Source organism: Oncorhynchus nerka, linkage group LG28 (assembly GCF_034236695.1).
Source record: "Oncorhynchus nerka isolate Pitt River linkage group LG28, Oner_Uvic_2.0, whole genome shotgun sequence".
In the NCBI taxonomy this organism is placed as follows: Eukaryota; Metazoa; Chordata; class Actinopteri; order Salmoniformes; family Salmonidae; genus Oncorhynchus; species Oncorhynchus nerka.
In genome coordinates, this window is record NC_088423.1 from 15,867,697 (window position 1) to 15,989,288 (window position 121,592).

Genomic DNA, 121,592 nt, shown 5'->3' on the forward strand with positions numbered 1-121,592 from the left:
AGAATATAACTACAAATACCTAGGTGTCTGGCTGCAGCTGTACACAACCCATCTGTAAATAGCCCATCCAACCAACTACCTACCTCATCCCCATATTTGTTTTGTTTTTCTGCTCTTTTGCACACCGGTATTTCTACTTGCACATCCTCATCTGCATGTCTATCACTCCTGTGTTTAATTGCTAAATTGTAATTACTTCGCCACTATGGCCTATTCATTGCCTTACCTCCTTATTTCATTTGCACACACTGTATACAGATCTTTCTATTGTGTTATTGACTGTATGTTCGATTATCCCATGTGTAATTCTGTGTTGTTGTTTTTGTCGCACTGCTTTGCTTTATCTTGTCCAGGCTGCAGTTGTAAATGAGAACTTGTTCTCAACTGGCCTACCTGGTTAAATATAGGTGAAATAAAAAAATATATAAAAAACCCAAGGTGTCATCTCCATGATCAAGCTAGACATGTTCGGCTAAATGCTGAATGCTTGCTGGTTGACAACACCCCATGTGGATAAGACCGTTCCTGGAGCATTTTAGTTCATTATCATTGGCTCGTGTCTACTTATCTAGGACCGAGTTAAGGAAACTCAACTGTTGAACAGGAGGATGATGCTTTTAGTAACATTAGTTAACTGTTTAGCGTTGTGGGTCCTACTGATTATCCAAAACAACCTCAACTACCCCAAACAGCTATCACTGCAGTTACTGTCACTGTATCACTACCCAAAACAGCTATTACTGTAGTTCCTGTATCACTACCTAAAACAGCTAGCACTGTAGTTTTAGTTGTTTGTGATAGTAGTTTTGTGTAGTTTGTGGCAGTAGTTTTGTGTAGTTTGTGGTAGCTGTTTTGTGTAGTTTGTGGTAGCTGTTTTATGTAGTTTGTGGTAGTTGTTTTGTGTAGTTTGTTGTAGCTGTTTTGTGTAGTTTGTTGTAGCTATTTTTGGTAGTTTGAGGCTGTCTTCGGTAGTTTCAGGGTTGTTTTGGGTAGTTTGTGTTAGTGGTTTTGAGTACTTGTTTTCTGTAGTTTGTGCAACTTGTTTTGGGAGGTTTGTGCTACTTGTTTTAGGGTACTTTGTGCTACTTGTTTAGGGTAGTTTGTGCTAGCTGTTTTGGGTCGTTTGTGGTCGCTGTTTTTGGTAGTTTGGGGTAGCTTTGGGTTGGGACGCCTAGTAGTTATTAATAAGTATTAATTAATCTCCCCCACATAGCTTTTTGTGACGCTGTAATAGCAGCAGTGCTGGGATTTACGTCTGGAGTACCTGGAAACTACTTGCTATCCTCCATGGTGGCAGCAGGTTACCTGTTTGTGCCTCCACCAGGAGACATAAAAATAAAAGAATTAGGGGCCTATCATGAGCATTACATGTCAATGACTCTTCTTATAGGATTTCCTCTGATGTTGTTTCTGACCATGATAGTAGGAGGACAACTGGCCAAAACTGCCTCTTGGAGAGTTAGGAGGGTTGGGACGACTGAGCTGAATGCTACGGAGGTGACTGCAATTCTGATAGCGACCACTGTTGCATGTGGAGGTTTGGGACACCTCATGGAAACCATCATTGGAAAATTGTCTGAACTCCTAATTGTGTACAAATATGGGCTTGTAAAATGTGCATTTCTTATAGCAGCACTTACTGTGGCTTTACTCGCAGCCTTGGTAACGGCTCGGTTGGCATACCACCCAGCATCCCACTGCTAGCTTGCTTCTGAAGCTAAACATGGTTGGTCCTGGATGGGAGACCAGACGCTGCTGGAAGTGGTGTTGGGGGCGAGTAGGAGACACCCTTTCCTCTGGTCTAAAAAAATATCCCAATGTCCCAGGGCAGTAATTGGGGACATTGCCCTGTGTTGGATGCTGTCTTTCAGATGAGATGTTAAACAGGTGTCCTGACTCTCTGTGGTCACTAAAGATCCCATGGCACTTATTGTAAGAGTAGGGGTGTTGACCCTGGTGTCCTGGCAAAATTCCCAATCTGGCCCTTATACCATCACGGTCACCTAATTATCTCCAGTTTACAACTGGCTCATTCATTCCTGCTCCTCTCCCTCTAACTATTCCCCAGGTCATTGCTGTAAGTTAGAACGTGTTTTCAGTCAACTTACCTGGTAAAAAAAAGGGTTAAACATGTTTAATCATAATAATAAAAAAATGGGAGCAGTGAAACCAGGAGCAGCAGCTGAAGGAGGGGGATTATTACCAGTCAGTCCTGGGGAATTGGGTGACTGTGGGGGATCTGTTGGGTCCAGCACGGATGGCTCTGTATGCTGCACTAACATGGAGCAGTCGTACCTATGGGAAGGCAGGGAGAGTGGGGGCAATACTGGGGGCAGTGTCTGCATCTCGTTCTGATAGTGGTCTTCTGGCTCTCAGTAGTCTGTATATAATATCCCAAGAGATACAGAACAGAAATTGTTTGACTAAAGTTATTATTTTTCTTTCTCGTGCCTTTGTAGTCATTGTATGTAAGCATTGTATTTTAAATACATGTACGTATGGTACTTCAGGCCGTCATTATAAATGAGCATTTGTTCTTCTCATTTAAATATGTTGACTCTCCTTGATGAAATAATAGTTTAAAACTATGTATATACAGCGCCTTCAGAAAGTATTCAGACGACTTGACTTTACACACATTGTGTTACATTACAGCCTTTTTGGGGAACTGTGGGGGGTCTTAGATGTGCCCATGAGCAAGGACGGTGACCCTGGTTGCTTCTGTGTGTCTCTCTGGATGGGAGTCTGTTAGATGACTAATATGATGTAGTTGATGAGTGGCTTCACTGCAAGTATATTGTATGTTTTAAATATTCAAAAAAAAATGGTAATTTTTACAGCATGTGGGTATCATTCTGGGCCTCTCAAAATATTCTTAAGATCATTGTTAAAACATATCATCATCGCAAATTGCGTGTGTTGTGTGCGTGTACTGAAACAGAAGGCTGATGCAATTTATTAGCAACGTCTGCAGCATGCGTGTGTAGAGAGGGAGGGTCTAGAATGCACACTGAAACACCATAAACGCTGTAAAGGAGAGCGAGTAAAAAAGGTGAAATGACAAAACAAAATGACGCGCAACCAAACTAACTGTAGAGATTAGAGGGAGATGTATTTCATTTAGGAGGTAGGTAAGGTAAGGTAAGGATACCAGGGTACATCTAAAATGGCTCCCTATAGAGTGCACTACTTCTGACCGAAGCCTATTGGGATCTGGTAAAAAAAAGTAGTGCACTCTATCAGGAATAGGGTGCTATTTGGGACATATACACCATCATATCAGACTGATATAGGAGCCTCAAAACCCCACTCCCGTTCCTCTTGTCTACCCAGAACCCATGACGACATTTCTAATTAACCCTGCTATTTTAGGCTAGAATAAATGTGTCATGAACAGAAACAGTATGGCTTTGTGTAAGAGAAGGGGAGAGAGAGGGGGATGGAAACGAGTTAGAGTGAGTGAATTACTGACAGCAAAATAGAAAAATAGTGAGGGAGCGAATGAGTGTGAAAGAGAGTGTGCATAGTTTCAATAAATAAAAAAGACAGACAAGCGCAGTTGATTTGAGGGTGGTATTTTTCTATGATAATGTCGCCATCCAGTGGCCATATCCAGTACCACAGATACTGTACCAAGTTAGATTCAGATTCAGTGTTTAATATCAAATCAGTTTATTGTCACGTGCGCTGAATACAACAGGTGTAGACCTTACAGTGAAATGCTTACTTACAGGCTCTAACCAATAGTGCAAAAAAGGTATTAGGTGAACAATAGGAAAGTTAAGAAATAAAACAACAGTAAAAAGATGGGCTATATACAGTAGCGAGGCTATAAAAGTTGCCAGGCTACATACAGACACCGGTTAGTCAGGCTTATTGAGGTAGTATGTACATGTAGGTGTGGTTAAAGTGATTATGCATATATGATGAACAGAGAGTAGCATAAGTGTAAAAGAGGGGTTGCCGGGTGGTGGGACACAATGTAGATAGCCCGGTTAGCCAAAGTGCGAGAGCACTGGTTGGTCAGCCAAAATGAGGTAGTATGTATATGAATATATAGTTAAAGTGACTACGCATATATGATAAACAGAGATTAGCAGCAGCATAAGAAGAGTGGTTGGGGGGAGCACACAATGCAAATAGTCTGGGTAGCCATTTGATCACCTGTTCAGGAGTCTTATGGCTTGGGGGTAAAAACTGTTGAGAAGCCTTTTTGTCCTAGACTTGGCACTCCGGTACCGCTTGCCATGCGGTAGAAGAGAGAACAGTCTATGACTGGGGTGGCTGGGGTCTTTGACAATTTTTAGGGCCTTCCTCTGACACAGCCTGGTATAGAGGTCCTGGATGGCAGGCAGCTTAGCCCCAGTGATGTACTGGGTTGTACGCACTACCCTCTGTAGTGCCTTGCGGTCGGAGGCCGAGCAATTGCCGTATCAGCCAGTGATGCAAACAGTTAGGATGCTCTCGATGTTGCTGCTGTAGAACCGTTTGAGGATCTCAGGACCAATGCCAAATATTTTTAGTTTCCTGAGGGGGAATAGGCTTTGTCGTGCCCTCTTCACAGCTGTCTTGGCGTGTTTGGACCATTCTAGTTTGTTGTTGATGTGGACACCAAGGAACATGAAGCTCTCAACCTGCTCCATCACCCCGTCGATGAGAATGGGGGCGTGCTCGGTCCTCCTTGTCCTGTAGTCCACAATCATCTCCTTAGTCTTGGTTACGTTGAGGGATGGTTGTTATTCTGGCACCACCCGGCCAGGTCTCTGACCTCCTCCCTATAGGCGGTCTCGTCGTTGATCAGGCCTACCACTGTTGTCTGCAAACTTAATGGTGTTGGAGTCGTGCCTGGCCATGCAGTCGTGGGTGAACAGGGAGTACAGAAGGGGACTGAGCACGCACTCCCGGGGAGCTCCAGTGTTGATGATCAGCTTGGCACATGTGTTGCTACCTACCATCAACACCTAGGGGCAGGCCATCAGGAAGTCCACGATCCAGTTGCGGAGGGAGGTGTTTATTACCAGGATCCTTACCTTAGTGATGAGCTTTGAGGGTACTATGGTGTAGTCAATGAATAGCATTCTCACATAAGTGTTCCTTTTGTCCAGGTGGGAAAGGGCAGTGTGGAGTGCAATAGAGATTGCATCATCTGTGGATCTGTTTGGGCGGTATGCAAATTGGAGTGGGTCTAGGGTTTCTGGGATAATGGTGTTGTGAGCCATTACCAACCTTTCAAAGCACTTCATGGCTACGGACGTGAGTGCTATGGGTCTGTAGTCATTTAGGCAGGTTGCCTTTGTGTTCTTGGGCATAGGGACTATGGTGGTCTGCTTGAAACATGTTGGTATTACAGACTCAATCAGGGACATGTTGAAAATGTCAGTGAAGACACCTGCCAGTTGGTCAGCACATGCCCGGAGCACACGTCCTGGTAATCCACCTGGCCCCGCAGCCTTGTGTATGTTGACCTGTTTAAAAGGTCTTACTCACGTCGGCTAACGAGAGCGTGATCACACAGTCGTCTGGAACAGCTGATGCTCTCATGCATGCCTTAGTGTTGCTTGCCTCAAAGCGAGCATAGAATAATTTAGCTCGTCTGGTAGGCTCTTGTCACTGGGCAGCTCGCGGCTGTGCTTCCCTTTTGTAGTCTGTAAATAGTTTGCAAGTCCTGCCACATAAGACGAGCGTCGGAGCCGGTGTAGTATGATTCAATCTTAGCCCTGTATTGACGCTTTGCCTGTTTGATGGTTCGTCACAGGGCATAGCAGGATTTCTTGTAAGCTTCCGGGTTAGAGTCCCACAACATGAAAGCGGCAGCTCTACCCTTTAGCTCAGTGCGAATGTTGCCTGTAATCCATGGATTCTGGTTGGGGTTTGTACGTACAGTCACCGTGGGGACAACGTCCTCAATGCACTTATTGATAAAGCCAGTGGCTGATGTGGTGTATTGCTCAATGCCATCGGAAAAATCCCAGAACATGTTCCAGTCTTTGATAGCAAAGCAGTCCTGTAGTTTAGTATCTGCTTCATCTGACCACCTTTTTATAGACCGAGTCACTGGTGCTTCCTGCTTTAATTGTTGCTTGTAAGCAGGAATCAGGAGGATAGAGTTATGGCCAGACTTACAAAATGGAGGTGTGTACAAAGCTCTTCCTCGCGTCTCTGTGTGTGGAGTATAGGTGATCTAGATTTTTTCCCCCTCTGGTTGTTGATAGAAATTTGGTAGAACTGATAGTCACATGTACAGGGTTGCAGGTGTGATGGCAGGGTACAGTGAAAAACTTAGGCTTCGAGCTCCAACATGCAGGACTAAGTTTAATAAAATAATGAAAATAGTAATAAAAAAATCTACCAAAATAGGACTATATAAACATAACTGTGGCAGTGATAAATAACTAAATGTCCATTGGGGTGGAGGCATAGTAAGAACTGTTGAGGGGGTAGGGGGAGAATGACCACAGGAAGGGCAGCATGACCATTGAGGATGTCTGGGGACAAAGTGAAATTTAAACAATAAATTGTAATAATATACATAGTAACTGCAACAGTGATGACTGTCATTGAGATGGGGGCAGAGAAAGTCCATAGGGAGACAGGGGAGCTAACTGACTAGTGGTGGCTATTCAGCAGCCTGATGCTCTGAGGGTAGAAACTATTAGCCAGTCTCCGTTTTTGCCATGATGCTCCTGTGAAGCCCGTGTCTGAGTGATTCAAGTGTGGAGAACAGGGTGTGCCTGGGGTCCCTGATGATCCACTTGGACTTCCTGCGACACTTAGAGTTGTAGGTGTCCTGTTGGGCAGGCAGTGTGCACCCAATGGTGTGTTCAGCTGCAAGTATAGCAGCTGAAGAGTTATAAATTGTGTTCAAGCGCAGCTCCCTTGAAAAAGAGGCCTTAGTGTCTCAATGGGACTCCCTGCTAAAATAAAAATACAGTCACCAAATAATTTACAATGTAAAAAGTTTATAAAAAATAAAACAAAGACGCATTCAAGTTTACATTTTTTTATTTTATTTTTTTCATAAAAAAGTTGTTTGGAAGCTGAGACCCCTTTATACCCTACCTGCTATTCTAAGCAACCGGGAAGAAAAAGATGGATAATCGATAATACACACCTCATATACAGAAATGCATAGTCGTCTAGCAAACACCTCCAGTAACTGCCTACTCCAATGAGGTTAATTTCATCAACTGGGGTGCGTTCAATTTAACGTTTCCTCCGTTGCGTGACAGTTTGTACTGAATGACACGCTTCCCCAAAACGGTGTGTACCGTTCTTCAAAAGTCTTTGAGGTGTGTTTGCTCTCGTTTGGTGGGTGTGGCATGATCAATATGGGTGTGACCATTTGAAATCGTAAAACTCATGCAGCACACACCATTTACAATCTCCCTCTGGGCCACCATAATCACACTGTTCTTCAACTGGCCGTTTAGTGGAGTACAGTTTTCGTTGAAATAAATGATTTGATGGAGAAAACTTAACACCATTCTTTCGTACTGAACGCACCCCTGGTTTGCACCAATGAGGTTTGACTCATTAGTAGGTTTCCACCAATGAGATTTGTTCCATTACAACTTTCAACCAATCAACAGTCTCCGCATAAGTGCAAAGTTAGAAGCACCACTAACACATCGGGGCTGCATTTCACGTGTTACCCTTTGTCACCAGAAGGATGTGTCAGAGCGTGACCAAACTCCACAGTATTCCCTTCACACACTGCCTCTGATCTAAAGTCAGTTTTGCTCTCTAGCCTGTCCAAACATGACGAGAGGGCAGAGAACGCAGGACAAGACTCCCTGTCTCAGTGTACCTCCAGAGTGGTGGACCTGCTTTGTGAGTAAGACAGAGAAAGAGAGCCTGTACACAGTATGCGTACTCCTCATTCCGTAAGAGCTACAAACAGGAGTCCCAGTGCAGAGTGAGGTCCGAGCTGTCCAAGAAGTCCGCTGAGAACACACTGGGGGGCGTGTGGGGGCCCAGAGGGGCGAGACTCGTCCTCCCACCTCCACCACCCATAGAGATGTCCAGCCAGTCCATGCTGTCCAGGGCTGGGTCCCCAAAGTCAAGCCCTGCTGGTTGGGTGGAGAAGCCCAGGTCGCTAGTGTCCATGTCCACCGGGGAGGGGGGATGGTCCAGGATGCTGGGGGTGCTCAGCATTTGGCTGTGGAGGTCATCAATCAAAGTCAGACCGCCATCAGGCTCCACCCCCAGGAGAGGCGTGCCCGTGGTGCTCTCTAGGAAGTCCTCCAGACGACCACTTCCTGTACAGGGTGATGGCGAGGGCTGCTGGGAAGGCACATCGGGCAGGGAGGGCTCCGGGGGGGTGGTGGACGGCGAGATGTGGAGAGGGGACGAGGGAGGGGTGGGGGGGTCGGAGTGGTTTTGGGCCAGGGAATGGTCTGGGTTGGCTCGGAATCCAGAGATTTCTGGTTGGGGATGAAAAAATAAAAAGCATTAATATCGGGCACTTGATCAAAACAAATGGGTTTGCTTATGTACTGGCAGTGAGACATGAAGATATACAGTACCAGTCAAAAGTTTGAACACCTACTCATTCAAGGCTTTTTCTTTAGTTGTACTATTTTCTACATTGTAGAAAAATAGCGAAGACATCAAAACCATGAAATAAAGTAGTAAACAAGAATGTTTTAAACAAATTAATAGATTTTATATTCTTCAAATAGCCACCCTTTGCCTTGATGACAGCTTTGCACACTCTTGGCATTCTCTTAACCAGCTTCACCTGGAATGCTTTTCCAACAGCCTTGAAGGAGTTCCCACATATACTGAGCACTTGTTGGCTGCTGTTCCTTCTCTGCGGTCCAACTCATCCCCAACCATCTCAATTGGGTTGAGGTCGGTTGATTGTGGAGGCCAGGTCATCTGATGCAGCACTCCCTCACTCTCCTTCTTGGTCAAATAGCCTTTACACAGCCTGGAGGTGTGTTGGGTTATTGTCCTGTTGAAAAAAAAATGATAGTCCCACTAAGCCCAAACCAGATGGGATGGCGCATTGCTGCAGAATGCTGTTGTAGCCATGCTGGTTAAGTGTGCCTTGAATTCTAAATAATTCACAGACAGTGTCACCAGCAAAGCACCCCCACACCACCTCCTTCCTCCATGATTCACAGTGGGAACCACGCGTGTGGAGATCATCCGTTCACCTACTCTGCGTCTGACAAAGACATGGCGGTTGGAACAACAACAAAAAAATGGCTAATTTGGACCAAAGGACAGATTTCAACCGATCGAATGTCCATTGCTCGTGTTTCTTGGCCCAATCAAGTCTCTTCTTCTTATTGGTGTCCTTTAGTATTGGTTTCTTGGCAGCAATTAGACCATGAAGGCCTGATTCACAGTCTCCTCTGAACAGTTGATGTTGAGATGTGTCTGTTACCTTAACTCTCTGAAGCATTTGTTTGGGCTGCAGTTTCTAAGGCTGGTAACTCTAATGAACTTATCCTCTGCAGAAGAGGTAACTCTGGGTCTTCCTTTCCTGTGGTGGTCCTCATGATAGCCAGTATCATCAAAGTGCTTGATGGTTTTTGTGACTGCACTTGAAGAAACGTTCAAACTACGTGACATTTTTCTGATTGACTGACCTTCATGTCTTAAAGTAATGATAGACTGTAATTTCTCTTTTCTTATTTGAGTTGTTCTTGCCATAATATGGACTTGGTCTTCTACCAAATAGGGCTTCTGTATACCACCACAACCTTGTCACTACACAACTGCTTGGCTCAAACGCATTAAGAATGCACACCTGTTAAATTGAAATGCATTCCAGGTGACTACCTCATGAAGTTGGTTGAGAGCATGCCAAGAGTGTGCAAAGCTGTCATCAAGTCAAAGGGTCTCAAATATTTGAAAAATATATTTTGATTTGTTAAAAAATGTTTTGGTTACTACATGATTCCATGTGTCATTTCATAGTTTTGATGTCTTCACTATTATTCTACAATGTAGAAAATAGTGAAAAATTCAGAAAAACCCTTGAATGAGTAGGTGTGTCCAAGTAGGTGTGTTTTACTGGTGCTGTATATGTGAGTGTTATGTTGTGTGTACTGCTATGTTCTCTTACCGCCACTCTTCAAGAGGATGTCAAACAGATCGTCCATCTGTTGACTGCTCAGCCCGTTCTCCTAGGAGAAGAGGACATATATTTTGAACAGTTTACAGTACTCATGATTGTTTAAACAAAATCGTCAAACATGTACAGTACTATAAAATTACCAAAATACTTTGAGCAAATTTGAGACGAAACCGATGCATACAGATGGACAGAGAAAAGAGGATGTAAAAGAAGACATTAATAAACATGAGCAGAGGGAGTTGGGCAGAGGGAGATGGAAGGAGTGAAGGACATACTTTAGGTCGTTGAGTGAAGGAGAAAGAGGTCTGTTCAGGAGAGGGAGGGATGAACAAAGTGTGCCAGTCAAAAGTCGGACACACTTCTCTCTGAAACGGTGGAAGCAGAGAATAAAGAAAGGATGAGGGAAGGGGAAAGGAAATAGGCAACAGAGAAAGAATAAAAACATGGAGACGAATGAAAAATCAAATATGAGATGACGTTGACATGCCATGAATGATCATTGCAGAATATATCTTACCTTGAGAGAGGGGGGAGAGGTGCTTTGGCTTTCAGACAAGTTGGACACCTCGCCAAAGAAAGGATGGAGATTGGGCGGGGCGGAGACAGATTGAGTGGGCTCTGGCACCCCATTGGTTATGCCATTTGTTTCCAGATGTAGACCTGCCTTCTGTTCCAGAACGAGGGGTATGAGGAAGAGGAAATTAAATAAGGCCAGTCTTGATTTTTGTTATCATTTTAAGAAGCTGTTAACACGGCCCCTCATTCATATTGAGTATTTCCCTACGCACCCCTAGTCCCTTTAGTTAGAATGCCTGACAGCTCCTCAGTCACCCCTTTTCTATCCAATCAGAGACTTTCTCTTTAGCCTGCTAATTGTAAATCCCGCCTCGTCAGTGAGTTGCGTTGAAGACGGGCAGTTTGTGAGTTCGCCACAGAAGCAACAAGACAACAAGTTGCACCATGTTTAACGTTATTTGTGCTCGCATCTAATAGTGAGTAATATGTGATGTTTTATCACACTGTATTCTGCTCACAATGGTGATGCTTCTAGCTACTAGCTCGTTAGCCAGGCTAACTATTTTCTATGGTTCACACACTCATTGCAGTTATGTTTATGATTGAGATACAAGAATATGTCCCGTTATTATTGCATTTATTCTATGCAGTTTGTTGTATTGTACAGCCTGCTTGTAACTTAGAGTTATATTATGTGGCAAAATTAGAGTTGTATTAAGGTATTAGTATTGTATATTGTATGGTAATATACAGTATATCACAAAAGTGAGTACACCCCTCACATTTTAGTAAATATTTGAGTATATCTTTTCATGTGACAACACTGAAGAAATGACACTTTGCTACAATGTAAAGTAGTGAGTGTACAGCTTGTTTAACAGTGTAAATTTGCTGTCCCCTCAAAATAACTCAACACACAGCCATTAATGTCTAAACCGCTGGCAACAAAAGTGAGTACACCTTTAAGTGAACAGGTGTACTCACTTTTGTGATATACTGTATATCTTAGATTATATTGTATGCATATTTCAGGTTCATCTGTCTATAGCCATACATAACCTATTATAGTACACAATAATATGTAAAAGGGGTATCTTTGGGCTCCCGAGTGGCACAGCGGTCTAAGGCACTGCATCTCAGTGCTAGAGGCGTCACTATAGACCCTGGTTCGATTCCAGGCTGTATTACAACCGGCAGTGATTAGGAGTCCCATAGGGCGGCGCACAATTGGCCCAGCGTCGTCCGGGTTTGGCCGTCATGGTAAATAAGAATGTTCTTAACTGACTTGCCTAGTTAAATAAAAGGTTAAAAATATATATTTTTTTCTACCTTGTAGAACCACTACCTACAATTACCCATTAAAGAACCCTAAAGATCTCCAGTGTGTTGGTTGACAGTGATGTGTGACAAGTCAGTCAAGACAGCACCCATACAGCATCCAACCCAGCAAACTACTTTAGTCCTCAGAGGGACAGGTTTACCCCCTATCCTTTTTTACAGACGGTGTCTGCTAATAGTGTGTGTGTAAGACAACCTTGTTTCTGTCACAATGTTTTGTCATTTTAATACCTTTTTGATAGACTGGTTGACAGGGCCTGGTTGTAACTGTTGTTTTGATTGGGTATCGGGGCTCAGTATCTCAGCTGGCAATTGGCTGGGGAGCTTACTTGGAGTTGACTGCAATCGCTAGAGTAAAAAGGGCAACTTTACTGCACTGTGATACCATCTTACACAATCATTTCACCAATATAGAGACCTGTAACACTTAATAGCAGATTTACAGTGTAACTGAACCTGCAGTGTGATGCGTTGCGATCCACTGGTTTTGCCCAATGAGGTCACGCCGTTTTGGCCCTCTGCACTGTTATTGGTCAGTGCTATCAGGTAGTGGTTGCCATTGCCGTCGGTGACCAGGGTGGGCGTGGTGCCCGATTTGAGGAGGTCCAATGAGAAGGTCTGGGTGGGGACATGGGTGCCATTCTGTTGGCTGATGAAGACTGGAGTGACCTGAAGAGAATAGAGTAGGAAAGAGGCATATTCAAACACAGGGCCCAGACACGAGCCAATCATAATGACCCAACAGAGAAGGCGAAGAGACTTGTGTCAATTAGGTTTGAAACCTGTCTCCTGCTTGCCAAACTGTTTGCCTGTTGAGCTGAAGTCTTCAGGTTTCAGACAAGTTTATTCCGTTAAATATAAAATATGGACCTGATGTGTGGCGTCTGTCAGCGGCGTGTATTCCTATACTGTAGATCTACAGACTGTACGATCGAGAGCTGTAATGATTGAATGTACCTTTTGTGGGGTGACTGTCTGACTCGGTTGTTTGTTCTGCTGCTGTCTCTGGTACTGTCTCTGCTGCTTCCTCTGCAGTACTTGCAGCTGTTTGTCCTGCAGCTGTTTGGCCTGCAGCTGTTTGGCCTGCAGCTGTTTGGCCTGCAGCTGTTTGGCCTGCAGCTGGAGCTGTTTCTGCTGGATGATCAGCTGTTGCTGGAATAACAACTGGGCCGAAGTCATCTGCTGCTGCATCTGCGGTGTCTGTTGTTGCTGGAGCTGTTTGGAATGCTGTTGTGTCTGTTGTTGTTGTTGTGAGTGTGTCTGTAGTAGTTGTGTCTGTAGTAGTTGTATCTGTGGTTGTTGTGCCTGCTGTTGTTTCAGTTGTTGTGTCTGTAATATTTGTTGTGTCTGTTGTTCAACCTGTATCCGGGGGACCTGCTGCAGTTTGAGCAGGGTCTGCTGAGAGCACTGTGTCGGCTGAGCCTCGTCCACTCCCTCCATCCCTTCTTCTGTGTCTACCTCCTTCTTGACCCTCACCATGTCTGTGTTGGTGAGAGAGAGATGGAGGATGGTAGAGGCTTTGATGGGGGTGGTTTGGGCCTCCTGGGCATAACCGTTCACCACCACTCCCTGTACTCCCTCCATCTCTCTCACTGCTCCAGTCTGTTTCCCCTGCTCCAATTGGGAGCGCAGGTTCTCCACCAGCCTCTGTTTCTGCCTCAGCATGCGTGTCAGCTCCTCAATCTGCTTGTCCTTCTCCTGAAGCATCTGGTCCTTGTCCAAGGGGGAGGCCTCCATGGTTGCCCCGGCTAGGGGCTCCTGAGGTGGGGCGGCAGGCTGAAGCTCGGTGGGAGAATGACGGGACTGGGAGAGGCTGCAGGTGGATAAGTGACCCTGGTTCTCCTCTTTGATGGAGGCTGGGGAGTGGTGCTGTGGAGAAGGGTGCAGGCTGAGCTGGGTCAGGGGAGAGCTCACCATCTCCCCGAACACGTCTCCATTACAGCTGGTCTCGTCGGGGCTCATCACCGCCAGAGACCGTTCTGACGGGGTGGGGGAGACTGGAGGGGAGGAGCTCGTACTGCCAAACCTCAAAATACAGGCCGGAGCGGCACTCTGAGCCAATGAGAAAGCGGGTATCTTCCCTGTTGCCTCTCCTGAATGGTGGGTGTGTGGATTAGTTCCGGCCTGGGGGGGGGCAGGGCTGATGGAGCCAGCAGGTTGGATTGAGGCGTGCGGTGGGGTTGGTTGGCTGGGTTTAGGGGTTACAGTAGCAGTAACACCAGCTCGATCTAAACCGTTCTGCTCCTGGTAGTTCCTCAGCCTCTCGATCAGGTCCATCTTGGTGCCAGACACGGTCAGACACCGTAGTTTCAGCTCCTGTTTCAGCTCAGCAACCTGGAGGAGAGAAGAAGTACAGTTATGATTCTGATCCATTACATCTCCCTCCCTCCAAAAGTGCATATCAATAGTCTTTATCTACACTGATCTGAAATAAATACATTCCCAGTAGCTAGTGTCTACACACAAAAGTATAAATATTTTTCTATGTATCCACCTATCTACTCACTTTGAAGTCATCCAGGTTGGCTGGTAGCGTCAAAGGTTTGGTCCCTCCCACAGGGGTTTGGCTCTGACGACTGGACCCATTCGGATTGGAAGGGACAGGGGTCGTCGGGGGAACACTGCGCAAAAGGGAAGGGGCGGGGTTGGTTGAAGGTGGTTGCTCTGCAGGTGGTCTGAGGAGAGAGAAACAACAGATGAGTCAGTCCACACACACAGTCTTATGCAGCTAACCTTAAGGGGGCATACAATTCAGTTCAAAATCCTATTATTTTAACCCGTACCCTAACTTTAAGCCTAATCTTAACCATAGCTTAGGTTTAGAATTAGGTTTAGGAGCTCCTGGGGACCAACAAAATGTCCCCAGTTGGTCAACTTTTTGTTTGTTTACTATTCTTGTGGGGACTTCTAGAGACACTCACACCTCTTTCTCCCCCCACCCCCACACACTTCTTCCCCCTCACACTCACACCTCTCCCCCCACACCTCTTTCTCCCCCCACGCTCACACCTCTTTCTCCCCACCACGCTCACACCTCTTTCTCCCCACCACGCTCACACCTCTTTCTCCCCACCACGCTCACACCTCTTTCTCCCCACCACGCTCACACCTCTTTCTCTCCCCCACGCTCACACCTCTTTCTCTCCCCCACGCTCACACCTCTTTCTCTCCCCCACGCTCACACCTCTTTCTCTCCCCCACGCTCACACCTTTCTCCCCCACGCTCACACCTCTCCCCCACGCTCACACCTCCCCCTCCACACTCACACCTCCCCCTCCACACTCACACCTCCCCCTCCACACTCACACCTCCCCCTCCACACTCACACCTCTTTCCCCCTCCCCACACACTCACACCTCTTTCCCCCACACACTCACACCTCTTTCCCCCACACTCACACCTCTTTCCCCCACACTCACACCTCTTTCCCCCACACTCACACCTCTTTCCCCCACACACTCACACCTCTTTCCCCACACACTCACACCTCTTTCCCCACACACTCACACCTCTTTCCCCCACACACTCACACCTCTTTCCCCACACACTCACACCTCTTTCCCCACACACTCACACCTCTTTCCCCACACACTCACACCTCTTTCCCCCACACACTCACACCTCTTTCCCCCACACACTCTCACCTCTTTCCCCCACACACTCACACCTCTTTCCCCCACACACTCACACCTCTTTCCCCCACACACTCACACCTCTTTCCCCCACACACTCACACCTCTTTCCCCCACACACTCACACCTCTTTCCCCCACACACTCACACCTCTTTCCCCCACACACTCACACCTCTTTACCCCACCTACTTACACCTTTTTACCCCACACACTCACTTGGGTGGTGCTGGGAGGATGGTGTGGTAGTTATAGTGCTGCTGCTGCTGGTGGAGAATCTGCAGCTGGAGGAACAGCTGCTGCTGGTGGAGGATCTTGGTGTAGGTGGAGTCCAGCTGAGGGGGAGGCTCCCGGTCAGCCTTCTGGTCCGGAGGGATGTACTGGTGGTACTTGAGCTTCTTCACCTTGGGCTTGTTGTCTTTGGCCTTCTTAGGCCTCTGGGGGGGCCGCTCCAAACTGGGTTTCGACTGGGAGTGGTGGAAGAGTGGGAGATGGGGAGAGGGAGAGAAATAGTAAGTAAGATATGATTGCATGTATACACAAAGTATTAAATTCCATTTAATACTGGACACAGGGGATGTCTCTCACCTTGGTCTGACCAGTAGCAGGGCGGGAAGCTCCCGACATCACTGTCCCATTGGTCAGCTTCTGTGGTGGCAATGAGTCTTGGCCATTCACTAACAGCGGAGGTGGTGGTGGGACCTGGGTAAGGAACTGAGAAAACATCTGATTGGTCAGTTTAAGTGTCAATAATGGGACAACTCCTGTGATTACTTGTCTATGTAACTTGCAGGAATACCAGTGGCTATCTCCATTATGTGGCTATACGTACTGTTCAAAAATAAGACTTCAACCTACTAGCTGTGAGGGGGACATGTCCTTTTTCTGAGTGAGCATGTCAGAGGGGGACAGCTGAGAGAGTGGACCCAATGGAGAGTCGTGATTGGCTAGCGTATCCGGAGAAAATGCATCACTGCTGTCCTCGTCCAATGAGGATTCTCCTGCACCCTTTGGAGAATCTGAGAGAAACATTTATTAAACCTCTATTTTGCCATTCTTCTCGCCAAACAAATGATTGTCTCTAACAACAAGTTGATTAGTTGTGAGGTTGAGTCTCACTACAACAAACATCAACTGTATTTCAAACAGAGGGAATAGTAATTGGTAATACGAAAAAGAGGCGATGGCCAAACCAGAATGACTAATGATGGAAGTGGTCACAGTCTCTCCAGCACAAGGATTTAGCAATAACAATGTCCCCACACCAGTCCAGTATTGTGACATTGATGCATTGCAATGATAACATTTAAGGAATATTTGAATGTGAACCATGAAAAGTGATTAATTGAAGATAAGGGCGTTTGGGAGTGGTTGGGTACATTTGTCTGAGTGAAGGACTAATTCACCTGGCCAGTAAACGTGTTGCAGTGGACTGTGCACAGGAAGGACGCTCCTACCCAGTTGACTAAGGTGTTGTTGTGTACATACTGGAACTTATGTTGTGTATGTACCCAGTAAAGTGTTGCAATGAGAAGTAGTGTTGTATACTTGATCTGTAATGTATATTACACTGGACAATAAGAATGGGTACATACCTAGAACAGAAGTGAGTGTTTCAGTGGACAGTGTGTGTGTGTGTGTGTGTGTGTGTGTGTGTGTGTGTGTGTGTGTGTGTGTGTGTGTGTGTATTGCAGTGGACAGTGTGTGTATTGCAGTGGACAGTGTGTGTTCATACCCAGTAGTGAGTGCTGCAGAGGACAGTCCAGGTCGACAGGCAGGATGTTCTTGTGGATGAGCTCTATAGGACCAGGTCTGTGGGAGATCTTATCATTGAGGTCATCAGCCAGCCTGGCCCTCTTCAGCTGCAGCTGCTTGGCCTGCAGAGACGGCTCTGCTGACGTCTCTGCATGAAGAGAGAAGAGGAACAAAAACACACGTATTAGGCCGGTTAGATGTACTGCTAAATTCTCTAAAACGACATTGGAGGCAGCTTATGGTAGAGAAATTAACATTAAATTCTCTGGCAGCAGCTCTGGTGGACAATCCTGCAGTCAGCATGCCAATTGCACGCTCCCTCAAAACTTGAGACATCTGTGGCAGTGTTGTGTGACAAAACTGCACATTTTAGAATAGCATTTTATTGTCCACAGCACAAGGTGCACCTGTGTAATGATCATGCTGTTTAATCAGATTATTGATATGCCACACCTGTCAGGGGTATGGATTATCTTGGCAAAGGAGAAACGCTCACGAACAGGAATGTAAACAAATCTTCCATACGCACAGAATTTTTGAGAAATAAGGTTTGTGTGTGTATGGAACATTTCTGGGATCTTTTATTTCAGCTCATGAAACATGGAACCAACACTTTACAAGTTGCGTCTATATTTTTGTTCAGTGTAGATCAGCACAAACAGATGCGGTATATTTGTCTCACTGCCTCTAGAGAAGTAGTGTGTGGGGGTGTAGTTATGTGGTGATCAGCGAGGGGGCGCTGTGACTCACCCTCCAGTATGTGCATCCTGACCAGCTCTGAGCGCTCAGGACGACTCCTGATCTTCCTCTTCAGATAGTCCTCAGTCTGGAAGAGAGGAGAGATGGATGAGAGGAGAGAGGGGAGAGATACAAATGGAGAGAGGGAGGGAGAGGGGGAGAGAGAGGGGGGAAAAGAGGAAAGGGACAGGAGAGGGAGGGAGAAGGGAACAGTAGAGGGAGGGAGAAAGGGACAGGAGAGGGAGGGAGAAAGGGACAGGAGAGGGAGGGAGAAAGGGAGAAAGGGACAGGAGAGGGAGGGAGAAAGGGAGAAAGGGACAGGAGAGGGAGGGAGAAAGGGACAGGAGAGGGAGGGAAAAAGGGACAGGAGAGGGAGGGAGAAAGGGACAGGAGAGGGAGGGAGAAAGGGACAGGAGAGGGTAGGAGAAAGGGACAGGAGAGGGTAGGAGAAAGGGACAGGAGAGGGTGGGAGAAAGGGACAGGAGAGGGAGGGAGAAAGGGACAGGAGAGGGAGGGAGAAAGGGACAGGAGAGGGAGGGAGAAAGGGACAGGAGAGGGAGGGAGAAAGGGACAGGAGAGGGAGGGAGAAAGGGACAGGAGAGGGAGGGAGAAAGGGACAGGAGAGGGAGGGAGAAAGGGACAGGAGAGGGAGGGAGAAGCGAGAGAGAGAGGGAGAGGATGCACTTCAACAAAGACTGCACTTGTTGAACTAAAAAGAGAGAAAAAAGTGATGGAGAGACTACTAGACTTACCCTGGCTCTCTCCAGATTCCTCCGCTGCTCGTGGAAGGCCGCCGGACTCTTCAGTGCTGCGGTGAGGGAAAGAGAGAAAACAATAAAGGAGAGGGAATGACAGTGAATGAAAACTCCAACAAATGAGTACAGAGCAAAGCACTAGTGGAGACAGTGTGAGAGCTGATACTGAGGAACACATGCACAAAGCAGAACTCTCTATATGGAAAAAAAAAAAAAAAGTCACTGGCGTTCTATTCACCAAACAATAATAACAGAAAACAGAACAGTATGTTTTTGTCTTGACTAGTAAGTGACCTGTTTCAGCAGAACAGTGAAGGAGGAACAGCTTGCTATAGTATAAGAGAGGTGTACGCAGGGGAACCCATAGAACTATCAATAAAGATGTGAATTACAGCACAGCCAGGAGATTTAAGGAGGACATGTGAAAGCTGAGAGAAGAGTGATGGGTTGACTTTCTGAGAAAGACTTTCTACACTTATCACTCTCTTCAACTGTATGGGTCTTCAGCATGCCCCCGTGTATCACATCATTCAGAAGTTGGAAAACACAAAGACGTGCGCACCAACACACACACACTGGATGGTTGAAGAGGATGTTGGAGGGACACTGAAGATTTCATCATCACCTTTTGCCCAATGTGAAGCCTTAAATCAGCTCAACTGTCAAACAGTGACGTCTGGCCCTGCTGTGTGTGTGCGTGTTTATTGAGGGACGCAATGCTGGCTTACGGAAGGTCAAATAGGAGGGTCGCAGACTGGCATGCCTAAATATTGGCCTGGGATTCCTGTGATGTAACTAATCAAATCAAGTCGACTTTTGCCTACAAATACATGCAAATGGATCATGGAGGATCCAGCCAACTCTGTAATTTAGTCTGCTTTATAGCACCAACTGCAAATCCATGGCGTGAGCACATTATGGTCTATTAACTCTACAGAGCCTTGACGGTAAAGCAGTTCTGCTATAGCTTTGGGCCATCGTCATAAGAAGTCCCTTTTAAAAGGCTGGTCGGTAATGCCTCCTCCTCCACAAGAAGACAACCTGACCCTCAGTAATCTGGACTAATCTGGAATCAAGTCCTGTATGTCTGAGCCAGGCCACCATAGAGACACCTAGTTCTCCTGGCCCATTGTTTTTGTGTATAAGACTGGGAGCACAGGGGAGAGAGAGGCCCATTTTATGGCCAGGTTAGACACGTAAACAATAAGGTCTGGGGGGTGTGGTATGCAGGAGAGAGGCACTGATGGCAAATATACCACAGCTAAGGGCTGTTCTTAGGCATGACGCAACACAATCAGTGCCTCTCTCCTGTAAGAAGTAGCCCATGCACTTCCTCCTACCAACAGCTGAACACCGAGTCTCCTCAGTCTCTTCAGCTGCTGAAGAGAACACATAACAGGAAGTGGACACAGTAGGGGAAGCTGGCTGGCCACTTGATGATAACCACACCACCACAGAACATAACACAACACAAATTACAACAACACAATGCAAATTACAACAACAGAACAGGCCTGTCAGTCCAAGGGGACCAGGAACAGACACTGTACTGGTCAAGAATGCAGAGGGTGACATTGTATTATATTTGCTGGTCTAGACTCTAGAGATAAGAATAGAGAGTTTGGGCACTACTTACGTGGCATGATCCCTTGGCTGACCAGCTCCTCCCGGGTGCGTCTCTGCTGTAGTTTGAGCTGGAGGACTGCATGACAACAGAGAGAGAGGGAGAGAGGAGAGTCAGCAACTGCCAGCATGGAAACAACAACCACCTCTTCAAAACCAGAGTTTCAGTCCCAGACTGCCATCCTACACTGAACCGTCCATCCGCACGGCAGAGAGGGTATCCTTGTGTCAACAAACACTGGAGTAGACAGCTAGAGCAGGACTCAATGGACAGAACCCACTCCCTCTCTCTTTCATTCTCTTTCGTTTCCTCCCTCACTCTTAAAAAAAAGCTGTGGCAGAGGGCAAAGGGAGGGTGGAGTTTGGTGGCATTTATTACAAACTTCCTGTTTCTAAACTCTCGGTTGTTGATTGCGCAGTGCGCTTATAAAAACCCACACAGAATGTATGTGTGTGTGTGAGAGAGCGAAAGAGAGAGAGGGGAAGATAAAGGGAGAGAGAGATTACACAGATCCACAAAGAATTTGAAAACAAACCCAATTGTGATAAACTCCTTTATGTACTGGGTGAAATACCACAGTGTGCCATCACAGCAGCAAGATTTGTGATCTGTTCCCACAAGAAAAGGGCAACCAGTGAAGAACAAACACCATTGTAAATACAACCTATATTTATGTTTATTTATTTTCCCTTTTGTACTTTAACTATTTGCACATCGTTACAACACTGTATACAGCACTGTCTTTCTTCTTTTGGAATGTTTACTGTAATTTCTTCTGGTTTATTTCACTTTTTGTAAAGCCCCTTAAATTGAAAAATGGAATTGAGAGAGATAGAGGAAGGGGGGGCTAGAGAGGGGGAAAGAGAGCGAATGAGAGATAGGGGGAGATAAATAGAGAACGAAAGAAAGAGAGAGCAAGAGAGAGATGGGGGGAGATAAGAGAGCAAAAGAGAGTGAAAGTGTGAGATAGAGGATATATGAAGCGAAAGAGATAAATAGGGGGAGCTAGAGAGAGATAAAGAGATAGTGAAAGAGAGAGCCAAATAAATATTGGGGAGATAGTGTGAAAGAGAGCAAGATAGAGATAGATGGGGAGATAGAGAGCAAGATAAAGAGAGCGAGAGAGATACAGATATGGAGAAAGCAAAATAGATAGTGTGAAAGAGAGAGATAGAGGAGGAGAGAGAGTGCAAAAGAGGGAGTGTGAGAGCGAAAGAGAGATATTAGGGAAGATAGAGCAAAAGAGGGGGGGTGATAAAGAGAGAAGGGAGATAAGAAAGCGAGATAAAGAGAGCGAGAGAGAGCAAGTGAGAGTGTAAAAGAGACAAATAGAACAAAAAAGAGAGAGAGGTAAAGAGAAAGTGAAAGAGAGGGGGAGATAGAGAGCGAGAGATAAAGACAGCGAGAGAGAGAGAGAGAGAGATAAAGAGTGCGAAAGAGATAGAGAGCAGGGAGAGATGGGAAGATAAAGTGAGCGAAACAGAGAGATAGAGGGAGAGAGGTGAGAGAGCGAGCAAACAAAAAAGAGCGATGAAGAGAGCGAAAGATAGTGTGAAAGAGAGAAATAGAGGAGGAGATGAGAGAGAAAGAGAGAGACAAAGGGAGAGTGAGAGATGCAGGCGGTAATTCTCTCAGCAGACTGTTTTACCACTGCCATTCTTAGGTCGACCTATTACTATGCATTCCTCACAGCAGCCTGTATTATCAAGCCAAGCTATGGTATGCAATCCATCAATGTAAATAATGCAGGAAGAATTGTTGGTACTGCAAGTCTTGCAACAATTAAGGGAAGTAAGCAGGTCCTTGTCAGTCGTCCAGTCAGAACAACTGACCTGACCCCCAGTGGTGTAAAGTACTTTAAACTACTTTGAAGTACTACATAAGTAGTTTTTTGGGGTATCTGTACTTTACTATTTATATTGTTTACAACTTTTACTGTACTACATTCCAAAAGAAAACAATGTATTTTTTTACGTCATACATTTTCCCTGACAACCAAAAGTACTAAAGTACAGGACAGAAATTTTTTCCAATTCACACTCAACAAAAGAACATCCCTGGTCATGACTACTGCCTCTGATCTGGCAGACTCACTAAATACAAATGCTTCGTTTGTAAACTATGTCTGAGTGATGGAGTGTGCCTCTGGCTATCTATAAATAAATAAAAACAAGAAAATGGTGCCATCTGGTTTGCTTAATATAGGGAATTTGAAATGATTTATACTTTTGATAAATAAGTACATTTACTTTTGATACTTAAGTATATTTAAAACCAAATACTTTTATATTTTTACTCAAGTAGTATTTTACTAGGTAACTTTGAGTAATTTTATATTATATCTTTACTTTTACTCAAGTATGACAATTGGGTACTTTTTCCACTATTGCTGACCCCTAACCACCTAAACTACTTTGTGTTTGAGTGACACGAGATACACATCTCTTCAAAGGACTCAGGCTAAGTGAGTGTCCTGCTTCCCTGTCCCTTCAGTCCAGATCTAAATACTCTTCCACACCTCTCCTTTCCATCCATGTTGTCATTCCTTCTGGACCACTGACATCTGAAAGCATGGGGTACAGTTGTAAATTCCACCATGAACATCCCTCTGGATCTACTGTAGTCATGGATGAAGTAGGACGAGGAGAAGACTATTTATTAGAATACAGGCCCCAGGCATCCACAGTTAGAGAGGAGAGAAGAGAGTGAAGATGAGAGAGAAAGCGAGAGAGAGAAAGAAAGATAAGAGAGAATGCAGAGTATAACCCATATTTATTTTCCCTTTTGTACTTTAACTATTTGCACATATGATATTTGAAATTTCTATTATTTTACAACTTTTGTTGAGTGTAATGTTTAATGTTAATTTTTATTGTTTATTTTACTTTTGTTTATTATCTACTTCACTTGCTTTGGCAATGTTAACATATTTCCTATTCCAAAAAAGCCCTTAAATTGAATTGAGAAAGAGAATAAAGATAAGAGAATGCAGAGTGAGAGAGAAGAAAGATGAGAGAGAGAGGATAGAGAGAGAATGCAGAGAGAGAGCAAACTAGAATGCTATTTGGCCCTAAACAGAGAGTACAGTGGCAGAATACCTGACCACTGTGACTGACCCAAACTTAAGGAAAGCTCTGACTATGTAGACTCAGTGAGCATAGCCTTGCTACTGAGAATGGTCGCCGTAGGCAGACCTGGCTCTCAAAAGACAGGCTATGTGCACACTGCCAACAAAATGAGGTGGAAACTGAGCTGCACTTTCTAACCTCCTGCCAAATGTATGACCATATTAGAGACACATATTTCCCTCAGATTACACAGATCCACAAATAATTCAAAACAAACCCAAGTTTGATCAACTCCCATATCTACTGGGTGAAATACCACAGTGTGCCATCACAGTGGCAATATTTGTGACCTGTTGCCACAAGAAAAGGGCAACCAGTTAAGAACAAACACTATTGTAAATACAACCCATATTTATTTTCCCTTTTGTACTTTAACTATTTGCACATTGCTACAACACTCTATACAGACAAAATATGGAATTTGAAATGTCTATTATTTTGGAACTTCTGAGTGTAATGTTTACAGTAAATTTGTATTGTTCATTTCACGAATATCTATTTCACTTGCTTCGACAATGTTAACATATGTTTCCCACGCCAACAAAGCCCCTTAAATTGAATTGAGAGAAAGAAGAAAGATGAGAGAGAGAGAATGCAGAGAGTGTGAGAGAGAAAAAGAGACACAAAAGAACAGGGAGGAGGGCCAACAGTGTGCTCATGTGTCATTAGGTCTAATTAAATATGTCTGCCACTGTCCCCAAAGGGCCTCCAGACCTGGCACAGCATAGCCCACACCTACTGTGCGTGCGTGCGCGCGCGCGCACACACACACACGGTTAAGACCGTTGGGCCAGTAACCAAAATGTCGCTGGTTCAAATCCCCAAATCTGACATTCTGCCATTGAGCAAGGCAATTAAGCCCCAACAACAACTGTTCCCAGAACGTCGATGACGTTGAATAAGGCACCCCCCCACACCTCTCTGATTCAGAGGGGTTGGGTTCAATGCACAAGACACATTTCAGTCGAATGCATTCAGTTCTGCAACTGACTTGGTATACCTTCCCCTTTCCCACACACACAGCTAGAAGTCTCCCTTATGAACTCACATGCACACACACACTTGGCATGGCCGAACACTTAGCATGGCCATTGGAACAGTTCTATTTGGAAAGCACAGTAATCATCCAATGACCTCACCATTTGGACATTAGCTTGATCATTACACACCACAACCAGGGAGTTATATGAGGAATGACTGAAGCCAATGACTTATTATGGTTCACGACACGGATCAATAAGAAAGGAGCAAGAAGGGGATGGATGAAGCTTGACAGAAGTCTGGTCACCATACAGAACCAAACCCGAAGCTTGTGCTAGACAAATGTTTTTGAATTATAACATCTTGGGGTAGCATACATTCTTTTAGTCGTCTAAACCCTCCCACCCACCTTCTTTTAGTCGTCTAAACCCACCCACCCAGCTTCTTTAGTCTAACCCCTCCCACCAACCTTCTTTTAGTCGTCTAACCCCACCCACCCACCTTCTTTTAGTCGTCTAACCCCACCCACCCAACTTCTTTTAGTCGTCTAACCCCACCCACCCAACTTCTTTTAGTCGTCTAACCCCACCCACCCACCTTCTTTTAGTCGTCTAACCCCACCCACCCACCTTCTTTTAGTCTTCTAACCCCACCCACCTTCTTTTAGTCGTCTAACCCCACCCACCTTCTTTTAGTCGTCTAACCCCACCCACCCACCCACTTTCTTTTAGTCGTCTAACCCCACCCACCCACCTTCTTTTAGTCGTCTAACCCCACCCACCCACCTTCTTTTAGTCGTCTAACCCCACCCACCCACCCACCTTCTTTTAGTCTTCTAACCCCACCCATCTTCTTTTAGTCTTCTAACCCCACCCACCTTCTTTTAGTCTTCTAACCCCACCCACTTTCTTTTAGACTTCTAACCCCACCCACCCACCTTCTTTTAGTCTAACCCCCCACCCACCTTCTTTTAGTATAACCCCCCACCCACCTTCTTTTAGTATAACCCCCCACCCACCTTCTTTTAGTCGTCTAACCCCACCCACCCACCTTCTTTAGTCTAACCCCTCCAACCCACCTTCTTTTAGTCGTCTAACCACTCACTCCCTCCCACCCACCTTCTTTTAGTCGTCTAACCCCACCCACCCACCTTCTTTTAGTCGTCTAACCCCACCCACCCAACTTCTTTTAGTCGTCTAACCCCCTACCTACCTTCTTCTAGTCGTCTAACCCCACCCACCTTTGTCGGCGTCTAACCCCCCCCCCACCTTCTTTTAGTTTTCTAAACCCACCCACCTTCTTTAGTCTAACCCCTCCCACCCACATTCTTTTAGTCGTCTAACCCCACCCACCCAGCTCCTTTTAGTCTAACCCCCCACCCACCTTCTTTTAGTATAACCCCCCACCCACCTTCTTTTAGTCGTCTAACCCCACCCACCCACCTTCTTCTAGTCGTCTAACCCCACCCACCTTTGTCGGCGTCTAACCCCACCCACCCACCTTCTTTTAGTCGTCTAAACCCACCCACCTTCTTTAGTCTAACCCCACCCACCCAGCTTCTTTAGTCTAACCCTCCCACCCACCTTCTAGTCTTCTAACCCCACCCACCTTCTTTTAGTCTTCTAACCCCACCCACCCACCTTCTTTTAGTCTTCTAACCCCACCCACTTTCTTTTAGTCGTCTAACCCCACCCACCCACCTTCTTTTAGTCTAACCCCCACCCACCTTCTTTTAGTTGTCTAATCCCACCCACCCACCTTCTTTAGTCTAACCCCCCCACCCACCTTCTTTTAGTCGTCTAACCACTCACTCACTCCCACCCACCTTCTTTTAGTCGTCTAACCCCACCCACCCACCTTCTTTTAGTCTAACCCCACCCACCCACCTTCTTTTAGTCTAACCCCACCTACCCACCTTCTTCTAGTCGTCTAACCCCATCCACCCAGCTTCTTTAGTCTAACCCCCCACCCACCTTTTAGTCGTCTAACCACTCACTCACTCCCACCCACCTTCTTTTAAGTCGTCTAACCCCACCCACCCACCTTCTTTTAGTCTAACCCCACCCACCCACCTTCTTTTAGTCTAACCCCACCTACCCACCTTCTTCTAGTAGTCTAACCCCATCCACCCAGCTTCTTTAGTCTAACTCCTCCCACCCACCTTCTTTTAGTCTTCTAACCCCACCCACCTTCTTTTAGTCGTCTAACCCCTCCCACCCACCTTCTTTTAGTCGTCTAACCCCACCCATCAGCTTCTTTAGTCTAACCCCTCCACCCACCTTCTTTTAGTCTTCTAACACCCCACCCACCTTCTTTAGTCTAACCCCTCCCACCCACCTTCTTTTAGTCGTCTAACCACTCACTCACTCCACCCACCTTCTTTTAGTCGTCTAACCCCACCCACCCACCTTCTTTTAGTCTAACCCCACCCACCCACCTTCTTTTAGTCTAACCCCACCTACCCACCTTCTTCTAGTCGTCTAACCCCATCCACCCAGCTTCTTTAGTCTAACCCCTCCCACCCACCTTCTTTTAGTCTTCTAACCCCACCCACCTTCTTTTAGTCGTCTAACCCCTCCCACCCACCTTCTTTTAGTCGTCTAACCCCACCCATCAGCTTCTTTAGTCTAACCCCTCCCACCCACCTTCTTTTAGTCGTCTAACCCCACCCACCCAGCTTCTTTAGTCTAACCCTCCCACCCACTTTCTTTCAGTCTTTTAACCCCACCCACCCACCTTCTTTTAGTCTTCTAACCCCACCCACCCACCCACCTTCTTTTAGTCTTCTAACCCCACCCACCTTTTAGTCATCTAACCCCTCCCACCCACCTTCTTTTAGTCGTCTAGCCCCACCCACCAGCTTCTTTAGTCTTCTAACCCCACCCACTTTCTGTTAGTCGTCTAACCCCACCTACCCACCTTCTTCTAGTAGTCTAACCCCATCCACCCAGCTTCTTTAGTCTAACCCTCCCACCCACCTTCTTTTAGTCTTCTAACCCCACCCACCTTCTTTTAGTCGTCTAACCCCTCCCACCCACCTTCTTTTAGTCGTCTAACCCCACCCATCAGCTTCTTTAGTCTAACCCCTCCCACCCACCTTCTTTTAGTCTTCTAACACCCCACCCACCTTCTTTAGTCTAACCCCTCCCACCCACCTTCTTTTAGTCGTCTAACCACTCACTCCTCCCACCCACCTTCTTTTAGTCGTCTAACCCCACCCACCCACCTTCTTTTAGTCTAACCCCACCCACCCACCTTCTTTTAGTCTAACCCCACCTACCCACCTTCTTCTAGTCGTCTAACCCCATCCACCCAGCTTCTTTAGTCTAACCCCTCCCACCCACCTTCTTTTAGTCTTCTAACCCCACCCACCTTCTTTTAGTCGTCTAACCCCTCCCACCCACCTTCTTTTAGTCGTCTAACCCCACCCATCAGCTTCTTTAGTCTAACCCCTCCCACCCACCTTCTTTTAGTCGTCTAACCCCACCCACCCAGCTTCTTTAGTCTAACCCCTCCCACCCACTTTCTTTCAGTCTTCTAACCCCACCCACCCACCTTCTTTTAGTCTTCTAACCCCACCCACCCACCCACCTTCTTTTAGTCTTCTAACCCCACCCACCCACCTTCTTTTAGTCTTCTAACCCCTCCCACCCTCTTTTAGTCTTCTAACCCCTCCCACCCTCCTTCTTTTAGTCGTCTAACCCCACCCACCAGCTTCTTTAGTCTAAACCCTCTCACCCACCTTCTTTTAGTCGTCTATCCCCACCCACCCATCTTCTTTAGTCTTCTAACCCCACCCACCCACCTTCGTTAGTCTTCTAACCCCACCCACCCACCTTCGTTAGTCTTCTAACCCCGCCCACCCACCTTCGTAAGTCTTCTAACCCCACCCACCCACCTTCTTTAGTCATCTAACCCCACCCACCCACCTTCTTTTAGTCTTCTAACCCCACCCACCCACCTTCTTTTAGTCTTCTAACCCCACCCACCCACCTTCTTTAGTCTTCTAACCCCTCCCACCCACCTTCGTTTAGTCTTCTAACCCCACACACCCACCCACCTTCTTTTAGTCTTCTAACCCCACCCACCACCTTCTTTAGTCATCTAACCCCACCCACCCACCTTCTTTTAGTATTCTAACCCCACCCACCCACCTTCTTTTAGTCGTCTAACCCCACCTACCCACCTTCTTTTAGTTGTCCAACCCCACCTACCCACCTTCTTCTAGTCGTCTAACCCCTCCCACCCAACTTCTTTAGTCATCTAACCCCTCCCACCCACCTTCTTTTAGTCTTCTAACCCCTCCCACCCACCTCCGTTTAGTCTTCTAACCCCACCCACCTTCTTTAGTCTTCTAACCCCACCCACCCACCTTCTTTTAGTCGTCTAACCCCACCCACCCAGCTTCTTTAGTCTAACCCTCCCACCCACTTTCTTTCAGTCTTCTAACCCCACCCACCCACCTTCTTTTAGTCTTCTAACCCCACCCACCCACCTTCTAGTCGTCTAACCCCACCCACCAGCTTCTTTAGTCTTCTAACCCCATCCACCTTCTTTTAGTCATCTAACCCCTCCCACCCACCTTCTAGTCGTCTAACCCCACCCACCAGCTTCTTTAGTCTTCTAACCCCACCCACTTTCTGTTAGTCGTCTAACCCCACCCACCCACTTTCTTTTAGTCGTCTAACCCCACCCACCCACCTTCTTTTAGTCTTCTAACCCCACCCACCCACCTTCTTTTAGTCTTCTAACCCCATCCACCTTCTTTTAGTCATCTAACCCCTCCCACCCACCTTCTAGTCGTCTAACCCCACCCACCAGCTTCTTTAGTCTTCTAACCCCACCCACTTTCTGTTAGTCGTCTAACCCCACCCACCCACTTTATTTTAGTCGTCTAACCCCACCCACCCACCTTCTTTAGTCTAACCCCTCCCACCCACCTTCTTTTAGTCGTCTAAACCCTCCCACCCACCTTCTTTTAGTCGTCTAACCCCACCCACCCAGCTTCTTTAGTCTAACCCCTCCCACCCACTTTCTTTCAGTCTTCTAACCCCACCCACCCACCTTCTTTTAGTCTTCTAACCCCACCCACCCACCTTCTTTTAGTCTTCTAACCCCACCCACCTTCTTTTAGTCATCTAACCCCTCCCACCCACCTTCTTTTAGTCGTCTAACCCCACCCGCCAGCTTCTTTAGTCTAACCCCTCTCACCCACCTTCTTTTAGTCGTCTATCCCCACCCACCCATCTTCTTTTAGTCTTCTAACCCACCCACCCACCTTCGTTAGTCTTCTAACCCCACCCACCCACCTTCTTTAGTCATCTAACCCCACCCACCCACCTTCTTTTAGTCTTCTAACCCCACCCACCCACCTTCTTTTAGTCGTCTAACCCCACCCACCCAACTTCTTTTAGTCGTCTAACCCCACCCACCCACCTTCTTTTAGTCGTCTAACCCCACCCACCCACCCACCTTCTTTTAGTCGTCTAACCCCACCCACCCACCCACCTTCTTTTAGTCGTCTAACCCCACCCACCCACCTTCTTTTAGTCTTCTAACCCCACCCACCTTCTTTTAGTCGTCTAACCCCACCCACCCACCTTCTTTTAGTCGTCTAACCCCACCCACCCACCTTCTTTTAGTCTTCTAACCCCACCCACTTTCTTTTAGTCGTCTAACCCCACCCACCCACCTTCTTTTAGTCTAACCCCCCACCCACCTTCTTTTAGTATAACCCCCCACCCACCTTCTTTTAGTCGTCTAACCCCACCCACCCACTTTCTTTAGTCTAACCCCTCCCACCCACCTTCTTTTAGTCGTCTAACCACTCACTCCTCCCACCCACCTTCTTTTAGTCGTCTAACCCCACCCACCCACCTTCTTTTAGTCGTCTAACCCCACCCACCCAACTTCTTTTAGTCGTCTAACCCCACCTACCCACCTTCTTCTAGTCGTCTAACCCCACCCACCTTTGTCGGCGTCTAACCCACCCACCCACCTTCTTTTAGTCGTCCAAACCCCCCCACCTTCTTTTAGTTTTCTAAACCCACCCACCTTCTTTAGTCTAACCCCACCCACCCACTTTATTTTAGTCGTCTAACCCCACCCACCCACCTTCTTTAGTCTAACCCCTCCCACCCACCTTCTTTTAGTCGTCTAACCCCACCCACCCAGCTTCTTTAGTCTAACCCCTCCCACCCACTTTCTTTCATTCTTCTAACCCCACCCACCCACCTTCTTTTAGTCTTCTAACCCCACCCACCCACCCACCCACCTTCTTTTAGTCTTCTAACCCCTCCACCCTCTTTTAGTCTTCTAACCCCTCGCACCCTCCTTCTTTTAGTCGTCTAACCCCACCCACCAGCTTCTTTAGTCTAACCCCTCTCACCCACCTTCTTTTAGTCTTCTAACCCCACCCACCCACCTTCTTTTAGTCTTCTAACCCCACCCACCCACCTTCTTTTAGTTGTCCAACCCCACCTACCCACCTTCTTCTAGTCGTCTAACCCCTCCCACCCACCTTCTTTTAGTCGTCTAACCCCCACCCACCCACCTTCTTTAGTCTAACCCTCCCACCCACCTTCTTTTAGTTGTCTAAACCCTCCCACCCACCTTCTTTTAGTCGTCTAACCCCACCCACCCAGCTTCTTTAGTCTAACCCCTCCCACCCACTTTCTTTCAGTCTTCTAACCCCACCCACCCACCTTCTTTTAGTCTTCTAACCCCACCCACCCACCTTCTTTTAGTCTTCTAACCCCACCCACCTTCTTTTAGTCATCTAACCCCTCCCACCCACCTTCTTTTAGTCGTCTAACCCCACCCGCCAGCTTCTTTAGTCTAACCCCTCTCACCCACCTTCTTTTAGTCGTCTATCCCCACCCACCCATCTTCTTTTAGTCTTCTAACCCCACCCACCCACCTTCGTTAGTCTTCTAACCCCACCCACCCACCTTCTTTAGTCATCTAACCCCACCCACCCACCTTTTTAGTCTTCTAACCCCACCCACCCACCTTCTTTTAGTCGTCTAACCCCACCCACCCACCTTCTTTTAGTCGTCTAACCCCACCCACCTTCTTTTAGTCGTCTAACCCCACCCACCCACCCACCTTCTTTTAGTCGTCTAACCCCACCCACCCACCTTCTTTTAGTCTTCTAACCCCACCCACCTTCTTTTAGTCGTCTAACCCCACCCACCCACCTTCTTTTAGTTGTCTAACCCCACCCACCCACCTTCTTTTAGTCTTCTAACCCCACCCACTTTCTTTTAGTCGTCTAACCCCACCCACCCACCTTCTTTTAGTCTAACCCCCACCCACCTTCTTTTAGTATAACCCCCACCCACCTTCTTTTAGTCGTCTAACCCCACCCACCCACCTTCTTTAGTCTAACCCCTCCCACCCACCTTCTTTTAGTCGTCTAACCACTCACTCCCTCCCTCCCACCCACCTTCTTTTAGTCGCTTCTAACCCCACCCACCTTCACCCACCCACCCACCTTCTTTTAGTCGTCTAACCCCACCCACCTTCTTTTAGTCGTCTAACCCCACCCCCACTTTTTTTAGTCGTCTAAACTTCCCACCCACCCACCTTTTTAGTCTAACCCCACCCACCCACCTTTTTTAGTCTAACCCCCCCACCCTTTTAGTTTTCTAAACCCACCCACCTTCTTTAGTCTAACCCCACCCACCCACTTTATTTTAGTTAGTCTAACCCCACCCACCCACCTTCTTTAGTCTAACCCCACCCACCCACCTTCTTTAGTCTAACCCCACCCACCCACCCACTTTCTTTTCTTTCATTCTAACCCCACCCACCCACCTTCTTTTAGTCTTCTAACCCCACCCACCCACCCACCTTCTTTTAGTCTTCTAACCCCTCCCACCCTCTTTTAGTCTTCTAACCCTCGCACCCTCCTTCTTTTAGTCGTCTAACCCCACCCACCAGCTTCTTTAGTCTAACCCTCTCACCCACCTTCTTTTAGTCTTCTAACCCCACCCACCCACCTTCTTTTAGTCTTCTAACCCCACCCACCCACCTTCTTTTAGTCGTCTAACCCCACCTACCCACCTTCTTTAGTTGTCCAACCCCACCCACCCACCTTCTTCTAGTCGTCTAAACCCTCCCACCCACCTTCTTTTAGTCTTCTAACCCTCCCACCCACCTCCGTTTAGTCTTCTAACCCCACACACCTTCTTTAGTCTTCTAACCCCACCCACCCACCTTCGTTAGTCTTCTAACCCCACCCACTTTCTGTTAGTCGTCTAACCCCACCCACCCACTTTCTTTTAGTCGTCTAACCCCACCCACCCACCTTCTTTAGTCTAACCCCTCCCACCCACCTTCTTTTAGTCGTCTAACCCCACCCACCCAGCTTCTTTAGTCTAACCCTCCCACCCACTTTCTTTCAGTCTTCTAACCCCACCCACCCACCTTCTTTTAGTCTTCTAACCCCACCCACCCACCTTATTTTAGTCTTCTAACCCCACCCACCTTCTTTTAGTCATCTAACCCTCCCACCCACCTTCTTTTAGTCGTCTAACCCCACCCGCCAGCTTCTTTAGTCTAACCCCTCTCACCCACCTTCTTTTTTAGTCGTCTATCCCCACCCACCCATCTTCTTTTAGTCTTCTAACCCCACCCACCCACCTTCGTTAGTCTTCTAACCCCACCCACCCACCTTCTTTAGTCATCTAACCCCACCCACCCACCTTCTTTTAGTCTTCTAACCCCACCCACCCACTTCTTTTAGTCGTCTAACCCCACCCACCCACCTTCTTTTAGTCGTCTAACCCCACCCACCCACCTTCTTTTAGTCGTCTAACCCCACCCACCCACCCACCTTCTTTTTAGTCGTCTAACCCCACCCACCCACCTTCTTTTAGTCTTCTAACCCCACCCACCTTCTTTTAGTCGTCTAACCCCACCCACCTTCTTTTAGTCGTCTAACCCCACCCACCCACCTTCTTTTAGTCTTCTAACCCCACCCACTTTCTTTTAGTCGTCTAACCCCACCTACCCACCTTCTTCTAGTCGTCTAACCCCACCCACCTTCTTTGTCGTCTAACCCCACCCACCCACCTTCTTTTAGTCGTCTAAACCCCCCCCACCTTCTTTTAGTTTTCTAAACCCACCCACCTTCTTTAGTCTAACCCCACCACCCACTTTATTTTAGTCGTCTAACCCCACCCACCCACCTTCTTTAGTCTAACCCCTCCCACCCACCTTCTTTTAGTCGTCTAACCCCACCCACCCAGCTTCTTTAGTCTAACCCCTCCCACCCACTTTCTTTCAGTCTTCTAACCCCACCCACCCACCTTCTTTTAGTCTTCTAACCCCACCCACCCACCTTCTTTTAGTCGTCTAACCCCACCTACCCACCTTCTTTTAGTTGTCCAACCCCACCTACCCACCTTCTTCTAGTCGTCTAACCCCTCCCACCCAACTTCTTTAGTCATCTAACCCCTCCCACCCACCTTCTTTTAGTCTTCTAACCCCTCCCACCCACCTCCGTTTAGTCTTCTAACCCCCACCTTCTTTAGTCTTCTAACCCACCCACCCACCTTCGTTAGTCTTCTAACCCACCACCCACCTTCGTTAGTCTTCTAACCCCACCCACCCACCTTCGTTAGTCTTCTAACCCCACCCACCCACCTTCTTTAGTCATCTAACCCCACCCACCCACCTTCTTTTAGTCTTCTAACCCCACCCACCTCCTTCTTTTTAGTCTTCTAACCCCACCCACCCACCTTCTTTAGTCTTCTAACCCCTCCCACCCACCTTCGTTTAGTCTTCTAACCCCACACCCACCCACCTTCTTTTAGTCTTCTAACCCCACCCACCCACCTTCTTTAGTCATCTAACCCCACCCACCCACCTTCTTTTAGTCTTCTAACCCCACCACCCACCTTCTTTTAGTCGTCTAACCCCACCTACCCACCTTCTTTTAGTTGTCCAACCCCACCTACCCACCTTCTTCTAGTCGTCTAACCCCTCCCACCCAACTTCTTTAGTCATCTAACCCCTCCCACCCACCTTCTTTTAGTCTTCTAACCCCTCCCACCCACCTTCTTTTAGTCGTCTAACCCCACCCACCCAGCTTCTTTAGTCTAACCCTCCCACCCACTTTCTTTCAGTCTTCTAACCCCACCCACCCACCTTCTTTTAGTCTTCTAACCCCACCCACCCACCTTCTTTTAGTCTTCTAACCCCATCCACCTTCTTTTAGTCATCTAACCCCACCCACCCACCTTCTAGTCGTCTAACCCCACCCACCAGCTTCTTTAGTCTTCTAACCCCACCCACTTTCTGTTAGTCGTCTAACTCCACCCACCCACTTTCTTTTAGTCGTCTAACCCCACCCACCCACCTTCTTTAGTCTAACCCCTCCCACCCACCTTCTTTTAGTCGTCTAAACCCTCCCACCCACCTTCTTTTTTAGTCGTCTAACCCCACCCACCCAGCTTCTTTAGTCTAACCCCTCCCACCCACTTTCTTTCAGTCTTCTAACCCCACCCACCACCTTCTTTTAGTCTTCTAACCCCACCCACCTTATTTTAGTCTTCTAACCCCACCCACCTTCTTTTAGTCATCTAACCCCTCCCACCCACCTTCTTTTAGTCGTCTAACCCCACCCACCAGCTTCTTTAGTCTAACCCCTCTCACCCACCTTCTTTTAGTCGTCTATCCCCACCCACCCATCTTCTTTTAGTCTTCTAACCCCACCCACCCACCTTCTTTAGTCATCTAACCCCACCCACCCACCTTCTTTTAGTCTTCTAACCCACCCACCCACCTTTTAGTCGTCTAACCCCACCCACCCAACTTCTTTTAGTCGTCTAACCCCACCCACCCACCTTCTTTTAGTCTTCTAACCCCACGCACCTTCTTTTAGTCGTCTAACCCCACCCACCCACTTTCTTTTAGTCGTCTAACCCCACCCACCCACCTTCTTTTAGTCTAACCCCACCCACCCACCTTTTAGTCGTCTAACCCCACCCACCCACCTTCTTTTAGTCTTCTAACCCCACCCACCTTCTTTTAGTCTTCTAACCCACCCACTTTCTTTTAGTCGTCTAACCCCACCCACCCACCTTCTTTTAGTCTAACCCCCACCCACCCACCTTCTTTTAGTATAACCCCCCACCCACCTTCTTTTAGTCGTCTAACCCCACCCACCCACCTTCTTTAGTCTAACCCCTCCCACCCACCTTCTTTTAGTCGTCTAACCCCACCCCACCCCTTCTTTAGTCTAACCCCACCCACCCACCTTCTTTTAGTCTTTAACCCCACCCACCTTCTTTTAGCCCTAACCCCACCCACCTTCTTTTAGTCGTCTAACCCCACCCACCCACTTTCTTTTAGTCGTCTAACCCCACCCACCCACCTTCTTTTAGTCGTCTAACCCCACCCACCCACCTTCTTTTAGTCGTCTAACCCCACCCACCCACCTTCTTTTAGTCGTCTAACCCACCCACCCACCTTCTTTTAGTCGTCTAACCCCACCCACCCACCTTCTTTTAGTTTTCTAACCCCACCCACCCACCTTCTTTTAGTCGTCTAACCCCACCCACCCACCTTCTTTTAGTCGTCTAACCCCACCCACCCACCTTCTTTTAGTCGTCTAACCCCACCCACCCACCTTCTTTTAGTCTTCTAACCCCACCCACTTTCTTTTAGTCGTCTAACCCCACCCACCCACCTTCTTTTAGTCGTCTAACCCCACCCACCCAACTTCTTTTAGTCGTCTAACCCCACCCACCCAACTTCTTTTAGTCGTCTAACCCCACCCACCCAACTTCTTTTAGTCGTCTAACCCCACCCACCCACCTTCTGTTAGTCTTCTAACCCCACCCACCTTCTTTTAGTCTTCTAACCCCACGCACCTTCTTTTAGTCGTCTAACCCCACCCACCCACTTTCTTTTAGTCGTCTAACCCCACCCACCCACCTTCTTTTAGTCGTCTAACCCCACCCACCCACCTTCTTTTAGTCGTCTAACCCCACCCACCCACCTTTTAGTCGTCTAACCCCACCCACCCACCTTCTTTTAGTCTTCTAACCCCACCCACCTTCTTTTAGTCTTCTAACCCCACCCACTTTCTTTTAGTCGTCTAACCCCACCCACCCACCTTCTTTTAGTCTAACCCCCCCACCCACCTTCTTTTAGTCGTCTAACCCCACCCACCCACCTTCTTTAGTATAACCCCCACCCACCTTCTTTTAGTCGTCTAACCCCACCCACCCACCTTCTTTTAGTCGTCTAACCCCACCTACCCACCTTCATCTAGTAGTCTAACCCCACCCACCTTTGTCGGCGTCTAACCCCACCCACCCACCTTCTTTTAGTCGTCTAAACCCCCCACCTTCTTTTAGTTTTCTAAACCCACCCACCTTCTTTAGTCTAACCCCACCCACCCAGCTCCTTTTAGTCTAACCCCCACCCACCTTCTTTTAGTATAACCCCCACCCACCTTCTTTTAGTCGTCTAACCCCACCCACCCACCTTCTTTAGTCTAACCCCTCCCACCCACCTTCTTTTAGTCGTCTAACCACTCACTCCTCCCACCCACCTTCTTTTAGTCGTCTAACCCCACCCACTCACCTTCTTTTAGTCGTCTAACCCCACCCACCCACCTTCTTTTAGTCGTCTAACCCCACCTACCCACCTTCTTCTAGTCGTCTAACCCCACCCACCTTTGTCGGCGTCTAACCCCACCCACCCACCTTCTATTAGTCGTCTAACCCCCCACCTTCTTTTAGTCTTCTAAACCCACCCACCTTCTTTAGTCTAACCCCTCCCACCCACCTTCTTTTAGTCGTCTAACCCCACCCACCCAGCTTCTTTAGTCTAACCCTCCCACCCACCTTCTAGTCTTCTAACCCCACCCACCTTCTTTTAGTCTTCTAACCCCACCCACCTTCTTTTAGTCTTCTAACCCCACCCACCCACCCACCTTCTTTTAGTCTTCTAACCCCACCCACTTTCTGTTAGTCGTCTAACCCCACCCACCCACTTTCTTTTAGTCGTCTAACCCCACCCACCAGCTTCTTTAGTCTAACCCCTCTCACCCACCTTCTTTTAGTCTTCTAACCCCACCCACCCACCTTCTTTTAGTCTTCTAACCCCACCCGCCCACCTTCTTTTAGTCGTCTAACCCCACCTACCCACCTTCTTTTAGTTGTCCAACCCCACCTACCCACCTTCTTCTAGTCGTCTAACCCCTCCCACCCACCTTCTTTTAGTCTTCTAACCCCTCCCACCCACCTCCGTTTAGTCTTCTAACCCCACACACCTTCTTTAGTCTTCTAACCCCACCCACCCACCTTCGTTAGTCTTCTAACCCCACCCACTTTCTGTTAGTCGTCTAACCCCACCCACCCACTTTCTTTTAGTCGTCTAACCCCACCCACCCACCTTCTTTAGTCTAACCCTCCCACCCACCTTCTTTTAGTCGTCTAAACCCTCCCACCCACCTTCTTTTAGTCGTCTAACCCCACCCACCCAGCTTCTTTAGTCTAACCCCTCCCACCCACTTTCTTTCAGTCTTCTAACCCCACCCACCCACCTTCTTTTAGTCTTCTAACCCCACCCACCCACCTTCTTTTAGTCTTCTAACCCCACCCACCTTCTTTTAGTCATCTAACCCTCCCACCCACCTTCTTTTAGTCGTCTAACCCCACCCGCCAGCTTCTTTAGTCTAACCCCTCTCACCCACCTTCTTTTAGTCGTCTATCCCCACCCACCCATCTTCTTTTAGTCTTCTAACCCCACCCACCCACCTTCGTTAGTCTTCTAACCCCACCCACCCACCTTCTTTAGTCATCTAACCCCACCCACCCACCTTCTTTTAGTCTTCTAACCCCACCCACCCAAATTCTTTTAGTCGTCTAACCCCACCCACCCACCTTCTTTTAGTCGTCTAACCCCACCCACCCACCTTCTTTTAGTCGTCTAACCCCACCCACCCACCCACCTTCTTTTAGTCGTCTAACCCCACCCACCCACCTTCTTTTAGTCTTCTAACCCCACCCACCTTCTTTTAGTCGTCTAACCCCACCCACCTTCTTTTAGTCGTCTAACCCACCCACCCACTTTCTTTTAGTCGTCTAACCCCACCCACCCACCTTCTTTTAGTCGTCTAACCCCACCCACCCACCTTCTTTTAGTCGTCTAACCCCCCACCCCCTAACCCCACCACCCACCTTCTTTTAGTCGTCTAACCCCACCCACCCACCTTCTTTTAGTCGTCTAACCCCACCCACCCACCTTCTTTTAGTCTTCTAACCCCACCCACCTTCTTTAGTCGTCTAACCCCACCCACCCACCTTCTTTTAGTCGTCTAACCCCACCCAGCCACCTTCTTTAGTCTTCTAACCCCACCCACCTTCTTTTAGTAGTCTAACCCCACCCACCCACCTTCTTTTAGTCGTCTAACCCCACCCACCCACCTTCTTTAGTCTAACCCCTCCCACCCACCTTCTTTTAGTCGTCTAACCACTCACTCCCTCCACCCACCTTCTTTTAGTCGTCTAACCCCACCCACCCACCTTCTTTTTTTAGTCGTCTAACCCCACCCACCCAACTTCTTTTAGTCCTAACCCCACCTACCCACCTTCTTCTAGTCGTCTAACCCCACCCACCTTTTCGGCGTTTCTAACCCCACCCACCCACCTTCTTTTAGTCGTCTTTAAACCCCCCACCTTCTTTTAGTTTTCTAAACCCACCCACCTTCTTTTTTAGTCTAACCCCACCCACCCACTTTATTTTAGTCGTCTAACCCCACCCACCCACCTTCTTTAGTCTAACCCTCCCACCCACCTTCTTTTAGTCGTCTAACCCCACCCACCCAGCTTCTTTAGTCTAACCCCCTCCCACCCACTTTCTTTTAGTCTTCTAACCCCACCCACCCACCTTCTTTTAGTCTTCTAACCCACCCACCCACCCACCTTCTTTTAGTCTTCTAACCCCTCGCACCCTCCTTCTTTTAGTCGTCTAACCCCACCCACCAGCTTCTTTAGTCTAACCCCTCTCACCCACCTTCTTTTAGACTTCTAACCCCACCCACCCACCTTCTTTTAGTCTTCTAACCCCACCCACCCACCTTCTTTTTTAGTCTCTAACCCCACCTACCCACCTTCTATTAGTTGTCCAACCCCACCTACCCCTTCTTCTAGTCGTCTAACCCCTCCCACCCAACTTCTTTAGTCATCTAACCCCTCCCACCCACCTTCTTTAGTCTTCTAACCCTCCCACCCACCTTCGTTAGTCTTCTAACCCACCCACCCACCTTCGTTAGTCTTCTAACCCACCCACCCACCTTCTTTAGTCATCTAACCCCACCCACCCACCTTCTTTTAGTCTTCTAACCCCACCCACCCTCCTTCTTTTAGTCTTCTAACCCACCCACCCACCTTCTTTAGTCTTCTAACCCTCCCACCCACCTTCTTTTAGTCTTCTAACCCCACACACCCACCCACCCACCTTCTTTAGTCTTCTAACCCCACCCACCCACCTTCTTTAGTCATCTAACCCCACCCACCCACCTTCTTTTAGTCTTCTAACCCCACCCACCCACCTTCTTTTAGTCGTCTAACCCCACCTACCCACCTTCTTTAGTTGTCCAACCCCACCTACCCACCTTCTTCTAGTCGCTCAACCCTCCCACCCAACTTCTTTAGTCATCTAACCCCTCCCACCCACCTTCTTTTAGTCTTCTAACCCCTCCCACCCACCTTTTTAGTCGTCTAACCCCACCCACCCAGCTTCTTCTTTTAGTCTAACCCTCCCACCCACTTTCTTTCAGTCTTCTAACCCCACCCACCCACCTTCTTTAGTCTTCTAACCCCACCCACCCACCTTCTTTTAGTCTTCTAACCCCATCCACCTTCTTTTAGTCATCTAACCCCACCCACCCACCTTTAGTCGTCTAACCCCACCCACCAGCTTCTTTAGTCTTCTAACCCCACCCACTTTCTGTTAGTCGTCTAACTCCACCCACCCACTTTCTTTTAGTCGTCTAACCCCACCCACCCACCACCTTTAGTCTAACCCCTCCCACCCACCTTCTTTTAGTCGTCTAAACCCTCCCACCCACCTTCTTTTAGTCGTCTAACCCCACCCACCCAGCTTCTTTAGTCTAACCCCTCCACCCACTTTCTTTCAGTCTTCTAACCCCACCCACCACCTTCTTTTAGTCTTCTAACCCCACCCACCTTTTTAGTCTTCTAACCCCACCCACCTTCTTTTAGTCATCTAACCCCTCCCACCCACCTTCTTTTAGTCGTCTAACCCCACCCACCAGCTTCTTTAGTCTAACTCACCCACCTTCTTTAGTCGTCTATCCCCACCCACCCATCTTCTTTTAGTCTTCTAACCCCACCCACCCACCTTCTTTAGTCATCTACCCCACCCACCCACCTTCTTTTAGTCTTCTAACCCCACCCACCCACCTTCTTTTAGTCTTCTAACCCCCCACCCACCTTCTTTTAGTCTTCTAACCCCACCCACCCACCTTCTTTTAGTCTTCTAACCCCACCCACCTTCTTTTAGTCGTCTAACCCCACCCACCCACTTTCTTTTAGTCGTCTAACCCCACCCACCCACCTTCTTTTAGTCGTCTAACCCCACCCACCCACCTTTTAGTCTTCTAACCCCACCCACCCACCTTCTTTTAGTCTTCTAACCCCACCCACCTTCTTTTAGTCTTTAACTTTCTTTTAGTCCCCACCCACTTTCTTTTTAGTCTAACCCCACCCACCCACCTTCTTTTAGTATAACCCCACCCACCTTCTTTTAGTCTAACCCCACCCACCCACCTTCTTTTAGTCTAACCCCTCCCACCCACCTTCTTTTAGTCGTCTAACCCCACCCACCACCCACCTTCTTTTAGTCGTCTAACCCCACCCACCCACCTTCTTTTAGTCTTCTAACCCCACCCACCTTCTTTTAGTACCTAACCCCACCCACCTTCTTTTAGTCGTCTAACCCCACCCACCCACTTTCTTTTAGTCGTCTAACCCCACCCACCCACCTTCTTTTAGTCGTCTAACCCCACCCACCCACCTTCTTTTAGTCTTCTAACCCCACCCACCCACCTTTTTTAGTCGTCTAACCCCACCCACCCACCTTCTTTTAGTCTTCTAACCCCACCCACCCCGTCTAACCCCACCCACCCACCTTCTTTTAGTCGTCTAACCCCACCCACCCACCTTCTTTAGTCTTCTAACCCCACCCACCTTCTTTTAGTCGTCTAACCCCCCACCCACCCACCTTCTTTTAGTCGTCTAACCCACCCACCCAACTTCTTTTAGTCGTCTAACCCCCCCACCCACCTTCTTTTAGTCGTCTAACCCCACCCACCCACCTTCTTTTAGTCTTCTAACCCCACCCACCCACCTTCTTTTAGTCGTCTAACCCCACCCACCCACCTTCTTTTAGTTTCTAACCCCACCCACCCACCTTCTTTTAGTCTTCTAACCCCACCCACCTTCTTTTCTTCCCCCCACCCACCCACTTCTTTAGTCGTCTAACCCACCCACCCACCTTCTTTTAGTCGTCTAACCCCCCCACCCACCTTCTTTTAGTCTTCTAACACCCACCCACCCTTTACCTTAACCCCACCCACCCACCTTTTTTAGTCTTCTAACCCCACCCACCACCTTCTTTTAGTCGTCTAACCCCACCCACCCAACTTTTTAGTCGTCTAACCCCACCCACCCACCTTCTGTTAGTCTTTAACCCCACCCACCTTCTTTAGTCTTGTAACCTCCACCCACCTTCTTTTAGTCGTCTAACCCCACCCACCCACCTTCTTTTAGTCGTCTAACCCCACCCACCCACCTTCTTTAGTCGTCTAACCCCACCCACCCACCTTTTAGTCTTCTAACCCCACCCACCCACCTTCTTTTAGTCTTCTAACCCCACCCACCTTCTTTTAGTCTTCTAACCCCACCCACTTTCTTTAGTCGTCTAACCCCACCCACCCACCTTCTTTTAGTCTAACCCCCCCACCCACCTTCTTTTAGTCTCTAACCCCACCCACCCACCTTCTTTTAGTAACCCCCCACCCACCTCTTTTAGTCTAACCCCACCCACCCACCTTCTTTTAGTCTTCTAACCCCACCACCCACCTTCTTTTAGTAGTCTAACCCCACCCACCTTTGTAGTCGTCTAACCCCACCCACCCACCTTCTTTTAGTCTTCTAACCCCACCCACCCACCTTCTTTAGTCTAACCCCACCCACCCAGCTCCTTTTTAGTCGTCTAACCCCCCACCCACCTTCTTTTAGTATAACCCCACCCACCTTCTTTAGTCGTCTAACCCCACCCACCCACCTTCTTTTTCCAAGCCCCCCACCCACCTTCTTTTAGTCGTCTAACCCCACCCACCCACCTTCTTTTAGTCTCTAACCCCACCCACTCACCTTCTTTAGTCGTCTAACCCCACCCACCCACCTTCTTTTAGTCGTCTAACCCCACCTACCCACCTTCTTCTAGTCGTCTACCCCCCCACCCACCTTTGGTCTAACCCCACCCACCCACCTTCTTTTAGTCGTCTAACCCCCCACCCACCTTCTTTTAGTCTTCTAAACCCACCCACCTTCTTTAGTCTAACCCTCCCACCCACCTTCTTTAGTCTAACCCCACCCACCCAGCTTCTTTAGTCTAACCCTCCCACCCACCTTCTTTTAGTCTTCTAACCCCACCCACCTTCTTTAGTCTTCTAACCCCACCCACCTTCTTTTAGTCTTCTAACCCCCACCCACCTTCTTTTAGTCTTCTAAACCCCCAGTCGTCTAACCCCACCCACCCACCTTCTTTTAGTCGTCTAACCCCACCCACCCACCTTCTTTTAGTCTTCTAACCCCACCCACCCACCTTCTTTTAGTCTAACCCCACCCACCTTCTTTTAGTCGTCTAACCCCACCCACCCACCTTCTTTTAGTCGTCTAACCCCACCCACCCACCTTCTTTTAGTTCTAACCCCACCCACCCACCTTCTTTTAGTCGTCTAACCCCACCCACCCACCTTCTTTTAGTCTTCTAACCCCACCCACCTTCTTTTAGTCTTCTAACCCCACCCACCCACCTTCTTTTAGTCGTCTAACCCCACCCACCCACCTTCTTTTAGTCTTCTAACCCCACCCACCTTCTTTTAGTCGTCTAACCCCACCCACCCACCTTCTTTTAGTCTTCTAACCCCACCCACCCACCTTCTTTTAGTCTTCTAACCCCACCCACCCACCTTCTTTTAGTCTTCTAACCCACCCACCTTCTTCTTTTAGTCTTCTAACCCCACCCCCACCTTCTTTTAGTAGTAACCCCACCCACCTTCTTTTAGTCTTGTAACCCCACCCACCTTCTTTTAGTCGTCTAACCCCACCCACCCACCTTCTTTTAGTCTAACCCCACCCACCCACCTTCTTTTAGTCGTCTAACCCCACCCACCCACCTTTTAGTCGTCTAACCCCACCCACCCACCTTCTTTTAGTCTTCTAACCCCACCCACCTTCTTTTAGTCTTCTAACCCCACCCACTTTCTTTTAGTCGTCTAACCCCACCCACCCACCTTCTTTTAGTCTAACCCCCCACCCACCTTCTTTTAGTCGTCTAACCCCACCCACCCACCTTCTTTAGTATAACCCCCACCCACCTTCTTTTTTTAGTCGTCTAACCCCACCCACCCACCTTCTTTTAGTCGTCTAACCCCACCACCCACCTTCTTCTAGTAGTCTAACCCCACCCTCCTAACCCCACCCACCTTCTTTTAGTCCCTAAACCCCCCACTTTCTTTAGTTTTCTAAACCCACCCACCTTCTTTTAGTCTAACCCCACCCACCCAGCTCCTTTTAGTCTAACCCCCCACCCACCTTCTTTTAGTATAACCCCCCACCCACCTTCTTTTAGTCTTCTAACCCCACCCACCCACCTTCTTTTAGTCTAACCCCACCCACCCACCTTCTTTTAGTCGTCTAAACCCACCCACCCACCTTTTTAGTCGTCTAACCCCACCCACTCACCTTCTTTTAGTCGTCTAACCCACCCACCCACCTTCTTTTAGTCTTCTAACCCCACCACCCACCTTCTTCAGTTCTAACCCACCCACCTTTTAGTCTTCTAACCCCACCCACCCACCTTCTTTTAGTCGTCTAACCCCCCCACCTTCTTTTAGTAAACCCACCCACCTTCTTTAGTCTAGCCCTCCCACCCACCTTCTTTTAGTCGTCTAACCCCACCCACCCACCTTCTTTAGTAACCCTCCCACCCACCTTCTAGTCTTCTACCCCCACCCACCTTCTTTTAGTCTTCTAACCCCACCCACCTTCTTTTAGTCTTCTAACCCCACCCACCCACCCACCTTCTTTTAGTCTTCTAACCCCACCCACTTTCTTTTAGTCGTCTAACCCCACCCACCCACCTTCTTTTAGTTTTCTAACCCCACCCACCCACCTTCTTTTAGTCTTCTAACCCCACCCACCCACCTTCTTTTAGTCGTCTAACCCCACCTACCCACCTTCTTTTAGTTGTCACCCACCCACCTTCTTAGTCGTCTAACCCCTCCCACCACCTTCTTTTAGTCTTCTAACCCCTCCCACCCACCTCTTTTAGTCTTCTAACCCCACACACCTTCTTTAGTCTTCTAACCCCACCCACCCACCTTCTTTAGTCTTCTAACCCCACCCACTTTCTGTTAGTCTAACCCCACCCACCCACTTTCTTTTAGTCGTCTAACCCCACCCACCCACCTTCTTTAGTCTAACCCCTCCCACCCACCTTCTTTTAGTCTTCTAACCCTCCCACCCACCTTCTTTTAGTCTTCTAACCCCACCCACCCAGCTTCTTTAGTCTAACCCCTCCCACCCACTTTCTTTCAGTCTTCTAACCCCACCCACCCACCTTCTTTTAGTCTTCTAACCCCACCCACCTTCTTTTAGTCATCTAACCCCCACCTTCTTTAGTCGTCTAACCCCACCCACCCAGCTTCTTTAGTCTAACCCCTCCCACCCACCTTCTTTTAGTCTCTATCCCCACCCACCCATCTTCTTTTAGTCTTCTAACCCCACCCACCCACCTTCTTTAGTCTAACCCCACCCACCCACCTTCTTTAGTCTTCTAACCCCACCCACCCACCTTCTTTTAGTCTTCTAACCCCACCCACCCACTTCTTTTAGTCGTCTAACCCCACCCACCCACCTTCTTTAGTCGTCTTTCCCACCCACCTTCTTTTAGTCTTAACCCTAACCCACCCACCTTCTTTTAGTCGTCTAACCCCACCCACCCACCTTCTTTTAGTCGTCTAACCCCACCCACCCACCTTTTTAGTCGTCTAACCCCACCCACCCACCTTCTTTAGTCGTCTAACCCCACCCACCCACCTTCTTTTAGTCTTCTAACCCCACCCACCCACCTTCTTTTAGTCGTCTAACCCCACCCACCCACCTTCTTTTAGTCATTTAGCAACCCACCCATCCCACCTTCTTCTTTAGTCTTTAACCCCACCCACCCACCTTTTAGTCTTCTAACCCCACCCACCTTCTTTTAGTCTTCTAACCCCACCCACCCACCTTCTTTTAGTCTTCTAACCCCACCCACCCACCTTCTTTTAGTCTTCTAACCCCACCCACCCACCTTCTTTTAGTCGTCCCCACCACCCACCCACCTTCCCACCCTTTAGTCTAACCCCCACCCACCTTCTTTTAGTCGTCTAACCCCACCCACCCACCCACCTTCTTTAGTCTAACCACTCACTCCTCCCACCCTTTTAGTCGTCTAACCCACCCACCTTCTTTTAGTCGTCTAACCCCACCCACCCACCTTCTTTTAGTCGTCTAACCCCCACCCACCCACCTTCTTCTAGTTTAACCCACCCAGTCTTCTAACCCCACCCACCCACCTTCTTTTAGTCGTCTAACCCCACCCACCCACCTTCTTTTAGTCGTCTAACCCCACCCACCTTCTTTTAGTCGTCTAACCCCACCCACCCAACTTCTTTTAGTCGTCTAACCCCACCTACCCAGTCTTCTAGTCGTCTAAACCCACCCACCCTTCTTTTAGTTTTTAAACCCACCCAACTTTTTTAGTCTAACCCCACCCACCCACTTATTTTAGTCTTCTAACCCCACCCACCCACCTTCTTTAGTCTAACCCCCCACCCACCTTCTTTTAGTCTTCTAACCCCACCCACCCAGCTTCTTTAGTCTAACCCCTCCCACCCACCTTCTTTTAGTCTTCTAACCCCACCCACCCACCTTCTTTTAGTCTTCTAACCCCACCCACCCACCTTCTTTTAGTCTTCTAACCCACCCACCCACCCACCCACCTTCTTTTAGTCTTCTAACCCCACCCTCCTTTCTTTTAGTCGTCTAACCCCACCCACCACCTTCTTTAGTCTAACCCCTCTCACCCACCTTCTTTTAGTCTTCTAACCCCACCCACCCACCTTCTTTTAGTCTTCTAACCCCCACCCACCCACCTTCTTTTAGTCGTCTAACCCCCCTACCCACCTTCTTTTAGTTGTCCAACCCCACCACCCACCTTCTTTAGTCGTCTAACCCCACCCACCCACCTTCTTTAGTCATCTAACCCTCCCACCCACCTTCTTTTAGTCTTCTAACCCTCCCACCCACCTCCGTTTAGTCTCTAACCCCACACACCTTCTTTAGTCTTCTAACCCCACCCACCCACCTTCTTTTAGTCTTCTAACCCCACCCACCTTCTTTTAGTCTTCTAACCCCACCCACCCACCTTCTTTTAGTCTTCTAACCCCACCCACCCACCTTCTTTAGTCATCTAACCCCACCCACCCACCTTCTTTTAGTCTTCTAACCCCACCCACCCACCTTCTTTTAGTCTTCTAAACCCACCCACCTTCTTTTAGTCTTCTAACCCCTCCCACCCACCTTCTTTTAGTCTTCTAACCCCACCCACCCACCTTCTTTTAGTCTTCTAACCCCACCCACCCACCTTCTTTAGTCATCTAACCCCACCCACCCACCTTCTTTTTAGTCTTCTAACCCCACCCACCCACCTTCTTTTAGTAGTCTAACCCCACCCACCCACCTTCTTTTAGTCTTCTAACCTACCCACCTTCTTCTAGTCTAACCCTCCCACCCCTTCTTTTAGTCTTCTAACCCCACCCACCCACCTTCTTTTAGTCTTCTAACCCACCCACCTCCACTAACCCCACCCACCTTCTTTAGTCTTCTAATCCCACCCACCCACCTTCTTTTAGTCGTCTAACCCCTCCCACCCACCTTTTTTTTAGTCTAACCCTCCCACCCACCTTCTTTTAGTCTTCTAACCCCACCCACCCACCTTCTTTAGTCTTCTAACCCCACCCACCCACCTTCTTTTAGTCTTCTAACCCCATCCACCCCTTCTTTTAGTCATCTAACCCCACCCACCCACCTTCTAGTCTTCTAACCCCACCCACCCACCTTCTTTAGTCTTCTAACCCCACCCACTTTTGTTAAGTCTAACCCCACCCCCACACTTTCTTTTAGTCGTCTAACCCCACCCACCCACCTTCTTTAGTCTAACCCACCCACCCACCTTCTTTTAGTCGTCTAACCCACCCACCCACCTTCTTTTAGTCGTCTAACCCCACCCACCCAGCTTCTTTAGTCTAACCCTCCCACCCACCTTCTTTTAGTCTTCTAACCCCACCCACCACCTTCTTTAGTCTTCTAACCCCCCCACCCACCTTCTTTTAGTCATCTAACCCCTCCCACCCACCTTCTTTTAGTCGTCTAACCCCACCCACCCACCTTCTTTAGTCTTCTAACCCACCCACCCACCTTCTTTTAGTCTTCTAACCCCACCCACCCACCTTCTTTTAGTCTTCTAACCCCCCCACCCACCCACCTTCTTTAGTCGTCTAACCCCACCCCTTTTACCCCACCCTTCTTTTTAGTCTTCTAACACCCACCCACCTTCTTTTAGTCTTCTAACCCACCCACCCACCTTCTTTTAGTCTAACCCCACCCACCCACCTTCTTTAGTCTAACCCCACCCACCCACCTTCTTTAGTCTTCTAACCCCACCCACCCACCTTCTTTTAGTCTAACCCCACCCACCCACCTTCTTTTAGTCGTCTAACCCCACCCACCCACCTTCTTTAGTCTAACCCTCCCACCCACCTTCTTTAGTCTTCTAACCCCACCCACCCACCTTTTTTAGTCGTCTAACCCCACCCACCCACCTTCTTTTAGTCTTCTAACCCCACCCACCCACCTTCTTTTAGTCTTCTAACCCCACTCCACCCTTTAGTCATCTAACCCCACCCACCCACCTTCTTTTAGTCTCTTTAGTCTAACCCCTCTCACCCACCTTCTTTTAGTCTTCTAACCCCACCCACCCACCTTCTTTTTAGTAACCCCACCCACCCACCTTCTTTAGTCGTCTAACCCCACCCACCCACCTTCTTTTAGTTGTCCAACCCCACCCACCCACCTTCTTTTAGTCGTCTAACCCCACCCACCCACCTTCTTTTAGTCTTCTAACCCCTCCCACCCACCCCAGTCTTCTAACCCCCACACCTTCTTTAGTCTTCTAACCCCACCCACCCACCTTCTTTTAGTCTTCTAACCCCACCCCCACTTCTTTAGTCGTCTAACCCCACCCACCCACTTTCTTTTAGTCGTCTAACCCCACCCACCCACCTTCTTTAGTCTAACCCTCCCACCCACCTTCTTTTAGTCGTCTAAATCCCACCCACCTTCCTAACCCCACCCACCCAGCTTCTTTAGTCTAACCCCTCCCACCCACTTTCTTTAGTCTTCTAACCCACCCACCCACCTTCTTTTAGTCTTCTAACCCACCCACCCACCTTCTTTTAGTCTTCTAATCCCCCCACCCACCTTCTTTTAGTCTTCTTTCCCACCCACCTTCTTTAGTAGTCTAACCCCACCCACCCAGCTTCTTTAGTCTAACCCCTACCCACCTTCTTTTAGTCGTCTAACCCCACCCACCCATCTTCTTTTAGTCTTCTAACCCCACCCACCCACCTTTTTAGTCTTCTAACCCCACCCACCTTCTTTTAGTCATCTAACCCCACCCACCCACCTTCTTTTAGTCTTCTAACCCCACCCACCCACCTTCTTTTAGTCTTCTAACCCCACCCACCTTCTTTTAGTCGTCTAACCCCACCCACCCACCCACCTTCTTTTAGTCGTCTAACCCCACCCACCCACCTTCTTTTTAGTCTTCTAACCCCACCCACCCACCTTCTTTTAGTCTTCTAACTCCCCCACCTTCCACTTCTTCCCCACCACCTTTTTAGTCTTCTAACCCCACCCACCCACCTTCTTTAGTCTTCTAACCCCACCCACCCACCTTCTTTTAGTCGTCTAACCCCACCCACCCACCTTCTTTTAGTCTAACCCCACCCACCCACCTTCTTTTAGTCATTTAACCCCACCCACTTCAAATTTTAGTCGTCTAACCCCACCCACCCACCTTTTTAGTCTTCTAACCCCACCCACCTTCTTTTAGTCGTCTAACCCCACCCACCCACCTTCTTTTAGTCTTCTAACCCCACCCACCCACCTTCTTTTAGTCTTCTAACCCCACCACCCACCTTCTTTTAGTCGTCTAACCCCTCCCACCCACCTTCTTTTTAGTCTAACCCCCACCCACCTTCTTTTAGTATAACCCCCACCTTCTTTTAGTCGTCTAACCCCACCCACCCACCTTCTTTAGTCTAACCCTCCCACCCACCTTCTTTTAGTCTAACCACTCACTCCACCCACCTTCTTTTAGTCTTCTAACCCCACCCACCCACCTTCTTTAGTCTAACCCCACCACCCACCTTCTTTTAGTCGTCTAACCCCACCCACCCACCTTCTTTAGTCGTCTAACCCCACCACCTTTGTCAGGCGTCTAACCCCACCCACCCACCTTCTTTTAGTCTTCTAACCAACCACCCTCCCACCCACCTTCTTTTAGTCTTCTAACCCCACCCACCCACCTTCTTTTAGTCGTCTAACCCCACCCACCCACCTTCTTTTAGTCGTCTAACCCCTAACCCACCCACCTTCTTCTAGTCTTTCTAAACCCACCTTCTTTTAGTTTTCTAACCCACCTTCCTAACCCCACCCCCACTTTATTTTAGTCGTCTAACCCCACCCACCCACCTTCTTTAGTCTAACCCCTCCCACCCACCTTCTTTTAGTCGTCTAAACCCACCCACCTTCTTTAGTCTAACCCCTCCCACCCACCTTCTTTAGTCTTCTAACCCCACCCACCCACCTTCTTTTAGTCTTCTAACCCCACCCACCCACCTTCTTTTAGTCTTCTAAACCCCACCCACCTTCTTTTAGTCTTCTAACCCCACCCACCCTCCTTTTTAGTCGTCTAACCCCACCCACCACCTTCTTTAGTCTAACCCCTCCCACCCACCTTCTTTTAGTCTTCTAACCCCACCCACCCACCTTCTTTTAGTCTTCTAACCCCACCCACCCACCTTCTTTTAGTCGTCTAACCCCACCCACCCACCTTTCTTTAGTTGTCCAACCCCCCACCCACCTTCTTCTAGTCGTCTAACCCCACCCACCTTCTTTAGTCATCTAACCCTCCCACCCACCTTCTTTTAGTCTTCTAACCCTCCCACCCACCTTCTTTAGTCTTCTAACCCCACCCACCCACCTTTCTTTAGTCTCAACGTTTTAACCCCACCCACCCTTCTTTTAGTCTTCTAACCCCACCCACCTTCTTTAGTCTTCTAAACCCCACCCACCCACCTTCTTTAGTCTTTAACCCCACCCACCCACCCACCCACTCCACCTTTTTAGTCTTAACCCCACCACCCACCTTCTTTTAGTCTAACTTCCACCCCACCCACCCACACCTACCCACCTTCTTTTAGTCTTCTAACCCCACCCACCCACCTTCTTTTAGTCGTCTAACCCCACCCACCCACCTTCTTTTAGTCTTCTAAACCCACCCACCTTCTTTTTAGTCTTCTAACCCACCCACCCACCTTCTTTTAGTCTTCTAACCCCACCCACCTTCTTTTAGTCTTAACCCCTAACCCCACCCACCTTCTTTTAGTCTTCTAACCCCACCCACCCACCTTCTTTAGTCTTCTAACCCACCCACCCACCTTAGCCCCACCCACCCACCTTCTTTTAGTCGTCTAACCCCCACCCACCCACCTTCTTTTAGTCTTCTAACCCCACCCACCCACCTTCTTTAGTCGTCTAACCCCCCACCCACCTTTTTAGTCTAACCCACCACCTTCTTTTAGTCTTCTAACCCCACCCACCTTCTTTTAGTCTTCTAACCCCACCCACCCCCTTCTTTTAGTCTTCTAACCCCACCCACCCACCTTCTTTTAGTCCACCCCACCCACCCACCTTCTTTTAGTCTAACCCCACCCACCCACCTTCTTTAGTCATCTAACCCACCCACCCACTTTATTTTAGTCTTCTAACCCACCCACCCACCTTCTTTTAGTCTTCTAACCCCCCCACCCACCTTCTTTTAGTCTTCTAACCCCACCCACCTTCTTTTAGTCGTCTAACCCCACCCACCCACCTTCTTTTAGTCCTAACCCCACCCACCCACCTTCTTTAGTCTAACCCCCCACCCACCTTCTTTTAACCCCACCCACCCACCTTCTTTTAGTTTTAACCCACCCACCCACCTTCTAACCCCCCACCCACCTTCTTTTAGTCTTCTAACCCCACCCACCCACCTTCTTTAGTCGTCTAACCCCACCCACCCACCTTCTTTTAGTCACCCTAACCCCACCACCCACCTTCTTAGTTACCTTTGTCGTCTAACCCCACCCACCCACCTTCTTTAGTCTAAACCCCCCACCTTCTTTTAGTTTTCTAAACCCACCCACCTTCTTTAGTCTAACCCCACCCACCCCTTCTTTTAGTCTAACCCCCCACCCACCTTCTTTTAGTATAACCCCCCACCCACCTTCTTTTAGTTTTCTAACCCCACCCACCCACCTTCTTTAGTCTAACCCCTCCCACCCACCTTCTTTTAGTCGTCTAACCACTCCCCTCCCACCCACCTTCTTTTAGTCGTCTAACCCACCCACCCACCTTCTTTTAGTCGTCTTCTAACCCCACCCACCCACCTTCTTTTAGTCTTCTAACCCCACCTACCCACCTTCTTCTAGTCTTCTAACCCCACCCACCCTAACCCCACCCACCCACCTTCTTTTAGTCGTCTAAACCCCCCCACCTTCTTTTAGTCTTCTAAACCCACCCACCTTCTTTAGTCTAACCCTCCCACCCACCTTCTTTTAGTCGTCTAACCCCACCCACCCAGCTTCTTTAGTCTAACCCCTCCCACCCACCTTCTTTTAGTCTTCTAACCCCACCCACCTTCTTTTAGTCTTCTAACCCCACCCACCTTCTTTTAGTCTTCTAACCCCACCCACCCACCCACCTTCTTTTAGTCTTCTAACCCACCCACTTTCTGTTAGTGGTCTAACCCCACCCACCCACTTTCCTTTAGTCGTCTAACCCCACCCACCCACCTTATTTTAGTCTAACCCCCACCCACCTTCTTTTAGTCGTCTAACCACTCAACCACCTTCTTTTAGTCCCACCCACCCACCTTCTTTTAGTCTAACCCCATCCACCCAGCTTCTTTAGTCTAACCCTCCCACCCACCTTCTTTTAGTCTTCTAACCCCACCCACCTTCTTTTAGTCGTCTAACCCTCCCACCCACCTTCTTTTAGTCGTCTAACCCCACCCATCAGCTTCTTTTTAGTCTAACCCCTCCCACCCACCTTCTTTTAGTCGTCTAACCCCACCCACCCAGCTTCTTTAGTCTAACCCTCCCACCCACTTTCCAGTCTTTTAACCCCACCCACCCACCTTTTAGTCTAACCCCACCCACCTTTAGTCATCTAACCCTCCCACCCACCTTCTTTTAGTCGTCTAGCCCCACCCACCAGCTTCTTTAGTCTTCTAACCCCACCCACTTTCTTTCAGTCTTTTAACCCCACCCACCCACCTTTTAGTCTAACCCCACCCACCTTTTAGTCATCTAACCACTCCCACCCACCTTCTTTTAGTCGTCTAACCCCACCCACCCACTTTATTTTAGTCGTCTAACCCCACCCACCCACCTTCTTTAGTCTAACCCTCCCACCCACCTTCTTTTAGTCGTCTAACCCCACCCACCCAGCTTCTTTAGTCTAACCCCTCCCACCCACTTTCTTTCACTCTTCTAACCCCACCCACCCACCTTCTTTTAGTTTTCTAACCCCACCCACCCACCTTCTTTTAGTCTTCTAACCCCACCCACCTTCTTTTAGTCTTCTAACCCTCACCCACCCTCCTTCTTTTAGTAGTCTAACCCCACCCACCAGCTTCTTTAGTCTAACCCTCTCACCCACCTTCTTTTAGTCTTCTAACCCCACCACCTTCTTCAGTCTTCTAACCCCACCCACCCATCTTCTTTTAGTCTTCTAACCCCCATCCACCTTCTTTTAGTCATCTAACCCTCCCACCCACCTTCTAGTCGTCTAACCCCACCCACCAGCTTCTTTAGTCTTCTAACCCCACCCACTTTCTGTTAGTCGTCTAACCCCACCCACCCACTTTCTTTTAGTCGTCTAACCCCACCCACCCACCTTCTTTAGTCTAACCCCTCCCACCCACCTTCTTTTAGTCTTCTAAACCCTCCCACCCACCTTCTTTTAGTTGTCTAACCCCACCCACCCAGCTTCTTTAGTCTAACCCCTCCCACCCACTTTCTTTCAGTCTTCTAACCCCACCCACCCACCTTCTTTTAGTCTTCTAACCCCACCCACCCACCTTCTTTTAGTCTTCTAACCCCACCCACCCACCTTCTTTTAGTCTTCTAACCCCACCCACCCAACTTCTTTTAGTCGTCTAACCCCACCCACCCAACTTCTTTTAGTCGTCTAACCCCACCCACCCAACTTCTTTTAGTCGTCTAACCCCACCCACCCACCTTCTTTTAGTCGTCTAACCCCACCCACCCACCTTCTTTTAGTCTTCTAACCCCACCCACCTTCTTTTAGTCCTAACCCACCCACCTTCTTTTAGTCGTCTAACCCCACCCACCCACCTTCTTTAGTCTTCTAACCCACCCACCCACCTTCTTTTAGTCGTCTAACCCCACCCACCCACCTTCTTTTAGTCGTCTAACCCACCCACCCACCCTTTTAGTCGTCTAACCCCACCCACCCACCTTCTTTTAGTCTTCTAACCCCACCCACCTTCTTTTAGTCTTCTAACCCCACCCACCCACCTTCTTTTAGTCGTCTAACCCCACCCACCCACCTTCTTTTAGTCGTCTAACCCCACCCACCCACCTTCTTTTAGTATAACCCCCACCCACCTTCTTTAGTCTAACCCCACCCACCCACCTTCTTTTAGTCGTCTAACCCCACCCAACTTCTTTTAGTCGTCTAACCCCACCCACCCACCTTCTTCTAGTCGTCTAACCCCACCCACCCACCTTCTTTTAGTCGTCTAAACCCCCCCACCTTCTTTTAGTCTTCTAAACCCACCCACCTTCTTTAGTCTAACCCTCCCACCCACCTTCTTTTAGTCGTCTAACCCCACCCACCCAGCTTCTTTTAGTCTAACCCTCCCACCCACCTTCTAGTCTTCTAACCCCACCCACCTTCTTTTAGTCTTCTAACCCCACCCACCCACCTTCTTTTAGTCTTCTAACCCCACCCACCCACCTTCTTTTAGTCTTCTAACCCCACCCACCTTCTTTTAGTCATCTAACCCCTCCCACCCACCTTCTTTTAGTCGTCTAACCCCACCCACCAGCTTCTTTAGTCTAACCCCTCTCACCCACCTTCTTTTAGTCGTCTATCCCCACCCACCCATCTTCTTTTAGTCTTCTAACCCCACCCACCCACCTTCTTTTAGTCTTCTAACCCCACCCACCCACCTTCTTTAGTCTTCTAACCCCTCCCACCCACCTTCTTTTAGTCTTCTAACCCACACCCACCCACCTTCTTTAGTCTTCTAACCCCACCCACCCACCTTCTTTTAGTCTTCTAACCCCCACCCACCTTCTTTTAGTCTTAACCCCACCCACCCACCTTCTTTTAGTCGTCTAACCCCCCCACCCACCTTCTTCTAGTTGTCTAACCCCCCCACCCACCTTCTTTAGTCGTCTAAACCCCCACCTTCTTTTAGTCTTCTAAACCCACCCACCTTCTTTAGTCTAACCCCTCCCACCCACCTTCTTTAGTCGTCTAACCCCACCCACCCAGCTTTTTAGTCTAACCCTCCCACCCACCTTCTAGTCTTCTAACCCCACCCACCTTCTTTTAGTCTTCTAACCCCACCCACCCACCTTCTTTTAGTCTTCTAACCCCACCCACCCACCTTCTTTTAGTCTTCTAACCCCACCCACCTTCTTTTAGTCATCTAACCCCCTCCCACCCACCCACCTTCTTTTAGTCGTCTAACCCCACCCACCAGCTTCTTTAGTCTAACCCCCCACCCACCTTCTTTAGTCTTCTAACCCCACCACCCACCTTCTTTAGTCTTCTAACCCCTCCCACCCACCTTCTTTTAGTCGTCTAACCCCACCCACCCACCTTCTTTTAGTCGTCTAACCCCACCCACCCACCTTCTTTTAGTTCTAACCCCACCCACCCACCTTCTTTTTAGTCTTCTAACCCCACCCACCCACTTCTTTTAGTCGTCTAACCCCACCACCCACCTTCTTTAGTCGTCTAACCCCACCCACCCACCTTCTTTAGTCGTCTAACCCCCCCACCTTCTTTTAGTCTTCTAAACCCACCCACCTTCTTTAGTCTAACCCTCCCACCCACCTTCTTTTAGTCGTCTAACCCCACCCACCCAGCTTCTTTAGTCTAACCCCTCCCACCCACCTTCTAGTCTTCTAACCCCACCCACCTTCTTTTAGTCTTCTAACCCCACCCACCCACCTTCTTTTAGTCTTCTAACCCCACCCATCCACCTTCTTTTAGTCTTCTAACCCCACCCACCTTCTTTTAGTCATCTAACCCTCCCACCCACCTTCTTTTAGTCGTCTAACCCCACCCACCAGCTTCTTTAGTCTAACCCCTCCACCCACCTTCTTTTAGTCGTCTAACCCCACCCACCCACCTTCTTTTAGTCTTCTAACCCCACCCACCCACCTTCTTTTAGTCTTCTAACCCCACCCACCCACCTTCTTTAGTCTTCTAACCCTCCCACCCACCTTCGTTTAGTCTTCTAACCCCACACACCCACACACCTTCTTTAGTCTTCTAACCCCACCCACCCACCTTCTTTTAGTCTTCTAACCCCACCCACCTTCTTTTAGTCTTCTAACCCCACCCACCTTCTTTTAGTCGTCTAACCCCACCCACCCACCTTCTTTTAGTTGTCTAACCCCACCCACCCACCTTCTTTTAGTCGTCTAACCCCCCCCCCACCTTCTTTTAGTCTTCTAAACCACCACCTTCTTTAGTCTAACCCCTCCCACCCACCTTCTTTTAGTCGTCTAACCCCACCCACCCAGCTTCTTTAGTCTAACCCCTCCCACCCACCTTCTAGTCTTCTAACCCCACCCACCTTCTTTTAGTCTTCTAACCCCACCCACCCACCTTCTTTTAGTCTTCTAACCCCTCACCCACCCACCTTCTTTTAGTCTTCTAACCCCACCCACCTTCTTTTAGTCATCTAACCCCTCCCACCCACCTTCTTTTAGTCGTCTAACCCCACCCACCAGCTTCTTTAGTCTAACCCCTCCACCCACCTTCTTTTAGTCGTCTAACCCCACCCACCCATCTTCTTTTAGTCTTCTAACCCCACCCACCCACCTTTTTTAGTCTTCTAACCCCACCCACCCACCTTCTTTAGTCTTCTAACCCTCCCACCCACCTTCTTTTAGTCGTCTAACCCCACCCACCCACCTTCTTTAGTCGTCTAACCCCACCCACCCACCTTCTTTTAGTATAACCCCCACCCACCTTCTTTTAGTCGTCTAACCCCACCCACCCACCTTCTTTTAGTCGTCTAACCCCACCCACCCAACTTCTTTAGTCTAACCCCTCCCACCCACCTTCTTTTAGTCGTCTAAACCCTCCCACCCACCTTCTTTTAGTCGTCTAACCCCACCCACCCAGCTTCTTTAGTCTAACCCCTCCCACCCACTTTCTTTCAGTCTTCTAACCCCACCCACCACCTTCTTTTAGTCTTCTAACCCCACCCACCTTCTTTTAGTCTTCTAACCCCACCCACCTTCTTTTAGTCATCTAACCCCTCCCACCCACCTTCTTTTAGTCGTCTAACCCCACCCACCAGCTTCTTTAGTCTAACCCCTCTCACCCACTTTCTTTCAGTCTTCTAACCCCACCCACCACCTTCTTTTAGTCTTCTAACCCCACCCACCTTCTTTTAGTCTTCTAACCCCACCCACCTTCTTTTAGTCATCTAACCCCTCCCACCCACCTTCTTTTAGTCTTCTAACCCCACCCACCCACCTTCTTTAGTCATCTAACCCCACCCACCCAACTTCTTTTAGTCGTCTAACCCCACCCACCCACCTTCTTTTAGTCGTCTAACCCCACCCACCCACCTTCTGTTAGTCTTCTAACCCCACCCACCTTCTTTTAGTCTTCTAACCCCACGCACCTTCTTTTAGTCGCCTAACCCCACCCACCCACTTTCTTTTAGTCGTCTAACCCCACCCACCCACCTTCTTTTAGTCGTCTAACCCCACCCACCCACCTTCTTTTAGTCGTCTAACCCCACCCACCCACCTTTTAGTCGTCTAACCCCACCCACCCACCTTCTTTTAGTCTTCTAACCCCACCCACCTTCTTTTAGTCTTCTAACCCCACCCACTTTCTTTTAGTCGTCTAACCCCACCCACCCACCTTCTTTTAGTCTAACCCCCCCACCCACCTTCTTTTAGTATAACCCCCCACCCACCTTCTTTTAGTCGTCTAACCCCACCCACCCACCTTCTTTAGTCTAACCCCTCCCACCCACCTTCTTTTAGTCGTCTAACCACTCACTCCCTCCCACCCACCTTCTTTTAGTCGTCTAACCCCACCCACCCACCTTCTTTTAGTCGTCTAACCCCACCCACCCAACTTCTTTTAGTCGTCTAACCCCACCTACCCACCTTCTTCTAGTAGTCTAACCCCACCCACCTTTGTCGGCGTCTAACCCCACCCACCCACCTTCTTTTAGTCGTCTAAACCCCCCCCCACCTTCTTTTAGTTTTCTAAACCCACCCACCTTCTTTAGTCTAACCCCACCCACCCAGCTCCTTTTAGTCTAACCCCCCCACCCACCTTCTTTTAGTATAACCCCCCACCCACCTTCTTTTAGTCGTCTAACCCCACCCACCCACCTTCTTTAGTCTAACCCTCCCACCCACCTTCTTTTAGTCGTCTAACCACTCACTCCCTCCCACCCACCTTCTTTTAGTCGTCTAACCCCACCCACCCACCTTCTTTTAGTCGTCTAACCCCACCCACCCACCTTCTTTTAGTCGTCTAACCCCACCTACCCACCTTCTTCTAGTCGTCTAACCCCACCCACCTTTGTCGGCGTCTAACCCCACCCACCCACCTTCTTTTAGTCGTCTAAACCCCCCACACCTTCTTTTAGTCTTCTAAACCCACCCACCTTCTTTAGTCTAACCCCTCCCACCCACCTTCTTTTAGTCGTCTAACCCCACCCACCCAGCTTCTTTAGTCTAACCCCTCCCACCCACCTTCTTTTAGTCTTCTAACCCCACCCACCTTCTTTTAGTCTTCTAACCCCACCCACCTTCTTTTAGTCTTCTAACCCCACCCACCCACCCACCTTCTTTTAGTCTTCTAACCCCACCCACTTTCTGTTAGTGGTCTAACCCCACCCACCCACTTTCCTTTAGTCGTCTAACCCCACCCACCCACCTTATTTTAGTCTAACCCCCCCACCCACCTTCTTTTAGTCGTCTAACCACTCACTCCACCCACCCACCCACCTTCTTTTAGTCTAACCCCATCCACCCAGCTTCTTTAGTCTAACCCCTCCCACCCACCTTCTTTTAGTCTTCTAACCCCACCCACCTTCTTTTAGTCGTCTAACCCCTCCCACCCACCTTCTTTTAGTCGTCTAACCCCACCCATCAGCTTCTTTAGTCTAACCCCTCCCACCCACCTTCTTTTAGTCGTCTAACCCCACCCACCCAGCTTCTTTAGTCTAACCCCTCCCACCCACTTTCTTTCAGTCTTTTAACCCCACCCACCCACCTTTTAGTCTAACCCCACCCACCTTTTAGTCATCTAACCCCTCCCACCCACCTTCTTTTAGTCGTCTAGCCCCACCCACCAGCTTCTTTAGTCTTCTAACCCCACCCACTTTCTTTCAGTCTTTTAACCCCACCCACCCACCTTTTAGTCTAACCCCACCCACCTTTTAGTCATCTAACCACTCCCACCCACCTTCTTTTAGTCGTCTAACCCCACCCACCCACTTTATTTTAGTCGTCTAACCCCACCCACCCACCTTCTTTAGTCTAACCCCTCCCACCCACCTTCTTTTAGTCGTCTAACCCCACCCACCCAGCTTCTTTAGTCTAACCCCTCCCACCCACTTTCTTTCACTCTTCTAACCCCACCCACCCACCTTCTTTTAGTTTTCTAACCCCACCCACCCACCTTCTTTTAGTCTTCTAACCCCTCCCCCCTTTTAGTCTTCTAACCCCTCACACCCTCCTTCTTTTAGTCGTCTAACCCCACCCACCAGCTTCTTTAGTCTAACCCCTCTCACCCACCTCCGTTTAGTCTTCTAACCCCACACACCTTCTTTAGTCTTCTAACCCCACCCACCCATCTTCTTTTAGTCTTCTAACCCCATCCACCTTCTTTTAGTCATCTAACCCCTCCCACCCACCTTCTAGTCGTCTAACCCCTCCCACCCACCTTCTAGTCGTCTAACCCCACCCACCAGCTTCTTTAGTCTTCTAACCCCACCCACTTTCTGTTAGTCGTCTAACCCCACCCACCCACTTTCTTTTAGTCGTCTAACCCCACCCACCCACCTTCTTTAGTCTAACCCCTCCCACCCACCTTCTTTTAGTCGTCTAAACCCTCCCACCCACCTTCTTTTAGTTGTCTAACCCCACCCACCCAGCTTCTTTAGTCTAACCCCTCCCACCCACTTTCTTTCAGTCTTCTAACCCCACCCACCCACCTTCTTTTAGTCTTCTAACCCCACCCACCCACCTTCTTTTAGTCTTCTAACCCCACCCACCCACCTTCTTTTAGTCTTCTAACCCCACCCACCCAACTTCTTTTAGTCGTCTAACCCCACCCACCCAACTTCTTTTAGTCGTCTAACCCCACCCACCCAACTTCTTTTAGTCGTCTAACCCCACCCACCCAACTTCTTTTAGTCGTCTAACCCCACCCACCCACCTTCTTTTAGTCTTCTAACCCCACCCACCTTCTTTTAGTCTTCTAACCCCACGCACCTTCTTTTAGTCGTCTAACCCCACCCACCCACTTTCTTTTAGTCGTCTAACCCCACCCACCCACCTTCTTTTAGTCGTCTAACCCCACCCACCCACCTTCTTTTAGTCGTCTAACCCCACCCACCCACCTTTTAGTCGTCTAACCCCACCCACCCACCTTCTTTTAGTCTTCTAACCCCACCCACCTTCTTTTAGTCTTCTAACCCCACCCACTTTCTTTTAGTCGTCTAACCCCACCCACCCACCTTCTTTTAGTCGTCTAACCCCACCCACCCACCTTCTTTTAGTATAACCCCCACCCACCTTCTTTTTAGTCGTCTAACCCCACCCACCCACCTTCTTTTAGTCGTCTAACCCCACCCACCCAACTTCTTTTAGTCGTCTAACCCCACCTACCCACCTTCTTCTAGTCGTCTAACCCCACCCACCCACCTTCTTTTAGTCGTCTAAACCCCCCCCCACCTTCTTTTAGTCTTCTAAACCCACCCACCTTCTTTAGTCTAACCCCTCCCACCCACCTTCTTTTAGTCGTCTAACCCCACCCACCCAGCTTCTTTAGTCTAACCCCTCCCACCCACCTTCTAGTCTTCTAACCCCACCCACCTTCTTTTAGTCTTCTAACCCCACCCACCCACCTTCTTTTAGTCTTCTAACCCCACCCACCCACCTTCTTTTAGTCTTCTAACCCCACCCACCTTCTTTTAGTCATCTAACCCTCCCACCCACCTTCTTTTAGTCGTCTAACCCCACCCACCAGCTTCTTTAGTCTAACCCCTCTCACCCACCTTCTTTTAGTCGTCTATCCCCACCCACCCATCTTCTTTTAGTCTTCTAACCCCACCCACCCACCTTCGTTAGTCTTCTAACCCCACCCACCCACCTTCTTTAGTCTTCTAACCCCTCCCACCCACCTTCTTTTAGTCTTCTAACCCCACCCACCCACACACCTTCTTTTAGTAGTCTAACCCCACCCACCCACCTTCTTTTAGTCTTCTAACCCCACCCACCCACCTTCTTTTAGTCTAACCCCACCCACCCAACTTCTTTTAGTCGTCTAACCCCACCTACCCACCTTCTTCTAGTTGTCTAACCCCACCCACCCACCTTCTTTTAGTCGTCTAAACCCCCCACCTTCTTTTAGTCTTCTAAACCCACCCACCTTCTTTAGTCTAACCCCTCCCACCCACCTTCTTTTAGTCGTCTAACCCCACCCACCCAGCTTCTTTAGTCTAACCCCTCCCACCCACCTTCTAGTCTTCTAACCCCACCCACCTTCTTTTAGTCTTCTAACCCCACCCACCCACCTTCTTTTAGTCTTCTAACCCCACCCACCCACCTTCTTTTAGTCTTCTAACCCCACCCACCTTCTTTTAGTCATCTAACCCCTCCCACCCACCTTCTTTTAGTCGTCTAACCCCACCCACCAGCTTCTTTAGTCTAACCCCTCTCACCCACCTTCTTTTAGTCTTCTAACCCCACCCACCCACCTTCAGTCTTCTTTTAGTCTTCTAACCCCACCCACCCACCTTCTTTTAGTCTTCTAACCCCACCCACCCACCTTCTTTTAGTCTTCTAACCCCACCCACCCACCTTCGTTTAGTCTTCTAACCCCCCACACTTCTTTTAGTCTTCTAACCCCACACCCACCCACCTTCTTTAGTCTTCTAACCCCACCCACCCACCTTCTTTTAGTCTTCTAACCCCACCCACCTTCTTTTAGTCTTGAACCCACCCACCTTCTTTTAGTCGTCTAGCCCCACCTACCCACCTTCTTTAGTTGTCTAACCCCACCCACCCACCTTCTTTTTAGTCTTTTAGTCTTCTAACCCTCCCCCCACCTTTTTAGTCTTCTAACCCCACCCACCCACCTTCTTTAGTCTAACCCTCCCACCCACCTTCTTTTAGTCTAACCCCACCCACCCACAGCTTCTTTTAGTCTAACCCCACCCACCCACCTTTTTAGTCTTCTAACCCCCCCACCCACCTTCTTTTAGTCTTCTAACCCCACCCACCCACCTTCTTTTAGTCTTCTAACCCCCCCACCCACCTTCTTTTAGTCTTCTAACCCCACCCACCTTCTTTTAGTCATCTAACCCCCCACCCACCTTCTTTTAGTCTTCTAACCCCACCCACCCACCTTCTTTTAGTCTTCCCTAACCCCACCCACCTTCTTTTAGTCTTCTAACCCCTAACCCCCCACCCACCTTCTTTTAGTCGTCTAACCCCACCCACCAGCTTCTTTAGTCTAACCCCTCCCACCCACCAGTCTTCTAACCCCACCCACCTTCTTTTAGTCTTCTATCCCCACCCACCCACCTTCTTTTAGTCTTCTAACCCCACCCACCCACCTTCTTTAGTCTTCTAACCCCACCCACCTTCTTTTAGTCTTCTAACCCCTCCCACCCACCTTCTTTAGTCTTTTCTAACCCCTCCCACCCACCTTCTTTTAGTCGTCTAACCCCACCCACCCCTTCTTTTAGTCATCTAACCCTTCTTTTTTAGTCGTCTAACCCCACCCACCCACCTTCTTTTAGTATAACCCCCCACCCACCTTCTTTTAGTCGTCTAACCCCACCCACCCACCTTCTTTTAGTCGTCTAACCCCACCCACCCAACTTCTTTTAGTCGTCTAACCCCACCTACCCACCTTCTTCTAGTCGTCTAACCCCACCCACCCACCTTCTTTTAGTCGTCTAAACCCCCCCACCTTCTTTTAGTCTTCTAAACCCACCCACCTTCTTTAGTCTAACCCCTCCCACCCACCTTCTTTTAGTCGTCTAACCCCACCCACCCAGCTTCTTTAGTCTAACCCCTCCCACCCACCTTCTAGTCTCCTAACCCCACCCACCTTCTTTTAGTCTTCTAACCCCACCCACCCACCTTCTTTTAGTCTTCTAACCCCACCCACCCACCTTCTTTTAGTCTTCTAACCCCACCCACCTTCTTTTAGTCATCTAACCCCTCCCACCCACCTTCTTTTAGTCGTCTAACCCCACCCACCAGCTTCTTTAGTCTAACCCCTCTCACCCACCTTCTTTTAGTCGTCTATCCCCACCCACCCATCTTCTTTTAGTCTTCTAACCCCACCCACCCACCTTCGTTAGTCTTCTAACCCCACCCACCCACCTTCTTTAGTCTTCTAACCCCTCCCACCCACCTTCGTTTAGTCTTCTAACCCCACACACCCACACACCTTCTTTAGTCTTCTAACCCCACCCACCCACCTTCTTTTAGTCTTCTAACCCCACCCACCTTCTTTTAGTCTTCGAACCCCACCCACCTTCTTTTAGTCGTCTAGCCCCACCTACCCACCTTCTTCTAGTTGTCTAACCCCACCCACCCACCTTCTTTTAGTCGTCTAAACCCACCCACCTTCTTTTAGTCTTCTAAACCCACCCACCTTCTTTAGTCTAACCTTCTTTAGTCCACCCACCTTCTTTTAGTCGTCGTCTAACCCCACCCACCCAGCTTCTTTAGTCTAACCCCTCCCACCCACCTTTTAGTCTTCTAACCCCACCCACCTTCTTTAGTCTTCTAACCCCACCCACCCACCTTCTTTTAGTCTTCTAACCCCACCCACCCACCTTCTTTTAGTCTTCTAACCCCACCCACCTTCTTTTAGTCATCTAACCCCTCCCACCCACCTTCTTTTAGTCGTCTAACCCCACCCACCAGCTTCTTTAGTTCTAACCCCTCTCACCCACCTTCTTTTAGTCGTCTATCCCCACCCACCCATCTTCTTTTAGTCTTCTAACCCCACCCACCCACCTTCGTTAGTCTTCTAACCCCACCCACCCACCTTCTTTAGTCTTCTAACCCCTCCCACCCACCTTCGTTTAGTCTTCTAACCCCCCTTTACACACCCACACACCTTCTTTAGTCTTCTAACCCCACCCAACTTCTTTAGTCTTGAACCCCACCCACCCACCTTCTTTTAGTCGTCTAGCCCCACCTACCCACCTTCTTCTAGTTGTCTAACCCCACCCACCCACCTTCTTTTAGTCGTCTAAACCCCCCCACCTTCTTTTAGTCTTCTAAACCCACCCACCTTCTTTAGTCTAACCCTCTCCCACCCACCTTCTTTTAGTCGTCTAACCCCACCCACCCAGCTTCTTTAGTCTAACCCCTCCCACCCACCTTCTAGTCTTCTAACCCCACCCACCTTCTTTTAGTCTTCTAACCCCACCCACCCACCTTCTTTTAGTCTTCTAACCCCACCCACCCACCTTCTTTTAGTCTTCTAACCCCACCCACCTTCTTTTAGTCATCTAACCCCTTCCACCCACCTTCTTTTAGTCGTCTAACCCCACCCACCAGCTTCTTTAGTCTAACCCCTCTCACCCACCTTCTTTTAGTCGTCTATCCCCACCCACCCACCCATCTTCTTTTAGTCTTCTAACCCCACCCACCCACCTTCTTTAGTCTTCTAACCCCTCCCACCCACCTTCGTTTAGTCTTCTAACCCCACACACCCACACACCTTCTTTAGTCTTCTAACCCCACCCAACTTCTTTAGTCTTCGAACCCCACCCACCCACCTTCTTTTAGTCGTCTAGCCCCACCTACCCACCTTCTTCTAGTTGTCTAAACCCTCCCACCCAACTTCTTTAGTCATCTAACCCCTCCCACCCACCTTCTTTTAGTCTTCTAACCCCTCCCACCCACCTCCGTTTAGTCTTCTAACCCCACACACCTTCTTTAGTCTTCTAACCCCACCCACCTTCTTTTAGTCTTCTAACCCCACCCACCCACCTTTTTTTCATCTTCTAACCCCACCCACCTTTTTTTAGGCTGTGATAAGTTTGTTTCTCGTAGTCCATCCTCAAGTCTTGCTTGTCTAGCTCTTCCTCCATTGGAACATAGTCCAAGGGGGCGGGCTCAAAGGACAGGAAGTGGTTGGTGTCAAGCATTATTATTTAGACTTGCTATTAATTATCTTTGTAAGAGGTGTCGTCGTTCAAGTCTTGAATGGATGCTGATATAGCGGTGGCCAACGATATAGAGCTAAAGGCGAGCGGGTCTCTAAAAAGAGGTCTCGTCTGCAATCGACGAAATCAATATCGTATTGACTTTCCTTTCACCTACATCGAGGCGAGGCAGGGAGAAGACGTTAGTCTTATTCATTGCTTGTCCAGATAATCAACCTTTGACAAGCACAGTCAGAATTTAAGAAAAAGTAGCGTGAAAATTCTATCAAAAAAGGGGATGTGATTCGATTCAAGAAAGCTTGTCGTCTTCTGTCTTCCAGGTCAGAACGTCTATTTTCTTCTCTGTCTCTCCATCCTTCCCTCGTTTTCTCTCGTCGTGACTGTCAGCTAGGAACAATAGAGCTGCTCTACAAAGGTGTCCAATGAGACGGTGGAAATCGTCAGGGTAAAGCCAAATATGAAAAAGAGAGAGAACGAGGAATGAGAGAAAAAGGAAGGCAGCAGCAGAGATGAGCCCAGAGAGAGACTGCTCTGCTTGCGGCTCCTCAGTCACGACACGCGCGCGCACGTGGTGGTGTTAGTGATAGAGTTCTCCCGCACAGCTGTTACCATTCATTCATAGTTACAATCTGAATCTCTGCCCACAAACAGTACTGTACCAGTCAAAAGTTGACACACCGACTCTAGGGTTTTTCATTATTTTTTACTATTTTCTACATTGTAGAATAATAGTGAAGACATCGAAACAATGAAATAACTTTTAAAAAAATAATCCAAAAATATTTTACCAGGTAAGTTTACTGGGAAAACATTCTCATTTACAGCAACAAGCCGGGGAATAGTTACAGGGGAGATGAGGGGAATGAATGAGACAATTGTAAGCTGGGGATGATTAGGTTACTGTGATGGTATGACGGACAGATTAGGAATTTAGCCAGGACACCGGGGTTAGAACACCTACTTCGATAAGTGCCATGGGATCTTTAGTGACCACAGAGTCAGACAGCCGTTTAGCGTCCCATCCGAAAGATGGCAGCCTGCACAGGGCAATGTCCCCAAATCACTGCCCTGGGGCATTGGGATATTTATTTGACCAGAGGAAAGGGTGCATCCTACTGGCCCTCCAACACCACTTCCAGTAGCATCTGGGTCTCCCATCCAGGGACCGACCAGGACCAACCATGCTTAGCTTCTGAAGCAAGCGAGCAGCGGGATACAGGGTGGTATGCTGTCGTGAAATCATTTGCCTTGATGACAGCTTTGCACACTCTTGGCATTCTCTCAACCAGCTTCATGAGGTAGTCACCTGGAAGGCATTTCAATTAACAAGTGTGGCTTGGTAAAAGTTAGTTTGTGGAATTGTTTCCTTCTTAATGCGTTTCAGCCAATCAGTTGTGATGTGACAAGGTAGGGGTGGTACAGATGAAATCGTAAGTTTACATACACCTAGCCAAATACATTTAAACTCACTTTTTCACAATTCCTGACATGTAATCCTTGTAAAAATTCCCTGTGGAGGGTCAGTTAGGATCACCACTTTATTTTAAGAATGTGAAATTATTTATTTCAGCTTTTATTTATTTCATCACATTCACTGTGGGTCAGAAGTTTACATACACTCAATAAGTATTTGGGAGCACTGCCTTTAAAATGTTTAATTTGGGTAAAACTTTACAGGTAGCCTTCCACAAGCTTCCCACAATAAGCTGGGTGAATTTTGGCCCATTCCTCCTGACAGAGCTGGTGTAACTGAGTCAGGTTTGTCGGCCTCCTTGCTCGCACACGCTTTTTAAAATCTGGACACAGGGCTTTGCGATGGCCACTCCAATACCTTGACTTTGTTGTCCTTAAGCCATTTTGACACAAATTTGGAAGCATGCTTGGGGTCATTGTCCATTTGGAAGACCCATTTGCGACCAAGCTTTAACTTCCTGACTGATGTCTTGAGATGTTGCTTCAATATATCCACATAATTTTCATGCCTTATGATTCCATCTATTTTGTGGAGTGCACCAGTCCCTCCTGCAGCAAAGCACCCCCACAACATGATGCTGCCACCCCCGTGCTTCACGGTTGGGATGGTGTTCTTCAGCTTGCAAGCCTCCCTCTTTTTCCTCCAAACATAACAATGGTCAATATGGCCAAACAGTTCTATTTTTGTTTCATCAGACCAGAGGACATTTCTCCAAAAAGTATGATCTTTGTCCCCATGTGCAGTTGCAAAGTCTGGCTTTTTTGTGCCAGTTTTGGAGCAGTCCTTGCTGAGCGGCCTTTCTGGTTATGTCGATATAGGTCTCGTTTTACTGTGGATATAAATACTTTGTACCCGTTTCCTCCAGCATCTTCACAAGATCCTTTGCTGTTCTGGGATTGATTTGCAATTTTGCACCAAAGTACGTTCATCTCTAGGAGACAGAACACGTCTCCTTTCTGAGGGGTATGACGCCTGCGTGGTCCCATGGTGTTTATACTTGCGTACCATTGTTTTTACAGATGTGGTACCTTCAGGCGTTTGGAAATTGCTCCCAAGGATGAACCAGACTTGTGGAGGTCTACAAATTATTTTTCTGAGGTCTTGGCTGATTTATTTTGATGTTCCCATGATGTCAAGCAAAGAGGCACTGAGTTTGAATATAGGCCTTGAAATACATCCACAGGTACACGTCCAATTAGGCTAATTGACATCATTTGAGCTATCAGAAGCTTCATAAGCCATGATATCATGTTCTGGAATTTTCCAAGCTGTTTAACCTCTCTGCGCACCGAACCCGTTAGCGGGATGAAATTCGACAACATATGGTGATCGCTACATAAATAGTCATATTAAACATTCATGAAAATACAAGTGTCTCACATGTTTCGAAAGCCTAGAATCTTGCTAATCCAACTGCGTTGTCAGATTTAAAAAAGGATTTACTGCGAAAGAATACGATGCGATTATCTGAGGATAGAGCCCCATAAAAAAAAACTATTTCAACCAGCACAGGCGTAACAAAATCACAAACTGCAATAAAATAAATTGTTTACCTTTGACGATCTTCCTCTGTTTGCAATCCCAATGCTCATTGTTACACAATGAATGGTCTTTTGTTTGATAAAATCAATTTTTAAAGCCTAACACGAAACATTTTGTGAACCGCTTGTGTCGTGAATTCCGTCTCACTCCATTTGACGACACACTCGATGTAAATACACACACTAAACGTGACTTTCAGGTCATGTTTGGTTTCATTGCAATCAACTGGTTTGTTTGTAACACAACCGAACCTGATGGGTCATTTCGCGGGAGGTATTGACTGAAAGAAACCGATTTGAAGACAACAAGTAATGACATCATTGTGCACCAATGATATGACTGCTGTTTCGTTGATTGACTGTATTTTAACCCAATGACCACTGATCGTCTTGAAATCTAGCTGGGTAGATAGCCAATGAGCTGAGGTAAACGGCAATATGTAATGTTTATGTGTTGGAAGACCAACCCATGTAGTAAACTCCGGCGTAAAGAGGGTCATTCGCCATTGAAGATTCATACCGGAAGGAGCCATGCATGTTACGCACATCGTTGTTTTGGTAAAGCGCATCTTCAGCTGTTTATATATCAATCAGTATGGCGACTAAGTCATGGAAAGCTAAATCTAAGTCCAGATATACAGATGTACACACAATTTTAGAAGAAATTGATCGGGAAAGTGAGACAGAGATTGTTGGAGGACGATTCATTTAGCGATTCCCAAATGGAGGAATATTTTTTGAACGGAGAGGACATAGTTTTGGACTGGTAAGTTCTTCTCATGCTAATGCCGTTGTTTGAAATTAATAATATAAAATATTATTATTATTTTTTTTTTTGTAGCAATATATAAAAAATGTAAATGTGAGATGCGTGTGTCTGCTGCCCCACCCCCACATGAAATAGCCTATTTGAGGCTGTTGAGGGGAGGGCAGGCCCACAACAATGTCCAAAGTGAAATGGAGACAGTAGATACAGCTGGTCTGTTGTAATATAATAAAGACAGTGGATCTAGCTGGTCTGTCACAATATAATAAAGACAGTGGATCTAGCTGGTCTATAATAATATATTCAACCTTATGTTCCCTGTACTCTATATATATATATATATATATGTTTATTATACCTGTTGATACAGGGCTCATATGTGAAACTATTCTTTTATTTGATTTATTATTATTATTATTATTTGATTTAATATGTGAAACTATTCTAACTGAACATTTTCTTTCACAGTGACACTGACTCCGAATGGGAGCCCCCAGTGCCAAGGTGTCCATCCCCCACTGAAGCTGGTTCATCCAGCTCCTGCCACAAGTGGTGTTCATCTGCCCAAATTAATTTATGCAGGCATGGCTGTGCCTCAGGGCCAAAAGGGCACAAGCATGGAGGCGTCGCAGTGTTCTTTGCTAAATGAAGTCCCCCATCACCTGCACCACATGCTTGGTGACCCTCTGCTTTACAGCAGAAAGAGACTGCTATGGCACCTGGCATCAGCAGCACAATATTGTGTAGAGGACTGAGGGTCTTCCAAATATTGAAAGTGTCATTTTGTAAATGTATATATTTTTTTCATGTTTTTTCTCCATTTTTGGGGGGGGGGGGTGTGTTAGAATGCCATTTTGGTATTTTGTATATAGTTATTCCATTCAAAATGTATAACTTCACCAATTTGGCCACTTGGGTGACATTTGGGCTACTTGTGTGGGACACCTGAGTGACTTCATGATAAATGTCATGTAGCACACTCATTTTGGAAGTTATCATTCTGAAACTTTGCACAAGTACTGATGCCCTCTTATGTTTTTCACTGAAATTGTCCCCATCATCCCACCTGAATGTTTGTTTTGTCTTGTTCATTTTAAAGTTGATGATACAACATTAAAAATGAAAAAACGTATGGTTTTTGTTATTTTGTTATTTTCTCCAACATTCAATTCACATTTACACAAACTTCAGAGTGTTTTCTTTCAAATTAAATCAAGAATATGCATATCCTTGAGCCTGAGCTACAGGCAGTTAGATTTGGGTATGTCTTCAGGCGGTAGCTGGGGGGTAGCTGTAAGAGGTTATTAAAGGCACAGTCAACATCGTGTATGTAAACTTCTGACCCACAGGAATTGTGATACAGTGAATTATAAGTGAAAAAATCTGTCTGTAAACAATTGTTGGAAAAATTACTTGTGTCATGCACAAAATAAATGTCCTAACCTACTTGCCAAAACTATAGTATGTTAACAAGAAATTTGTGGAGTGGTTGAAAAACGAGTTTCAATGACTCCAACCTAAATGTATGTAAACTTCAGACTTCAACTGTATATAGAAGATAGCCCTAACTGGTAAAAGACCAAGTCCATATTATGGCAGGAACAGCTCAAATAAGCAAAGAGAAACAACAGTCAACAACATCATTACTTTAAGACATGAAGGTCAGTCAAGCCAGAAAATTTCAAGAACTTCGAAAGCTTCTTCAAGTGCAGTTGCAAAAACCGTCAAGCGCTATGATGAAACTGGCTCTCATGGGGACCACCACAGGAAAGGAAGACCCAGAGTTACCTCTGCTGCAGAGGATACATTTATTAGAGTAACCAGCCTCAGAAATTGCAGCCCAAATAAATGCTTCACAGAGTTCAAATAACAGACATATCTCAACATCAACTGTTGAGATATGGGCCAAGAAACACGAGCAATGGACATTAGACCGGTGGAAATCTGTCCTTTAGTCTGATGAGTCCAAATTGGAGATTTTTGATTCCGAACAGGGTGTCTTTGTGAGATGCAGAGTAGGTGAACGGATGATCTCTGCATGTGTGGTTCCCACCGTAAAGCATGGAGGAGGTGCGATGGTGCTTTGCTGGTGACACTGATGTTGATTTATTTAGAATTCAAGGCACACTTAACCACCATGGCTACCACAGCATTCTGCAGCGATACACCATCCCATCTGGTTTGCACTTTTTGGGACTATCATTTGTATTTCAACAGGACAATGACCCAACACACTTCCAGGCTGTGTAAAGGCTATTTGACCAAGAAGAGTGCTGCATTAGATGACCTGGTCTCCACAATCCCCCGACCTCAACCCAATTGAGATGGTTTGGGATGAGTTTGACCGCAGAGTGAAGGAAAAGCAGCCAACAAGTGCTCAGCATTTGTGGGAACTCCTTCAAGACGGTTGGAAAAGCATTCCAGGTGAAACTGGTTGAGAGAATGCCAAGAGTGTGCAAAGCGGTCAAGACAAAGGGTGGCTACATTGAATAATCTAAAATATATTTAGATTTGTTTAACACTATTGGTTACTACAGGATTCCATGTGTTATTTCACAGTTTTGATGTCTTCACTATTATTTTACAATGTAGAAAATAAAATTTAAAAAAATTAAAACCATTGAATGAGTAGGTGTCCAAACTTTTGACGGGTAGTGTATCTCCCCCTCCCATTCACAGCTCAACCTAGACACAGCCTTCCGCCACAGAAAATGATTTTGTTGATAAACAACGTGTTATTCTGATAACCTACTTGAGACATTTAGAACACACACCGGTCATGTTAATGGTTTTTGTGAGTCATCATCCATAGTTAAAATGCAGGCGACTTTATCCAATCAGTGATGACAATGACCTTGAAGTACAACCGGCTTTCTATTTCTCTTAGTACTGCAGCGTGGCCTAGTGGTTAGAGCGTAGGACTAGTAACCGAAAATTTGCAAGTTCGAATCCCCGAGCTGCTGTTGTTCTGCCCCTGAACAAGGCAGTTAACCCACTGTTCCTCGGCCGTCATTGAAAATAGGAATTTGTTCTTAACAGACTTGCCTAGTTAAATTTAAAAAATATTTGTACATTGAGTATATATGGCTCTTCGTGTGATTTGCAACCTTTGTATAGTAGAACAACTGCAATGGAATACCTCATGCCATTTTGCAGTGAGTTGCGGCAACTCCGACATCGCATGCTAGAATACAGCGTCAGAGATGGCACTACCCAATTTTGAAATTGCCCCCTGTGCATTCTATTATTACAAGTAAGTTGAAAGCCGGACTGATTACAATGATATATATATATATATATATATTATTGCCGACCAGTCAGTTTGGGAACCACTGCATGTTAGGAAGCCTCCTCAGGCATAGTCTCGCAAAGCCTCACACTTGGGTGTATTGAGATTCTGAGGCCTTGTGTTTCCCACCTATCACTAAAGGCAAAGCGGGGCCCCTGCCAATCCAATTTTTGTTTTGACATTTCACTCATTAAGAAGGTGATCTTACCCAGGGTGCATTCAGCTAACAGCCACACAGCACCCTCAGTGAAACCCTCTTCTATGTTGTTTCAGCAGGATATAGTATTTCTATGGAGTTCTGAGTAATTCATTGACTCAAACATCCAGGGGAAGCGTGAAAGAACGGGCGGTCGGGCACTGCCACTGACTCCCCCACACCAAGGTCACCTTGCTGGGTCGCCCCCGTCCTGGGTAGGAGGAAGAGGCTGGAACGCCTGGAGAGACACAGCCAGACCAGTAACCTTCCACAACTTCCTTTCCCTCCATACACGTATGTACGTGTGTGCATTCGTGTGTGTGTACACCAGCTCTGTTAAGGGTGGGACTGCTACAAGCAAGTCGGCGGTATGGGCCGTTCGTCCAGAAAACAGATCCCAAACAAGGGAGTGACAAGGGAACATAAAGGCAGTCGTTAAAATTCCTCCAGTGGAAACAGGTGTTTTTTTCTGCCCTTCCGGTTTCTCTCTCCCTTGGAATTCACTGCATACCAAGTGTGTTTATGTTCTGTGACCCTTCCCTTACAACAATCTATGGGCCTAGTACCTCTCTGTTCAGTCAGTCTCTGTATCCATTGCTGAACAGACTGGATCTCAATAACACCACCCTGTCGCTGCAGCACTGGAGCCAATATCTAACAGATGTGTGTAATAAAAATCTGGTTGCATAATGTGAGCAGTGTTGGGACAAATAAACAGAGGAGGTTGTATGTGGGTAGGCAGGACTAACAGAAGACAAAAAAGACCCTGGTTGTGGGTTGATTACCCGTTAGGGGGGTTCAGGCGGGATTATATCTGAGGAAGTCTGTTCACCTAAGTGGTCTGTTGTTTTTACAAGGTAAGCAAAGCATGGGATGATAAGAAAACTAAAACAAACCAGATATATGCTAACTGAAGTTGTAAAGTCACAGTCTGCAAGACAGCACCTTGTGGTGAGTGATAGCAAGCACACATGATCAGTGTCCACACTGACTCCTCAAAACAACACGCCTCACTATTCAGCAGAGTGAGTAAGAGAGAGCAAAGGACAGACGCACAGACAGCGGGGCAGACAGTGTCAGCAGGAGAGAGATAGCAAGAGAGAGCGCGAGAAGGGTGAGAGAGGATGAGCGAGGGAGGGCGAGGAAGGGAGAGAGAGGGCGAGGAAGGGAGAGAGAGGGCGAGGAAGGGAGAGAGAGGGCGAGGAAGGGAGAGAGAGGGCGAGGAAGAGAGAGAGAGGGCGAGGAAGGGAGAGAGAGGGCGAGGAAGGGAGAGAGAGGGCGAGGAAGGGAGAGAGAGGGCGAGGAAGGGAGAGAGAGGGCGAGGAAGGGAGAGAGTGGGCGAGGAAGGGAGAGTGGAGAGAGGGCGAGGAAGGGAGAGTGGAGAGAGAGGGCGAGGAAGGGAGAGTGGAGAGAGAGGGCGAGGAAGGGAGAGTGGAGAGAGAGGGCGAGGAAGGGAGAGTGGAGAGAGAGGGCGAGGAAGGGAGAGTGGAGAGAGAGGGCGAGGAAGGGAGAGTGGGAGAGAGGGCGAGGAAGGGAGAGTGGGAGAGAGAGGGCGAGGAGGGGAGAGTGGGAGAGAGAGGGCGAGGAAGGGAGAGTGGGAGAGAGAGGGAGAGGAAGGTAGAGTGGGAGAGAGAGGGAGAGGAAGGTAGAGTGGGAGAGAGGGAGAGGAAGGGAGAGTGGAGAGAGAGGGCGAGGAAGGGAGAGTGGGAGAGAGAGGGCGAGGAAGGGAGAGTGGGAGAGAGAGGGAGAGTGGGAGAGAGAGGGAGAGTGGGAGAGAGAGGGAGAGTGGGAGAGAGAGGGAGAGTGGGAGAGAGAGGGAGAGTGGGAGAGAGAGGTGAGGGAGGGAGGGAGAGAGAGGGCGAGGGAGGGAGAGAGAGGGCGAGGGAGGGAGAGAGAGAGGGAGGGAATGAGGTGAGGCTGAGTTCAGCTAGTTAGGTTTTGAGCAGTGAGAGAGAAAGAAAGACAAGGAGAGGAGAAAGAGAAAGGAAATAGAGAAAGGGGGTTCCTTTTCCAGGCGCTCTGTTTTGGTAATAGTTCTGTTATATAACAGACATCTGAGATCACTTCATTCTGCACCACATAAGCCCCTAGCCTAATTCACAGAAAACAGATGCCATATCATTACCCTTACAGTTACGGCCCAGCCCCTAAAACACCAGCAGGCATGCAGTCTGGAACATGGTTCCGGTTACTTGTGACGAAGAGAAAACAGGGAAGAAGAGGATGATTCATGTCATTCTGTCGTATAGGCTAACAATTTAAAAGAAACAGAGAGCAGCAAAGTCAAATTCATTTTGTTATGGTTATTTATCAAATTACAAGAGTTAAGGTCTCTTTAGGTCTCTCTGTCCTCTTCTCTTAACAGAGGCCTCACTGAGTTGGTGCAGCAAAGAAGGCAGACTACACACTGTGGTATATTGCTGTAGCATTAGTTCCAAGGTATTTATTGTAGATATATTGGAAACATTACATCAAGCCTAGTCAGCCTCTCACTAGTGGTACAGTATTAGAGTAACTAGTAATACAGTCACATCTGCTGGAGTGTGTCTATAGAAGAGCAGCCATCCCCATCTCTGATCAATATCGCTGCAGAACCACTATCACTTCTTGAAAGGCCAATCTGTGATTCCTACTTCCATTTTTTATATATAGCCATTGATTCTTTTAGAATATAACTTATAAATGCTTCATAAGCTTAGTTCAACTGTCTAACCCGAGCAGAACCCAAAATATAAACATGTTTGCTTAACTCCCTAGGTAAACAATAATAATTGTAAACAAACACTGTAAAGCCTCAAAACATGGTTAAAACGATAATTTTTGATATCACGGATGGTCAGTCCTGGCATCTATTGCTCTCTGTCTGTGAATTTGAAAGTGGTTACATTTCTCCAGACCCATCTCTCAGCAGTGACACAGTGGTGGGGTGTTCACTTTGTTATTGTTTGAACTGCAGATTGCCCATTTAATACTCCTCTTGTTTGAGTCTTCACTTGTTGAGTCTTATGTAACATTAGGATGGTAAAAGATGGTGGGCAGCCTCTCAACGGGAGCTCGGGGTAGAAGCTGCCTGTACAAACAGATCAGGGATCAGCTTACCTTTTCCTCAATCTGACCCATAACCATAAGATGCCTGTAGGAACAGATCAAGGGTCAGCTTACCTTTCCTCAATCTGACCCATAACCTGTAGGAACAGATCAAGGATCAGCTTACCGTCCCTCAATCCAAAACTAAACCATTAGGGGCATAGAAAGCAACATTAACCTCAGCCTATATCAGTGTGTCAGTGAAACTTAACCTTACTGCTATAAGGCAGACCTAACCTCTGTCCCCCAATGTGTTTTCAGTGTTACAACCAGACCCAAGCATCACAGGCTCACTAACAATAGATCCCACAAACTGTATATGAAGCTGACTAGCAAACACACCACATCAGTCAATTAGAACACAACTTGTGGCACAAGCCAAGATAGCATAAAACATAAAAGGGCTATATCCGGTTACATCTTCAGCACCAACCTGAAGTTATGTTTTTTCAATTGAAGTGCACAAAGGCATGTCAGTGAGTTTATATGGTGAGAGATTGTGCATGTATGCAAACTATTACAGACTACAAAGGGAAGCACAGCCGCGAGCTGCCCAGCGACACGAGCCTACCAGACGAGCTAAATCCCTTCTATGCTCGCTTCGAGGTAAGTAACACTGAGGCATGCATGAGAGCATCAGCTGTTCCGGACGACTGTGTGATCACGCTCTCCGTAGCCGACGTGAGTAAGACCTTTAAACAGGTCAACATACACAAGGCTGCGGGGCCAGACGGATTATCAGGACGTGTGCTCCGGGAATGTGCTGACCAACTGGCAGGTGTCTTCACTGACATTTTCAACATGTCCCTGATTGAGTCTGTAATACCAACATGTTTCAAGGAGACCACCCTAGTCCCTGTGCACAAGAACACAAAGGCAACCTGCCTAAATGACTACAGACCCGTAAGCACTAACGTCTGTAGCCATGAAGTGCTTTGAAAGGCTGGTAATGGCTTACATCAACACCATTATCCCAGAAACTCTAGACCCACTAATTTGCATACCACCCAAACAGATCCACAGATGATGCAATTTCTACTGCACTCCACACTGCCCTTTGCCACCTGGACAAAAGGAAAACTTATGTGAGAATGCTATTCATTGACTACAGCTCAGCGTTCAACACCATAGTACACTCAAAGCTCATCACTAAGCTAAGGACCCTGGGACTAAACACCTCCCTCTGCAAATGTATCGTGGACTTCCTGACGGGCCGCCCACAGGCGGTGAGGGTAGGTAGCAACACATCTGCCCGTTCTGATCCTCAACACTGGAGCTCTACAGAGATGCGTGCTCAGTCCCCTCCTGTACTCCCTGTTCACCCACGACTGCATGGCCAGGCACGACTCCAACGCCATCATTAAGTTTGCAACGACACAACAGTGGTAGGCCTGATCACCGACAACGACGAGACAGCCTATAGGGAGGAGGTCAGAGACCTGGCCAGGTGGTGCCGGAATAACAACCATCCCTCAACGAAACCAAGACTAAGGAGATGATTGTGGACTACAGGAAAAGGAGGACAGAGTGCGCCCCCATTCTCATTGATGGGGTGGTGGAGCAGGTTGAGAGCTTCAAGTTCCTTGGTGTCCACATCAACAACAAACTAGAATGGTCGAAAAAAACACCAAGACAGTCATGTAGAGGGCACGTCAAAGCCTATTCCCCCTCAGGAAACTAAAATGATTTGGCATGGGTCCTGAGATCCTCAAAAGGTTCTACAGCTGCAACATCGAGAGCATCCTGACTGGTTGCATCACTGCCTGGTACGGTAATTGCTCTGCCTCTGACCGCCAGGCACTACAGAGGGTAGTGCGTATGGCCCAGTACATCACTGGGGCTAAGCTGCCTGCCATTTAGGACCTCTACACCAGGCGGTGTCAGAGGAAGGCCCTAAAAATTGTCAAAGACCCCAGCCACCCCAGGCATAGACTGTTCTCTCTACTACCGCATGGCAAGCGGTACCGGAGTGCCAAGTCTAGGACAAAAAGGCTTCTCAACAGTTTTTACCCCCAAGCCATAAGACTCCTGAACAATCAAATGGCTACCCAGACGATTTGCATTGTGTGCTCCCCCCCAACCACTCTTCTTATGCTGCTGCTACTCTCTGTTTATCATATATGCGTAGTCACTTTAACTATACATTCATGTACATGCTATCTGGGCTATCCGGGCTATCTGCATTGTGTCCAGCCACCCACCACCCCCTCTTTTACGCTACTGATACACTCTGTTCATCATATACAGTTGGGCAAAAAAGTATTTAGTCAGCCACCAATTGTGCAAGTTCTCCCACTTAAAAAGATGAGGCCTGTAATTTTCATCATAGGTACACTTCAACTATGACAGACAAAATGAGAAGAAAAAAAATCCAGAAAATCACATTTGCAAATTATAGTGGAAAATAAGTATTTGGTCACCTACCAACCAGTAAGAATTCCGGCTCTCACAGACCTTATGTCATGCAATAAAATGCAAATGAATTACTTAAAAATCATAATGTGATTTTCTGGATTTTTGTTTTAGATTCCGTCTCTCACAGTTGAAGTGTACCTATGATAAAAATGGCAGACCTCTACATATTTGTAAGTAGGAAAACCTGCAAAATCGGCAGTGTATCAAATACTTGTTCTCCCCACTGTATATAAACTTGTAGACAAATACATAAAAAAGATCAACAATAAACATTCAATTACAAAACAGTTCAACAACAGAGACAGGGAGAGAAGAGAGCAAGATAAGGTGTGTGTGTGTGTAAGTCCGTATGTGTAAGCGAGCATGTAATTGAGTACGTGTGTGTTCAGATATATTTACAGTTCCCATACTTTTTTTTTCTCGTAACCTGAAGTCCCTGTAGAATTTAGTAGTCATAGTGTTATGGAGCTGTCTCGGAATAGCTGTCCATCTATATAGAGTTTGTCTACAATGAGAAAGGCACGCTTACCCTTCTCCCTTTCTTGCCTTTGTACCGGATACAGTCTCATACGACATTAGTTTCTCTCCCTTGGAAATTGGTCATTGGGACCATATTTCATCCCTTTTAGCTCCCTTCCCCTGCTTTTGAACAGCTCCTTTTGTTGGTAGTGTTCAAATTTTGCGATGATCGGTCAGGGACCCTTGCTCTTGTCGCTCCAAGTCTGTGTACTCGGTGAAAAGCCACCCTGTTTAGTCTCTATAGGAAGTTTCAAGGCGGATTGCATGAATTCTCTGATCGCGCCCACTGGATTATTGGATGCGTCCTCAGGAATCCCAGAAAAAAAATGATTTTCACGCATGCTACAACTTTGTATGTCTAGTAGCGACTCCATCATCACCCTGTTTTCCCTGAGTAGACAATCCATGCTGGAATCGTGGATTTTTACCTTGGCTGTGAGTGCCATATTTTCTCCAAACTCCCCCTCAGCCCTGCTACCTCCTCACACAATTTTTACAGTGTTGCATGGATTCCAGTCAGAGCACTAGCCTCTACTTCAACGGTAAGTAAATCACCCGTGTCTGTAGATGAATCTGTTTTTCTTTTTTTGTCGGGTTAAAGTTATTTTGTGAGGTGGTCGGATCTTTCCATGATGGAGTATGTTGTTCCTCCATAGCGTAAAGCTGTTGGTACTCGTCGATTTCCCTCAGGATCTCCTTAGTATCCAGGTTGGCTCTTTACTGCAAGCAGTTGTTTTACGAAAAGATAACAATGAGCCTTTCCACGACGAGGACAGTAGTACAGCCAGCTTGCACTCGCGGAATCCCCACAAAAACAAAATGGAACACAAGCTTGCAGTCCCAGCCGTAAAGGATAAGCGCGTCGTGGAATCCTTAGCAACAAATCTTTAGTTCTAATTCAAATCGATTCAATTAAAATGTTTTAATATAAACAACAAATCGAGTGTAGACAGTTCAATGTTCTGTTGCACGCTCTGATGACGTATATCAGTGTGCCAAGCTTGTAGCGTCTAACCCCCCCAAAGAAATTAACTTTATGTCCTGAATAATAAGCATTATGTTTGGGGCAAATCCAACATAACACGGAGTACCACTCTTTATATTTTCAAGCATGGTGATGGCTGCATCATGTTATGGGTATGCTTGTCATTGGCAAGGACTAGGGAGTATTTTAAGGATACAAATAAACGGAATAGCGCTAAGTACAGGTAAAATCCTAAAGGAAACCCTGGTTCAGTTTGCTTTCCGACAGACACTGGGAGACAGATTCACCTTTCAGCAGGACAACAACCTAAAACAAAATCAACACTGGAATTGTTTACCAAGAAGACATTGCATGTTCCTGAGTGGCCTAGTTACAGTTTTGACTTAAATCTGCTTGAAAATCTATGGATGACAGAAACAGCGGTGTGTCTCACCTGCATTAGCTAAGCCGAGACCCCTCTAGGACCTCTTTCCTCAACCCTTTCCTGCTCTCCTCTCTTTGTTTCATCCCTTCTCTCCTCTCTTCTCCTCGTCCTATCCCTGCCAGGCTGCTGGCACTCTTCCCTCCAAATTACATAAACTCAATCACACAGCTCCTCCACAGCCTAACACTGCTAGAAATCTTCACAGCGTCCAGGCTGCCGCTGATCACACAGTTCCCACACGGAGAGCAATGAGAGAGGGGGACAGAATGTGGGGGAGGGACATCTCTAGAGTACTTTCCAAGTTTCCATACAACGTGTGTTTTTGTGTACATTTATATAATTATGTAGCCTGAAGCCTACAAATAATAACGTCCCTTTTCACATGGATGACATTAATGGAATTCCCTAACCGCAGGTGGGCTCTAAGAATTGATATCCCCAAATAAATGTTGTTCCTCTAACCATGAAAAACCCCTAGGCTTGCACTGCACAGGGAGAAGTGTTAAACGGACAGAATATTTTCTGAAAGAACCCGATGACTATTCCCCCCATTCTCTCCAAGCTCTAGAAGTTTAGACCCCTGAGCCACACCTTTAGTCATGCGTTAACATACCCCACCTTGCTCTGTTGCCAGGTGTGACAGACAGACAGGACAAGACTGACGACCTGCCCTGCCAGACTGTCCAGACAGTCCCAGTCAATCACACCCCTAAACAACCCTGGAGCTAGCATGCTTAACATGACAAACCCTGAGCTGGGCTGGGCTCCACAACACCCAGGAGCCAGCCAGTCAGACAACCTCTCTGGGGGTTGCAGGTCTAGCTCATCTGTGCTCTGCAGTCCCAACCCAAATTTCACAACAGTCAGAAAAGCTGGGACATGGATCAGTTTCCCAGATCTATCCTGCGGGAGAGGACAGTCATAGCCAGGCCAGCTGCTTTCAATGAAGTGCTGTTGTCTCAGAGAACAGTCAAATCCATCATCCCCACTGACTTGCCCATCCATCCCAGCCCAGCTCAACCCACCCCAGCCCCCCTCTTAGCGGGGAAGCCCCTCCAGGGCACCCCAGCTCCGGGCTCCCCTGCCACATCTGGGCTTCTTTTACAGCGTGATCTTTCTTCTTTCAACCAGGTAGGATAGTTGTCAGGTTACTTTACCACAGAAAACACCAGAGCATACAGGCACTCATGCCAGAATTGCATTCATTCATTTACTTCGTCACCGTTCCCACAGAAGAAGAAATAAATGTGATGGAAATCTATGTTCTCATTTTATATTTGCGTCAAATGATGGTGTAAAACCAAAATAATGCTGTCTGGCTACGGCAGTGTGATTCAGTGTGATTACAGTTATTTTCCTCCGTTCAATTGGCCTACAGAGCGGCTGTGAAACTTTAAAGGAAGCTGTGACAGAGGAATAAATACTTCACACAATGGAGAGCCTGGCCATTAACATATAACACTCCGTTAAAGTTAAACTGCCGCTATGACACGCACGCACACACAGTGACAACACCCACAACAAAAAGCTGATATAAACAAATACTCAGCAAAGAGAGAGATCTTTACCTGACTGTATAGCCATGTCCCTCTTCACTAGAAGGATTAAGTACAACCTCCCTTAAATTTTAGCGATCCATACTCCAAAGAGAACATCAGGAAAGAGAGGCTGCCGGCAGAGTCGCGTTTCCAAGAACAAGAAAGTTTGATGCCGCCCTTCTCTGTTGCAGGATTTCTACACAAGATCCACAAACACAGCGTGTACACCCCACGTCTTCTAAAAACTGGCTGCACCCAACCCTAGCCTGCTGTCCCGGTCTGCGAGTGTGTGGACACCCTGACAGAAAGGGTGTGTGTAGGCCTGTGTGTGAGGCAGTAAGATTTTCTATCTTATTGCTCCTTGGATTCAATCCAAGTCCAGCCCTGAGTTCTTAACCTCTCTGGGGCGACTCCTACTTTTTTTTCTTTAAAAAGGCAGGCTTGCAGGCAGAATGTGACTCACTGCTGTTGTTGCTCAGGCAGAAAACAAGGGAAAACACTGGTGCTTGCCGATCTGATCTTCATCACAGGTCCCCTTTCGGCCTCTCAAGCATTAACACTTCTCCCCTCCAGTCTCTAGCGGTTTTCCTCTCTCCCTCTCTTTCCTTCCCTCTACAGAGTTATGCAATTCTGCATATTTTGATTGACTCCTTTTCATTCCCCACTCCTCCTCCTCGCCGCCTCCTCTTTCAACCCCCTACGCCTCCAAGTTCTAGATGATCTCAAAAGGCATTATTACACCCTGATTCTACCACTCTCTCCATTAGGGCTGACCCAATTTAGTCAACTGGTCGTCAGGCGATTGGTCGACCGAGTTTTCTTTAGATGAGCAGTCACATTTTTATGGTGCACAAGACACCGGTCTGATTCGCGCCTATTAGCAAAAAACAAAACAAAAATTCCCACCTTTATTTAGCCAGGTAGGCTAGTTGAGAACAAGTTCTCATTTACAACTGCGACCTGGCCAAGATAAAGCACAGCAGTTCGACACATACAACAACACTGAGTGACACATGGAATAAACAAACATACAATCAATAATACAGTAGAAAAAATACAAATCTATATACAGTGAGTGCAAATTAGGTAAGATAAGGGAGGTAAAGGCAATAAATAGGCCATGGTGGCGAAGTAATTGCAATATAGCAATTAGACACTGGAATGGTAGATGTATAGAAGATGAATGTGCAAATAGAGATACTGGGGTGCAAAGGAGCAAGATAAATAAATAAATAAATACAGTATGGGGATGAGGTAGTTGGATGGGCTATGTACAGGTGCAGTGCTCTGTGAGCTGTTCTGACAGCTGATGCTTAAAGCTAGTGAGGGAGATATGAGTCTCCAGCTTCAGTGATTTTTGTAGTTCGTTCCAGTCATTGGCAGCAGAGAAGTGGAAGGAAAGGCGGCCAAAGTAGGAATTGGCTTTGGGGGTGACCAGTGAGATATACCTGCTGGAGCGTGTGCTATGGGTGGGTTGGTGGTGGTGACCAGTGAGCTGAGCTAAGGCGGGGCTTTACCTAGCAGAGACTTGTAGATGACCAGGAGCCAGTGGGTTTGGTGACGAGTATGAAGCGAAGGCCAGCCAACGAGAGCGTACAGGTTGCAGTGGTGGGTAATATATGGGGCTTTGGTGACAAAACGGATGGCACTGTGATAGACTGCATCCAATTTGTTGAGTAGAGTGTTGGAGGCTATTTTATAGATGACATCGCCGAAGTCGAGGATCGGTAGGATGGTCAGTTTTACTAGGGTATGTTTGGCAGCATGAGTGAAGGTTGCTTAGTTGTGAAATAGGAAGCCGATTCTAGATTTAATTTTGGATTGGAGATGCTTAATGGGAGTATGAAAGGAGAGTTTACAGTGTAGCCAGACACCTAGGTATTTGTAGTTGTCCACATATTCTAAGTCAGAACCGTCCAGAGTAGTCATGCTGGACGAGCGGGCAGGTGCAGGGAGGCAACAATGCGGTGGAGGCAGCAGCAGCAGAGACGAGGAAACAGCCCTTGCCTTAGCTTAATTGCCTAAGAAAATGAGGAAACCCCAACTTAATTAGCTCTATAATCAATAGCCTAACTGTTAAAATGTGCCTGGCTTTAAAAATCCTCGATATACAGTGCATTCGGAAACTATTCAGACCCATTACCATTTTCCACATTTTATTACGTTACAAACTTGTTCTAAAATGAATTAAAAACAATTTCCTCAATCTACACATTATACAAAATAATGACAAAGCGAAAGCAGGTTTTTAGACATTAGGTTACAGGCTTATTCTATAATTGATTAAATAAATAAAAATCCTCAATCTACACACAATAACCCATAATGACAAAGCAAAAACAGGTTTTTAGAAATGTTTGCAAATAATTTAAAAACACATTTTATATAAGTATTCAGACCCTTTGCTATGAGACTCGAAATTGATCCGTGAGATGTTTTTACAACTTGATTGGAGTCCACCTGCGGTAAAGTCAATTGATTGACATGGTTTGGAAAGGCACACACCTGTCTATATAAGGTCCCACAGTTGACAGTGCATGTCAGACCAAAAACCAAGCCATGAGGTCGAAGGAATTTCCATAAAGCTCCGAGACAGGATTGTGTCCAGGCACAGATCTGGGGAAGGGTACCAAAAAATGTCGGCAGCATTGAAGGTGCCCAAGAACACCGTGACCTCCATAATTCTTAAATGGAAGAAGTTTGGAACCACCAAGACTCTTCCTAGAGCTGGCCGCCCGGCCAAATTGAGCAATCAGGGGAGAAGGGCCTTGGTCAGGGAAGTGATCAAGAACCCAATGGTCATTTTCACAGAGCTCTAGAGTTCCTCTGTGGAGATGGGAGAACTTTCCAAGAGGCCAACCATCTCTGCAGCACTCCACCAAATCAGGCCTTTATGGTAGAGTGGCCAGACGGAAGCCACTCCTCAGTAAAAAGGCACATGTCAGCCAGGTTGGAGTTTGCCAAAAGGCACCTAAAGGACTCAGACCATTAAAAACAAGATTCTCTGGTCTGATGAAACCAAGATTTAACTCTATGGCCTGAATTCCAAGCGTCACATCTGGAGGAAACCTGGCACCATCCCTACGGTGAAGCATGTTGGTGGCAGCATCATGCTGTGGGGATGTTTTTCAGCGGCAGGAACTGGGAGACTAATCAGGATCGAGGCAAAGGTGAACGGAGCAACGTACAAAGAGATCCTTGATGAAACCCTGCTCCAGAGTGCTCAGGACCTCAGACTGGGGTGAAGGTTCACCTTCCAACAGGACATCAACCCTAAGCACACAGCCAAAACAACGCAGCAGTGGCTTCAGGACAAGTCTCTGAATATCCTTGAGTGGCCCTGCCAGAGCCCGGACTTGAACCCGATCGAACATCTCTGGAGACCTGAAAATAGCTGTCCAGCTCCTCATCCAACCTGACAGATCTTGAGATAATCTGCAGAGAAGAATGGGAGAAACTTCCCAAATACAGGTGTGTCAAGCTCGTAGCGTCATACCCAAGAAGACTCGAGGCTGTAATCGCTGCCAAAGGTGCTTCAACAAAATACTAAGGGTCTGAAAACTTATGTAAATGTGATGTGTTTTTTTATATACATGTATACATTTGTGAAAATGCATTACAAAAAAAACTTTTTGCTTTGTGTGTAGAGTGATGGAAAAAATTATTTAATCCATTTTAGAAGAAGGCTGTAATGTAACAAAATGTGGAACAAATCAAGGGGTCTGAATACTTTGAATACACTGTATATATATACACAGAAATAAGTCAGAGCGTGCTTCTGTTTCCTGTTTGAGTGTTTGTTTAATGGCCTACTGATTCCGTGAGCAGCAAGCCTCATGCAACGGCAAAATATTGGCTAAAACAATTTCAGATTCAGCACCCGTTTGTCACACATAATATGCACGCATCTCTCGCTCCTATGCCCTTCTCCTTCTGATTATTATTATTACAATTATTATTATGATCATCATTATAAAAATAAGTAATATCGTGATCATTAGTAGACTTTGTATAAGTAGCCTTGTATTACCACCATCGAGCTGTAGACCTATGGATCCCATGGTGTGCTTAAAGCATTAAACAAGCTCAATGCATATGTAGTTGATTTTATTCAAATATATTCTGTCTATATATGGAAAAATAAGGTTAGACATTTAGACCAATCAAACAACGGACCAGCCCTACTCTCCATTATTACACCCTGTTCTCCCTACTCTCTGTTATTACACCATTCTCCCCTACTCTCCATTATTACACCCTGTTCTCCCTACTCCCTGTTATTACACCATTCTCCCCTACTCTCCATTAGTACACCCTGTTCTCCCTACTCCCTGTTATTACACCATTCTCCCCTACTCTCCATTAGTACACCCTGTTCTCCCTACTCCCTGTTATTACACAGTTCTCCCCTACTCTCCATTAGTACACCCTGTTCTCCCTACTCCCTGTTATTACACCGTTCTCCCCTACTCTCCATTATTACACCCCGTTCTCCCACTCTCTCCACCAAGTTCTAGTACATTAGAAATAGGGATGCAAATGTTGGTACATTTTGCTGCCAACTAACTGACCCTTCTTAACCGGTCAACAAACAGTTACATTTTCTCCTAACAGTAAAATGTGACCAACAGAAAAAACTATCTGTATATAATGACGAGATGCTTATGTTTCCGCCCTAACAATGGGAGTTATCCCAAGGAAAGAAGACAGTTTATGCCCAAAATAAGCCCATAGAAACCTATTGGGATTATTTTGGAGATATTTGTCTCTTCCACTATATGCATGCATACTAAGACAGGACATTTTTCATTAAGAGCTTAAAAGAAACATGCAACAATAGCAAGCATATCATCATACAGTGACAAGGCTAAAGCCGAGTGAGCAACACCTGTAATAAAGACATTAATAGAAAAAGTATTTTTCAAACGTGCCAAAACGCAATTCACGGAAAAACACTGTTCTAAACAAAGCACCTAACGCGAGCAGAAAACAAGCTATCACCTTTCTCCTTCAGGGCCATACGATCAAAAAGAAAAGTGTTAAAGTAAAGCAACATTTGCTCTTTTCTTTCAGTCTTTCCTCCTTTGCTTCTCTGACATCTAGGCCCACACACAGTGTGCCGAGTGCTAAGCCCACACAAAACGTAAATATTTACAATAAATCTTCCTCAGCCCTCCTCTCCTCTATAAAGCAAAGTACTACGTTTTTGATTTAAACAGGGAGTCACATTGAGATTAAAAATCTATTTTACAAGAGAGCCTTGTATACTTTACAATAAAAACGGAATAATAAAACACATACAGTACCAGTCAAAAGAGTGTGCAAAGCTGTCATCAAGGCAAAGGGTGGCTACTTTGAAGAATCTCAAATATAAAATATATTTAACAGTGATTCCATATTTTTATTTCATTTTGTTGAGGTCTTCTCCATTATTCTACAATGTAGATCATAAAATAAAGAAAACCCCTTGAATAGTAGGTGTCTCCAAACTTTTCACTGGTATATGTGTATAGAAAAATGTAATTCAGCACACAATAACAATAGCAATTACATTCAACTACATAGAGGTCCTCAATCAATCATTTAAACTGCCTGAGTGGCACCAGCACATGTAACTGCAGTGAACTCTGTTCCATAAATTGGGGGCAAAAAACAAAATGAAGATATTCCCAGATCTGTGGAGACTGAAGGGATCTCTAGTAGAGGAATGGACGATTAATTAGGGCCGATTTCAAGTTTTCATAACAATCGGAAATAGGGAATTTTGGACGCTGATTTGCAGATATTTTTTTTTTTTTACACCTTTTTAAAATCTATATTTAACTAAGTCAGTTAAGAACACATTCTTATTTTCAATGACAGCCTAGGAATGGTGGATTAACTGGCTTGTTCAGGGGCAGAACGACAGATTTTTACCTTGTCAGAGCTGGGGATCCAATCTTGCAACCTTACAGTTAACTCGTCCAACGCTCTAACACCTGCCTCACGAGGAGCCTGCCTGTTACGCGAATGCAGTAAAAAGCCCAGGTAAGTTGCTAGCTAGCATTAAACTTAATCATAATCACTAGTTATAACTACACATGGTTGATGATATTACTAGTTTATCTAGCGTGTCCTGCGCTGCATATAATCAATGCAATACGCATTCGCGAAAAAGGACTGTCGTTGCTCCAACATGTACCTAACCATAAACACCAATGCCTTTCTTAAAATCAATACACAGAAGTATATATTTTTAAACCTGCATATTTAGCTAAAAGAAATCCAGGTTAGCAGGCAATATTAACCAGGTGAAATGGTGTCACTTCTCTTGCGTTCATTGCACGCAGAGTCAGGGTACAAGCAACAGTTTGGGCCGCCTGGCTCATTGCGAACTAATTTGCCAGAATTTTACGTAATTATGACATACATTGAAGGTTGTGCAATGTAACAGGAATATTTGAACTGATGAATGCCACCTGTTAGATAAAATACAGAACAGTTCCGTATTTCACTGAAAGAATAAACGTCTTGTTTTCGAAATGATAGTTTCCGGATTTGACCACATTAATGACCTAAGGCTCGTATTTCTGTGTGTTATTATGTTATAATTAAGTATATGATTTGATATTTGATAGAGCAGTATGACTGAGCGATGGTAGGCAGCAGCAGGCTCGTAAGCATTCATTCAAACAGCACTTTCGTGCATTTTGCCAGCAGCGCTGCTGTTTATGACTTCAAGCCTTATCAGCTCCCGAGATTAGGCTGGTGTAACGATGTGATGTGAAATGGCTAGCTAGTTAGTGAGGTGCGCACTAATACCGTTTCAAACGTCACTCGCTCTGAGACTTGGAGTAGTTGTTCCCCTTGCTCTGCATGGGTAACGCTGCTTCGAGGGTTGTTGTTGTCGTTGTGTTCCTGGTTCGAGCCCAGGTAGGAGCGAGGAGAGGTAAGGAAGCTATACTGTTACACTGGCAATACTAAAGTGCCTATAAGAACATCCAAAGGTATATGAAATACAAATGGTATAGAGAGGAATAGTCCTATAATTCCTATAATAACTTCAACCTAAAACTTCTTGCCTGGGAATATTGAAGACTTATGTTAAAAGGAACCACCAGTTTTCATATGTTCTCATGAAAACTGAAACGTTAGCTTTCTTACATGGCACATATTGCACTTTTACTTTCTTCTCCAACACTTTGTTTTTGCATTATTAAAACAAAATTGAACATGTTTCATTATTTATTTCAGGCCAAATTGATTTTATTGATGTATTATATTAAGTTAAAATAAGTGTTATTACAAATATTATTATTATTTTTTTAAATCGTCCAATTAAATCGGCATCTCCTTTTTTGTCCTCCAATAATCGGTATCGGCGTCTAATCTCTAGTGTTATCCATTCATGAGAACGGGTTTGGTAACTTATGATTCTTAATTTAATTAATAAAGTTAAATATGAAGGGAGTTTCTGTAAGATTGATTGTAAATACATAAATAGAGAAAGCAGCTCTCTTCTTAAAGACAGAGGTACATCCCACATTTTTATACAGACAACAATGAGTCCTAAAATTGTCCCCTGTGATAAAACGCATTGCTGAATGGTAGACTGTGTCCAAGGGTTTAAAACAGAGGTTGCCATATGCATGTAAACAATATCACCTAAATTCAATACAGGGAGAAGCTTGTTTGAATAATCTCTCACCTATTTTCAATACTGAGGCACGATTTATTTCTATATAAACAAAAACTATCTTGGATATTAGCTTCTTAGTCAGATGTTCTATATGCGTTACAATGTATAACCTGTCTTCAATCCAGACACCCAGGTACTTAAATTGAGAAACAAGCTCAATTTGGGCTCAATATATAGAGCAAATATGCAGGTCCTCAGGGTCAACATTTCATAACCTTGAGAACAGCATGAGCTTGGTTTTACACGTGGAATGAGAGATTGCAAAACTCTACTTGGAAGAGAGAGCGCACCAACCTCATAGCTGCCGTGCACAGGGCATCAAGATTGTCAGACTAGATTGGAGGTTGCATCCCAAATGTTGTGTACTACTTTTGACCAGGGCCCATAAAGTAAATAAGGTTTCATTGATGTGGTGGGTCATAACTGCCGTTCAGAGAGCAATAAGATGGTAGACTAGATCGATGTAATGGACTGATAGAAGAATGTTAGCGAGGCTGTCTCTTTTACTCCCCTTACAATCTAGGGACCTAGTCACAATAACAACAGTAGCAGATAACGAATCAAATGCAGCAACTCCATCATCATGAACACTACCAGTCTCAGTATCAGCAATGAGCTAATCTCCATCTCGCTAAACCCTCTCCTGTGGAGATGTAAGCTGTCCACTGGTACATGGCTGGGAGAGACGTACAGAAACACCTCATACTGAACTTCTGCTTTTCATGAACAGTTTTTGCCCACCTCAACACTTACAAGTAACTGCCAAAACAAAGGAAAAAAGTAAATGAGGGTTACGACATATACTGAAAGCAGGTGCATCCATACAGGTGTGGTTCAGGAATTAATTAATCAATTAACATCCCATCATGCTTAGGGTCATGTAGGAAAATGCCCAGTTTCCCATTATTATGGCTACCATGGTTAGAAGAAGAGAACTCAGTGACTTTGAAAGAGGAGTCTCAAAGGTACATAGGGGGTTTAAAGGGTGGGTGTGTGTGTCTCAGTCACCAAATCTCAACCCGATTGAAAATCTGGAATATCTGGAGCAGCGCCTGACATCATTTTCCACCACCACAAAACACCAATTTATGTAATTTCTCATGGAACAATGGTTTCGCATCCCTCCAATAGAGTACCAGACACTTGTAGAATCTATTCCAAGGCGCATTGAAGCTGTTATGGCGGCTCGTGATGGCCCAACGCCCTATTTGTATTTATTTTGGCAGTTAACTGTATGTAATCTGTTCCTTTTACATATGCAAATGTACTGGTGTGTTTACATTGAAAAGTGACATTTTTCTTTCCCCCACCTCTGAATGGAAATGTAATTAATGGAAATTTAAACAGGAGGGCAGTGCATTGCATAGTTCAACACATAGGGCAGTGAACGAAGGAAAATTAAGGAATAAATTCTGAATTTGTTTGATGGTATGCTTGATACGGTATGTCTGATAGTTGATGAAAGAAGAGAATTGTATAGGGGTATAGGGAACGTTTTCCCTGGGACACCAACTCACCATTCTTCCTGTCCCGCACAGGCATGTCGTTGGAGGCGGGCTGAAGAGTCATCTCCTGAAGCTCATTAGTCACTGCTTCGCTCCGCGGGCTAGGTGCGGAGCCGGGTGCTACAGCAACAACCATGATGCCGGTATTTGGCTCCTTCCCATCCTGTGGCTCCAGCGTTGCCAGGGTGACAGAGAGACCTGTGAGAAATAAAACAGAATTTAAAAGGAGGTTGGTTAGGTTTGTAAATGGTCCTACGCAGAAAATATAATTTCAACGAGGTGGGGAACTCTGGTCCAAGAAACTGCAGGGTATGCAGGCTTTTGTTCCACCCCGGCACCAGAATACTTGATTAAGCTTATCAGCTTTTTTTTCACCTTTATTTAACCAGGTAGGCCAGTTGAGAACAAGTTCACATTTACAACTGCGATCTGGCCAAGATAAAGGAAAGCAGTAGGACAAAAACAACACAAACGACAGAGTTACACGTGGAATAAACAAACGTAGTCAATAACACAATAGAAAAAGTCCAAATACAGTGTGTGCAAATGGCGAGAGGTAAGGAAATAAAGAGGCAATAGTAGCAAAGTAATAACAACTTAGCAAATGAACACCGGAGTGATAGATGTGCAAGTAGAAATACTGGTGTGCAAAAGAGCAAAAATGTAAATAAAAACAATATGTGGATGAGGTAGGTAGATTGGATGGGCTATTTAGAGCTGCAGCGATCGGTAAGCTGCTCAGATAGCTGATGCTTAAAGTTAGTGAGGGAGATAAGTCTCCAACTTCAGTGATTTTTGCAATTCGTTCCAGTCATTGGCAGCAGAGAACTGGAAGGAAAGGCAGAAAAAGGAGGAGGTGTTGGCTTTGGGGATGACTAGTGAAATATACCTGCTGGAGCGTGTGCTACGGGTGGGTGTTGTTATGGTGACCCGTGAGCTGAGATAAGGCGGAGCTTTACCTAGCAAAGACTTCTAGATGACCTGGAGCCAGTGGCGACGGATATGTAGCGAGGGCCAGCTGACGAAAGCATACAGGTCACAGTGGTGGGTAGTAAAGGTCGACCGATTAATCTGAAGATTTCAAGTTTTCATAACAATCGGAAATCAGTATTTTTGGACACCGATTTGACCCATTTAAAAAAAAAAATTACACCATTATTTAATCTTTATTTAACTAGGCAAGCCAGTTAAGAACACATTCTTATTTTCAATGACGGCCTAGGAACGGTGGGTTAACTGCCTCGTTCAGGGGCAGAACGACAGATTTTTACCTTGTCAGCTCAGGGGATTCAATCTTGCAACCTAACAGTTAACTAGTCCAACGCTCTAACCACCTGCCTCTCATTGCACTCCACGAGGAGACTGCCTGTTACACGAATGCAGAAAGCCAAGGTAAGTTGCTAGCTAGCATTAAACTTATCTTATAAAAAAACAATCAAACAATCATAATCACTAGTTAAACTAGTAATATTATCAACCATGTGTAGTTATCTAGCGTGTCCTGCGTTGCATATAATCGATGCGGTGTGTATCGTTGCTTCAATGTATACCTAGCCATAAACATCAATCCCTTTCTTAAAATCAATACACAGAAGTATGTATTTTTAAACCTGCATATTTAGCTAAAAGAAATATAACCAGGTGAAATTGTGTCAATTCTCTTGCTTTCATTGCACGCAGAGTCAGTGTATATGCAACAGTTTGGGCCGCCTAATTTGCCAGAATGTATGTAATTATGACATAACATTGAAGGTTGTGCAATGTAACAGGAATATTTAGACTTATGGACGCCACCCGTTAGATAAAACACGGAACGGTTCTGTATTTCACTGAAAGAATAAAAGTCCTGTTTTCGAGATGATAGTTTCCGGATTTTACTATATTAATGACCGAAGGCTCGTATTTCTGTGTGTTATCATGTTATAACTAAGTCTATGATTTGATAGAGCAGTCTGACTGAGCGATGGTAGGCAGCAGCATGCTCGTAAGCATTCATTCAAACAGCACTTTCATGCGTTTGCCAGCAGCTGTTTATGACTTCAAGCCTATCAACTCCCGAGATTAGGCTCGTGTAACCGATGTGAAACTAGTTAGCGGGGTGCGTGCTAATAGCGTTTCAAACGTCACTCGCTCTGAGACTTGGAGTGGTTGTTCCCCTTGCTCTGCAAGGGCCGCGGCTTTTGTGGAGAGATGGGTAACGCTGCTTCGAGGGTGGCTGTTGTCGTTGTGTTCCTGGTTTGAGCCCAGGTAGGAGGACCGAGGAGAGGGACGGAAGCTATACTGTTACACTGGCAATACTAAAGTGCCTATAAGAACATCCAAAGGTATATGAAATACAAATGGTAAAGAGAGGAATAGTCCTATAATAACTTCAACCTAAAACTTCTTACCTGGGAATATTGAAGACTTATGTTAAAAGGAACCACCAGCTTTCATATGTTCTCATGTTCTGAGCAAGGAACTTAAATGTTAGCTTTCTTACATGGCACATACTGCACTTTTACTTTCTTATTCCAACACTTTGTTTTTGCATTATTAAAACAAAATTGAACATGTTTCATTATTTATTTCAGGCTAAATTGATTTTATTGATGTATTATGTATTATATTAAGTTAAAATAAGTGTTCATTCAGTATTTTTGTAAATATCATTATTACAAATTATAAAAATAAAATAAAAAGTTTAGTTATTTAATTTTTTTAAATCGTCCGATTAATCGGTATCGGCTTTTTTTAGTCCTCCAATAATTTACGAGGGTATGTTTGGCAGCATGAGTGAAGGAGGCTTTGTTGAGAAATAGGAAGCCGATTCATGATTTAATGTTGGATTGGAGATGCTTAATATGAGTCTGGAAGGAGAGTTTACAGTCTAGCCAGACACCTAGGTATTTGTAGATGCCCACATTTTCTTAGTCAGAACTGTCCAAACTAGTGATGCTTGTCGGGCGGGTGGGTGTGGGCAGCGATCAGTTAAGGAGCATGCATTTCGTGTTACTAGTGTTTAAGAGCATTGGAGGCCACGGAAGGAGTGTTGTATGGCGTTGAAGCTCGTCTGGAGGTTTGTTAACACAGTGTCCAAAGAAGGGCCATATGTATACAGAATGGTGTTGTCTGCGTAGAGGTGGATCAGGGAACCACCCGCAGCAAGAGCAACATCATTGATGTATAGAGAGAAGAGAGTCGGCCCGAGAATTGAACCTTGTGGCACCCCATAGTCTGCCAGAGGTCCGGACAATAGGCCCTCCGATTTGACACACTGAACTCTGTCTGAGAAGTAGTTGGTGAATCAGGCGAGGCAGTCATTTGAGAAACCAAGGCTGTTGAGTCTGCCGATAAGAATACGGTGATTGAGAGTCGAACGCCTTGGCCAGGTCGATGAAGACAGCTGCACAGTACTGTCTTTTATCGATGGCGGTTATGATATCGTTTAGCTTAATATTGGATTTACATTTAGACCACTTACTTTTACGAGGTGTGTATTTAACCTGGGGTAGGACTAAAATATGTGGCTGTCCAAGACCAATTTTGCCCACCCTCCCCCATCATGACCAGATCTGTAAAGACTTTGGCGGAGGGTTAGGGTCGATAGGGGAGTAAGCTACATCTATCTGTTACTCAGGGCTGAGAGGTAGAACCCAGAACACTTGTGCAATTCTCAGACACAGAAAGAACACCCAATTTAAGAATGCATGGCTGCAGGCTAAGGATTATAAAGTCAATCATCATGAGGAATTAGCATCTTGCATTTCCCTTGACCTCTGACACTTGTTGAAGTTATGGTTGACTTCAGCGCAGTCTATCATTTAGGGTCGTTCCCCTATTGCAGTGGTTCCCAAACTTTTTATAGTCCCGTACCCCTTCAAACATTCAACCTCCAGCTGCGTACCCCCTCTAGCACCAGGGTCAGCACACTCTCAAATGTTTTTTTAATTTTATTTTTACATCATTGTAAGCCTGCCACACACACACACACACACACACACATTAAGTACAAGAATTAGTGTGAGTTTGTCACAACCCGGTTTGTGGGAAGTTACAATGAGCTCTTATAGGACCAGGGCACAAATAATAGTAATCCATAATTTTGTTCTTTATTTAACCATCTTACATAAAACCTTTTTTGTTCATTGAAAATTGTGAATACCTCACCACAGGTTAATGAGAAGGGTGTGCTTGAAAGGAAGCACATAACTCTGCAATGTTGGGCTGTATTGGAGAGTCTCAGTCTTAAATCATTATCCAAACACATTCTGTGCCTGTATTTAGTTTTCATGCTAGTGAGGGCTAAGAATCCACTCTCACATAGGTACGTGGTTGCAAAGGGCATCAGTGTCTTAACAGCGAGATTTGCAAACGCAGGATCCAGAAATCTGGCAGTGGCTTCTGATTAAATAACATTTTCACAGAACCGCTTGTTGCAATTTCGATGAGGCTCTCTTGTTCAGATATCGGTAAGTGTACTGGAGGCAGGGCATGAAAGGGATAACGAATCCAGTTGTTTGTGTCATCCGTTTCAGGAAAGTACCTGCGTAATTGCGCACCCAACACACACACAGCTGCTTCGCTATATCACATTTTACATTGTCCGTAAGCTTGAGTTCATTTGCACACAAAAATATCATACAATGATGGAAAGAGCTGTGTGTTGTCCTTGTTAATGCAGACAGAGAAGAGCTCTAACTTCTTAATCATAGCCTCAATTTTGTTCCGCACGTTGAATATAGTTGCGGAGAGTCGCGGTAATCCTAGATTCAGATCATTCAGGCGAGAAAAAACATCACCAAGATAGGCCAGTCGTGTGAGAAACTCATCATCATGTAAGCGATCAGACAAGTGAAAATGCTCAGTAAATAAAACTTTAAGCTCTTCTCTCAATAAGAAAAAAAATGTGTCAATACTTTGCCCCTTGATAACCAGCGCACTTCTGTATGTTGTAAAAGCGTTACATGGTCGCTGCCCATATCATTGTATAGTACAGAAAATACACGAGACTTCAGGAGTCTTGCTTTAACAAAGTTAACCATTTTCACTGTAGTGTCCAAAACGTCTTTCAAGCGGTCAGGCATTCCCTTGGCAGCAAAAGCCTCTCGGTGGATGCTGCAGTGTACACAAGTGGTGTCGGGAGCAACTGCTCGCATGCGCTGTCATGGCTTTTGCGCCATCAGTACAGATACCACCCCATCTTAACCACTAAAGTCCATTTGATGTCACAAAGCTGTCCAGTACTTGAAACATATCCTCTCCTGTTGTCCTGGTTTCCAATGGTTTGCAGAAGAGGATGTCTTCCTTAATTGACCCCCCATAAACGTAACAGACATGTGCCAGGTCCGCCACGTCTGTTGAGTCATCCAGCTATAACGCACTTCATTCACTGGCATGTATGCGAAGCAGTAATTGTTTCTTAACATCTCCAGCCATGTCACTGATGCGTTGTGAAACAGTGTGTTTGATGAAGAAATTGTCTGTATAGTTTTTTGGACATTTTCCCCCAGCATTGTCCCAGCCATATCCGCGGCAGCAGGAAGAATTAAGTCCTGCACATTAGTATGGGGCTTGCCTGTCCTAGCCACTCGGAAGCTCACCATGTAAGACGCTTCTAGCCCCTTCTTATTAATGGTATCCGTTGCTTATATACATGTCTTACTACTCGAAAGTCATCTTAATTCTCGCTCAAAAATATCCTGTGGCTTATTTTTCAAATTGGCATGTTTAGTTTCTAAATGTCTGCGCAAAAGTGAAGGTTTCATTGAGTTGTGAGATAGTACTTTCACACATAAACATACTGTGGTTGAGGAAAGGCACTACTCCCAATGTAAGTGAACCACAAATCAATGTAGTTCATCATATTAGCGCCTCTTCGATGGTCCAACGTCCCTGTCTGTTGTTCGGTGCTTTCCCGGGTACGGGGGCAGGAGCTCTTTGGCTGCATTAGATTCACAACTGTCAGTGTCCATACTAGCTGGGCTAACAACAAATGTAGAATTACTGATGCTAGCATTGGATGTGCTCGTGGAAGCAGAACAACTTGTGTCGTCGACAGGTGCAGGTGTCGTACTGCTGGTAGTAGCAGTACTACCAGTAGAGCTGGTATGTGTCTCTATGGACGCGGGCCTTACTGTTTTAAAACATTGAGTAATGGACCGTTAGTGGAATTCCCGCGAGAGAGTAACGGTTCATGTGATCGGATGTTCATTATTTGACTAGGCTACATGTATTTGACATTGTGGTGTTATTTCACGCAATACTAGATGGTTTTATTTTGGCAGTAAAACGAGGCTACTCAGGCAAGAAAAAAAATTACCCAAATGTATAGCCCCGAACGAAAATGTAAATGGACCGTTAGAAAATGTCAAGGTGAATCACATTTTTATTTGGCGTATCCCTGACGGCATTGGGCGTAGTTTGGGAATACCTGCCCTTTAGGGTCATTGGACCTCAAAAAGCACAAGAGAGGATTTACACCCCCCATCTCAGATTTTGCCAAAAAAGTTGTAGTTACAAACAGATAAGATTAGGATTCCTTAAACATTTTGTTCAATTATTTAATCTGAGAAATTAAGATAATTTATTGTGCCAAAATTGGCCATTTTAATTTATAGGATTCATATAATATGAAATAAATATAGTACAGAACATCTGATTTGGACTATAATTCTTCCTAACAATAAGACATGAGGAATCCAGTAAAATTATCAAAAGCCACCCTCAATCTCTCTATGTCTGACAAGCAGGATGGAGCTGCGGCATAGCATATTGCTTCTTCATTCTATGTGATGGGTCAGCCTACCCCGGGCCAAACCCTAACGACGGTGGGCCAATTGTATGTTGCCTTATGGAACTCCCAAATACGTCTGGTTGTGATACAGGCTGGAATCGAACCAGGGTCTGTAGTGATGCCTCTTGCACTGAGCTGCAGTGCCTTAGACCCCTTCACAACTCGGGAGCCCCGCGTGGATCAAAATATTATCTTCTCAACTTGGGTTAAAAATAAATAAATACTAAAATAAACAATAGCTTTTGCTCATGACAAAATAAATTGAGTGGTCATCCTCACAATTCAAGCCAGTCCTCCATTAAAGCAACACAGTTAGTCATGGGTTGCTGAATTGACATGGAATACCTAAGGCAGCGGCGCACTAAAACTAAACATTTGTTTTTAAAATGTTCCTGTGGAAAAGTGCTTTCAAGATCAAAAAGACATGTTACAACATCAGACCCCCCCTTACCTCTGCTGAAAAACATCTGAGCAGAAACACTGACCTCTGAATGGTTTACATAAAGACTAAATGATAACACTGCAGGGTCGATTCTGTTTGTTTTCATGAGTGTGTTTTCTACCCGTGGACTGCAGCAAGAAATGCCACTAGAACAAAGCAGGCCCTAGCCTGTCAATGAGGTTGTGTTGTCTGAGGAGCTCTCTCTCCCTCCCTCCCTCTCACTCACACACACTTACTCATTTTCACTCTCTCCATCTCTGTGTTCACCTCAGGTTATTGGTGAGATTTTTTTTGAGGGGGGTTGTCTTGCTCAATCAAGGCTCAACCTACTATCTGTCTCAGTCTCCCTCAATGCCCATCTCCCCATGTCTGTCTGGGTGTGGCAGCATACAGCACAAGCTGAAAAGATCACGCCGACAGACATTGCAGCTCTACTTCTAGCTCCTTAGCAACCTTGCAGTATTTAATTTTTGTATGTCCAGAACGCTTTACATACTGTTTTACTCATTTCATATGTACAGTTGAAATCAGAAGTTTACATACACTTAGGTTGGAGCCAATAAAACTTGTTTTTCAACCACTCCACAAATCTCCAGTTAACAAACGATAGTTTTGGCAAGTCGGTTAGGACATCTACTTTATGCATGACACAAGTAATTTTTCCCAAAATTGTTTACAGACAGATTATTCACTGTATCACAATTCCAGTAGGTCAGAAGTTTACATACACTAAGTTGACTGTGCCTTTAAACAGCTTAGACAATTCCAGAAAATGATGTTATGGCTTTAGAAGCTTCTGATAGGCTAATTGACATCATTTCAGTCAATTGGAGGTGTACCTGTGGATGTATTTCAAGGCCTACTTTCAAACTTAGTGCCTCTTTGCTTGACATCATGGGAACATCAAAAGAAATCAGCCAAGACCTCAGAAAAAAAATTGTAGACCTCCACAAGTCTGGTTCATCCTTGGGAGTAATTTCCAAACGCCTAAATGGTACCACGTTCATCTGAACAAACAATAGTACGCAAGTATAAACACCATGGGACGACGCAGCCGTCATACCTCTCAGGAAGGAGACGCATCTCTAGTCTTCTAGAGATGAATGTACTTTGGTGCGAAAAGTGCAAATCAATCCCAGAACAACAGCAAAGAACCTTGAAGATGCTGGAGGAAACGGGTACAAAAGTATTTATATCCACAGTAAAACAAGTCCTATATCAACATAACCTGAAAGGCCGCGCAGCAAGGAAAAAGCCACTGCTCCAAAACCGCCATAAAAAAAACAGACTACTGTTCGTAACTAAACATGGGGACAAAGATCATACTTTTTGGAGAAATGTCCTCTGAACTGATGAAACAAAAATAGAACTGTTTGGCCATAATGACCATTGTTATATTTGGAGGAAAAAGGGGAAGGCTGGCAAGCCAAAGAACACCATCCCAACCGTGAAGCACGGGGGTGGCAGCATCATGTTATGGGGGTGCTCTGCTGCAGGAGGGACTGGTGCACTTCACAAAATAGATGGCATCATGAAGAGGGGAAAATTATGTGGATATTTTTAAGCAACATCTCAAGACATCAGTCAGGAAGTTAAAGCTTAGTCGCAAATGGGTCTTCCAAATGGACAATGACCCCAAGCATACTTCCAAAGTTGTGGCAAAATGGCTTAAGGACAACAAAGTCAAGGTATTGAGGTGGCCATCACAAAGCCCTGTTCTCAATCCTACAGAATATTTATGGGCAGAACTGAAAAATCTTGTGCGAGCAAGGAGGCCTACAAACCTGACTCCGTTACACCAGCTGTCAGGAGGAATGGGCCAAAATTCATCCAACTTATTGTGGGAAGCTTGTGGAAGGCTACCCGAAACATTTGACCCAAGTTAAACAATTTAAAAGGAAATGCTACCAAATACTAATTGAGTGTATGTAAACTTCTGACCCACTGGCAATGTGATGAAAGAAATAAAAACTGAAATAAATCACTCTTACTACTATTATTCTGACATTTCACATTCTCAATATAAAGTGGTGATCCTAACTGACCTAAGACAGGGCATTTTTACTAGGATTAAATGTCAGGAATTGTGAAAAACTGAGTTTAAATGTCTTTGGCTAAGCTGTATGTAAACTTCCGATATCAACCGTATACATGTCGTGGTCAAAAGTTTTGAAAATGACAAAATATTAATTTTCACAAAGTGTGCTGCCTCAGAGTTTGTCAGAATTTGTGGGGTTTTGTTTGTCCACCCACCTCTTGAGGATTGACCACAAGTTCTCAATGGGTTTAAGGTCTGGGGAGTTCTGGCCATGGACCCAAAATATCATTGTTTTGTTCCCCGAGCCACTTAGTTATCCCTTTTGTCTTATGGCAAGGTGCTCCATCATGCTGGAAAAGACATTGTTCGTCACCAAACTGTTCCTGGATGGTTGGGAGAAGTTGCTCTCGGAGGATGTGTTGGTACCATTCTTTATTCATGGCTGTGTTCTTAGGCAAAATTGTGAGTGAGCCCACTCCCTTGGCTGAGAAGCAACCACACACATGAATGGTCTCAGGATGCTTTACTGTTGGCATGACACAGGACTGATGGTAGCGCTCACCTTGTCTTCTCCGGACAAGCTTTTTCCAGATGCCCCTAACAATCGGAAAGGGGATTCATCAGAGAAAATTACTTTACCCCAGTCCTCAGCAGTCCAATCCCTGTACCTTTTGCAAAATATCAGTCTGTCCCTGATGTTTAGCCTGGAGAGAAGTGGCTTCTTTGCTGCCCTTCTTGACACCAGGCCATCCTCCAAAAGTCTTCGCCTCACTGTGTGTGCAGATGCACTCACACCTGCCTGCTGCCATTCCTGAGCAAGCTCTGTCCTGGTGGTGCCCCGATCCCGCAGCTGAACCAATTTTAGGAGATGGTCCTGGTGCTTGCTGGACTTTATTGGGCACCCTGAAGCCTTCTTCACAACAATTGAACCGCTCTCCTTGAACTTCTTGATGATCCGATAAATGGTTGATTTAGGTGAAATCTTACTGGCAGCAATATCCTTGCCTGTGAAGCCCTTTTTGTGCAAAGCAATGATGACGGCATGAGTTTCCTTGAAGGTAACCATGGCTGACAGAGGAAGAACAATGATTCCAAGCACCACCCTCCTTTTGAAGCTTCTAGTCTGTTATTCGAACTCAATCAGCATGACAGAGTGATCTCCAGCCTTGTCCTCATCAACACTCACACCTGTGTTGAGAGAATCACTGACATGATGTCAGCTGGTCCTTTTGTGGCAGGGCTGAAATGCAGTGGAAATGTTTTTGCGGGATTCAGTTAATTTACATGGCAAAGAGGGACTTTGCAATTAATTGCAATTCATCTAATCACTCTCAATTTGCAAATAAATTCATAAAAAATCCTACAATGTGATTTTCTGGATTTCTTTTCTCATTTTGTCTGTCATAGTTGAAGTGTACCTATGATGAAAATTACAGGCCTCTCATCTTTTTAAGTGTAGAACTTGCACAATTGGTGGCTGACAATACTTTTTAGCCCCACTGTATATATTTCTTAATTCCATTATTTTACTTTTAGATGTGTGAATTATTAGATACTACTGCACTGTTTGAACTGGGAATCAAATGTATTTATAAAGCTCTTTTTACATCAGCCGATGTCAAAAAGTGCTATACAGAAACCCCGCCTAAAACCCCAAACAATGCAGATGTAGAAGCACGCATTTCACTACACCCGCAATAGCATTTGCTAAAAATGTGTATGTGACCAATAAAATTTGATTTGAGATGATTGTTGATGTGACCATAAGGAGCAGTTTCCTGGCATTGGCTCGGGAAAAACCACAACACTCACATGGCCAGAGAGGATTTCTGTCTTCTGAATGTTCCAGCAGCCGGAGGAAGTAGTCTCCAGTCAGACAACACACCCCAACCGAAAAACCTTTTCTGGTCAATCTCAACAGGGTTTCCACGGTGAAACACTCTGTTTCGTCCTTCAGACCTCACATCATGAGGCATTTCCACCCAATTTACCACAACAAAACGTAATGGACCTTTATTATGGTTTATTACAGCAAATGCTATTGCGGGTCTGATCGAATCATCCAATCTCCTATTGCATAACTGTAGACCCCCCACCCCCACCAATGACCTCATCTCATCAGCGACTGCCTCACCCCGTGGTTCCCTCACTGATCTAATTGAGGCTATCATGAATGAGATCTTTGACTAGCAGAAACAGCTTCAAAAAGTCAGTGAAACAGGTCAACTTAGAGAGAATTACATTTAACCCTTTAGTGACATGTGGGAGAGAAAGACAGTCCATTGAAAGACTCATATTGTAGGCCACGTTTTCAAAGCATGGGGTGATGTCACAATGCAGTAGTAAAAAAGGCAAAAGGTCTCCTGCAGGGACAGGGGCTGGGATTAAAAATAAAAATATAGGACAAAACCCATCACGACAAGAGAGAGACACCACTACATAAAGAGACCTAAAACAACAACATCGCATGGCGGCAACACGACAACACAGCATGGTATCAACACCACATGAGAACAACATGGCAGCAGTACAACATAGTACAAACATTATTGGGTACAGACAACTGCACGAAGGCAAGAAGGTAGAGACAACAATCATCACACAAAGCAGCCACAACTGTCAGTAAGAGTGTCCATGATTGAGTCTTTGAATGAAGAGATGGAGATAAAACTGTCCAGTTTGAGTGTTTTTTGCAGCTTGTTCCAGTCGCTAGCTGCAGCGAACTGGAATTATTTTTAACTATATTATTATTTGCCGATATATCGTATAGTTTTGACAATATCATCTTTGTGCTAGTTGACTGTACCTGCACTGAAACTCCAGTATTTTTCCTTCATAGCTTGTTCTGCATCAATTTTTTAAATAGAGAGACATTTTTTTCAGCACTTTTATTTCCATGAGTGATCAAAACTCGTTTTCTCATGGCTCTCTCGTCTCTCTGCAGTAGACATATGGTGAGCAATATGTTTGGACCATAGAACTGCAATAGAATCACTGTATTGAATCTCAATGCATATAGAAGTGAGAATTGCAATACATATCACAGCAGCACCTAAGTGTCATGATAATATTGTTTTGTGAGGTCCCTGGCAATTCCCAGCCCTATGCAGAAGTAGAACCAGTGGAGGAAAAAGTACCCAATTATCATACTTGAGTAAAAGTATAGATACTTGAATTACTTTCTATTAAGGTAAGTTAGTCACCCAGTAAAAGTCTAAAATTATTTGGCTTTAAAAATACTTAAGTATCAAAAGCAGAAGTAAAAGTAAATACATTTTTAAAAATCCCTTATATTAAGCAAAGCAGACAGCACCATTTTCTTATTTTTAAAATTTACAGATAGGCAGAGGCACACTCAAACACTGACATTATTTACAAAAGATGCATATGTGTTTCTTGAGTCCGCCAGACTCGGATGTATGGAGAAAAAAAGTACAATATTTTCTATAGGAATGTAGTGAAGTAAAAGTAGTCCAAAATATAAATAGTAAAGTTAAGTGCAGATACCCAAAAATATACTTAAGTAGTACTTTAAAGTATTTTTACTTAAGTAATTTACACCACTGAGTAGAACTCAAATAGGCTAAGACGGTGTGTCAAAGAAATACTTCACAATGTAAACTAAGAACTAAACATTTGGTGGATGATGTCATAATGCAGCAAAACACAATAAATGTCACAATGCATCACAATGTAAGTCAAGAACTCAACATTCTTGAGTGTGGATGAGGTCATAGTGCAGCAGTAGAACTTGAATAATGTTACAATGCAAGATATGGTATGTAGTCACAATAGAACACATCACAATCAATTCAATAGGTGGCATAATGTCATGTACAATGTACTATCAGAACATAGTCAAGTTTTGGAGGTGAACGCAATGTCACCACGTTGTTGATCACAATCCTTGACACCCAAACATCAATATCAGGTTTTCGTATTATACATCATCACAAAAAGATATATGATCTGGATCTCTGATGGTTGTTTTGGCATTGCCAGCATCTCTCCTGTATGAGGGTTATTGTTGAAACATGTAGTGCATTGTGCTAACATAATGGCATTGGAAAGGGACGGTTCTCTGGCATTCCTCCAACTGCACGCCTACACTACTCTGTGCAGATCTGTGCTCATCACGTTCACAAAGTAACACAGCAGGCATGCCTCCCACCTGGCTGGAATGTGGGTTTTGCATCTTAGAAGTGCAAAACAGCTACTAATGAATAGGAACACTGACTGTTAGCAACCGTCATCTGTCACCAGTTTGTCTCAGGAGAAATGCAGTGATGTATTATAGCTATATCTATAAGTTACATTCAATGGAAGGTAAATAGATATCCAGCTAAGCTCTGTTATGACAACAGGAAATTAGTGATGGGACTGGATGTTTAACATGAAATGTGAGCTTACCTGTTCCTCTAAATACTTGAAAACAAATGAGAGGGTTTTTCCATTTCAGCACACAGTTGGGATGAGTGCTGAAGGAGAGGAAGGGAAAGAGAGTGTCTTTAGTCCAAGCACATTGCTACAGTTAGGCCTACTCTTCGTCAATAATTTGTTCCATCCCCATCTTGATGCAGATCATCATTCATGACATGAATACAAACTATTATTACACGGACCTGGTCAGCTATCTAGCTATTTATGTATGTGTGTATGTAGATGTATGGTGCAACATGATGGCCTGATAACTTAGTTAAAACGTCGGTATCAAGGGCAATGTCTATGATTAGATAACCAAATCCACAGTTAGCTATTGCGCTAACCACGGATGTCACGACAGCTGTCATCGGCTCATGTGGCAGCTAGCTAGCAAATAACGTAGCTAATGTTACACAATACCCTTTGACAACAATACAATAGCTAACGTTAGCTATCTAGCAAACTAGCTAGTTAGTTACGCAGTGGGAGCTCACCTGAATGGTCCAACGCAGAACTATTGAATAACGAAATCCAATACTTCCACAGCTGCAAACAGAAAATGGTTTTATGTGAATATATCGACAGTAAAGATAGCTAGACGAGTCCACTTCCCCCGCTCCAGACAGTTAGCTACAATAAATAGTTAGCTTAGCATCTGATGCTAGCAGCTACCTGTCAGTCTAGTCACGCGGTGGAGCCTGTGGCTTTCAACCAAATTGCAAGGTATCTTTCTCTATGTCGTGAATGTATTATTTAAATGAATGCGTGTTCTTGTTAGCTACTTATAATTTTAGTTATTAATGTTGTTAACGCGGTTACACGGCTTTGGCTTTAGTGGTGCACCACTTCGACTCACAAAGGAAACTTTGACCGGAAAACCCTCTTCTCAGCTAGAAATGCACATCCGTAATTCCTTATAGTTAGCAACAACTTGAAGTATCAAAGCTATATTACAACAAAAAAGTATCAAACATATACTCACATCTAACCACACGACTGGATGAGATGTTAACTGCTTGGGGAATACTATAGATTAATGTATGGCATACATGTATTTGCTTTCTGGCATTGTTTTTGCATGAAGAGAAGTTGAATTCATAGACATTAAACCCAGGGTTGGATCATGGCAATGAACTCTTTCTGTGTTGTGGGCTGGTGTAGTAAAATACATGTTCTGTGGCGCCACCTTCTGGGATATTTCTGATCTTTTTCCATTACTCTGGCCTGGCAGCCACGGGAGATCGAATCAATGATTGTCGAATACAACGATCCAAAGTTCACAGCTAAAACAATGGATGAGTGAACTGGTTTTCTGCGGTGCTCAAAACGACAGAAAACATGTTTTTAAAAACGTTAAAGATTCCGGCCCGTGCCTTGTTGCAGTGTGTAAACCGGAGTGTCATCTCACCAAAACATCGCGTGAGGCTTGGACGAGGACCCTCTCGACTCTACTACGAGGTCGCTAAACCAGTCGACCCTTCCCTGTCCGGGGCATCCTCTGCCCGGACAGTGGACCTCCGTAGCGACACGGTGACCAAGCCTGGAGCGGCCATGCGTCAGGCCATGGCAGAGGCCGAGGTTGGGGACGATGTATTCGGGGAAGATCCAACAGTAAATGGTCAGAGAAATTAGATGATGTATGAGTTTTGGCAAGCATATGGAGTTGCTTAACTGATTTGTAGAAGGTGCTCATCATTATGACCTGATTATTTTATACTTATCTTTCACCGATCAAAGTTCTGGCCGATTAATAAAAGTATGTAAAACAGTGTAATAAGCATTTTGTAGTGAAGTGCATAGGGTGCACACACTGCATAATTCATTAGTGTGGTACTGTGATCTGATTGCACTGACTTGGACCTGTTTGTATTCTTTTATGATGCATCCTTTCCATTTTTATGAACCTGATTTAATTTGGCAAATTTGGGTGGGCATGTACAGAGCTCCAGAAGATGGCTGCAGAGGTGTTTGGGATGGAGGCAGCTCTCTATGTCCCATCTGGAACCATGGCAAACCTCATAGCAGGTGAGAGAAATAACTAGCTGTGTGTTTGTGTGCGTGTGTGTGTATCTGTCTGTGTGTGTGTTCAGTTGTGTTGGTGAGAAGAGACTGGATCTGCAATGGGTTTACAGCTGATCTTTCTACATGGCTGTGCAGAAGGTGGATCAACATAGTAGTAATTGTGTAATACTTTTTGGGTGTGTTTATGTGTTGTCCAGTAATGGTGCACTGCAGGGAGAGAGGAGACGAGATGATCGTTGGAGATCTGTCACACCTCCACATCTACGAGCAGGGAGGGAGTGCTCAGGTACAGTGAACACGCACAGATTACACACACACAGCCACTGCACACATAAACTTAAAGTGCACACTAAAAACACGTGACTGTAATGTGTGTGTCAGCTGGCTGGTGTCCACTCCACCACGGTGACCAATCTACCTGACGGGACCTTTGACCTGGATCAGCTGGAGTCCAAGATTCGCCATGGTTACCCCGACGCCCACTACCCCCGCTCACGCCTGGTGTGTGTGGAGAACACACACAACATACAGGGAGGCCGCGTGCTGCCCCTACCCTTCCTGCAGGAGGTGTGTGTGTGTGTGTGTGTGTGTGTGTGTGTGTGTGTGTGTGTGTGTATCCCTCAGGTGAGTGCTCGAGAGTCTTGCAGAAAGGTATGGTGTTGTAACTCTGCTTTGTTGTGTGTCTCTCCCTCAGGTAAAGGCGCTAGCAGACAGATATGGTCTGGCTGTACACATGGACGGAGCAAGAATGATGAATGCAGCCATTGCCCAGAAAGTCGCCCCATCTACAATCCTACAAAACACACACACCGTCAGCGTCTGCCTGTCCAAGGTCAGAACACATATACACACACGCACACACCATCAGCTGGAATTATGTATTTGTGAGATAGACACTGTGTGTTACCTGCTATGTGTTACCTGCTGTGTGATCCTGCGTATGATCCTGTGTGTTGCAGGGTCTGGGTGCTCCAGTGGGCACCATGCTGGCTGGCCCTCAGGACTTCATTTCCAGGGCGGTGCGTTGTCGTAAAGCCCTAGGCGGAGGGCTGCGCCAGGTGGGAATTCTGGCAGCCGCTGGCAAGCTGGCATTGGGGGACATGATCAACAGGCTGGAGGAAGACCACCGTCATGCCAGGACCTTCGCACAGGGTGGGCACACAAACACACAAATGTACACCTGCAAGACACACACGTGGACGTTTCTATTTCATCATATATTCTTGAACACTCTGTCACAACCTCTGTGTATGTGTGTAGCTCTGTTGGAGTGTGACCCTCCTCTCTACGAGGTCGACATGGCTGCTGTAGAAACCAACATCCTGCGGTTTCGTCTGCGGGACGCCTCGTTGACCCCAACAGAGTTCTGTGCTCTGATGGCTGCGGTGGGGGAAGGCGAGCAGGCCGCTATGGGGCAGGGGGTACGGGTACTCATGTTCCCCCACATTGGAGACTCTGTCAGGGCCGTCTGGCATCTGGGCATCTCACTGGAGGACACTCAGCTGGCCATCCAAAAGCTGCAGTTTGTGGCCAGGCAACACTCTCAGCAGAGGCTCAGGGCTCAATGAAGCCTCGCATAGATTTAACCCCAACATGGCGAGCTGCTGGTTGGGCCCCTGATCATTAATCTCTCATTTAGAGGGATTCACTTGAAGCACTTTGCGAAGAGTTGATTTTTAATTTTGATTATTTTATGAATAATATGTATATTAATCATAACAGCTTTTCATGGATTTAAATACAAGTACTATACTTTATTTTGGGAATATGTTTCTTATACAGACGTATTTCTTAGAGGTAAGTCTTTCTAACTAAGAAACTAATAAAATATGGGATTGTCAACAAGCAGCTGCCCTCGAGTGTTCTCATTGAAATGTAATGACTATGAAACGCCATAAGATGTCACTACAGGTCTTTGTCATGGCTGTTCTTCCACGAAATGGGTGCGTCATGTACTACTATCACCAGTCTATGCAACAGTCCAGACACTTTTCACATATTTTGTAGTTGACCTGGATTACCAAAAGCATATAACTCGTAATACATTGTTCGACCTGGTTGAGAAAGAAAAAACATCATTAAAATATTCTGGCAGCGGTGGGATTCGAACCCACGCCATCGAAATGACTGGAGCCTAAATCCAGCGCCTTAGACCACTCGGCCACGCTACCCTCATAATTTATCATGCAAACAAAAGGGAATTTGAATACAGCATAGTTATAAACAGACCATAATCATTAGTTCAAAAGTAAGACAATAAACGAGAGTTTCTATTGGAAACGACCGAGACATCGTCCGCTATCGGTGACAAATGCGTATGTGAGGACGTGTTGAAATGGTACTCACACTCCTTCCTGTTGAAGGGAGTAATAATGAACAGATTCCACTGCAGGGAGCTAGTGTGCACCGAGACAGTGTTCAGAGGCATGGCAGTGAGCGGACGCAGGAGCCCCCATGGAGTGGCAAGCACATCAATGTGCTGGAGCTCAGGGCAGTTCGCCATGCACTCTCTGGGTTTGGAAGCCCTTGCTCACGATTCGCCGGCAACAACACTTTATGCGTTCCCACCATTCCCCTGATCACAGCTACGCTAGACAGGGTCCGTTTTAAGGGCCACTGGCTGCTCATGATCGCCCCATAACTAGCCGAGACGACCATAGTTCAGCCTTCTGTTGTCCCTCCTCTCCGGGAACCCATAGCAGCTGCCGCTAAGACCCGACCTGCTCGCTCAGGCTCGGGGGACGTTCTGGCATCCGGACCCACGCCGCCGACCGCGTTGGGTTTGTTCCCTGGAGAGGCTTAAATTGTCATGTCTAGGCATTCAGGACAATGTGGTGAACGTTGCAGAACGCCAGGGCATCCTCCACCAATGCAGCATATCAAATGTGGTGGGGCATATTCTGTATTTGGTGTGAGGGTCATACTGTATTTGTTTGTTTGTTAAATATATACAGTACCAGTCAAGAGTTGACACACCTACTTATTCAAGGTTTTTTTTTTTTTTTTACTATTTCTACATTGTAGAATAATAGTGAAGACATCAAAACTATGAAATAACATATATGGAATCATGTAGTAACCAAAAAACAAATCAAAATATATTTTAGATTCTTCAAGGTAGCCACCCTTTGCCTTGATGATAGCTTTGCACACTCTTGGCATTCTCTCAACCAGCTTCATGAGGTAGTCACCTGGAATGCATTTCAATTAACAGGTGTGCCTTGTTAAAAGTTCATTTGTGGAATTTCTTTCCTTCTTAATGCGTTTGAGCCAATCAGTTGTGTTGTGACAAGGTAGGGATGGTGTACAGAAGATAGCCCTATTTGGTAAAAGACCAAGTCCATATTATGGCAAGAACAGCTTAAATAAGCAAAGAGAAACAAACATTGACTGAACATTGACACATGAATGAACATTGACACTTCACGTCAATGAATTACCATTGAATTAATCAAAATATAATTTCAAAATGTACAAATAATCAAACTTGTATGTAAATGTTAGACATCTTAATAGGTAGGCTTTACTACTAAAGCATAATTTTGGTTGAAAAAAATAGTCCATACCACATATGGCCAACCTTGCTCCACTCCCTGATCTACTGGGTGAGCAGACTTCTACTCCAGCCCAGCAATAATACACATTGATAAGTTAAATCAGGTGTGTTAGTGCTTGGCTAGAACAGAAGCCTACACACACAGCATACTTCCAGGAGAATGATTGGCCTGCTACAGTGTAATACATTTGTAGCCTACATTACATTGTGCGTGACTTTCAACTGTATTGTTGTATACAACATTTGCCAACACCCAAATTGGTCTACACGGACAAGTTCTGGCCTGGTTTAGATCTTATCTGTCGGAAAGATATCAGTTTGTCTCTGTGAATGGTTTGTCCTCTGACAAATCAACTGTAAATTTCGGTGTTCCTCAAGGTTCCGTTTTAGGACCACTATTGTTTTCACTATATATTTTACCTCTTGGGGATGTTATTCGAAAACATAATGTTAACTTTCACTGCTATGCGGATGACACACAGCTGTACATTTCAATGAAAAATGGTGAAGCCCCAAAATTGCCCTTGCTAGAAGCATGTGTTTCAGACATAAGGAAGTGGATGGCTGCAAACTTTCTACTTTTAAACTCGGACAAAACAGAGATGCTTGTTCTAGGTCCCAAGAAACAAAGAGATCTTCTGTTGAATCTGACAATTAATCTTAATGGTTGTACAGTCATCTCAAATAAAACTGTGAAGGACCTCGGCGTTACTCTGGACCCTGATCTTTCTTTTGACGAACATATCAAGACTGTTTCAATGACAGCTTTTTTCCATCTACGTAACATTGCAAAAATCAGAAACTTTCTGTCCAAAAATGATGCAGAAAAATGAATCCATGCTTTTGTTACTTCTAGGTTAGACTACTGCAATGCTCTACTTTCCGGCTACCCGGATAAAGCGCTAAATACGTCTGCTAGAATCCTGACTAGAACCAAAAAACGTTAGAATATTACTCCAGTGCTAGCCTCCCTACACTGGCTTCCTGTTAAGGCAAGGGCTGATTTCAAGGTTTTACTGCTAACCTACAAAGCATTACATGGGCTTGCTCTTACCTATCTTTCCGATTTGGTCCTGCCGTACATACCTACACATACGCTACAATCACAAGACAAGACGCAGGCCTCCTAATTATCCCTAGAATTTCTAAGCAAACAGCTGGAGGCAGGGCTTTCTCCTATAGAGCTCCATTTTTATGGAATGGTCTGCCTACCCATGTGAGAGACGCAGACTCGGTCTCAACCTTTAAGTCTTTACTTAAGACTCATCTCTTCAGTAGGTCATATGATTGAGTGTAGTCTGGCCCAGGAGTGTGAAGGTGAACGAAAAGGCACAGGAGCAACAAACAGCCCTTGCTTTTCTCTGCCTGGCCAGTTCCCCTCTCTCCACTGGGATTCTCTGCCTCTAACCCTATTACAGGGGCTGAGTCACTGGCTTACTGGTGCTCTTCCATGCCGTCCCTAGGATGGTGCGTCACTTGAGTGGGTTGAGTCGCTGACGTGGTCTTCCTGTCTGGGTTGGCGCCCCCCCCTTGGATTGTGCTGTGGCGGACATCTTTGTGGGCTATACTCGGCCTTAAATTGGTAAATTGGTGTTTGAAGATATCCCTCTAGTGGTGTGTGGGCTGTGCTTTGGCAAAGTGGGTGGGGTTATATCCTGCCTGTTTGGCCATGTCTGGGGGTATCATTGGATGGGGCCACAGTGTCTCCTGACCCCTCCTGTCTCAGCCTCCAGTATTTATGCTGCAGTAGTTTATGTGTCGGGGGGCTAGGGTCAGTTTGTTTATCTGGAGTACTTCTCCTGTCCTATTCGGTGAATCTAAGTGTGCGTTCTCTAATTCTCTCCTTGTCTCTTTCTCTCTCTTGGAGGACCTGAGCCCTAGGACCATGCCCCAGGACTACCTGACATGATGACTCCTTGCTGTCCCCAGTCCACCTGGCCGTGCTGCTGCTCCAGTTTCAACTGTTCTGCCTTATTATTATTCGACCATGCTGGTCATTTATGAACATTTGAACATCTTGGCCATGTTCTGTTATAATCTCCGCCCGGCACAGCCAGAAGAGGACTGGCCACCCCACATATGCTCTCTCTAATTCTCTCTTTCTCTCTCTCGGAGGACCTGAGCCCTAGGACCATGCCCCAGGACTACCTGACATGATGACTCCTTGCTGTCCCCAGTCCACCTGGCCGTGCTGCTGCTCCAGTTTCAACTGTTCTGCCTTATTATTATTCGACCATGCTGGTCATTTATGAACATTTGAACATCTTGGCCATGTTCTGTTATAATCTCCGCCCGGCACAGCCAGAAGAGGACTGGCCACCCCACATATGCTCTCTCTAATTCTCTCTTTCTCTCTCTCGGAGGACCTGAGCCCTAGGACCATGCCCCAGGACTACCTGACATGATGACTCCTTGCTGTCCCCAGTCCACCTGACCGTGCTGCTGCTCCAGTTTCAACTGTTCTGCCTTATTATTATTCGACCATGCTGGTCATTTATGAACATTTGAACATCTTGGCCATGTTCTGTTATAATCTCCACCCGGCACAGCCAGAAGAGGACTGTCCACCCCACATAGCCTGGCAGTTCTAGTGTTGAGACCGTGAAGAGGATGAAGGTAGTGAACGGCCCTTCTATAAGCTCTGTTGACCGCAGTGGCAGTTCTAGTGTTGAGACCGTGAAGAGGATGAAGGTAGTGAACGGCCCTTCTATAAGCGCTGCTGACCGCAGTGGCAGTTCTAGTGTTGAGACCGTGAAGAGGATGAAGGTAGTGAACGGCCCTTCTATAAGCGCTGTTGACCGCAGTGGCAGTTCTAGTGTTGAGACCGTGAAGAGGATGAAGGTAGTGAACGGCCCTTCTATAAGCGCTGCTGACCGCAGTGGCAGTTCTAGTGTTGAGACCGTGAAGAGGATGAAGGTAGTGAACGGCCCTTCTATAAGCGCTGTTGACCGCAGTGGCAGTTCTAGTGTTGAGACCGTGAAGAGGATGAAGGTAGTGAACGGCCCTTCTATAAGCGCTGTTGACCGCAGTGGCAGTTCTAGTGTTGAGACCGTGAAGAGGATGAAGGTAGTGAACGGCCCTTCTATAAGCGCTGTTGACCGCAGTGGCAGTTCTAGTGTTGAGACCGTGAAGAGGATGAAGGTAGTGAACGGCCCTTCTATAAGCGCTGTTGACCGCAGTGGCAGTTCTAGTGTTGAGACCGTGAAGAGGATGAAGGTAGTGAACGGCCCTTCTATAAGCGCTGCTGACCGCAGTGGCAGTTCTAGTGTTGAGACCGTGAAGAGGATGAAGGTAGTGAACGGCCCTTCTATAAGCGCTGTTGACCGCAGTGGCAGTTCTAGTGTTGAGACCGTGAAGAGGATGAAGGTAGTGAACGGCCCTTCTATAAGCGCTGTTGACCGCAGTGGCAGTTCTAGTGTTGAGACCGTGAAGAGGATGAAGGTAGTGAACGGCCCTTCTATAAGCGCTGCTGACCGCAGTGGCAGTTCTAGTGTTGAGACCGTGAAGAGGGTGAAAGTAGTGAAAACAAAAGTAATGAAGTGTTGGAGTGGAAAGTTGTAATCGTGTTTGATGCGACCACAGGGTCTAATATGCACCGTATTCGATTACCCAATGCCATTAAGAAAGAGATAGGGTAAGTCACATTAGCCCGGTTCATTGGTAATGGTAGACCGTTAATATTCTGTGCTGACCATCTTCAGCAAGGGAAGATTCTGAAAATGAAAACTCATTGTGGAAGAAAATCACAAGTCATGTCCCTGGAGATTCGGGCTAAGCTGAGGGGGGTCATTTCTGGGGTTCCGCTATCTATGTCCATAGATTATATAAAATAAAATATATAGGAAGGCATAGTGGTTGAAGCAAAAAGGCTGTTCAATAAGAAGAGGGGCGGAGAAGTGAAAGCCTGTCAATATTATTCATGTTTGAGAAGGTTGTACCTAAGAATGTACAGATGGGCTTCCTGGCTTTCACTGTTAGAGAGTTTGTCCCACCTCCATTAAGGTGTTTTAAATGCCAAAGAATGGGACATGTAGCAGCTCTGTGCAAAGGAAAGAAAAGATGTGTCAATTATGGAGGGGAACATGATTATGGTGAATGTGGGAACAATGTCAGGTTTGGTGGATGCCAGGTGCAGAAAGAGGCTAGAGAGGTTCAAAGATACAAAATCACTCATAATGTTTCTTATGCAGAGGCTGTAAGGCAAATTAGTTGAACTATTAGGCAGAATGATGGAGATAATAGGGCTACTCCTGGAATAAGTGGACCTACTGTAGGAAATGTTGTTTATGCTGGTCCAGACACGGATACGAGACCTGCTCAGAAATCTTGCTCTCACAAATGTGTCGTTTCAAAGGATACCTTGATAGTTAATCAGATTGACTTCATAGCCTTCATTGGAAAAGTGATCAACATGACAACATTGTGGAAGGAAGAAGTGCCAAGTTGAAGATCATTGTGGAAGCAGCAACAGAGTTTTTAGGAGTAACAGATGTTACTGTTGCCATGATTGTTGATTTGTTGACTCCTAATAATACTAATGATGGAATGTCTCAGTATGATGATAGTTAGTTATGGCTTATTGCTAATGGTCAGGAGTTTAAGGCTAAGACCACATCTTGATTTTATTATTTCTGGTTATTGTTCAAATCAGATCTGATAGATCAATTAGACAAGGTGGTGGTTGTGCCACGTTCATAAGAGAAGGTCTTGTATAGTGTCACGCCCTGACCATAGAGAGCCATTGTTTCTCTATGGTGAAGTAGGTCAGGGCGTGACTGGGGGGTATTCTAGTTTATTATTTCTATGTGGGGTTCTAGGTTATTATTTCTATGTTGGTGATTTGTATGATTCCCAATTAGAGGCAGCTGGTAATCATTGTCTCTAATTGGGGATCATATTTAAGTAGCTGTTTTTCCCTCCTGTGTTTGTGGGATATTGTTTATGTGTAGTTGCATGTTAGCACTCCATTGGTGTCACGGTTCGTTTATTCTTTTGTTGTGTGGTTCACTTACTTTAAAACTTCATGGCGCACCCATCCCGTTAGCGGGATCATTTTCATCAACATCCGCTGAATTTTCATGAAATCACAAGTGCAATATAGCAAAACACAGCTTAGCTTGTTGTTAATCCACCTGGTGTGTCAGATTTCAAAAAAGCTTTACAGCAAAAGCTATCCAAGCGTTTATGTTAGGACATCTCGCTCAGCAGACAAAACATTACAAACAGCTAGCAGCAAAGTAGATTGGTCACAAAAGTCAGAAAAGCAATAAAATCAATCGCTTACCTTTGATTATCTTTGAATGTTTGCACTCACGAGACTCCCAGTTACACAATAAATGTTCCTTTTGTTTGATAAAGATTATTTTTATATCCAAAAACCTCCATTTGGTTGGTGCGTTTTATTCAGAAATCCACAGGCCACAGGCAGGTCATGACGGGCAGGCGAAAATTCCAAATAGTATCCGTAAAGTTCGTAGAAACATGTCAAACCTTTTTTATAAACAATCCTCAGGTTGTTTTTACAATAAATAATCAATAATATTTAAGCTTTTTCAATAGGAGAGAGAGAGAAAATGTCTGCTCCAAGTTGTTGCGCATGCAAAACTCTGCTGGCACCCAGCCATCCACTGACGCGATGTGATCCTTCTCACTAATTTTTCAGAATAAAAGCCTGAAACTATGTCTAAAGACTGCTCACACCATGTGGAAGCCATGGGGAAAGGAATCTCATTGATATCCCTTTAAATGGAGGGAAGGCATGCATTGGAACAGGGAGATTCGTTTCTCTTAGGCACTTCCTTGTTGGATTTTCCTCAGGTTTTCGCCTGCAATATCAGTTCTGTTATACTCACAGACAATATTTTGACAGTTTTGGAAACTTTAGTGGTTTATATTCTAATCTGACAATTCAAATGCATATTCTAGATTCTGGGCCTGAGAAATAGGCAGTTTCATTTGGGTACGTTTTTCATCCAAACATCAAAATACTGCCCCCTACACTCAACAGGTTAAATAAAAAAATATGTGGAACCCTTATCACGCTGCACGTTGGTCTGAGTATGCTTACAACGATCGTGGCAGAATATCCCACCAGTCAAGGACCAAGCAGCGGGCAACGATGGGGAAAATAAGTTGGACATGGGAGGAAATAATGGAAGGACAGGAGATCCTTCCTTGGTGGCAGACGAAAGGTTATGATGGAGGACAGCAACGACGCCGGGGTTCGCGGCCACAAGGAAAGCCCAAAATACAGCCCATTTTTTTTGGGGGGGGGACACGGGGTGGCAACACGGGGTGGCCGAGGTGTGTACCAGAGAGCTTCCGGAGACGGTTTCCAGTCCAGAGCTTCCGGCGACGGTCCCCAGTCCAGAGCTTCCGGCGACGGTCCCCAGTCCAGAGCTTCCGGCGACGGTCCCCAGTCCAGTGCTTCCGGCGACGGTCCCCAGTCCAGAGCTTCCGTCGACAGTTCCCATTCCAGAGCTTCTGGCGACAGTTCCCAGTCCAGAGCTTCCGGAGACGTTTCACAGTCCGGAACCTCCAACGACGGTCCCCAGTCCGGGGCCTCCAGCGACGGTCCCCATTCCGGGTTCTCCAGCGACGGTCCCCAGCCCGGGGCCTCCGGCGATGATCCGCAGTCCAGAGCCTCCGGCGATGATCCACGGTCCGATTCTACAAAGGTGGAGGGATCAGCGTAAAGAGGGGGGGCTGCGTCCAGAACTGGAGCCGCCACCGAGGGTAGATGCCCACCCGGACCCTCCCCTATAGGTTCAGGTTTGCGACCGGGAGTCCACACCTTTGGGGGGGGGTGCTGTCACGCCCTGACCTTAGATATCTCTGTTTTCTTTATATTTTGGTTAGGTCAGGGCGTGACTAGGGTGGGTGCGCTAATTTTTGTATTGTCTAGGGGTTTTTGTATGTCTAGGGTTTTTGTAGGTCTAGGTGATTTGTATGTCTATGGTGGCCTGATATGGTTCCCAATCAGAGGCAGCTGTTTATCGTTGTCTCTGATTGGGGATCATATTTAGGTAGCCATTTCCCTTTGGGACCTTGTCTATGTGTAGTTGCCTGTCAGCACTCGTTTGTATAGCGTCACATTTAGTTATTTTGTTAGTTTGTTCAGTGTTCATTCTTTTAATAAATAAGAATGTATGCATACCACCCTGTGCCTTGGTCCGATCTTTATGACGAACGTGACATTATTTGTTTTTGTCTTTGCTTAGTTTCACTTTCTATTAAATAATGTGGAACTCAACATCTGTTGTATATAAACATAATATGACATTTGTAATGTCTTTATTCTTTTGGAACTTCTGAGTGTAATGTTTACTGTCCATTTTTATTGTTTATTTCACTTTGTATATTATCTAATTCACTTGCTTTGGCAATGTTAACATATGTTTCTCATGCCAATAAAGCCCCTTGAATTGAATTGATACTCTCCCCCTGCAAGCCCTTTCAAGAAGTCCAGTCTTCTGGCTCAACATTGGAACTCCTTGTAACGGCAGGTCTGCTGTGAATGTCCTGTCCCCAAATAGTGAATACAGGGCTTTGACGTCTCTCCCCTCCGGTCTGACATCCACTGTTTATCCCTGTCGGATCCGGGTCGGTTCCCCTCCCGTTTTGTGGTCAACTGATCGGTTCTCAACTGAGTCAGTGTCTGATGGAATTTATGCATACTCTGAGCTGTGCACTCGAAGTTGTTGACAATGTCCAATATTTTTGCCCATGTTAAATTCTCCCCATATGCCGCGCTTAACATCTTGCCACGCAGCCCCATACTGGCAACTCCATAAACTAGCTGGTCCCTCAGCTGTTCCCAAATCTTTCAGCAGCGCAAACATCTTTGAACCCACGACTTAAAGAAACACGCTCTTCTGCGATCGTCAGCTATCTCGTATGTGCTGAAGCTCTTGTTAGCCTCCTGGAAACACATCCTCTTCTTCTTCTATGAGGTTTAACGGCAGTTGGCATACAATTTGTTGCATTACCCCGACCTACTAGACTGGAGTACAACTCCTTATACATTGCTTGAAAAACGAACTAAATAAATACCCTACCATCTAACACTACACTCACTAATTTCAAAATGATATCAAATAAAATTAACACCACCCTACTCCACTAATTAAATGTATTTAGTCCTACCTCATGCCATCATCCTGAAAGGATGGGACACCACCACTTAATACACCCTGTAACTCTTCTGATGTCAAGTCTCACACACCCATATACCCCTCTGCAGCTTCCACCACAACCTCCATTTTCTGAGACTTCTGATCCATCCCTGCAGTACAATTGATAACCATTGATAAAAATCCAATCATACTAAAACTTATATCACTTTTTGGTCTATTCCTCTGTTCTGGTATGTCTACTACTCTCACCACACCTCCCCCTTAACCCATCTTCATCTACTTTCTTCACTGCCTCAGCATATGACAACTTCTGCACTACTCTAACCCTAGAAACCTTAACCTGGCTCTCTCACACAGGACATTTCTGATCCCCAGCTCCATGGGCACCACTACAATTAACACATTCCACTACTTTCCTCAATACTACACATTCCTTTGTCTCATGCCCTTCTGTACATTTCTCACACCTTGGACCCTCCCTCCTACACACTGCTGCCACATACCCATAAGCTTGACACCTGTAACATCGTAATGTATTCCGCACATACGCTCATACAGGATAACTTATATATCCTAATATTACTTTGTCGGGCAAAGACTCAACTTCAAAACTCAAAAGAACAGACAACGACTCTTCCATTTCCCCACTCCCAAAACCCTGTCTGCATCGCATCAAACGACGAGCATCACATACACTGGGAATCTTTCCCCTCGGCTGGTCAACTTTTATATTTACCGCTACCCCAGTTATCACTCCTTTCATTGGTGCCCTTTTCTTGAGAACGAAACAATTCACTTTTCTTGCCCCCATTCATTTTACTCCAAGCCATTCTCCCTCTGCCCAACAGAAACAAAAACAATTACCAGAACACCACCGCTGTCACCGATTCCACATGACCCAACTCTTTTTTTACTCATCGTGAAACCACAAAAGGATCAGCCAAAAGGCAAGAGTACACTTTTTCCATAAACTTCACTCCTACTGTCACTCACTGACTCTTCTTTTCCTGATCCTAGATGCTTACCTCCGTCTCCGATAACTTCACTGCACCTACCACCTCCGATACTTCACCCTCATTCACTTCCATTTCTCCTCCTGTCTTCAGCTCACTCTGCTCACACTTTCTACCATTCTTCTTTAACAAACCATCTCCCTTTTCCCCACCATTTTTATCCAACTCAAGTTCAACCTCTTCTTCCCCCTCTCTCTCTTAGACCTCTTCTCCCTATCTTTTTCCTCCATTCCTCCTCCGTTTTCCAAGTATACATCTCCTTATGATAATACTGCTGCCCCACTCCTGACACCCATCTAGTTATTGCTTTCTCTAGGGACTCCATTTCCACCTCCTGGAAAAACAAACCGGTTTTACTACTGAAAAGTGCCATAGCGCTCATTAGCCCACGCCCGTTTCTTCCCAGCTGAGCAGCTAATTTACTAACGTTAGTACTAGCTAACTTTCTAGCTCATTCACTCTGTTGGTCATCAGTAGTCTGAGGATTTTGCTTCAGAATTCCGTTATCCTCGTTGCCAGTTGTTGCATCCTAAGGTGCTGGACCGTGGTAAAATCAGTTTCAGGTTGGATATTCAACGGATATTCACGCTTTCAAACCACTTGAGACTCCAAATAAGTGTCATGATGTTTGAAAAATTGCGCACAACTTTACACAGGTCTTATTTTCACAATTTGGACATTAATTTGCTTTCCAAAGCTAATAAACATGTGGAAATGTGAGCAGCATTGTGTATTCCTAGTTTAATTAGATAGGGAGTGTAAACAACGTACAAACTTTTTTTGCATTCAAATTTCAATAGCTCCTTGATCATGTGACCTACTGGACTCAAACAAAGTTCAGATGTCCACTGACTACCCTTCTATATTGCACACTCTTTAGTTTCTCCATTTTCATCTCACACGTTTTTACATGAATTTGTCAAACTTTCTAATTTCAATAGCTCCTTGGTCATATGACCGACTGGACTCAAACAAGGTTCCAAATGTACACTTAGTGGGCCTACACATTGCACACCCTTTAGTTTGTCCATTTTCATCTCACATGTTTTTACATACATTTTTAGAACATTCTAATTTCAATAGCTCCTTGGTCACGTGACCTACTGGAGGTTCAGAATGTCCACTGACTACCCTTCTATATTGCACACCCTTTAGTTTGTCAATTTTTCATCTCATGCGGTTTTACATGCATTTTAAAACATTTTTAGTTTCAATAGTTCCCGGGTCATGTGACCTATAACCCTCAAACTACTTTCAGAATATCTGCTGACTAGCCTTATATATTGCACACCCTTTTGTTAGTCCATTTTAGTCCATTTTAGGAGTAATGGTTAAAGTGCTATTGAAATTTGAAAACAAATGATTTGTCACTATGTTGACGGTTCCTAACTGCTGTTGGTGGACATAAGGAAAACTACAGGTGTATATCCGTCGAATATCCAACCTGAATCTATCTTTACCTCGGTAGATGGTGGGTTCTTTTACTGAAGACTCTGAAGCATACTTATAACAAACGGAACAGAAATATTTAATGTTCTCCTTAACAAATTACAGTCGACTACTCTCTACAGTATCTTCAGCCCAACTCTCCCATACATCATTGAACTTTTACGGCCCTTGCATCTCATAATCCAATCACTTCAATGCAAGAATGGAAACCCCATTGTCATTTGATAATTCAAATAACTCAACCCCTGCATACAAATCCCATTGGCTATTTGCAACCACTTTAAACTCATTAACACAATACCTTTCTCAATACATCACAAAGTCCACTCGAATTCCAGTTTTGGTTGTGGGTCAAGAAATGGCCGTAACTGATAAAGAAAAAGCTTGTTGGGGA

The 121,592-nt window shown here is 46.1% G+C and overlaps 2 protein-coding genes and 1 non-coding gene across 10 annotated transcripts; 1 reads left to right on the plus strand and 2 right to left on the minus strand.

Annotated features, from left to right (window-relative positions):
* Window positions 1–6,984: 6,984 nt before the first annotated feature.
* LOC115112928 (myocardin-related transcription factor A-like) lies at window positions 6,985–106,125 on the minus strand. 8 transcript variants are annotated; one of them, XM_029639997.2, is made up of 19 exons: window positions 106,006–106,125; window positions 105,518–105,569; window positions 105,012–105,079; window positions 91,359–91,544; window positions 20,460–20,525; window positions 18,821–18,876; window positions 18,081–18,156; window positions 17,311–17,478; window positions 16,434–16,594; window positions 16,164–16,289; window positions 15,795–16,042; window positions 14,451–14,619; window positions 12,902–14,278; window positions 12,401–12,613; window positions 12,176–12,292; window positions 10,608–10,757; window positions 10,366–10,455; window positions 10,079–10,139; window positions 6,985–8,423 (listed from the first exon to the last, which is right to left on the minus strand). In XM_029639997.2, the coding sequence occupies exons 4-19, from the start codon at window positions 91,480–91,482 to the stop codon at window positions 7,891–7,893; spliced, it is 3,735 nt and encodes a 1,244-aa protein (XP_029495857.2). In that variant the 5' UTR covers window positions 91,483–91,544; window positions 105,012–105,079; window positions 105,518–105,569; window positions 106,006–106,125; the 3' UTR covers window positions 6,985–7,890. The 8 variants fall into 8 exon arrangements, 7 of the variants coding, with proteins under 7 accessions (XP_029495857.2, XP_029495860.2, XP_029495858.2 ...); XM_065012659.1 differs by lacking the exon at window positions 6,985–8,423 and adding an exon at window positions 8,824–8,956; XM_029640000.2 differs by lacking the exon at window positions 12,176–12,292.
* Window positions 106,126–106,161: 36 nt separating this feature from the next.
* Window positions 106,162–108,893, plus strand: tha1 (threonine aldolase 1). The gene is made up of 7 exons (XM_029640002.2): window positions 106,162–106,641; window positions 106,965–107,048; window positions 107,243–107,331; window positions 107,427–107,612; window positions 107,740–107,877; window positions 108,005–108,197; window positions 108,306–108,893. Exons 1-7 carry the CDS (start codon window positions 106,362–106,364, stop codon window positions 108,611–108,613), a joined length of 1,278 nt encoding a protein of 425 aa, XP_029495862.2. The 5' UTR covers window positions 106,162–106,361; the 3' UTR covers window positions 108,614–108,893.
* Window positions 108,894–109,134: 241 nt separating this feature from the next.
* Window positions 109,135–109,216, minus strand: trnal-uag (transfer RNA leucine (anticodon UAG)). Its single transcript has one exon. It is a non-coding gene; the product is annotated as a tRNA-Leu (tRNA).
* Window positions 109,217–121,592: the final 12,376 nt, after the last annotated feature.

What these genes read in the sequence shown, in the direction of transcription:
- tha1 (XM_029640002.2), top strand. Translation starts at nt 106,362, where the DNA reads ATGTTTTTAAAAACGTTAAAGATTCCGGCCCGTGCCTTGTTGCAGTGT. An exon ending in GGAAGATCCAACAGTAAATG is followed by an intron (nt 106,642 to 106,964) that starts GTCAGAGAAATT and finishes GGGCATGTACAG; the next exon opens with AGCTCCAGAAGATGGCTGCA. An exon ending in AGCAGGGAGGGAGTGCTCAG is followed by an intron (nt 107,332 to 107,426) that starts GTACAGTGAACA and finishes TGTGTGTGTCAG; the next exon opens with CTGGCTGGTGTCCACTCCAC.
- LOC115112928 (XM_029639997.2), bottom strand. Translation starts at nt 91,482, where the DNA reads ATGGTTGTTGCTGTAGCACCCGGCTCCGCACCTAGCCCGCGGAGCGAA. An exon ending in CAGGATGCACATACTGGAGG is followed by an intron (nt 17,479 to 18,080) that starts GTGAGTCACAGC and finishes CTCTTCATGCAG; the next exon opens with AGACGTCAGCAGAGCCGTCT. An exon ending in CATCCTCTTGAAGAGTGGCG is followed by an intron (nt 8,424 to 10,078) that starts GTAAGAGAACAT and finishes ATCCCCAACCAG; the next exon opens with AAATCTCTGGATTCCGAGCC.